Raw genomic sequence first — 129,343 nt, 5'->3', positions numbered from 1 at the left:
GTTTGGTGTTTGCAAGTTCTTTCAGTTTTTGTTTGTCATGGAAGCTTTTAATCTCTCCTTCTATTTTCAATGATAGCCTAGCTGGATATAGTTTTCTTGTCTGCATGTTTTTCTCGTTTAGTGCTCTGAATATATCATGCCAGCTCTTTCTGGCCTGCCAGGTCTCTGTGGATAAGTCTGCTGCCAATCTAATATTTTTACCATTGTATGTTACAGACTTCTTTTCCCGGGCTGCTTTCAGGATTTTCTCTTTGTCACTAAGACTTGTAAATTTGACTATTAGGTGACGGGGTGTGGACCTATTCTTATTGATTTTGAGGGGGGTTCTCTGAACCTCCTGGATTTTTATGCTTGTTCCCTTTGCCATTGGGGAAATTCTCTCCAATAATTCTCTCCAATATACCTTCTGCTCCCCTCTCTCTTTCTTCTTCTTCTGGAATCCCAATTATTCTAATGTTGTTTCGTCTTATGGTGTCACTTATCTCTCGAATTCTCCCCTCGTGGTCCAGTAGCTGTTTGTCCCTCTTTTGCTAAGCTTCTTTATTCTCTGTCATTTGGTCTTCTATATTGCGAATTCTTTCTTCTGCCTCATTTATCCTCCATTTAGCCTCCATTTTTGATTGCACCTCATTAATAGCTTTTTTTATTTCAACTTGGTTAGATTTTAGTTCTTTTATTTCTCCAGAAAGGGCTTTTATATCTCCCGAGAGGGTTTCTCTAGTATCTTCCATGCCTTTTTCGAGCCTGGCTAGAACCTTGAGAATCGTCATTCTGAACTCTAGATCTGACATATTACCAATGTCTGTGTTGATTAGGTCCCTAGCCTTTGGTACTGCCTCTTGTTCTTTTTTTTTTTGTGGTGAATTTTTCCACCTTGTCATTTTGTCCAGATAAGAGTATATGAAGGAGCAAGTAAAATACTAAAAGGATGGCAACAACCCCAGGAAAATATGCTTTAACCAAATCAGAAGAGATCCCAAATCGTGAGGGGGGAGAAAGGGGATAAAAAGCGGGTCAGAAAGGAAAAAAAAAAGAAACAATTAAAGAAAACGAATAAAGAAAAAATATAAAAAAGAAAAAATATATATATATTAGATAAACTAGTTAAAAAACGTTAAAAAAGAAAAGGGTAAAAGTTAAAAAAATTTAGCAGAAGAAGAGAAAAAAAATTGAAAAAGAAAAAAAAATTAAATTAACTGCAAAGCTAAAGAATCATGGGGAGGAAGCCATGAGTTCCGTGCTTTGCTTTCCCCTCCTCTGGAATTCCACTGCTCTCCTTGGTATTGAAACTGCACTCCTTGGTAGGTGAACTTGGTCCTGGCTGGATTTCTTGTTGATCTTTTTTTTTTTTTTTTAAGATTTTATTTATTTACTTGTCAGGGACAGAGGGAGAGAGAGCGAGCGAGCACAGGCAGACAGAGAGGCAGGCAGAGGCAGAGGGAGAAGGAGGCTCCCTGCCAAGCAAGGAGCCCGAATGCAGGATTCGATCCCAGGACCCTGGGATCATGACCTGAGCTGAAGGCAGCCACTTAACCAACTGAGCCACCCAGGCGTCCCTCTTGTTGATCTTCTGGGGGAGGGGCCTGTTGTAGTGATTCTCACGTGTCTTTGCCCCAGGCAGAATCGCACCGCCCTTACCAGGGACCGGGCTGAGTAATCCGCTCAGGTTTGCTTTCGGGAGCTATTGTTCCCTGAGCGTTGTCCGTAGAGTTCTGGAGGATGGGAATGAAGATGGCGGCCTCCCAGTCTCCGGCCTGGAGGAGCCAAGAGCCCGGGGCCCCACTCCTCAGTGCGCCCTCAGAGAACAGCGCCCAATTACTCCCATCACCCTGGCCTCTGGCTGAGCTCTGAGCTGACCAAGCCTGCGACCGGTTCAAGGTAACCCCGAGCTGTGAGCTCACTTCTCGGCTCTGTCTCTGTAGCCGGCTTCCCCGTTCTATTACCTGCAAGCTCTGCGACACTCAGACACCCCCGATCCTTCTGTGACCCTGCGGGACCTGAGGCCACGCTGACCTCGCATGGGCTTCACCCTGGTTAAGCCTCTGGAGCGATGTCCCTCAGCGGAACAGACTTTTAAAAGTCCTGATTTTGTGCTCCGTTGCTCCGCCGCTTGCCAGGAGCCGGCCCCTCCCGCCGCGGTCTATCTTCCCGTCGCTTTGGATTCACTTCTCCGCCAGTCCTACCCTTCAGAAAGTGGTTGATTTTCTGTTTCTAGAATTGCTGTTCTTCTTTTCTGTGATCTCCTGTCGGATCTGTAGGTGTTTGCAATCTTTAGATAAGCTATCTAGCTGATCTCCTGCTACCTGAAGTAGTCTCAGCCTGCTACTTCTCCGCCATCTTGACCTATGATGTACTTTTCATCTCCATGACTTATTTATTTTATCACTGGAACTTTGTACATCTTAATCCCCTTCATTTATCTCATCCCCCCACATGCCACATTCCCTCTGACAACCACCAGAGGTTCTCTGTATTTAAGAGGCATGTTTTTTTTGTTTGTTCATTTGTTTAGTCTTTTAGGTACCACAAATAAGTGAATTCATATAGTATTTATCTTTCTCTGACTTACTTAGCTTTATACTCTCTAGATCCAACCATGTTGTTGCAACTGCAAGATCTCATCTTTTTATTATGGGTAATATGGTAATATCCCTGTGTGTATATGCAAGTATCAATCTTCTTTATCCTCTCTTAGTGAACACTTGGGTTACTCCCATATCTTGGCTGTTGTAAATAATGTCGCAGATATTATATATATATCCCTATAACATAGGGTTATGTATACATTTTTGAATTATTGTCTCTCTACTAAATACTCAATAGTGGAATTGCTGGGTCATATGGTAGTTCCATCTTTAATTTTTTGAGAAACCTCCATGCTGTTTTCCACACTAGCTGCACCAGCTTGCATTCCCAAAAAACAGTGCACAAGTGTTCCTTTTCATCCTCACTCTTATCAACACTTGTTTCTTGTCTTTTTTATTTTAGCCATTCTCACAGGTATAAGGTGATATTTCCTTGCGGTTTTGATTTGCATGTACTTGATGAGTGATGTTGAGCATCTTCTCATGTGTCTATTGGCTATCTATTCATGTCATCTGTTTATTCTTTTAATTATGTTGAGTTAGCCACCATATACATCATTTGTTTTTGATGTAGTGCTCAATGATTCAGTAGTTGCATATAACACCCAGTGCTCATCACAACACGTTCCCTCCTTAATACCCATCCCCAACTACCACATCCCCTACCCACCTCCCTTTCCACAAACCGTCAGTTTGTATCCCAGAATCCATAGTCTCTCATGGTTCATCTCCCTATCTGATTTCCCCCCTTTCAGTTTTCCCTCCCTTTCCCTATGGTCTATCGTGCTATTCTTTATGTTCCACATATGACTGAAACCATATGATAATTATCTTTCTCTACTTGACGTATTTCACTTAGCCTAATCCCCTCTAGTTCCATCCATGTCGATCCAAATGCTGGGTATTCATCTTTTCTGATGGCTGAATAATATTCCATTGTATATATGTACCGCATCTCAGAGAGATAGCACAAGTAGGCAGAGTGGCAGGGAGAGGGAGCGGGAGAAGCAGGCTCTCCACTGAGCAGGGAGCCCAATATGATCATGACCTGATCCAAAAGCAGCTGCTTAACCAACTGAGGCACCCAGGCACTGATCTAAGTCACCCATTCATCTGTTGAAGGGCATCTCAGTTTCTTCCACAGTTTGGCTATTGTGGCCATTGCTGCTATGAACATTTGGATGCATCTGCCCCCTTTTTTCACTACATCTGTATCTTTGGGGTAAATACCCAGTAGTGAAATTGCTGGGTTGTAGGACAGTTCTATTTTTAACTTTTTGAGGAACCTCCATACTGTTCTCCAAAGTGCTGTACTAGTTTGCATTCCCACCAACAGTGTAAGAGCGTTCCCCTTTCTCCACATCCTTGCCAACAGTTGTTTCCTGCTTTGCTAATTGTTGCCATTATAACTGCTATAAGGTGATATCTCAGTGTGGTTTTGGTTTAAATTTCCCTGATAGCTAATGGTGAATATTTTTTCATGTGTCTGTTGGCCATTTGTATGTCTTCTTTGGAGAAGTGTCTGTTCATGTCTTCTTCCCATTTTCTGACTGGATTGTTTTTTGGGTGTTGAGTTTGAGAAGTTCTTTATAAATATTGGATACCAGCCTTTTATCTGTAATGTCATTTGCAAATATCTTCTCTCATTCTGTGGGTTGCCTCTTATTTTTGTTGATTGTTTCCTTAGCTGTGCAAAAGCTTTGTATCTTCATGAAGTCCAAATAATTCATTTTTGCTTTTGTTTCCCTTGCCTTTGGAGATGGGTCTTGAAAGAAGTTGCTGTGACTTGTGTCAAAGTGATTACGGTCTATGTTTTCCTCTAGGATTTTGTTGGATTCCTGTCTCACATTAAGGTCTTTCATTCATTTAGAGTTTGTGTATGATGTAAGAGAATGCTACAACTTCATTCTTTTGAATGTAGCTGTCCAATTTCCCCAGCACCATTTATTGAAGAGACTGTCTTTTTTTCCATTGGATATTCGTTCCTGATTTGTCAAAAGTTAGTTGAACATAGAGTTGAGGGTCCTTTCTTGACTCTCTATTCTGTTCCGTTGATCTATGTGTCTGTTTTTGTGCCAATACCATGCTATTTTGATTATCACAGCTTTGTAATAAGCTTGAAGTCAGGGATTGTGATGCTCCAGTTTTGGTTTTCTTTTCAACATTCCCTTGGCAATTTGGAGTCTTTTCTGGTTCCCTACAAATTTTAGGATTGTTTGTTCCAGCTCTGTGAAAAATGTCAATGGTATTTTGATAGGGATGGCATTGAAAGTATAGGTTGCTCTAGGCAGCATAGACTTTTTCACAATGTTTATTCCTCCAGTCCATGAGAATGGACTGTTTTTCCATTTTTGTATCTTCCTCAGTTTCTTTCATAAATGTTCTATAGTTTTTAGAGTATAGATCCTTTACCTTTTTGGTTCGGTTTATTCCTAGGTATCTTATAGGTTTTGGTGCTATTGTAAATGGAGTTGTTTCCTTAATGTCCCTTTCTATAGTTATATTGTTAGTGTATAGAAAAGCAACTGATTTATGTGCATTGATTTTTCTATCCTGCCACTTTGCTAAATTGCTGTATGAGTTCTAGTAATTTGGGGATGGGGCCTTTTGGGTTTTCCACATAAAGTATTGTGTCATCTCTGTAGAGAGTTTGTCTTCTTCTTTGCCAATTTGAATGCATTTTATTTCTTTTTGTTGTCTGATTACTGAGATCAGGACTTCTGTACTATGTTGAACAATAGTGGTGAGAGTAGGCATCCATGTCGTGCACCTGATCTTAAGATGATATTTGCTGTGGGCTTTTCATAGATAGTTTTTATATTGAGGAGTGTTCCCTCTATCCCTATACTCTGAAGATTTTTTAATCGGAAAAGGATGCTCTGTTTTGTCAAATGCTTTTTCTGCATTAATTGAGAGGATCATATGGTTCTTTTCTTTTATTACTGTGATCTATCACATTGATTGATTTACAAAAGTTGAACCACCCTTGCATCCCAGGAATTATACCCTGGGATTCCATACCTGGTCCTGATGGATAATCCTTTTAATGTACTGTTATATCCTATTGGCTAACATCTTGTTGAGTATTTTGGCATCCATGTTCATCGGGGATATTGGTCTATAATTCTCCTTTTTGATGGGGTCTTTGTCTGGTTTTTTGATCAAGGTAATCCTGTTCTCATAGAAAGAGTTTGGAGGTTTTCCTTCTGTTTCTATTTTTTGAAATCACTTCGGAAGAATAGGTATGATTTCTTCTTTAAATGTTTGGTAGAATTCTCCTGGGAAGCCATCTGGCCTTGGACTTTTGTTTTTTGGGAGGTTTTTTATTATTGCTTCAATTTTTTTTTTTACAGGTTATTGGTCTGTTCAGATTGTCTGTTTCTTCCAGTTCCAGTCTCAGTAGTTTATAAGTTTCCAGGAAGGCATCCACTTCTTCCAGGTTGCTTAATTTATTGGCATATAGTTGCTGTTAATAATTTCTAATGATTGTTTCTATTTCTTTGGTGTTAGTCTTGATCTCTCCCTTTTCATTCATGATTTTATTAATTTGGGTCCTTTCTCCTTTCTTTTGGATAAGTCCAGCCAGAGACTTGTTGATCTTATTAATTCTTTCAGAGAACCAGCTTCTAGTTCTGTTGATCTGCTCTACTGTTTTTCTGGTTTCTATTTCACTGATCTCTACTCTAATCTTTATTATTTCTCTTCTCCTGCTTGGTTTAGGTTTTATTTCCTGCTGTTTCTCCAGCGCCTTTAGGTGTAAGGTTAGCTTGTGCCTTTGGGATTTTTCTACTATTTTGAGAGGGGCTTGGATGGCTATGTATTTTCCCCATACAACTGCCTTTGCAGTGTCCCATAGGTTTTGGACTGATGCGTTTTCATTCTCATTGATTTCCATGAATTGTTTAAGTTCTTTAATTTTCTGGTTGACCCAATCATTCTTTAGCAGGATGGTCTTTAACTTCCAAGTGTTTCAGTTCCTTCCAAATTTTTTCTTGTGATTGTGTTCCAGTTTCAAAGCATTGTTGTCTGATGACATTCAGGAAATGACCTTAATCCTTTTTGATATCAGTTGAGACCCAGTTTGTGGTCTGTTCTGGAGAAAGTTCCTTGTGCACGTGAGAAGAATGAGTATTCTGGTTTTTTTAGAGTGGAATGTTCTGTGTATATCTATGAATCCCATCTGGTCCAATGTGCCATTCAAACCTCTTGTTTCTTTGTTGTTCTTCTGCTTAGTTGATCTTTCCATTACTGAGAGTGGAGTGTTGAAGTCTCCTGCTATTAATGTGTTATTATCAATATGATTCTTAATTTTGGTTAGCAGTTGGCTTATGTAGTTGTCTGCTGCCATGTTGGGGGCATAGATATTTACAATTGTTAGATTTTCTTGTTGGATAGACCCTTTAAATATGATATAGTGTAGTATCCCTTTACATCTCTTACTACAGTCTTTGGTTTAAAATCTAATTTGTCTGAGATGAGAATTGCTAACCCAACTTTCTTTTGAGGTCTGTTAGCATGATAAATGGTTCTCAATCCCCTTGCTTTCAATCTGGAGGTGTCTTCAGGTTCAAAATGAGTCTCTTGTAGACAGCAAAAGGATGGGTCCTATCTTTTTATCAATCTGCAACCCTGTACCATTTCATGGGAGAATTTAGGCTGTTTGCATTGTGGGTAACTCTTGAAAGATATGAATTTAGTGCCACCATATTTATTGCCTATGAATTCCCTGTTCTATAGATTGTCTTTGTAAATTTCTGGCCCGTGTTACTCTTGGTGTCTTTCTTCTTTATAGAATCCCCCTTAAAAATTCTTGCAGGCCTGGGGCGCCTGGGTGGTTCAGTGGGTTAAAGCCTCTGCCTTCCACACGCGTCCTGATCCCAGGGTCCTGGGATCGAGCCCTGCGTCGGGCTCTCTGCTCAGCAGGGAGCCTGCTTCCTCCTCTCTCTCTGCCTGCCTCTCTGCCTACTTGTAATCTCTGTCTGTCAAATAAATAAATAAAATCTTTAAAAAAAAATTCTTGCAGGCCTGACTTGGCAGGCACATGTTCTTTCAATTTCTGCTGGTCCTAGAAACTCTGTCTCTCCATCCATTCTGAATGACAGCCTTGCTGGATAAAGTATCCTTGACTGCATGTTTGTCTCATTTACTACCCTGAATATGTCTTGCCAGCCCTTTCTGGCTTGCCAGGTCTCTATGGATAGGCGTGACATATTCTGATGTTCCTCCCTACATATTTAAGAAATATCTTCCCCATAGCTGCTCTCGGGATGGCTTCTTTGGTTCTAAGATTTGCAAGTTTTACTATTACATGCCAGGGCATTTGTCTCTTCTTACTAATCTTAGGAGAGGTCCTGTCTGCCTCTAGGACATGAATGCTTGTTTCCTTCCCCAGACTAGAGAAGTTCTCAGCTATGATTTGCTCAAATATGCCTTCTAGTACTCTCTTTGTCTCCACCCCCTCAAGGATCCTAATAATTGTGATGTTGGAACATTTCATGGCATCATTGATCTCTCTCAGTCTGATCTCATGGGCTTCTAGCTCTTTAGCCCATCCCTATCATCCTCAGCTTCCTTCCTTTCTATCAGCTTATCTTCTAGATCACTGATTCATTCTACTGCCTCATTTATCCTGGCTGTTAAGGTATCCAGCTTAGATCCTGATGAGTATCTAAAGTACTATCTAAAGTACTGATGAGTATCTAGATGAGTTGACCAATCTCATTCATAGCATTTTTTATTTCAGCCTGATTAGATCTCATTTCTGCCCTCAGAGATTCTATATTGTCACTGATGGTTTTCTCAAGCCTAGCTATTGACTTCATAATTGCTACCCTGAAGTCTGTCTCTGACATCTTGCTTATCTCCATATCCATTAGGTCTGTGGCAGAGACCATTGTCTCTGGTTCTTTTCTTTGTTGGGAGTTTCTCCTCCTAGTCATTCTGTTGAGGGATGGTTGAGGGAATGTACTGAGTCCAAAATATCAACCATAGCCCAAGCAATTTGCACCCTAGGAAAATCCAAACTGGTCCACCACTGAAAAGATAAAGCCAAAATGAAACACAAGAATAATATTTATAAAATTATTTTTAATTAGAAAAAAAATAAAATTTTTTTAAAAGATGGGTGTGAGGGGAAGAGTGGGCTATAATCTCAGTGTGGACAAAGTAGGGTGTTTCATTTGTTCCTGGGTATATTTTGTTCTGTTTTTTAGAGGACACTTCTTCCCAAAATTATAGGGAAAGTAAAACTTGTATGTATATAAAGGTAATATTGAATAGAGAAAAAAGGACTATATTGAAGCATATATCTATAAAAAGGTATGAAAAAGCACAAGTTAAAAAGCTATTATGAAATATGAAATATTAAACATCTAGTTGAAATGAGAAAAAGGTAAAAAGAAAAAACACAGAAGAAACATAAGGGAAAATAGAAAAAGAAAAAGAGAGTTGTATCTGAAAAATAAACAAGCCCTGAGACAATGACTGGAACTCAATATACTATTTTCCCCTGATGTTGGGATTTCACAGTTTTATGGGGACCCTAGAGTTGTTGTCCTCTTAATTTTCCAGTGTGTCTTCTAGGGGAGGGGCCTGCTACACTGTTTCTGCTTGGGCAGAGTTGCGCTGCCCCCTGTTAGGGGGCTGGGCTCCATGGAAACTGGTTTTTTGAGCTTTTGTTCTCTGGTGGCTTTTCTTGCCTCTTCTGAGGGTCAAAGCAAAAATGGCTGCACCCAGTCCCCTGTCCCAGAGCAGAGAAATTGCAGTCTATTTTCTTCACTAAACCCTCCAGAACACAGTTTCTGTTTCTGTATGCACCTCTGAAAACCACAGCCACCCCTGGTGCATACCCACAGCAACTCTCTCAGGGATCAACCCAGGGATTGGTGTGTGTCCCTGCCCTTGGTACTTTTAAAACCACAAGTGGCCCTGGGCTCATGGGGGCTTGCATGTGTGCACCCACATGTCCTGGATTCTGTCTAGGGCACTGCTCTACTTTCCCTGCCACTACTGCTCTGCAAATTTTTGCCTCCTCCTGGCACAGGACACTTTTGCCCTCTGGAGTTATATCACTTTTCAGGTGCCAGCTTATGGAGGCTCCCTCCCTCTTCAGTTTTTCTTCCACCATCTCCCCACAGATTTATGACTCAGCCTCTCCTACCTCGAGACAGGTGGTGTTTTTCTGTTTGTAGAGATCCAGATATATAGTCTTACATTTCAGGCTGATTTCTTGGGTATTCAGACCGGTTTAGTAGATATCCAGCTAAATTCAAGGGACCAGTTGAAACAAGATTCCCTACTCCTCTGCTATCTTGCCTCTTCTCTCATTTGTTTATTTTTTTAAGATTTTATTTATTTATTTGACAGAGAGAGAGAGAGAGAGCACGAGTAGGCAGAGAGGCAGGCAGAGAGAGAAGGGGAAGCAGGCTCCCTGCTGAGCAGAGAGCCCGATGTGGGACCCAGTCTCAGGACCTTGAGATCATGACCTGAGCCGAAGGTAGAGGCTTAACCCACTGAGCCACCCAGGTGCCCCTCATCTGTTTATTTTTTAATCTGACTCTGTGTGTGTGTGTGTGTGTGTGCATATTGAGTTATGTAAGTTCTTTATGTATTTTCCATATTAAAGACTTAATAGATTTGTCATTTGCAATTATCTTTTCCCATTCACTAGGTTGCCTTTTTGTTGTGTTGATGGCTTCCTTCGCTGTGCAGAAGCCTTTTGTTTTTGTTTAGTACCAACAATTTATTTTTGGTTTTGTTTTCCTGGCCTCAGGAGATATATCCACGATTATGTTCTAAGGCCAATATCCAAGTGATGACTGCCTGTTTTATTTTATGGTTTCAGGTCTCAAATTTAGGTCTTTAATCCATTTTGAGTTTATTTTTGTGTATGGTATAAGAAAGTGGTCCAGTTGCGTTCTTTGTATGTAGCTATCTGGTTTTCCCGACACCATTTATTGAAAAGACAGAATATATTGTATATTCCTGTCTCCTTTATTGAGGTTAATTAACTAGATAAGTGTATGTTTATTTCTGGACCCTCTGGAGGACAATAGGCTAAGTGAAATTAGCCAGACAGAGAAAGATGAAAACTGCATGATCTCACTTCTGTGTGGAGTCTTAAAAAAGTTGAACAAAGAATAGAATGGTGGTTACTAGGTGCAAGGAGGAGGGAAAGTGAGAAAAGTTTGTCTAAGGGTACAAACTTTCAGTTATGAGTAAGTTTTGGAGACCTGCTGGTCACCACAAGTACTGCATGGTGACTATATTTAATAATATGTTGTAAATTTGAAATTTGATGAAAGAGTAAATCTCAAGTGTTCCTACCACAAAAAAAGTTAGTGTGTGCAATGATGGATATGTTACTTTTCTTGATTATGGTAATAATTTTATAATATATACATATAACAAAGTATCGTGTTCTATACCTTAAGCATATAATTTTTATTTCTCAATCATACTTCAAAAAGCTGGGGTAAAATCTGGAAAGTAAGAAGATAAAAAAGAAAACAAATGGATTAAGCATAATCAATTTGCCACTTTTAAGAGAGTGTATGTTTGTCCCTTTTTATAAAGGTATGTGGAAAATATCAGTACTATCTCTAGGTCATAGAAATATTTTGCCTTGCACTTATTCATATTCTCTAATGTTTTCCCAATGGAAATTTATTACCAATAAATAAAATAAAAAAAGAAAACTTAAGAAAGATGAAAGAAAAAATATCTAATGATTATATTTTAAAAGTACAATAGTCCTCAGACTTTTAGTATCAGACAAAAAACATGCTACAAGAATATCTTAAAGCAGGTTTTTTTAATATGTATTTAATGCACAGTTTTTTAAAAGTATAGAAGTCTTATCGATCTGTTCATTGCTTTTGGTTGTTATAGTTGACAATTTGTTTATGTTCTTTTTCATAGAAATGCTAACAGAGAGGTATTAAAAAGATTTTGATAATTCTGTGGTTTAGAAAAATATACCTGGGGCACCTGGGTGGCTCAGTAGGTTAAGCATCTGCCTTCAGCTCAGGTCATGATCCCAGGTTCCTGGGATTGAGTCACACATTGGGCTCCTTGCCTGCTTCTCCTTCTGCCCCTTCTCCTGTTCATGTGCGTGCGCTCTCTCTTTCTCTCTCACACACACACAGACACACAAACACAGACACACACAGACACCCACAAATAAATAAAAATCTTTTTTAAAAAGGAAAAGAAAAAAAATATACCTTTCAAATCATATATATTCTACTAAGGGTTTTACCACTTTGACCAAGGTAATTAATCTTTCCTGTCTCTCAATATACTGTGATATATTGTTTTTTCCATTTTTTTCTTAGAGTTTTTCTCCTTAGATTATAATTATTCCTATAGCTCTTCACCTCTTTCAAGTATCCATACACAAAGAGCCAGTTTTAGACATAGGCAGTAGTAGGAAGTGTAAGGACTTAAAAAAAAAAAAAAAAAAAACACCACCACCACCACCAACCCTGCTATTGTATAAATGTCTCCATCATTTCACAAAACAAAGAACATTTTAACCCCCAAAGGAGAGTTATTATCTTTGACTAGAGGCAAGTTTTAAATTAAATAAGTTCAGCTTATGAAATATGCAATATTGTAATTGCTTTTCTCATGTTGTCTCAGAATGATATAAACTTTGCTGTGGAATTTCAGCAGCCCTCTGATTTATTGGTTTATCATACTGCCTCTATACAATACACCTTACAATCAATGAGAAAGATCAAGGAGTCTTCCAAATTTGGAACCTTGTTTCACTTTCCCTAAATAAAATAGATTGAGACTATAGTCAAAATGAAATGTTTTGTGCTTTTTGTTGTCTATCTGTGTTTGTAGGGTCAATAACCTGGCAGGATCCCATATGGATATTCAGGATACCCATGCTACTTCCTTAAAGGGCCAAAAAATAAGACAAGACATGAAGAAGAATATGAATATGTCCAGATATCATGAGAGAGCTGTTTTCTCTAGATTGAATGAAATTGCTACTATTAAATTTAATACTGGGGTGAGCAAATTCATTAAGAATGTAAACCTAGTATGTTTGGCTTGGGTATAATATGTGTAATTTTTAAAATATTTGAACTTAAAAGATATTTGGAGTTTAGACATGGAACATCAAGCCAGATAGAGACCAGTATGTGTTACAACCCCAATAATTTCCTGATGCAGGAGAAATGGGTTCTGGATAAAGATCACAGATGCTACTTTCACCATTAATTCTCAGAATCACTTTGAAAAGTTTTTTATTTCCCTTTAAAGGTTTTTATTTATTTATTTGACAGACAGAGATCACAAAGGGGCAGAGAAGCAAGACAGAGAGAGAGAGAAGGGGAAGCAGGCTCCCTGCTAAGCAGGGAGCCTGGTGCGGGGCTCAGTCCCAGGACTCTTGAGATCATGACCCGAGCCAAAGGCAGACATTTGACCCACTGAGCCACCCAGGAGCCCCTCATTTATTTTCTTATAAATTTCCCCTTTGTTCAGTTCTAAGACAAGACCCAAAATTATGACTGTTACAATCAGAAGATATTGGTTGACCAGATTAAGGGCATTTTCTCATGATGAACCATAGTTTGTATATCAAATCTTAACAAAGTATAGTAGTTACATACAAATTTCGTGGGGATATTTGCCTTTAAAACTGACAAATAGATTATGGTTTAATATCAAATAAAAGAAATACAATTTTGTTTTCTGATTGGAAACATTACAAATATATTAATGAATAAAATAAACTTGATAAGATTTTCAATGTAGTTAGATCAGAAACTAGATATGAATCCTTTCCCTTAATACTTTACACAAATAAAATTTTATACTATCTTATTTATTTTCTTGGGCTAAAGGATATATTTGTATTATATGTGTATATCTAGTGTGATAAAAATTTGGAGCATTTATATTAATGGGTTTCACTATGAATTTCCTACTTGGGTCACTACCCATTGTAATGATATGTTTCTCTCCTCTTTTTAGTTTTCACTTTACTGCCAGCAATTTTATTCCATGTTTATAAAGAGAGCACTATTCACTTGGCGCAATTGGAAGTTGATGTTGCTACAGATATTAATAATTTTGGTTTTCACTACATATCTCTTAAGAACTGCATACTCGAATTATGACCTTCCCACGAGAGAACTGGACTTGAGTCAATATGGTCAAACGATTGTGCCTTACTCAGTTTCAGGGAATTCTGATTTGGCTCTGAATTTCATAAATAACCTTAAGATTTTTCTAAAACGTAACAATCAAGAACTTTGGGAAGTGCAAGGTAAGACCCATAGGGGGAAAAAAAGAGACTGCTGCTATATGAAGATCCATTTGTATTACTTACAAAGAAGGCACTTAACTATGCTATTTAGCTACCCATTTCTTTCTTTTCCTACTAATTACCAGTATCTTAGAGTAAGCTAAATCAGAAGCAAGAAACAAAAAAGTATACTTCAAGACAATTGGCCACAAAAGTTAATAACTAATGGAGACATTTGGCTCTAGGTTGTCTTTCAGCTAATTGCATCATCTTTCAGAGGATGAGTTAAAGAGCCACAATACTATGAGAAATTTAGCACACAATTTTTATTCTGATCAAGATACAAAAATGTTTCTCTAGGCTGAAAGTGAAATGATTCCACGATCTGAAGTTTGCCCTTCTGTCTACTATGTTCATTTTTTAAAAACAAGGAGCAGAATATTTAATAGATTGTCTCCTCAAAACTAATTTTTAGAGAGTAGTATAAATAGTTATATTTAATTTGTTCAATGCTTAGCTTTGGTAAATCCATACTAAACACTTTCTCTGCATTATCTTTCTTAGTGACAAAAGCAATCTTTTTATGTAGCTTATTTGTATCTATTCCTTTGTAGAAAATTACCCAAAAACCTAGTGAATGGAAATTTTGAATCTTTTGGTATGATGGAATGAACTCCTTTTCTCACAAAAGCAACAAAGATACTTCAAAAACAGTTTTATAAATCAGCCAATTAGGAACACTGGAAATTAACCAAAACACAGAACAAACTAAAATGTGTCTATTCTAAAAACAAAAAAACAAACAAATAAAAAACAACAACAAGAACAACAAAAAAAACTACCAAACCTCTTTAAAAAGAGTAAGGTCTGTGGCATTTTAACTTAGAACTATTCCTATCACTCTCCTTCCTCAACTCAATGAAATGGTAGCCACGAAAAGCCTTGAAGTTGAATGAAAGAGCTGATCTATTTAGAGTGGTGTTAAAAGCCCCATCTCTAGAGCACTATCAGTAATTTAACTAAAATAAGTCCTGAAAAAAAAAACTCCATTCCCAGGGAATTGTTCCTATTGGATTTGAATCAGGGCTCAGCTTTTTTGGAAAAAGCCCTATCCACAGAGCATTAATAAAAACAGTAACAATCTGCTGGTAACATCATCACAGTTGGCTAAGGCTGTGATTTTAGTTGAGCAACAAGAGCCTGGCCAAAAATTAACTTTGAAGGAATCCCTGGAGAGCTAGAGAACCAAAATGAACTTTTAAAAGTTCTGATATTTCTGAGGATATAGAAGGCTCAGAATGGTAGTGTGTATGACCAGAAATGACCTAGGAAAGAAGACTCCAGTCAGAAAACTCTAATTTGATGTTGAGACCTGGTCAAGCAAGAAGTAAAAGTTGAGGCTGACTTGTAAACTGTCTTAAATTTGAAGTGTGCCTTTACACACAGATTCCTTTGGCAAATAATGGAAGACTTACTCTAGGCATTTAAAGAAATCTTTTAATTGATTACTAAATTAAACTGACCCAGGATGACTCCTAGGAACTTGTTTTAAAAATAAAAGTCAGAATTTTTAAAGTCTGTCAGAGAAGTAAGTGACTGCACACTATATAGTACAGAATCTATAGAATTAGTCCACATAAGTTACTAACCAAATGAGCAGCAACAAGTTAAAAAAAAAAAGGCAATAACAGCAAACAAGAGATGGGAAGGGGAGTTCAGATATCATCAGAGTTGTTACACTACTTGTCTTAAATGTCCAGTTTCTACAACAATAATAACAGAGAAAGGAAAGAACTATGGGGTGAATTGTGTTCCTTCAAAATTCATAAGTTGAAGTCCTACCCCAAGTATCTCAGAATGTGACTATATTTGGATATAGTTTCTTTAAAGAAGTAATTAAGTATAAGACTTACTTAGGGTGGGCCCTAATCCAATATGACTGGTATCCTTATAACAAATGCAGATTAGGAACAGACATGCATACTCAGAAGAAAGACCATGTGAAGACACAGTGAAAAGACAGCTATCTACAAACCAAGGAGAAAAGGCCTTCAGACGAAACCAACCCTGCTGATACCTTGACTTGGACTTCTAGCCTCTAGAACTGAGGGCAAATAAATTTCTGTTATTTAAGCCACTCATTATGTGGTACTTTCTTATGGAAGTCCCAGAAAACTAACACATAAAGAAACAACCATATGACCCATGGTGGGGAAGGGTGCTGAAGCCACTAGCTGTCCTTGAGGGAGGCCAGATGTTGAATTTAATAGACAAAGACTTTAAATACTACAAATATTTTCAAAATGCTAAAGGAAATACGTTTAAAGAATTAAAGTATAGTCACTATGTCTCCACAAAGAGAATATTTATAAATAATTAAAAAAAAACAGAGATTTTGTAGTTGAAAAGCATGACTGAGAGAAAAAAAAAGTGGAAGAAAGATGGTAGAGTATGAGGACCCCATCCCATATTTTCAGCTGGACATTGTCCACAACCAAGTCAACGAACCAAGGAGCAATCCAAAGACTGGCAGAACAAACTGCACAAGTAAATATAAAGAAGCTGCAACTGAAGGGTTAGAAAGATCGGAAAGGCAGAGGGAGGCTGCCTGCACCAGAGACGGAGCTGTATGGGCAGAGAAGGAGGAGAATCCTCACACCAGGGAGCTCACATGGGGAAGACTCCTCCCATAACATTGGGCTTTAAAAGCCAGAGGGGCTGAATTCCATAAGTTTATGAAAACAGTGGTCCTTGGAGTGGTACTTTAAAAGTCTGTTGACTAAGCACTGGGTGAGCTAGAAGGTTGAGTCATACCTTGGTCACCGCCCTTAAAGAGATAGCAACCTGCATGGAGGGGCAACATAAAAATGTCAGTTTACATAGCATTTCATACTGATTTTGGAGTGTGTTGGAGAACTTTAGAAATGAGGGAACTGACAGGCGCTGTTTTCTCCCCTGCCCTCCAGTATGAACACAGAGCCACCTGAAAGCATCAGGGGGCTGCACAGACACTTGCTACCTTATCTGCTAGCAGTGCATCACAGCCTGAGTTCTCCTGAAGACTATCCCACTCCAAGCTTCCTAGCCTAGGCTCTGAGCTCAAGGTAAATTTTGTTAAAACCATGCATGCACTCCAGCCAGCTGCTGGGTACACAGCTGATGCAGCGTGCCATACACATGTGTAACAGTGCCCAGCCATGTGCCTCCAGCCACAGGCACATGCCACATACTCACAGCTGCCAGCACTTGCCAGGCCCAGTCTTGCCCAGCCTCAGCCCCAGCAGCCCTGGTGTGCAGCCTCCAGCTGCCATAGTGCTTCAGGAGATCCAGCATAGGACTAGTGGCCCAGCACTAATTTTCCTAATGCCATCTTTTTGCTCCCAAGTTCACCAGCTGGCATACCCCCTCAGAGCTGACCTCCTTGGAGCCCACTAACACCACAGAGAATAAGCACAGCCCATAGCAGGTAGAGAGTCCATGCTGATGACTGCACTGAAAGGAAAAGTGACTCCTTTAGTCAAACACAACAGTAGGGTGTAAGCAAAACACATAGATACTTTTTTATTTTTTTTATTTTTTTTAAAGATTTTATTTATTTATTTGACAGAGAGAGATCACAAGTAGACAGAGAGGCAGGCAGAGAGAGAGGAAGAAGCAGGCTCCCTGCTGAGCAGAGAGCCCAATGCAGGGCTCGATCCCAGGACCCTGAGATCATGACCTGAGCCAAAGGCAGAGGCTTTAACCCACTGAGCCACCCAGGTGCCCCGATACTTTTTTAAAGTGCTAGTTTCTGGTGAACAGAGGACACTGCACTGCAAGCCACTCCAGGACCTCTTCTTCATAAAGTGACTGCTTTCAAGAGCAGAAAACACAGCTGACTTTCTTAACACAAAGAAAGAGACACAGAGAGGCAGACAAAAGGAAGAGACAGAGAAATGTATCCCAAATAAAAGAATAGGACAAAGCCATAACCAGAGATATAAATAAAACAGATATAAGTATCATGCCTCATAGAGAATTTAAAGCAGTGATCATAAGGATACTCACTGGACTTGAGAAAAGACTGGAATAAAAAATAATGAAATCTTGGGGCACCTGGGTGGCTCAGTAGGTTAAAGCCTCTGCCTTCAGCTCAGGTCATGATCTCAGGGTCCTGCGATCAGGCCCTGCATCAGGCTCTCTGCTCAGCGGGGAACCTCCTTCCCCCCTCTTTCTCTCTGCCTGCCTCTCTGCCTACTTGTGATCTCTGTCTGTCAAATAAATAAAATCTTAAAAAAATAATGAAATCTTGGCATTTGCAACATGGATGAAGCTAGTGTATAATGCTAAGTCAAATAAGTCAGAGAAAGAAAAATACCATGTGATTTCACTCATATATGAAATTTAAGAAAACGAATGAACTTGGGGAAAAAGAGGAAAAGCAAGAAACGGACTCTTATTTAAAAATTCAATTTAATTAACGTGTAGTGTATTATTAGTTTCAGAGATAGAGTTTAGTGATTCATTGGTTTCATATAACACCCAGTGCTCATTCCATCAAGTGCCCTCCTTAATGCCCATCACCCAATTACCCTATACCTCTTCCCTCCTCCTCTCCAGCAATCCTGTTTGTTTCCTATAGTTAAGAATCTCTTATAGTTTGTCCCACTCTCTGTTTTCTTCTTATTTTCCCTTCCCCTGTGTTCATCCATTTTGTTTCTTAAGTTCCACATATGAGTGAAATCACACATGAGTGATATTTGTCTTTCTCTGACTGACTTATTTCACTTAGCATAACACTCTCTAGTTCCATCCACATTGTGTAAATGGCAAGTTTTCATTCTTTTTAATGGCTGGGTAATAGTTCACATCTTCTTTATCCATTATCTGTCCATGGACTTCTGGGATCTCAAAAGGCAGACTCTTAACTGTAGAAAACAAAACTGGTGGTTACCAGAAGGGATGTGGGTAGGGGAATGGGTTAAATAAGTGGTGAAAATAGAGTGCTCTTGTTGTGATGAGCACCAACTGTCGTATGGAAGTGCTAAATCACTATACACCTAAAACTAGTATTACATTGTATGTTAACTAGCAGCAATTTAAATAAAAACTTTAAAAAATCAAATAACCCTGGTATGACCTTGAACCTACAGGGCAATCATCCGTTCAGTGAGAGAAATCTTCAGCTGTAAACTTCTCAGATTTAGTCAGGAATTGACACCAGTCACTGGACAAGGATTGTTGGCAAAATACTACTCATTAAACTTGCTAAACATAGAAAATTAAAAGACTTCTGGTAACCTAAAGCACTAAACCCCAGCTGTAGCCGAGAATTGTCAAGAGGCAGAGAAACTCTGGAAGGAGTAAATCAGTTTGCCTATATAAACACTGATCTCATTTTGGAAAAGAAAAACAATGTATATTTTCAGAAAAAAAGAGCATCCAAACCATGCAAGGTTTATTACAAAAGTAATGAGATAGCATCCACAGAATGCCAAATTCTTTAACAACCACACAGAAAGTGTACAGCTGGGAGCTCAATGTCTAGGAGAAATACATCCAGCTAGAACAAACCTCACCAAGTATTATACTTTGAAAGCAGCTGACCTAGAAGTTTTCATGAGGGATAACACACAAACCAATGATGTCTAACAGAAGACTCCAGATCTGTTAAAAGTAGCAGGTGGTTATCAATGCCATATGATGGTCCAGTTCAATTGACATGATAGCCTTGAGTCTTTGAAGTGAAAGAACATAGTTGAAGTGTAACAAATAACCCAGTCATACGGTACATCTTAAATGCAGAATTCTCCTAGGCACTCAGTGAACACTTAAAGGTTCCTGTTTTAACTCAAAAAATTGAAAACCTGATGATGGTTTGTTTAGCTCCCTTTTCTTTCCCCTCTTATGGAAAGAGGAACTGGGACTGTGATGAGTAGAATGGAGCAAGAAAGAAGAGAAGATGAAAAAGAGAAAAAACTTAAATGCATATATGTATACACACTCATCCATGAACCATTCAGAAATGTGTGCTAAGATCCTTTGTGCAACCACTCTTTTCATAGCCCTCTCAGGGCAGGCTTATTCTATCCACTGCTGACATATGTTCCATATTTCCTCCCTATAATGTTCAATTGCTATCTCAACTGTTCTCTCCGTAGTTCATTATTTTAACTTTTGGACAGCAAACATGTTTAGGAAGGAGGGATGTTTGGCCCAATCGTTTGGCCCATCTTACTAAGTACTTTTATCTCTCCCAATAAAAGTCCCACAGCAATTCACACACACGTACACACACATACACACACACACAGTAGAAAAAGAAGGAAAACTTCCAATTCATTTTATGACTCCAGCATTACCCAATACCAAAACCAGATAAAGACACCACTAAAAAGGAGTACAGGCCAATATTACTGATTATCACAGATGCAGAAATCCTCAACAAAGCACTAGCAAACTGAATCCAACAATACACTAAAAAAAAAAAATTACCATGATAAAGTGGGATCTGTTTCTGGGTTGCAAGGGTGGTTTAATATTCATAAATCAATCACTATGGTACATCACATAAGTTGGAGAAAAGATAAGAACCTTATGATCATTTCAATACATGCAAAAATAAAAAGCATTTGACAAAGTACAACATCCATTCATGATAAAAACCTCAAGAAAATAAGTTTAGAGGGAACTTACCTCAACATAATAAAGGCCATATGTGAAAAATGCGTAGCTAACATCATGTTAGTGGGGTAAAACTGGGAGCTTTTCTCCTAAGGTCAGGAACAAAGATGTCCACTCTCACCACTTTTATGCAACATAGTACTGGAAGTCCTAGCCACAGCAGTCAAACAATGAAAAGAAATAAAAGACAAATGCCATGTGATTTCACTCATTTGTGGAATTTAAGAAACAAAACAAGCAAATAGAAAAAAGTAACAAATTGAGAAACAGACTTAATTATAGAGAAAAATTTATGGTTACCCAAGAGGAGTAGAGTATGGGGGATGGATTAAATAGGTAATGGTGATTAAGGAGTATACTTATTATGATGAGCACTGGTTGGTGTATGGAAGTATTGGATTACTATATTGCACATTTGAAACTAATATTACACTGTATGTTAACTAACTAGAGTTAAAAATAAAAACTCAGAAAATTTTAAAAATTAGGAAAAGCATGACAAATTGACAGTTCACCAGAGGGGTTCAACAACAGACTTGAATTGTCAGAAAAATATATCAGCTATATTGAAGGTAGGTCAGTAAAGATCAGTAAAGCTTATCTTTCTGTGGGACAGAAAGAAGAAAAAAAGGGTAGGTGGTGGACAGAGCTTCTGATAACTGTGGAACAATAGCAAGCATTCCAATATATACATAATGGGAGACTAGAAGGTGAGGAGAATGATAAAAGGACAAAAAATAATAATTTGAAGAAATAATGGCTGAAAACTTCTCAAATTTGAGAAAAAAAAACAATCTTTACATTCAAGAAGCTCAATAAGTTCTAAGTATGATTGACTCAAAAATGTCTACACTTAGACACATTATAATCAAACTAGTGAATACCAAAGAAAGAGAAAATCTTAAAAGCAGAAGAGAGATGATTTATTAGGGGATTATCAATAATATTAATAGCTGACTTTTTGTCAGAAACCACAGGGATGGCCAGAAGACAGTGGAATGACAAAAAGTGCTGAAAGAAAGAATTGTCAGGGCGCCTTGGTGGCTTAGTCAGGTTCATGATCCTGGAGTCCCAGGATCAAGTCCCTCATTGGGCTCCTTGCTCAGCAGGGGGTCTCCTTCTCCCACTGACTTCCCCTTCTCATAGTCTCTCTCATTCGCTCTCTCTCAAATAAATAAATCAAATCTTTCTTAAAAAAAAAAAGAAATATATAGATTTCAACAAAAAAGAAAAAAAAGGAATTGTCAGCCAAGAATATTATACCCAGCACATTTCTCCCTCAAAATGAAGAAATATGGATATTCCCAGATAAACAAAGACCAGATGAATTCATCACCATTAGACCTTCCTTATAAGAAATATTAAAGGGATTTCTTCATACTGAAATAAAAGGACACTAGACAGTAACTTCAACCTATACAAAGAAATAAGAGCTCTGGCAAGGATAGTTACATAAGTAAATATGAAAAAAGTATAAACATATATATTAACTCCTTTTTTCTAACTTATTTAAAAGACAATTACAGGGGCGCCTGGGTGGCTCAGTGGGTTGGGTGGCTCAGTGGGTTGGGCCGCTGCCTTCGGCTCAGGTCATGGTCTCAGGGTCCTGGGATCGAGTCCCGCATCGGGCTCTCTGCTCGGCAGGGAGCCTGCTTCTTTCTCTCTCTCTCTCTCTCTCTGCCTGCCTCTCTGTCTGCTTGTGATCTCTCTCTGTCAAATCAATAAATAAAATCTTAAAAAAAAAATAAAATAAAAGACAATTACATAAAATAGTTATAAAACTGTGTTAATGGGCTTATAATGTATAAAAGTATAACTTATGATAATAGCACAAAGGGGGGAAGAGGGAAGGGAAATATGTGGAGCAAAATTTTTGTACACTATCAGAAGTACATTGGTGTCTATCTGAGCTAGTTAAATTAGGATTTATTTTGTAGTCCCCAGAGCAACCACTGGGAAAATAAACTTTAAAAAAACAGTAAAACAACAACAAAGGCCCTTAACTGGTACAGTACAAAATAGGTTTGACATTAAATAGCAATAGTAGGGAAATAACAAAAAAAGAGGTATAAGATATGTAGCAATATTTTGGCTAATTGAACATAATTAAAAGAAAAAAAGTGCAAAGGAAAGAAAGAAAATAGCAAAATGGCAGATATAAATCCTAGCATACAGTAATTACGTTTAATGTAAATGGAGCAAACACTCCAACAAAAAGGCAGAACTTTTCAAACTGGAATTTTTAAAATCCAGCTTAGGTAAAGTGGACACAATCCTATAGGGGAAAACACAAATTATCACAACTCATAATAGCACTAAAAAGAGTAAGACTGGAGGATCCTGGGTGGCTCAGTTGGTGAAGCATCTGCCTTCAGCTTAGGCCATGATCTCAGGGTTCTGTGATCAGGCCCCTTGTCAGGCCTGCTTTTCCTTCTCCCTCTGCCTCTTCTGCTCCCTCTGCCCCTCCATCCCCACTCATTCTCTCTTTCTCTCTCAATCTCAAATAAATTAATAAAATCTTTTTTTTAAAAGAGTAAGACTGAATATTATTAGGATAGCAATATTCTTTACAGTAAAGTTTAACAGACTTTTGTCTTAAAAATAGTCAGAATTCAGAATGCCTGAGTGGTTCAGTTGGTTAAGCAGCTGCCTTCGGCTCAGTTCATGATCCCAGAGTCCTGGGATCGAGTCCCACATCGGGCTCCTTGCTCAGCAGGGAGCCTGATTCTCCCTCTGCCTCAGCCTGCCACTCTGTCTGCCTGTGCTCGCTCTCCCCCAGCTCTCTCTCTGACAAATAAATAAATAAAATCTTTAAAAAAAAATAGAATTCAACTTTGTGATTTATACATAAAATATATAAAAAACGCTACAATTTGTGGTTAAGGCAATGAAAACACAGAAAAAATTAGAATTACTCTCTCCAAAGTGATAAACTATAGATTCAGTGCAATTTTTTCTTTTTATTTTTATTAACATATAATGTATTAGTTGCCCCAGGGGCAGAGGTCTGTGAGCCATCAGGCTTACACATTTCATAGCACTCACCATAGCACATACCCTCCCCAATGTCCATAACCCAGCCAGCCTCTCCTTAACCCCCCCCACCCCTCAGCAACTTTCAGTTTGTTTTGTGAGATTAAGAGTCTCTTATGGTTTGACTCCCTTTAATCAAAATACCAAAAGACTTTTTGCAGAAATGGCAAGCCAATTCTAAAATGTGTATGAAAATGTAAATGACCTAGAGTAACCAAAATAACTCCGAGAAAAGAATAAGCCATGTTTGTTTTATTTTTTCCCTGTACAAACAAATTTATTAAACCAATTGGTAGTACTATAACTATAGAAGTCAAGATGCATTTTTTTTAAAGATTTTATTTATTTATTTGTTAGAGAGAGAGAGAGCATGAGCACAGGCAGGCAGAGAGGCAGGCAGAGGCAGAGGGAGAAGCAGGCTCCCTGCTGAGCAAGGAGCCCGATATGGGACTCGATCCCAGGATGCTGGGATCATGACCTGAGCCGAAGGCAGCCGCTTAACCAACTGAGCCACCCAGGCGTCCCTCAAGATGCATTTTAATTCAAAATTAGATTCACTTTAATAGTAAACAGTGTCTCCAGCAAAATACATATATCTTAGCTACATTTTGAACATAAGTCATCGTAAATCTCTCCCTGAAATAGTGTTTCCAGGTTTTTAGAATTAGTAGACACTATTTAGAATAGGTTTAGATTAACAAAAATGTTGAACGGATAATACAGAAAGTTTCCATATCCCAACCCTCCAGTTTCCCCAATTAAAAACAACTGACATGAGTGTAGTGCATTTCTTTAAATGAATGAAACAACATTGATACTTTTATTAACTGAAAGTCCACAGTTTACATTAAAATTCTTTTTGTGCTTTGACATTCTATGAGTATTGACAAATGTGTAATGTCAAACATCTCCATGTCTGTTTTAGACAAGAATAGAACAAGACATTCTTAGTAATTTACTGTTTTTTCAAGTTATAGTCTATGTGGTGAGATTATTATACGGATTAGTGATGGAGTGGAATTCTTGAGGAGAAACAAAGATTTGAAATAACCATTGTGGGAAGCTAGAAAGGGAAGAGATACAAGGAAAAATATTTTTTTTTTCCTCTCCAACATAAGTAGTAGGTGATTTATTACATGTTGACTTACTGATCTATTTCTTCCTTTATCCTAGGTAAGGTAACAAAACATATAATGGAAAACAAAGAGTTTCGTGACTTCTCCATTATTGCACTTTCCATTGAGGTTGAAAAAAACAAAATGATACTTACTATTTTGTTCAATAATGAGGCATACCATTCAGCTGCAACATCATTGGCAGTGTTAGACAATGTTCTTTTTATGTCACTTTCTGGCCTCAATGCTTCCATCAGTGCCTCCAACAAGCCTCAACCTCTCCCACTTCATGGTCATATCATAATGTATGTAAGATTTTCCTTTTACTGTAATTGATCCTTAATATATCCCTTGCTGTATGGCCATATGCATTTAAAAATAGATATTAAATCATCATTTTCTACTTATATTTCATAATTTCTTTCATTTATTTCATCCTCTGTAGACCTACAAATGGATTACAAATAGTAGTATGTTTGGCTTTTGGCATGGCTGTTGTGGTTGGTAACTTTGGCCTTCAGACAGTGATGGAGAGAACCACTAGAGCAAAACACATCCAGTTTGTGAGTGGGGTATCTGTACTTACTTATTGGCTCTCTGCTTTTCTGTGGGATCTCATCTGCTTCTGCATTCTCTGCTGCTTACTACTGGTGAGTATTACTGATGTTGCATGAAGGCTTATTGTCCTATGTCAACCTAGGAAATTCCTATTCAATAATTTGTATCCTAAAATAAAACTTGTAAAGAAATTTGAAACTACTTTGGCTTATTATACCAGAGAATATATTGTGGAAACCTCATTATGGAAATGTTCTCCTTCATATTTTTTTTAACTGGAGAAAACACATTTCTCTGAAAAGTCTCTCTTGAATTATCTTCCCATGTAACTGTTCAGCATGTCCCAGCCTTGTCCCAAAACCCAAGCTGGCTGGGTCTGCAAAACAGAGCTAGTTTTTACTCAGAGATCCAATTTTAGATCCTGAGGATATGCTATAAAGAGCAAGCAAGGATGGTATAACCTCTTTTAATGTAATGATTTTGCTCATTGGTGAACTTTGCAACTTCTTTTGTTTTGATGCATATTTGAGGGTGAGGGAGAGAGAAAGCTATATAGTTTCAAGGGGGTGAACACATGAATAAAAGAGGTAAATTTCTGGGGCACCTGGGTAGACCCATCAGTTAAGCATCTGCCTTCAGCTCAGATCATGGTCTCTGGATCTTGGGATGGAGCCCTGACTCCAGCTCCCTGCTCAGTGGGGAACCTGCTTCTCCCTCTCCCTCTGCCCCTCCACACCCCCACTCTTGCTCATGTGTACTCTCTCTCATATAAATAGTCTTTTAAAAAAACAGATAAAGTTTCTTTATGTAAAAGAGGTACTGGGGAAGAAATAGTTTACTTCAGGCTCATAAGCTAAGGCTATTCTTTTTTTAATGGGTTAAGTGATTGAAGTAATGAATAGTTCTTATCTTCTAATGAAGGCAGGGCTTGCTGTTTTTTTCTAGGTTTTCTGGCTTGACTTATTGCACACTGTCCTTCACCTTGCACTTAACTCTGCACTCTGTGTCTCAGGGAGTGTTCAAATACTGCGGATTGGATGCATTTGTTGCAAATTACAACTTTCTGGACACAATGATGATCTTTATGCTGTATGGTTGGTCTGTTGTACCTCTCATGTATCTTGGAAGCTTCCTGTTTTCTAGTAGTACTGCTGCCTACATCAAGCTCACCCTCTTTAACTACTTTTCAACTATTTTCAGTATCAGCATTTATGTCATAAGACAACAATATGGTAAGGACTTTACAAAATTTTCCCTTTCTTCAAGAAATGCATTAAATAAATCAGGATGAAAGAGCTTGAGGATAAAAATATTAATTGCTAAACACTTTCCAGGAATCTAAAAATCTGTGCTTTTGGAAATTTGGGTATGTGAGAGATAGAGTTTGAATGAGAGAAAGAGGGAGAGAAGAAATGGGGAAGAGGGAGAGAAGAAATGGGGAAGAGAAAGGAAGAAAGAAAAAGAGATAATTTAAGTCTTTAAGGGATCTGGACTCAATATCACTCTAGCCTCATGAAAGAAAGAAAAGAGAAAGAGGTTGCAAGTATGCTGATCCCACCCAGCCCTACCTCCACTTAGAACATGTTTCTTCAGTTTTTATCATCATTAGTACTTCAGAGCAAGGTGTGGAGATGAGAATGGAAGATTTTCTGGTATGACTCTTCCCTAATTTAATGAAGCACAAAATCTTGACCCTCCTAAGGAGAATTTTCTTCAGAAGGAAATAATAAATTATGCAACGAATGTAGTCCTCATTAAACCAGTTTATTCCTTTAAGGCCTGAGAGGAATTTCCCATATTCCTTCTCTGATTATGAAATTTAAAGAAAGGCAGACTCCACTGGAGATTATCAGAAATAGGATTTGTTTGTTTTTAGAAGATTCTCTTTCTAATTTCTTGTAAACAGGAATTTTAAACTGTATTCATTCATTCAACCCTGCCTTAAGTGGCAGAACCCCACCAAAAGAGGCTTTCAGACTCATTCCCTAATTTTATGCCGTAGCCTTCCACAAAATGAAATTTAGTGAATGAACCAGAAATAGCTTTTTTATTCTTTTGCACAGCTCTCCAAAGAGTAGTAGTATTCCATATGGGGAAGACTTGAGCTCATTCTCTGAAATAGTACTATTGTCAATCACTTTTATACTACCTATAGATTCTACCAGTAGTCTGCCCTATTAAAAGATCTTTTACCCATTCTGTCTTGCATGAATTTCATTTCTAAATGTTTCCTCTACTAATAACTTAAACCTTTGGACTCTTGCACCAAGATCAACTTGAAATTTTCCCTGACACCAGGTGGAACTGAAGGCTATTTCTCCTAGCAGGTTGTCTACCTACCTCCCCTTCCACAAACCCTCAATGTGTTTTCCAGAGTTGAGAGTCTCTCTGGTTTGTCTCCCTCTCTGATTTCTTCCCATTCAGTTTTTCCTCCCTTTCCATTTGGTCCTCTGCCCAATTTCTTATATTCCACATATAAGTAAAACCACATGATAATTGTCATTCTCTGATTGACTTATTTCACTTAGCACAATACCCTCCAGTTCTATCCATGTCGAAGTAAATGGTAGGTATTCATCCTTTCTGTTGGCTGAGTAATATTCCATTGTATATATAAGCCACATCTTCTTTATCCATTCATCCATTGAAGGACATCTTGGCTCCTTCCACACTTTGTCTATTGTGGACATTGGTGCTATGAACATTAGGATGCAGGTGCCCCTTCATTTCACTACATCTGTATCTATGGGATAAATACCCAGGGTACAATTGGTGGGTCATAAACTCTATTTTTAAATTCTGGAGGAACGTCCATACTGTTCTCTAGTGTGGCTGTACTGGATTGCATTCCCCCTTTTGCCACATCCTCACCAACATTTGCTGTTCTCTGTGTTATTAATTTTAGCCATTCTAACTGATGTAAGGTGATATCTCATTGTGGATTTGATTTGTATTTCCCTGATGACAAGTGATGTGGAGCATTTTTTCATGTGTCTGTTGGCCATTTGTATGTCTTTGGAGAAATGTCTGTTCATATCTTCTGCCTATTCCTTGACTGGATTATTTGTTTTTTGGGTGTTGAGTTTGAGAAGTTCTTTATAGATTTTGGATACAAACCCTTTATCTGCAATGTCATTTGCAAATATCTTCTCCCATTCATGGGTTGCCTTTTAGCTTTGTTCACTGTTTCCTTGTTGTGCAGAAGTTTTTATCTTGATGAGGTCCAAATAGTTCCGTTTTGCTTTTGCTTCATTTGTCTTTGGAGGCGAGTCTTGAAAGAAGTTGCTGCAGCCAAGTTAGAAGACATTGCTGCCTGTGTCTTCCTCTAGGATTTTGATAGATTCCTGTCTCACATTGAGGTCTTTCATTCATTTAGAGTTTATCTCTGTTTATGGTGTAAGAAAATAGTCCAGCTTCATTCTTCTATATATAGCTGTCTAATTTCCCCCAGCACCATTTATTGAAGAGACTGTCTTTTTTCCATCAGATAGTCTTTCCTGCTTTGTCAAGGATTAGTTGATCATAGAGTTGAGGGTCCATTTCTGGGCTCTCTGTTCTGTTCCATTGATTATGTGTCTGTTTTTGTGCCAATACAAGGCTATCTTGATGATCACAACTTTGTAATAAGCTTGAAGTCAGGGATTGTGATGCCCCCAGTTTTGGTTTTCTTTTCAACATTCCCTTGGCAGTTCAGGGTCTTTTTCTGTTTCCCTACAAATTTTAGGATTGTTTGTTCCAGCTCTGTGAAAAATGTCAATGGTATTTTGATAGGGATGGCATTGAAAGTGTAGGTTGCTCTAGGAAGCATAGACATTTTCACAATGTTTATTATTCCAATTCATGAACATGGAATGTTTTTCCATCTTTTTGTGTCTTCCTCAATTTCTTTCATAAATGTTCTGTAGTTTTTAGAGTATAGATCCTTTACCTCTTTGGTTAGGTTTATTCCTAGGTATCTTATAGACTTTGGTGCTATTATAAATGGAGTTGATTCCTTAATTTCCCTTTCTGCAGTTAAATTGTTAGTGCATAGAAATGCAGCTGATTTCTGTGCATTGATTTTGTATCCTGCCACCTTGCTGAGTTGCTGTTTGTGTTCTACCAAATTTTTAGTGGTGTCTTTTGGGTTTTCCACATGGAATATCATGTCATCTGTGAAGAATGAGTTTTACTTCCTCTTTGCCAATTTGAATGCCTTTTATTTCTTTTTGTTGTCTGGTTGCTGAAGCTAGGATTTCCGATACTATGTTGTGATACAGTGGTGAGAGTGGGCATCCCTGTCATGTTCCTGACCTTAAGAGAAAAGCTCTCAGTTTTTTCCCATTGAGAATGATATTCACTGTGGGCTTTTCATAGACACTTTTTATGATATTGAGGTATGTTCCCTCTATCTCTAGACTTTGAAGAGTTTTAATCAAGAAAGGATGGTGTATTTTGTCAAATGATTTTTCTGCATCAATTGAGAAGATCATGTGGTTCTTGTCTTTTCTTTTATTAATGTGCTCCAGCATGTCGATTGATTTGCAAATGTTGCACCACCTTTGCATCCCAGGAATAAATGCCACTTGGTCATGGTGAATAATCTTTTTACTATTTTTCTTAACTTAAAAAAAAATAATCCTTATAATGTAGTGTCAGATCCTATTGGCTCTTATCTTGGTGAGAATTTTGACATCCATTTTCACCAGGGTTATTGGTCTGTAATTCTCCTTTTGGATGGGATTTTTTTCTGGTTTGGGATCAAGGTAATGCTGGCCTCATAAAAAGAGTTTGGAAGTTTTCTATTTTTTTTAATAGAAAATCCATTTCTATTTTTTGAAACAGCTTCAGTAGAATAGGTATTATTTATTCTTTAAATGGTAGAATTTCCCTGGGAAGCAATCTGGCACTGGACTCTTGTTTTTTGGGAGGTTTTTGATTACTGATTCAATTTCCTTGCTGGTTATTGGTCTGTTCAGATTCTCTATTTCTTCCAGTTTCAGTTGGCAGTTTATAAATTTCTAGAAGTGCATCCATTTCTTCCAGATTACCTAATTTTTTGGCATATAGTTGCTCATAATATATTCTTAAAATTGTTGGCATTTCTTTGATGTTGGTCATGATCCCTCCCCTTTCATTTATGATTTTATTAATTTGAGTCCTTTCTCTTTTCTTTTGGATAAATTTGACTACAGGTTTATTGATCTTATTAATTCTTTGAAAGAACCACCTTCTAGTTTTGTTTATCTATTCTGTTCTTCTGGTTTCTATTTCATTGATTTCTGCTCTAAACTTTATCATTTCTTTTCTCCTGTTTGGTTTAGGTCTTATTTGTTGTTCTTTCTCCAGCTCCTTTAGGTGTAAAGTTAGCTTGTGTATTGGGGATTTTTCTAATTTTTTGAGAGGCTTGTATAACAATGTATTTCCCTCTTAGGACCGCCTTTGCTGTATCCAAAAGGTTTTGAACAGATGTATTTTCATTCTCATTAGTTTCCATGAATTTTTAAAATTCTTCTTTAATTTCCTGGTTGGCCCATTCATTCTTTAGTATGATGCTCTTTAGCCTTTATGTATTTGAGTTCTTTCCAAATTTCCTCTTGTGATTCAGCTCCAGTTTCAAAGAATTGTGGTCTGAAAATATTCAGATAATAATCCCATTCTTTTGGTATCAGTTAAAACCTGATTTGTAACCCAGTATGTGATCTATTCTGGAGAAAGTTCCATGTGCACCCAAAGAGTGAATATTCTGTTGTTTTAGGATGGAATGTTTGTATATATCTGTGAAATCCACCTGGGTCAGTGCGTCATTCAAAGTGCTTGTTTCTTTCTTGATCTGCTTAGAAGATCTGTCAGTTCCTCTGAGTGTGATGATGAAGTCCCCTACTATTAATGTATTATTATCAATGTGTTTCTTTACTTTGGATATTAATTGGTTTATATAGTTGGCTGCTCCCAAGTTGAGGGCACAAATATTTACAATTGTTAGATCTTCTTCCAGGGGATGGCTGAGTGTCACCCTACTGTCCTTTCCTGGGCAACTGCCCTGAGAGATGTTGCCTGGTCATGGGTGCACCCATTTTCACCCCCCACCCCCCATGAGATGGCAGATGGTCTGCACATTCCATTCCTTTTCAGGGTCCTCAGGCAGAAAGCAGTCACCCAATAGGTCTGGCTTGTGGTATATGGCGACCAAAGCTGAGACCCCCCTCCTGGGCTCACTGACCATAACCAGTCTCCTAGTTCCACTGCTTGAGCACTCTGTTGGCTCAGGCTCCCCTGTTAGTTCTGTCACTCCTGGAATCCTGAGACCACATGAACCTACCTAAAATTCTGCCCTTTTCATCTCCTGAGCCCCCTTCAGGCAGGGATGTCTCTCACTAGAGCAGATTTCTAAGGGTTCTGATTTTGCCCTTTGGGGCTTTATCACTTTCTGGTAGCCAACTTATGGAGGCTCCCTCCCCCCTCCATTTATCTTGCAATATCTACCCTCAGATTCATGTATCTGCACCTCCTACCTTGCAAAAAGCAAACACTTTTCTACTCATAGAGTTCCAAATATATTTTCATGTATCTCAGGTTGAATTCATGGGTGTTCAGAATGGTTTGATAATTATCCCACCAAGATGAAATGAGGTCCCCTACACTTCTACCATCTTGCATCCTCCTAAAAAAAATAAAATCTTTAAAAAAAATAAAATTTGTCTGCAAGAGATACTGAGCTTAGAAAACAATTCCATTCCCATAGTTGAAAAAAAAAATCTGATTACCATTCTATCCTTGTTGTTTGTTGTGGTAATGTTTCCTATCTTCTTTCTAATAGTTAAGTTCTCCCATCAGTCTTCTCCTTTCTAGGATCCCATTATTCCCACTGATATCAAGGAAAACAAATTCCATTGCAACATACATTACCATCATCTTCACCTTATAGAAGACAATCAACACAGAGCTCTTCAATAATATTTATTTTTACCTTTTACTGAAGTATAGCTTGCATAAAGTGCAGAGACCATAAATGCACAGCTTGAAATTTTTTCACAAAGTGGGCATAGTAGTGAAACACCCCTCTTCCCAGCCAGCATTTCCCATGGGTCTAGACCAATCAGAAGCCAGGAAGCAAAGAAGTCCCTTGACTTAGTTTACACAGATAATCTTCCCAGGACAGAAAATGTAATGGAGAAGGGTAGAGTACTGGTTTGAAGGGACAAACAGAAGAAATGTGACACAGAGACTATTGGATTTGGCAATGAGAAATTCAGTGTAGACTTCTATGTTCAGAAGGATGAAGGAATGAAAACTGTGAATTGCCCTCACACTTAAAACACAATATACATTGAATTAAAAATTGTTGGGGTTTTTATTGGCAAGCATTTCTATCTTTTTGTTTCAGTTGTAGAATTTAGTGATGAGTCACTTTCATACAAAAACCAGTGCCCTCCTTAATACCCATCACCCATTTAGCCCATACTCCCGGCCCACCCCCCCTCCAACAGCCCTCAGTGTGTTCTATATAGTTAAGAGTCTGTGTTATGGTTTGCATCTCTCTTTTCCCCCCATGTTCATCTGTTTCATTTCTTAAATTCTTTCTTAAATTCCACACAAGTAAAATCACATGGTGTTTATCTTTCTCTGACTTATTCACTTAGCATAATACTCTGTAGCTCCATCCAAGTTGTTGCAAATGCTAAGATTTCATTCTTTTTTGATTGCTGTTGCTAGGACTTCTAATACTATGTTGAACAAGAGTGGTGAGAGTGGGCATCCTTGTCCTGTTCCTGATCTCAACGGGAAGGCTGTGAGCTTTTCCCCTTTGAGGATGATATTTGCTGTGGGTTTTTCATAGATAGATTTTATGAAGTTCAAGAATGTTCCCTCTATCCCTATACTTTGAAGTGTTTTAATCAGGAACGGATGCTGGATTTTGTCAAATGCTTTTTCTGCATCAATTGAGAGGACCATGTGGTTCTTATCTCTTCTTTTATTGATTTGTTCTATCACATTGATTTATTTGCGAATGTTGAACCATCCTTGTAACCAGGGATGAATCCCACCTGGTCATGGTGGATAATCTTTTTAATGTGCTATTGGATCCTATTTGCTAGGATCTTGTTGAGAATCTTAGCATCCATATTCATCAGTGGTATTGGTCTGAAATTCTCCTTTTTGGTGGGGTCTTTGCCTGGTTTGGGGATCAGGGTAATGCTGGCTTCATAAAAAGAGTCTGGAAGTTTTCCTTCTGCTTCAATTTTTTGAACCAGCTTCAGGAGAATAGGTATTATTTCTTCTTTGAAAGTTTGGTAGAATTCCCCAGGGAATCCGTCAGGTCCCAGGCTCTTGTGTTTTGGGAGGTTTTTGATCACTGCTTCAATCTCGTTACTAGATATCAGTCTATTCAGGTTGTCAATTTATTCCTGGTTCAATTTTGGGAGTTTATGGTTTTCCAAGAATGCATCCATTTCATCTAGGTTGCTTAATTTATTGGCATATAACTGTTGATAATAATTTCTGATGATTGTTTCTATTTCCTTGGTGTTAGTTTTGATCTCTCCCTTTTCATTCATAATTTTATTAATTTGAGCCTTCTCTCTTTTCTTTTGGATTAGTGTGGCCAGTGGTTCATCGATCTTATTGATTCTTTCAAATACCTCACTCATCTAGCAAGAAATTTCAGAATGCAGAAGCCAACAATAAAGTGGGATTCAGAATCCCATGCTTTTCTGTTTTGTAACCTGGATGGGGAACACAGAAGAGTAGAAAGACTTAGAGCCAAGAGATGGGGATTTTAATAGCAGACCCACACATAAAGAGGGAAGAAAACAGATCCTAGGGAAACACCATTAGCAAGTCTCCTCTTGAACTCTGTAACTGACAAATCCAAGCCACAAGCTATCAAGGTGAACAAGTTTGATGACTTAGTAACTAATGTTTTCTCAATGATAATGTATTAGATTGGTAATTCTCTGGTTTACAAAATGAATGGTTTAGTCATCTTGGTAAAGTTTGTTGTAATGGGAAGTTCCTTATTTTCTTATAATTAAAAAGCTAATGGATCATTTTTTAAATCATAGGTCTTGATTTTCCTCACTATGCCACAACCCTCATAGATAGTATCTTAGTGATGCTTCCTAGTTACAACTTTGCAATGTGTATCAGCAAATTCTTTGATGACTATGAGATGAAAAATCTGTGTGCCAGGCAAATTCGAAGTATACTTGTGAAGTGCAATAAAACGTGTGAGTATCTCAGGCTCCGTGGGTCCTTAAAAGTAATCTATTCCTTTCCAGGTGTTCACAATTAACATTATTGTGGAAGATAAACCTGTCCTTCCTCCAATGGAGATAGTCAGGCTTGCTGTTTTGAGTGCTTTTCTGTACCAAAATTATTTTCATAGACTGTGGGGATAAAGAGAAGCCTCAAAATAAAATCTAAGATAAATTTCATGAAGTCACCACCAGATTTAGAATGAGTTACTCCTAGTAACTCACATACTATGTGAAAATAGCTTTACATACATTATTTTAAGCTCTCAGAACACCCTACAAGTTAGCCATTATTATCTCAGTTTTATAAATGAGGAAACTGAACTTGTTACTAAACTAAACATTAAATGAGTTCTCTGGGCCATTTACCTGTGTCACACAGGTAAAGGAAGGTAAATTCATGGCCATATCAAAATCAGGAAAAAATACATTCTACTAAATTATCTAATTTCATGTTTTAAATTGATTTTTTTAAATTGATTTTTAAAATTGAGAAATAGCAAGCATATTTACTCTGAATGTGCATGTATGTATGTGTGTGTGTGTGTGTGATTCATTCTGAAACAAAATAACTTATATGTTGCCACAGAAAGAAAAATGTAATCATATTTGCCTAAATAAGAAATATCAAATGGATTATATTTTCGGGGTGCCTGTGTGGCTCAGTCAGTTAAGTATCTGCTTTTGGCTCAGGTCATGATCCCAGGGTCATGGGATTGAGCCCCACATTGGACTCCCTGCTCAGCGAGGAGTCTGCTTCTCCCTCTTCCCCATGGTCATGCTTTTTCTATCTCTCTCTCAAATAAAAAAAAAAAATCTTAAAAAAAACCCAAATGGATTATATTTTCTTACAATCTCTGAATAAGAAAAACTGTATCACATTTTAGTTTATGTCATATTTTGACCATAAATTCCTCTCTCTGATTTTTAAGAATAACTCTGTTCAGTTATTATTTATATACCAGTCGCCAGTTTTAATTAATTTATTTTACTTATTATTTTTAAAAATCTTATAAAGCTCTACAAACATTACCACAAACCAATGTTAGAATATTTCCATATCTGAAAAACATCTCTCAGGCCTGTTTACAGTTAATTTTCATTACCACATACAGTCCAGACATCCTCTGCCTCTATAGGTTTAATATTTCTGGATATTTCATATAAATAGATTCAGTTGCATGTATAAGTAAAAGTGCATATATCCCTTTGAATCAGTATTTTTGTATCCTTGGTTAAACACCTAGTAGTGCAATTGCATTCTATGTAAACTAAATTTAAATTTAAAGAAAAACTTGGGAGGAAAAATCATTCACCACAATCAAATGGGATTTATTCCTTGTTTGCAAGGGTGGTTCAATATTTGTAAATCCATCAACATGATACACCATGTTAATAAAAGAAAGGATAAGAATGTTATGATCATTTCCCTAGATGCAGAAAAAGCATCTGACAAAATACAACATCAATTCTTGATAGAAACCCTTAACAAAGTAGGATTACAGGGAACATAGCTCAACATAATAAAGGCCATATATGGAAAACCCACACCTAATATCATCCTCAATAGGGAAAAACTGAGAACTTTTCCTCTATGGTCAGGAAGAAGACAAGGATTCCACTCTTTTTTTTCTTCCAAGATTTTACTTCAAGTTAGTTAACATATATAGTGTTGGTTTCAGGAGTAGAATTTAGTGATTCATCGCTTACATATAACACCCAGCGCTCATCACAAAACATGCCTTCCTTAAAGACCATCATTTAGTTCATGCTTCCACCCACCTTTCCTCCAGGAACTCTGTTTTCTAATTAAGTCTCTTACTGACTGCCTTCCTCTCTGTTTTTCTTATTTTATTTTTCTTTCCCTTCCCTTATGTTCATGTTTTGTTTCTTACATTCCACATATGAGTGAAACCATGTGGTGTTTGTCTTTGTCTGACTGGCTTATTTCATTTAGCCTGATACACTCTAGTTCCATGCATGTTATTGCAAATGACAAGCTTTCATTCTTTATGATAGCTGAGTAATATTCCATTCTATAGATAGACCACATCTTCGTGTGTGTGTGTGTGTGTGTGTGTGTTTAAGAGACTCACTATAGATTTATCTATTGTGTTATGTTAGTCACCATACAATACATCATTAATTTTTGATGTAGCGTTCCAAGATTTATTAACACCCAGTGCTCCATGCAATACGTGATAAATGGGATTGAGATATACCACATCTTCTGTATCCATTCATCAGTTGGATATTTAAGCTCTTTCCATAGTTTGACTATTGTTGATAGTGCTGCTATAAACATTTGATTGCATGTACCCCTTTGCACCCGTTTTTTGTAAAGGATGTCCACTCTTAGTCAACATAGTACTGGAAGTCCCAGCCACAGCAATCAGACAACAAATAGACATAAAATGCATCCAAACTGGCAAGGAAGAAGTAAAACTTTCACTATTTGCAGATGACATAATATTGTATATAGAAACTCCAAAAGACTACTGAAAAACTACATGAATTCAGAAAAGTTGTGGGATACAAAATCAGTGCACAGAAATCTTTTGCATATATAGACCAATAACGAAGCAACGGAAAGAGAAATTAAGGAATCAATTCCATTTATAATTGCACAAGAAACAATAAGATGCCTAGAAATAAACGTAATCAAAAAGGTGAAAGGCTTGTACTCTGAAATCTATAAAACACCGATGAAAGAAATTGAAGATGACAGAAAGAAATGGAAAGACATTCCATACTCAAGGACTAGAAGAACAAATACTGTTTAAATGTCCATACTACCTAAAGCAATCTCCACATTTAACACAACTCCTATCAAAATAACACCAGCACTTTTCACAAAACTAGAACAAATAATCCTAAAATTTGTATGGAGCCACAAAAGTTCCCAAATAGCCAAAACAACCTTGACATTGTTTTCTTAATTTTATTTTCTGCTACTCACTGCTCGTATATGGAAATCCAAATGATTTTTTGTATGTACTTAAAATACTATGACTTTTTGGTCTTATATCCTGTGCAATGAATTGATTCGTTTATTAGTTTTAATAGTTTCTTATTGATTCCTTAAGAATTTTCCCATATGGAGGGTTATGTTTTTTGTGAATACCCTTACTTCTTCCTTCCAAAATTAAGGTTTCTTTTATTTTTTTCTTTCTTTTTTTATTATTTATGTTAGTTAGCATGCAGTACATCATTAGTTTTTGATGTAGTGTTCCATGATTCATTATTTGCATATAGTGCTCATTACAACCTGTGTCCTCCTTAATACCCATCACCATTCTACCCTATCCCCCTCCCCTCTGAAACCCTCAGATTGTTTCCCGGAGTCCATAGCCTCTCATGGTTCATCTCCCCCCTCTGATTTCCACCCCTTCAGTTTTCTTTTCCTTCCCATAATATCCTCTGTGCTATTCCTCATGTTCTGCATATGAGTGAAACCATATAATTGTCTTTCTCTGCTTGACTTATTTCACTTACCTTAATCCCCTCCAGTTCCACCCATATCTATGTAAATGGTGGGTATTCATCCTTTCTGATGGCTGAGCAGTGTTCCATTGTATATATGTACCCATCTTCTTTATCCATTCATCTGCTGAAGGGCATCTTGGCTCCTTCCACAGTTTGGCTATTGTGGACATGGCTGCTATGAACATTGGGATGCATGTGCCCCTTCTTTTCACTACATCTGTATCTATGGGATAAATACCCAGTAGTGCAATTGCTGGGTCATAGGATAGCTCTATTTTTAAATTTCTGAGGAACTTCCATACTGTTTTCCAAAGTGGCTGTACCAAGCTGCACTCCCACCAACAGTGTAAGGGGGTTCCCCTTTCTCCACATCCTCTCCAACATTTGCTGTTTCCTGTTTTGTTAATTTTTGCCATTCTAACTGGTGCAAAGTGGTATCTTATTGTGGTTTTGATTTGAATTTCCCTGGTGGCTAATGATGGTGAACATTTTTTCATGCGTCTGTTAGTCATTTGTATGTTTTCTTTGGAGAAGTATCTGTTCATGTTGTCTGCCCATTTTTTGGCTGGATTATTTGGTTTTCAGGTGTTGAGTTTGAGAAGTTCTTCATAGATATTGGATACCAGCCCATTTGCAAATATCTTCTCCCATTCTGTGGCTTGCCTCTTAATTTTGTTGACTGTTTCCTTTGATGTGCAGAAGCTCTTTATCTTGATGTGGTCCCAAAAGATCATTTTTGCTTTGTTTTCCTTGCCTTTGGAGACAGGTCTTGAGAGAAGTTGCTTGCCTGATGTTGAAGACATGTTCTCCTCTAGGATTTTGTTGGATTCCTGTCTCACACTGAGGTCTTTCACCCAGTTTGAGTTTATCTTTGTGTATGGTGTAAGAGAATGGTCCAACTTCATTCTTCTGTATATAACTGTCTAATTTTCCCAGCACCATTTACTGAAGAGACTGTCTTTTTCCATTGGATATTTTTTCCTGATTTGTTGAAAATTAGTTGACCATAGAGTTGAGGGCCCATTTCTGGAGACTCTATTCTGTTCCACTGAACTATGTGTCTGTTTTTGTGCTAATACCATGCTGTCTTGGTGATCACAGCTTTGTAATATAGCATGAAATCAGGCAACATGATGTCCCCAGGTTTGTTTCTCTTTTTCAACATTTCCTTGGACATTCAGGGTCTTTTCTATATTTTATTTTACTGACTAGAACTTCCAGTACAGTGTTGAATAGAGGTGATGGAAATAAACATCCTTGCTGTGTTCCCAGTCTTAAGAGGAAAGCAATCCAGTCATTCATCATTAAGTATGATTTTTAGCTGTAGGTTTTCATAGATTCTCTTTATAAGTTTGAGAAGATCCATTCTATTCCTAGTTTATTAAGAGTTTTTGCCTTGAGTGAAAGCAAGTGCTTTTTCTGTGTCTTTGAGATCATTTTAATATAATGTCTTAAGTTAATTGATTTTTCTGATGTTAAACCATATTGTTTAAGAGGACTCTGATGTTAATTTTATTTTATTTCCTTTTGCAGATAGCCTCTGAAAACTTCTATCTTCAGAAAATCATTATCTTTGATGTTGTGAAATTGTATCATGAACTATCCAGACATCGATTTTCCCCCTTAATTTTGTTTAGCATTTGATGGCAATTTCAACCCAAAGGCTCTAGTCCTCATTAAGTGCTAGGAGACAATCTATAATTTCATTTATCACTTTTCCTCCATCCCTTCTGTTTTCTCTTTCTTGAACTCTTACTATTTGCTGTACCTTATATTCTAATACTGAGGAAGACAGGTCTCTGGTTTCACAAGGCTTTTATTGTAAGGGTTGGGACAGGTGGGAAAAAATTAAAAGGTTAGTAAATAAAAACAGTGGTTGATGTATAAATAAAACAACAAGAGGGATCAATGAGGTAATTGGATAGAGTAACACAGGCACCTGGGTGGCTCAGTCAGTTAAGCGTCTGCCTTCAGCTCAGGTCATAATCCCCAGGATCCTGGGATTGAGCCCTGTGTCAAGCTCCCTGCTCAGTGGGGAGCCTGCCTCTCCCTCTACCTCTTTCCTTCCCCCTGCTTTCCCCCTTCCTCATGCTCTCTCCCAAAAATATAAAATCTTTCTTAAAAAGTAATTTAGGCTACTCCAGATAGAATTTATAGAGGACATCTCTGCAGAGTGGTATTAGATCTGATGACTAAAAGAATGAGTTTGAATTAGCCAGTGAAGAGCTGGAGGAATAACATTCCAGACTGATGGAAGAGCAAGAACAAATGCCTCAAATTAGGGAAGGACCATGTGTGTTTAAAGAACAGAATGGAGGCTTGTATGGCTGGTATAAGGTAGAAATAAAGCTGTACAACAACTTTATTAAATACCCTAAATACTGTTTTCACAAGACCACAATAGAAATGTTTCATTTAAAGCTTCTCTGGGATTTTGTCTCTTAGAGCCCATTTTTTTTTCTTCTGTGGTTTATGCATGACTACCCACTGAGACATCTTTCCCTCTTACAAAAAGTCAGCAAAATTTCAAGTTATCTGTTTCCCATTATTTCCCCCACTTCTATTCTCCATGTTTTTATAGATTTATGCATCTTTGTATATCTTTAATGATATTTGAAAGATTTTAGGAAGGAAAGAAGCAAATATGTGTGCTCAACTGACCATTTGAATGTGGGAAATCTGAAGTTTTTCAGGTAACATAGGAATTATTTGATTTTTTATATAGCTAAGCTTATGAAGCTGTCTAAATTTGTCATATTTTTCCTGGGAGAGTTTTACCAACTTCTTCAGTTATTGGTCTATTCTTTCTATTGTTCAATTTACATGAGTATGGCAATTTATACTTTTCTTTTAAAAAATTATTTATTCTGAACTCATGAATAATGGCCAATTAATCTCTGACAAAGCAGGAAAGAATATCCAATGGGACAAAGACTTTTCAACAAATGGTGTTGGGAAAACTGGACAGCAACATGCAAAAGAATGAAACCTGGCCACTTTCTTATACCAGATACAAAGATAAACTAAAAATGGATTAAAGACCAAAATGTGAGACTTGAAATCATAAAAATCTGATGAGAGAATACAGGCAGTAATCTCTTTGACACTAGCCATAGCAGCCTCCTTCTAGATATGTCTCCTAAGGCAAGGGAAACAAAAGCAAAAATAAACTATTAGGACTTCATTATAGTAAAAAGCTTCTGCACAGGGGTGCTTGGGTGGCTACATCAGTTAAGCATCCAACTTTTGATCTCAGCTCAGATCCTGATCTCAGGGTCATAAGTTCAAGCACTTGATTTAAGTCTACTTTAAAAAAAAAAAAGAAAGGAAAAGAAAAAGAAAACTTCTGTACAGTGAAGGAAACAATCAATAAAACTAAAAGGCAAACTATGGAGTAGGAAAAGATATTTGCAAATGACAAACCAGATAAAGGGTTAGTATTTTAAATACACAAAGAACTTACAAAACTCAACACCTGAAAAAAGAATGATCCAATTAAAAATGCACAGAAAACCTGAATAGACATTTTTCCAAAGAGGACATCCAGAGGGACAACAGATATGAAAAGATACTCTATCACTAATTATCAGGGAAATGCAAATCAAAACCACAGTGAGCTATCACCTCACACCTGTTAGAATGGCTAAAATCAACCACACAAGAATCAACAAGTGTTGGGGAGGATGTGGAAATAGGGGAACCCACTTACACTGTTGGTGGGAATCCAAACTGTTAAAGCCACTCTGAAGAATAGTATAGAAGTTCCTCAAAAAATTAAATAGACCTACCCTATGATCCAGCAATGGCATTACTAGTTATTTACCCAAAGAATACAAAAATACTGATTTGATGGGATACATGCACCCCAATATTTATAGCAGCATTATCTACAATAGCCAAACTGTGTAAAGAGCCCAAATGTCCATTGACTGATGAATGGATAAAGAAGATATGGTGTGTATATATATATGGCTGAGTTATATATATGAAACCTTGCCATTTGCAGTGACACGGATGGAGCTAAAGAGTAGTATGCTAAGCAAAATAAGTCAGCCAGAGAAAGGCAAATGCCACATGATTTCATACATATGTGGAATTTAAGAAACAAAACAAAAGAGCATGGGGGTAGGGGAAAGAGAGGCAGAGACAAACCAAGAAGCAGAATATTAACTATAAAGAACAAAGTGATGGTTACCAGAGGGAAGGTGATGGAGGAATGGGTAATGTAGGTGAGGGAGATTAAGGAGTGCAGTTGTGATAAGCACCAGATGTTGTATGGAAGTGTTGAATCACTATATTGTTGACCTGAAACTAATATTATACTGTATGATAACTAACTGGAATTTTTAAAAATCTATATTTTCTTTTTTAAAAGTTGCTATAAAATATGAGTTTTGAAAAAAAATTATCCTGATTTCCAGTCACTGACATAAAATTGAATATAGTTATTTTATTCTCTTCTGTAAGTCCTATCTACTTTCCTCTTCCTAATATAGTATACTTGGGGGGAGGGGTTCCCATATATTTTATTACACTTGATCACCAAAGGCTTATATAAATATACATCATTTTCAGAAATCAGCCTTTATTTTTATTCTCCCTTTTTAACTCTTTTTAATTTCTATTTTGTTAATTGCAACATTTTAAATTTTCTTGTCCTCTTTCAAATTTCTAAACGAATATTTACCTCTCTTCTTTTTAGAATAATCTTAACAAAGGTATATGTCTAATTAGGTTCTTTATATGTAATTTAATATTATAGTTTAAATTTAAGTTTTAAAAAATTTCTATTTTGGGGTGCCTGAGTGGCTCAGTGGGTTAAAGCCTCTGCCTTCGGCTCAGGTCATGATCCCAGGGTCCTGGGATCGAGCCCCACATCGGGCTCTCTGCTTAGCAGGGAACCTGCTTCCTCCTCTCTCTCCTGCCTGCCTCTCTGACTACTTGTGATCTCTGTCTATCAAATTTAAAAAAAATTTCTATTTTGTTCATTTCAGATATTCTTTGTATAATTTGCTTCTGCCTTTGCTTTACTTAGTGTTACTGCATATGGTCACAGTATTTGGCAATTATACTATAAAACTATATCAAAAAATGAAAAAAACAACCCAGAAAATGGGAGAAAATGTTTGCAAACCATATATCACATAACAGGTTAATATTCAAAATAGATAAGGAATGCGGTCAACTTAATAACAAAAATGATCCAGTTTAAAAATGGGCAGAGAACCATAGGGGAAGGGAGGGAAAACTGAATGGGAAAAAATCAGAGAGGGAAACAAACCATGAAAGACTCTGGACTCTGGGAAACAAACTGAGGGCTGCAGAAGGGAGGGGTCAGGATGGGGTGCCCGGGTAATGGGTGTTAAGGAAGGCATATATTGTGATGAGCACTGGGTGTTGTGCACAACTAATGAATCTTTGAACACTACATCGGAAACTAATGATGTACTAGTATATGTTGGCTAATTGAACATAATTTAAAAAATTTAAAAAATAGGCAGAAGAACTAAATAGACATCTTTGTAAAAAGAACATCAAAATGGCCAACAGGCACATGAATAGATACTCAACATCAATAGTCATCAACGAAATGCAAATCAAAATCACAATGAGCTATCACTTCCTATTAGATACCTATACCTATTAGAATACCTATCTAGATATCTAACACCTATTAGAATGGCTGATATCAAGAAGACAGTAGATGATAGGTGCTGACAAGGATGTGGTGAAAAGGGGACTTTTATACATTGTTGGTGGAAATTTAAATTATCCCAACCACTATGGAAAACAATATGGAGTTTCCTCGAAAAGCTAGAAAATAGATCTACCACATAATCCAGCAATTCCTATTCTAAGTAGATGCCCAAAGGAAATGAAAACAGGCTTTTGACAAGATATATCCACTCCCATGCATATATTGCAGCATTATTCACAACAGCCAAGATATGGAAACAACCCAAATGCCCACCAATGGATGAATGGGTAGAAAAACAATATGGTACATAAACACAATGGAATGATATTCAGCCATGGAAACAGAAGATGCTCTTCCATTTGAGACAACATGGGTGAAACAAGCAAATTATGCTAAACAAGATTAGTCAGACTGAAACAAGTACTGTATGGTATCACTTATATCTAGAATCTAAGAAACTTAACCTGTAAAAAACAGGGTAAAATTTTGGTTAACTGGGAGTGGAGGACAGTTGTTAAGAGTGATGGTGTTTAAAGTTACAAACTTATAATGAGTACTAAATAAACCATAGAGCTCTAATGCACAATATGATAAATATAGATAATATTGTACTATAATTATGTAATGTAATCAATATTACTACATTGGCAATCACATTCTAATCCATAAATTTTTTGAAGTAGCATGCTATAACACCTTAAACTTACACAATGTTAAATGTCAAATATATTCAATAAGAAATGCATAGTAGGACATCACTTCTTACCCACGTGGATGGACATAATTTTTTTTCAAAAATGAAAAATATCAAAGGTTTGGTGAGAATGTGGAGAAATTCTTACTCTCATATATTGCTGGTATGAATGTAAAATGTTGCAGCTGCTGTGGAAAACAGTTTGGTGGTCCCTCAGAAAGTTAAACATAGAATTACCATATGACCCAACAATTCCACCCCTGAATATATATCCAAAAGAACTGAAAAGAAGTATTTAAAGAAGAACTTGTACACAAATACTCAGAGCAGCATTATTCGTAATGGTTTTTTCCCAGAAAAATTGGAAGCAATCCAGATGCTCATGCTCTGATAAGTGGATAACAAAATGTGGTATATCCATACCAATGGAGTAATACTCAACAATAAAGAGAAATGAATTACAGGCAGGTGTTACAACATGGGTGAGCCTTCAAAACATTACGCTAAGTGAAAAGAGCCAGATACAAAAGGCCACTTACTCTATGATTCCATTTATATTTAATGTTTGAGATAGGCAAATCCATAGAGACAGATTAGTGGTTACCAGTGGTTAGGGGGAGGGGGGTAATAATGACTGTTTCATAGATACTGGGTTTTCTTTTGGGGTAATGAAAATGTTATGGATCTAGGTAGTGGTAATTGCTATACAACACTGTGAATATATTAAGTGCCATTGGATTATACACTTTAAAAAGGTAAGTTTTATGTGTATTTTGTTACAATAAAACAAATTGCATTTCTTCATATTGGTACAAATCAGAAAACACAATTCTGATAAAAAGAGTAATTTATCTCACATTTCAGAGATGTCTGCTATTTGAACATGTAGAATTTAGCCATTTGTATTAGCTAATTTTCTCTGTAGTAAGGCCAAAAACTATAAGCTATTGTCCATTTACATTTCAACTATTTGTTTTCTTCCTTATGATTATTGCCATCATATTCTTTTTTTACTTAAAATTTTTACCTATTTATAGAATAAAGGTTTTTCTCACCTTAAAGGACTTTAATTGTTTGGCATGACCTAGGTATGCCACAAATACCTTTATTTTGTTTGCTTTCTTTAATTACTAAGCATTGTGTTCATGGAGGCTCAGCCTTTAAAATTCATTGAGTATGTGGTTATGTTGTCCTGGTAAAAACTAGAGGAAAAAAAAAATCACTGGCAGAAGAACTTTTATAAAAACCATAAATATCCAGAAAGATAAATTAATAAAATATTAAGATAATTATTTCCTATATTCTATACTTCCTTAAATCTAATTTAAAATTCATTTGACCCTATATTTCTTAACTTTGGTGTCACCTTAGATTTTGTATCAGTTTTTAAAGTAAGGCTATTTGTCTTTTATCATCCTCAGCTACTGAGAAGAGTGTCTATAATTTTGGAACACATGGGATTGCAAAGTATTTGACTGCATTGGCTGTCTTGGGCTTATTTTATCTCCTTTTGCTTTTGTGTGTGGAGACTACATCCTGGAGCCTGCAAAACTTCATCTCTCATAAAATTTTATCTAATGTCCACAACCTATTCACAAAAGGCATGAAGGTGAGTAACTAATGTAGACTTTAGATACAATTCAAAGAAAGCTCATTATTAGGCCAAAATGTATGAATCTACATATTCTTACGTCTATTACTTGATAATGAAAATATCACACAGTTATGTCAAGATCTAACTGGAACTAATTTGAATCATAAGCCTCATTTTAGTTGGGTTGACTATGATAGAAAGCACTGCCTTGTGCACTTACTGTCTTTGAGATGTATTTGGTTATAATTATCGAATTGATTTCTTAAAAGCTATGTGGTGGTGGGTATTAAGAATAGCATGTTTTGGGATGAGCACTGGGTGTTATAGGCAGCTGATGAATTGTTGAACTCTACAACAAAAACTTATGATGTATAATATGACGGCTAACTGAAATAAATATACAACTTATGATATATATATCACTTATCATCATATAACTTCCCCAACTCAGCTGTCAATACGGTCCATGTTACTGGTAGCAAAGGAAGCAGATTTCCTCTGACACAAAGTAGTAGTCTAGTTGTTAAATTTTTCACCAGTGCTGAATTGGGATGATATGTCAAGAGAATGCACTGATTGATGTGTATATCAGAGAATCAAGAAATATGGGGAAAATAGCACACGTTAGAACAATGGAATTGTGAGACTATTGCTAAGCTCTTTGGTTTAGAAAATAAAAGTCCAGGAATTACTAGTGGGAGACTGAAAGCCTCCTTTTTCACTTTCACTGTGAAAGTGAAAGGGCTTCCTTGATCACATATAATGGACCCCTTATTTCCTTCAGTGGAAGTGCAAAGTGAGTACTGGGATCAATGTCCAATTTTCAGATTTGATGAGCTTCAGGAACATCAAACTATCAGTCAAGGCAGATCTGCTATGCCAAGATCACAACTCTTATTAGAAAGGAATGGGACCCTGATACATGGAATAGGGACATCTGAGTTAATGACCCAAAAATCTTAAATTCCAAGATTTCCCTAAACAATCTGAGTCTAAAGAAGTGGCACACTGGGCACCTGGGTGGCTCAGTGGGTTAAGCCTCTGCCTTCAGCTCAGGTCATGATCTTGGGGTCCTAGGATCAAGCCCCGCGTCGGGCTCTCTGCTCAGCAGGGAGCCTGTTTCTTCCTCTCTCTCTGCCTGCCTCTATGCCTACTTGTGATCTCTCTCTCTGTCAAATAAATAAAATCTTTTAAAAAAAGAAGAAGTGACACACTCCTCTCTGTTAAGAATTCATACTCCCTTTTCAGGCAAAGAAAATTTGGAGGCCTCCCCTGCAAAACAGCATGTTCTCATTCACAGCTTTCATAATCTACTAAATACTCCCTCACTAATCAGTAGAACACAAAGACAGAAAATCAGTGAAGAACTGTAAGACACTATCTACCAAATAAATCTAATTGGCATTTATAGAACATAACCCATAATAAGAGTAGTACATATGGAACCATCAACCAAAATACATCAGTCACAATTTTAAAATAATAGAAATGCAGTGTTTTCTGATCATCATTAAATTTGACTATAAATGAATAACATAAATATAATGGGAAAACCTCTATAAACATTGGGAAATTAAGCAACACACATCTCTGGAACCCATTCATCAAAAAGGAAATTGCAGAGGAAATTAGGAAATATTTTGAACTGAATGAAAATGAAAATACAACATACCAAAATTTGTGGGATGTGACTGAAGCAGTGTTTTAATAGAAATTTAAAGTATTTTTTAAGGATTTTATTTATTGATTTGACAGACAGAGATCACAAGTAGGCAGAGAGGCAGGCAGAGAGAGAGGGGGGAAGCAGGCTCCCTGCTGAGCAGAGAGCTCTATGCGGGGCTTGATTCCAGGACCCTGAGATCATGACCTGAGCCAAAGGCAGAGGTTTAACCCACTGAGCCACCCAGGTGCCCCTAGAAATTTAAAGTATTAAATGCTTGTATTATTCATGAAAAAAATGTCCCATTTTATTTTTTATTCCCTTCTCCTATGTTCATCTGTTTTGTTTCTCAAATTCCACATACAAGGGAAATCCTAAGGTATTTGTCTTCCTGACTGACTTATTTTACTTAGCATAATACCCTCTAGTTCCATTCACGTCGTTGCGAATGGCAAGATTTCATGTTTTTTGATGGCTGCATAGTACTCCATTACATATATATCACATCTTCTCTCTCTCTTTCTCTCTCTCTCTCTCTCTCTCTCTATATATATATATATAGAATGCTGCCACCAGCAGTGGGAGCTCAGCATACATTTTGATGGCTGCATAATATTCCATTATATATCTATATATACATATATGTGTATATATAGATAGAACACTGCCATCAGCAGTGGGAGCTTGAGATATATATATATATATATATATATATCTTTATACATAAAGATATATATCTTGATATATATATAATATATGTGATATATCTGCTGATGGATATCTGGGATTCTTCCATATATTGACTATTGTGAACATTACTGCTATAAACATTGGGGTGCAGGTGTCCCTTCAAATCATTGTTTGTATCCTCTGGATAAATACCTAGTAGTGCAACAGTGGGGTCTAGGGTAGCTCTATTTTTAAGTTGGTTTTTTTTAAGATTTTATTTATTTATTTGACAGAGATTACAAATAGGTGGAGAGGCAGGTAGAGAGAGAGGAAGGGAAGCAGGCTCCCCACTGAGCAGACAGCCTGATGCAGGACTCGATCCCAGGACCCTGGGATCATGACCTGAGCTGAGAGAAGAGGCTTTAACCCACTGAGCCACCCAGGCGCCCCTCTATTTTTAAGTTTTTGAGGAACCTCCATACTCTCTTCAAGAGTGGCTGCAACAGTTTGCATTCCCCCAAACAGTGTAAGAGCGTTCCCCTTTCTCCACATCCTCGCCAATATCTGTTGTTTCCTGAGTTGTTAATTTTAGCCATTCTGAAAGAGAGTTAACCCATAAGAGATGCTGAATTCTAAGAAATAAACTGAGGATTGCTGGAGAGGAGGTGATTGGAGGGAAGGGATAATTGGGTGATGGGCATTAAGGAGGGCACTTGATGAAATGAGCACTAGGTGTTACATGCAACCGACAAATAACTAAATTTTACCTCTGAAACGAAAAAAAAAAAGTCCCAGGTTAATAATTGAAACTTCCACATCAATAAAAGGAAAAGAAGCAAAATATACTCAGAGCAGGCAGAAGTAAGTAAAAATAAAAGAAATAAAACTGAAAACAGAAGAGTAATTGAGAAAAATTAATGAATGCAACCAAAAACTAATTTTTAAAAATGATTATAATTGATAAATCTTTAGCCAGAGCAATCATGAAATAGAAACAATAGAAACATATTGTCATTGTGAGGACAAATGAAAAGATTTCACTATGGATACCACAGAAATTAAAATCCAGCCTATGTCATAAATTTGTTACCTTAGATGAAATAGAACAATTCCTAGAAAGACCCAACCTTATCAAAACTCACTCAAGAATAAAGAAACTAAATAGTTTTATTTCAATTAAAGACATTATTTGCATAGTATAAAACCTCCAAAAAAGAAAATGCTAAGCCTGTATAATTTCACTTACAAATTCTATCAAAAAAATTAAAGAAACAGCATCAAGTCTGCATTCTTTCCTCCAGAAAGAAGAAGTGAGAACATTTTCCAACTCATTTTTTGAAACCGTCATTACTCTAATACCAAAATGGAGAAATTAGAAAAAAAACAGTATCCCTCAAGAACACAGACACATAAATTCTCAACAAAATATTCATAATAGAACCCAAGAATACATGGAAGGAAGAATAAACTGTGAACAAATGGGGTTTATTCCATGAATGTAAAGCTAGTTTAATATTTGAAAATGAATATTAGCCACAAGGTCAATAGTCTCAAGAAGAAAAACTACATGTTCATGCCAGTTATTGCATAAAAAGCATTTGACAACATTCAACATCCATCTGTGATTTTTCAAAAAACTGCTAACCAAGGAAAGAAAGGAAACATTTCATCCTGATAAGTGGGGTCCACTTAGATAGTTTACAGCAAACATGATGGTGAAAGAGTGAATGTTTCCCCACTAAGATCAAAAGCAAGGAAAAGTTGTTCATTCTGACTGCTCCTGTACATCCAATTTTTAGACTGGAAAAGAGAAAAACACTTAAAGCAGCTCTCTAGTCAATCTTCTGACTAGCATGTTTACTGAGCTAAATATATCCCCCCGCTCGATTCTTCCTTAATAAAGTACCATCAAATGAGCACTTGATGCAAAAATAGACAATTCAAAAACAACAACAACAACAACAACAACAACAACAAAGTTATGCTCAAACACTACAAATTACTATTCACAAAACATGCCCTGATGGTTCATTGCTACTTATCTCTCACTGAGCTCCCACTGCTGATGGCAGCGTTCTTTCTTCCCCCCACATCTTCACTCTTTGAATGAATCCCTACTTATTCAAGCTCCGACTTCACCTATAGAGGGTATTTCCTTAAAAAAAAAATTCATTCTTTTTTAAAAATTGGATCTCATGGTATCTTCAACATATTTTATTTGTAACAAATCACATTAAACAACAATATTAGTACCAGTGTGGCTTTTGTTTTCCATGAAGTACCCATGTTATTGGCAAGAACATACTACTTACTCACAGCTCTAAAAACACTTGCTCTTGAAATCTAAGCAAGTCAAGAATAAACTTAGTGCATGAGAGTTCAGGAAATTGGTAGGAATGTTCTTGGAAATTAAGCAAACATTTTCTGACATCTTTGATATTACTTCCTTGGGCCAGCCTTCAGAAGGTCTTCCATTTAAACCAGATACTTAAAGTGTATTCTTATCTGTGATTTTTGTCTTAAAAATGTAGGCTGCAGTGTCCTGTCAAGTGGTCAAGGACTATGAGGATGAAGATGTAAAAAATGAAGAGAACAGAGCCCTGACACTGCCTCCCAAGTTAAAGAATATCCCACTGGTTTTGAAAGAACTTACAAAGGTAATGTCATTCAGTAATCAACATTGTCCTGAACTGTAGCCCACCATCCCTGGCAAGAATTTATTTGTAGTACTACTAATCTATTAGTAGAGTACTACTAATCTAATCTACTAATCTCTTAGTTCTATGGGATCTGTATATATCTGGTAAAATAGAAGGCTGAGAGTGGAAGAGTGAAACTGTCACAGGTACCAGTCTATAGGGATTTGAGGTTATGGTTGTAGTTGGCCCATAATCAGTGCTCCAGTACACTATGGGTTTTTTCCCTTATTTTCTCAGGTTTATTATAAGTGTCCAGTTGTAAAGGCTGTAAGAAATATCTCCCTTGTAGTCCAGAAATCTGAGTCCTTTGGATTACTTGGATTAAGTGGAGCTGGGAAAACCACTACCTTCAAAATATTGACTGGAGAGGAGACCACAACATCTGGAGCTGTGTTGATTGATGGCTTTAACATTACCAAAAATATCAGAAAGGTATTTCTGTTACTAATCACTGAGTTGGTACCCTAAAGGAGGAGGCAACTGGGCAAGTAGGTGGGAGACATGAAAGGGAACTTAGAAGTGCATATATATATATATATATATATATATATATATATATATATACACATACTCTTTCCTCAAAAGTAACAGAATCCAGGGACAGCAATAATCATGATAACATATTGAGTTTGGGAAAAGGCAAATATTCTTTCTGTTTGAGACAAAGTATGAGTATCTTTAACAGGCCAAATTAGAAACAGGAAGAGTAGTTATTTCACTTAAGCTACCATGACACAATTAAGATTTTGGTATGAAAAAATTATTAGAAAAAGTAATTGTGAAAGATGTTAAGGAAGTCAAATTGACAGGGTTTGGTTTCCATTCGGATGTGGGTTATAAGGAAAACAAATTATCTTAAGATATGGCCCAGATTTATATCATGATCCAGTGAATAGGTGAAAGTTCCACTTACCAATATAGTAAACACAGGAACTGAGTGTGTTTGAAAGAGGATATGTTGAGTATAAGATACCTATGACACATACCTATGAGAGAACAACCAACAGGCAGTTGGAATCTATGAATTGATGTAGAGATATAAATTTGGGATTCATCAAAGTACAAGTGAAATTTGAAATGGATAGATAAGATAATCTATTGGGAGTATGTATAATAATGAGAAGAGAGATAGGGGATGAATCCTGAGGACTAACAACATTTCTAAAATAGAATAACTGAAGAAAATATTGGGTGGGATTAGTGAAATAGGAGGAAAATCTGGTTAAAGTTTTATTGCACAATCTGCATGAAAAGAAGATGTCAAGAAGGAAATAAAACAGAAATGTCAGGCAGGTAGACCTGAATAGTATACACTGGACATCATTGAAATCTGAAGCAGTAGGTTGACACACAGGTGAGGATGGGGAAATACTGAATGTGGACAAAACATAAAAGAAAGGCAGCTGTCAATAGAGGAAAAAGAGTGACACCCAGAGTTTTAGAAAATGACAAAGAATCATAATTTCTAGTAACTAGTAACTAAAGCATGTTTGTACAAATGGGGGAAAGCAGTAAGAAGTTTAAAATATATAGCAACAGGAGCTCTCTGAGAAAAGAAGGTATTCCTTCAAATGAGCCATAAATCAAAACAATATAAAAAGGTATACAAATAAGTTTAATTCCCTTTCCCACCCACCTTTCTTTCATCCCTTCCCACAGAAAAAGATAACCACTTTTATCACACTACATACACTTTATGCATATTTAATAAAACATAATAATCTATCTTCTGTTTCATTACACAAAATGTAACATATTACACACAATCTTTAGGATCTTGCCAAAATGCTTTCCATTTATGGTTATACAAATTTGTACTACACAAGCAATTTTTGCAAATGCCTATTTCTCTAAACCAACCACAACAGAGTATATGATCAACTCTTGGGGATTTTTGCCAGTCTGGTAGATTTTTTTCAAATGGCACTTTGGTGTAGCTTTAATTTTTCTCTTACTATAAGTGAGGTTGCATAACTTTTTAAAGAAAAATTTTATATAATAAAGGTGTGCAACATGATGGTATATCTATAATAAAGGTATACAACATATATATAGTTACTTTAGGCAAACTAATCAACAAATCTTCTCTTTATTGAAGAGACTGTCTTTTTTCCATTGGATATTTTTTCCTGCTTTGTCAAAGATTTGTTGACCAAAGAGTTGAGGGTCCATTTCTGGGTTCTCTCTTCTGTTCTGTTGATCTATATGTTTGTTTGTTTTTGGTTTTGTTTTTTTAAGATTTTTATTTATTTATTTATTTATTTGACACACAGAGAGAGATCACAAGTAGGCAGAGAGGCAGGCAGAAAGAGAGGGGGAAGCAGGCAGCCCACTGAGCAGAGAGCCCAATGCAGGGCTCAATCCCAGGACCCTGAGATCATGACCTGAGCCGAAGGCAGAGGCTTAACCCACTGAGCCACCCAGGCAACCCCTGTATGTTTGTTTTTGTGCCAGTACCATACTGTCTTGATGATCACAGCTATGTAATACAGCTTGAAGTCCAGAATTGTAATGCCTCCAGCTTTGGTTTTCTTTTTTAACATTCCTTTGGCTATTCAGGGTTTTTTCTGCTTCCATATAATTTTAGGGTTGTTTGTTACAGCTCTGTGAAAAATGTTGATGGTATTGATAGGAATTGCATTGAATGTGTAGATTGCTTTGGGTAGCATGGACATTTTAACAATATTTGTTCTTCCAGCCTATGAGCATGGAACATTTTTCCTTTTCTTTGTGTCTTCCTCAATTTCTTTCATAAGTGTTCTATAATTTTCGGAGTATAGATCCTTTACTTCTTTGATTAAATTTATTCCTAGGTATCTTATAGATTTTGGTACAATTATAAATAGTATCAGTTTCTTAATTTCTCTTTCTTCAGTGACATTGTTAGTGTATAGAAATGCAACTGATTTCTGTGTGTTGTTTTTATATCCTGCCACATTGCTGAATTCCTGTATGAGATCCAGCAATTTTTGAGCGGAGTATCACGCCATCTTTGAAGAATGACAGTTTGCTTTCTTTGCCAATTTGGATGCCTTTTCTTTCTTTCTGTTCTCTGGTTGCTGAGGATAGGACTTCTAGTGCTATGTTGAACAGTGGTGGTGAGAGTGGACATCCCTGTCATTTCCCTGACCTTAGGTGAAAAGCTCTCAGAGGCAGGAGCAAACTTCAGCTCAGCTTGTTGGCCAGTATTCCTAGAGTGTAAGACACTGACATCAGCCAGGTGTTCGGTGGCAGCAAGGGCATGAGCTATCAGCAGGAACATCTCAGGTTCTCTTCAGATTTCTGATATAGATGCTATCACTTTTCTTTTGTAGATGTTCCACTCCATTGGGAAGTCAAGGTTGGTGCTGCACCCTCTTTCTTCATTTGAAGGACATCAAGGGCTCCAGACATTATGAACGTTTTCCTTTAAATTATGACCATGTCTCCTCTTTGGCTTGCATAGAAAGGCTAGCCATTATTTCCTTGAGTAAACTTTCTGTCCCTTCTCTCTCTCTCTTTGTTTACTTGGACTCCCATAGTGCAAATATTGATACACTTGGTGGTATCCCATAAATCCCTTAAATTATCATTCCTCTTTTTCATTCTTTTATTTTCCTCTGGATGATTTCCCCTGGCTTGTCTTTGAGTTCACTGATCCTTTCTTGCATTTCATTTGGTCTGATGTTGATCTCTGTAATTGAATTTTCAGTTCAATTATTGGATTCTTCACTTCTATGATTTATGTTTCATAGTTTTTAATATTTTCTCTCTCTGTTGAAATTCTCACTTTTTTCATGAACTGCTCTCCTCACCTCAGTGAGCATCTTTATGACCATTATTTTGAATTCTTTGTCAGGTAAATCATTTCTCTGCATCCCATTAGGTCAGTTTCCAGAGATATATCTTGTTCTTTGTTTGTTCTTTTATTTCATGTTCTTCATTTTCCTTGGCTCTTTGAATTGTTTTCTATGCATTACATTAAAACAGCTATCTCTCCTAGTCTTAACAGACTGAACTTGTAGAAGCTAGCCAATCAGCCCAGCTAAAGATATGGATGCCTCTCCAAACTTTGTGCTTGTCCAAACTGCCATGTTTGTTCTTAGTGGGTCCTGAGAGATTAGGTTATACCAAGTTTCATCAGTGCTCTGAAGGCAGAGGAGAAGTGCACACAACTGTTCAGGCTCTTGGCGCACTACAAAGTGCCTGCCCCATCAGCAACTAGATGCAAGATAATTAGAATCCTTACTTGGGAAGAACCAAGGTGCCCTTCAACGGACGAATGGATAAGGACGATGTGGTCCATATACACTATGGAGTATTATGCCTCCATCAGAAAGGATGAATACCCAACTTTTGTAGCAACATGGACAGGACTGGAAGAGATTATGCTGAGTGAAATAAGTCAAGCAGAGAGAGTCAATTATCATATGGTTTCACTTATTTGTGGAGCATAACAAATAGCATGGAGGACATGAGGAGTTAGGAGAAGGCATTTGGGGGAAATTGGAAGGGGAGGTGAACAATGAGAGACTGTGGACTCTGAAAAACAATCTGAAGGGTTTGAAGAGGTGGGGGGGGTTGAGGTTGGGGGGACCAGGTGGTGGGTATTAGAGAGGGCAGGGATTGCATGGAGCACTGGGTGTTGTACAAAAACAACGAATACTGTTATGTTGAAAATAAATTAAAAAAATGATTAAAAAAAAAGAATCCTAACTTGCAGGCAGCAGCTGGGCAAGTTGGAATGTTAGCTACACAGTCTAGCCCCTTTTAGGGAGAAACTAGTAAGTGGGTGCTTTTGTCTGCTCTCTGTCCCTAGCCAAGGGGAAGAGCTGCTGGGAGTGCTTGTGTGCCTATTTAAAGCCATCTCTTTGTTCTCTGTGATCCTGGGAGACTAACAAATGCTGAAGACCATCAGCTCCCAGAGTTAGGTGATTTAGAAGCCAGTCCCACAGGTGGCAGCTGTAAAAGTTGGGGTGCTAGGTATGTGGACAAACTCCTTTCCCAGAGAAGCTAGAAACCTGATTTTATCATTAGAGGAAGCCATAGAGAGAAGGCACAGGAAATTCCTTCATGCTCATTCAGGCTCCTGAAAGACTACACTTACCCGCCCTCTAAGCTCCCAAACACAGACTAAGTGGAAGCACAACTCTCAGGCAGCAGGTGGGAAAATAATTCAGTCTAACCCATCACAGGGAGAATATGGGAACTGGGTGTTTTTCCCCTTTCCCTCTGCACTGAGCCTGAGTGTATAGCCACAGCGTATCACTACATGCTTGTTTAAAATCACCTCCTTGACTCTTAATTATAAAGAACAATGTGATGGTTACCAAAGAGGAGGTGGGGATGGAGGTGGGAATAGGTCAAACAGGAGATGGGGATTAAGGTGTACACATGTTCTGATGAGCACAGGGTGATGTATGGAACTGTTGAATTGCCATCCTCTACACCTGAAGCTAATATAACATTGTATGTTAACTAACTGGAATTAAAAGAACAACTAAAAGAAAATAAAATAAATTTTAGAAATAAAATAAAATTTAAAATACCTTTGCTTTCTGTGGTCCTAGGGAGAAACAAATGTCAAGCCATATCAGCTCTCAGAGCTGGGTGATTTGGGGTCTGATCCCTTAGGTAGCAGCCACAAAAGCTGAGGAATTAGATGGGTGGTCTTGGGCACCCACCTAGCTCAGTAGGCAGAGCATGTGACTCTTGGTGTCTAGGTTGTGAGTTTAAGCCCTACATTGGGTGTACAGATTACTAAAAAATAAACTTAAAACAAAAATGTGTACTTGTTATAGAGTGAGATTTCCAATTTAGCAACTCACTTATTGAGGTCACAATGACTTCCCTTCTGTGTTAAATGGCTAACTTCTCTCCATTCTTCAGTTTTTGGTTAAAAGAAAAAAAAAAAAAGGTGCGTGACCGTAAGTTTTCACTGCTCGGGGAAAGGCTGGAAAATGGGATTCCTTCCTAATTGTAAGGCACCATGCTAGGAGTAGGGTTTACAGAACAAGTGTGTCTCAGCTTTTCCTACCCATTTTGATGTGGGTATTTTCTGTCACCCTTTATGTAGGACTGTCTTAATTTTTTTCTATATTTCTCTCAAAAGGATTTGAACCATCTGTATCTGTTTATTTGGTGCATCCATGGAGAGGGGAAGTGAGGAGCTTCCTATTCCACCATCTTGCTGACATCACTCCAGCTTTTTATATGTTTAAAAATCTTTTGAATTTCCTTCCCTATGAATAGTCTGTTTATATCCTTTATACATCTTTAACTTATTGACATTTTTCTTTCTTACTTTGAGTTCTTATATGAAGAAGATAATACATGATTATCATTATCTGCAGTATGAGTTTCAAATATATTTTGCATTTGCTTCTTGACTTAGCTCATACTGCTTTTGTCCCGCAAAAACATTTAGTTAAGTAAACACATCACTCTTTCTCTTTTATGGTCATTTGATTCCAAGTCATTGTTAGAGTAAAACTCATTAGCCAGAGATCACTAGAAACATACCTGTAGGGGCACCTGGGTGACTTATTTGGTTAAGCCTCTGCCATTGACTCAGGTCATGATCCCAGTGTCCTGGGATAGAGCCCCACATCAGTCTCCCTGCTTAGTGGAGAGTCTGCTTCTCCCTTTCTCTCTCCCTCTGCCTCTCCCCCCTGTTTGTGCTCACTTCCTCTATCAAATAAATAAAATCTTTTTTTTTAAGATTTTTTTAAAAAGAAGCACCCCTGTAGTCAAAAACATTAGGTTTATTCACCTCGTTGCAGCAAAGGGAAATGCATAACAGAGGAAGTAGGGGGGTCTCAGTAAGAGGGAAGAGGATTATTACAGGATTTGGGTTTATGCTGGGAATTAGAAAGAATCGGAGATTGGAAGCTGTGAAGAAGTATGGGAAATTTAGTGATTATTGGTATTTCTAGCCAGAGGCAGAAAGATTAAAACAAGGTTACAGATGTCATTAGAAAAATAAAAGCAATATCACATGTGTTAGAGAAGAGAGTTGCTTAGTTATTTTTGTGACTGGAAAATATCCTTGTTTCTGTCTCATTTCAAAATTACAGAGTGGTCCTATTTCAATTTTATTTTCAATTTTGTTCCACCAGAGTTAAGGGAGGTGCCTTGTTTAATTATTTTTTCTAGTTTGTAAGAATTGTTTCTGACTTGCCTAGGACACCATATGTGTCCAAGATAGATTTCCTGTTAGATGAACCATGGTGAGAAAGTAGCCATTTATTTTCATTTTTGAGGGCTTTTGAGTATTAAATTATGTCAAATACATTTTCACCATCTATGAAGAAAGTAATACTATTTTTTCCTTATATTTGTTAGTAGTATAAACTTACATACATTTTCTGATATTAATCCACCATTGCACCCTGAAATAAATTACAGTTGTTCCTAAGGCATTGTTTCAGGAGTTTACATTACTGAATTTTTAGGAGCTTACATCAATATTCATAAATGAGATCAGACTTTTATATCCAGTAAAAAATATCTTTTAAAAGTGAACAGGGGCACCTAGGTGGCTCAGATGTTAAGCATCTGCCTTTGGTTCAGGTCAGTTGAGAGTCCAACTCTCTCACCTCAGGTCATGAGATTGAGCCCCACGTCAGGCTCTGCACTGGGCATGAAGCCTACTTAGGATTCTCTTTCTCTCCCTCTCATAAAATAAAAATAAAAACTAGATTCACACACACACAAAAATAAAAATAAATAAATAAATTCACATATATAAGTGATGATTTTCAGAATAAAAGAATTCAATGTTACAGTTAAAGGGTAAAGATTGACAGTTGGATAAAAATAAAATTTAAACTATATCCTCCTTATAATGGGCATATTTTAAAACATTAAGTTTGAAAGTAAATGGAGAGAAAAAGATATGCTGTGCTTATACTAATCAAAAGAGCAGGGATAGCTGTACTAATATTAGGTAAAACTTTATACTAGAAATCATTACTAGTATTAGAAAAGTGTAACTACATAATTTTTATCAAAAAGCCAGTTAAAAATTGTAGGTATCTAAAAATATGGTCTCAAAATACATAAAACATAAAAAGGAGGACTTTGAGGACAAACAAACATTCATTGTCATGGTAGCTAATTTTAACATACATCTCTCTCATTGTGATAGAAAAAGGACATTAAAAATCATTAATGCTGTATAATATTTGAATAAAACAATTAATAGACTAAATCTAAAGAAATATATAAAGCATTGTACTCAAAAATGAAAGAATGAAACTCTTTTTTCATATACACAGGAATATTTATTTAGAACTTATCATATGTTGGATTAAGGCAAGTCAATAAATTTCAAAGATATAAAAAGATATATAAATAGATATTTGTAAAAGATACCATCAGAACAATACAAACCTTTGTAAATATCAGAAGAAAAAAAAAGGGAATAACCCCCAATCATATCAATAAATATAAATAGATCTAAATCACACATTGTTAAAAAAAAAAGACTTTAAAATTGCAATTCCAAATAAAAGCCAAATCCATGCTAACCTGAAGACACTCCTTATGCAATGATTCAGAAATGTTGAAAATAAAATGGAAAGAGTATGAAATTAGGAGTCTGTCTTAATATAAAGAAGGTGGAATTCAAACTTAAGAGCATCAAAAGTTACCAAAAATGGCATTAATACTAAACTGTAGTATTTATAATGGAGATAGAAAAGTTATGAATATTTTTGTACCAAACGACAGGCAACCTCTGTAAGGCAGAAATTATAGGAGAGATGAGAAAAAATATATAATACATGAGATGTTTGATTTTGTTTGATTTTGTCCAAGATAGGTTATGTCAGTAAAGAATAGATACAAAGAATACATAAGTGATAAAGTCAATTGTGTAAGCATGATCAATATCTGTCTAATTCTATATCCCTCAAAAATACTTCATTTATGAATATGACCATTTTTGCATACATTTTAAAAATATATATATATTCTTCAATTGTAACTGAATTAAATAAGATAAAACAAAATCAGAATATGAAAACTCCCTCCCTTTCTGAAAAATATTTTAAAGATTGTTTTTTATTTTGTAATTAATCACACACTCCATCAACTAAGCCAGCCAGGTGCCCCTTTCCCCTTTTGAAATTTAAAAAAATCATTTTAGGTGATTCTTGCTTTTACTCAAGAATTACAAAAATGTCTAGAAAATAATGAAAATATCACATATCAGAAACTATGAGATGCAATAAACAACTACAGGGAGAGTAATGTATATACACATTATACACTCATTTCAAGAAAAAAGAAGGGGTGTCTGTGTGTGTCAGTCAGCTAAGCATCTGACTTTGGCTCAGGTCATGATCTCAGCATCCTGAGATAGAGCCCTAAGTCAGGCTTCCTGTTCATCAAGGAAACTGCTTCTCCTTCTCCATCTTCCTGCTACTCCCCCGGCTTGTGCTATTACATAAATAAATAAAATCTTTTTTTAAAAAAGAAAGATGAAGAAAAAGAAATAACTGAAAAACGACTCACTAAAAAATGAATGGAAGGAAAATATATAAAAATGTACACAAGTACATAAGTTAATAATTAAAAATATAAAACCAGCTAACAACAATTAAGTCAAGACACTAGAACTTCATAAAAATAAAGAAATGGGTAAACTTGCCCCCCCAAAAAGGAGATGTAAGTACATTTAAAGAAATGATAAGTTAATGCTGCTATAAACATTGGAGTCCATATATCCCTTTGAAATAGTATTTTTGTATTCTTTTTGTAAATACCTAGTAGTGCAATTGCTGGATCATATTTTTACCTTTTTGAGGAACCTCTGTACTGTTTACCAGAGTGGCTGCACCTGTTTGTATTCCCACTGGCAGTGCAAGAGGGTTCCCCTTTCTCCACATCTTTGCCATCACCTGTGGTTTCCTGTGTTGTTGATTTTAGCCATTCAGACAGGTGTGACATGATATCTCATTGTGGTTTTGATTTGCATTTCTCTAATGATCAGGGATGTCATAGTAACATTATCTACAATAGCCAAATTATGGAAAAAGCTCAAGTGTCCATCAAATGGTAAATAGTTAAAAAAGATGTAGGGTATCAACTTTTGTATCAACATGGACAGGACTGGAGGAGATTATGCTGAGTGAAATAAGTCAAGCAGAGAGAGTCAATTATATGGTTTCACTTACTTGTGAAGCATAAGGAATAACATGGAAGTCATTGGGAGAAGGAAAGGAGAAGTGAGTTGGAGGAAATCAGAGGGGGAGACGAATCATGAGAGACTGTGGACTCTGAGAAACAAACTGAGGGTTTTGGAGGGGAGAGGGTGGGGGTTTGGGTGAGCCTGGTGGTGGGTATTAAGGAGGGTACGTACTGCATGGAGCACTGGGTGTGGTGCATAAACAATGAATTTTGAAATGCACACACACACGCACAAAATTACATTAAAAAAAGATTGTGTGTGTGTGTGTGTGTCTGTGTGTGTATAATGGAATATTACTCAGACATAAAAAATGAAATACTGCCATTTGCAACCACATGGGTGGAGCTAGAGAGTATTATGCTAAGCAAAACAAGTCAATCAGAGAAAAACAAATAACGTATGATTGCATTTGTATGTGGAATTTAAGAAACAAAATAAATGAACAAAGGGGGAAAAAAGAGAAACACAAACCAAGAGACAGATTCTTACCTATAGAGAACAAATTGATGGTTCCCAGAAGAAAGGTGGGTGGGGGAATGGCTGATGGGGATTAAGGAGTGTGCTTGTGATGAGCACTGGGTATTGTATGGAAGTGTTGAATCACTATATTGTACACTTGAAACTAATATTACACTATCTGTTAACTAACTGGAATTTATATAAAAACTTCTTTAAAAAGAAATAAGAAATACAACATACAAAAAAAAGAAACACAAAGTGCTTGAATTCCATAGAAAAAAACTTAAAATCTTTAAAGGTTTTATTTGATTTTTTATTTGAGAGAGAGAGAGCACATGGAGGAGCAGAGGGAGAGGGACAAACAGACTCCACAATGAACATAGTGCCCAATGTGGGGCTTGACGTCATGATCCTGAGATCATGACCCAAGCCAAAACCAAGAGTCAGACACTCAACCAATTGAGCCACCCAGGTGCCCCAATAAAATTTAAATTTTTAAAGGAACTCATAACTTTCTAACTACAAATGAATTATTAAAACTGATGTCAGAAGAAATAGAAAATAAAAATAGAAACTTTCACAATTTTTATAGAAATAAACTTGTCAAAGATTCACTCTTCAATGAGATAAGATGAAGTCCCAGATGGCTTCACAGGGGCTCTTTCATAAGCTTTTTAAAGAGCAGAAAAGAACAATGGTATTTAAATATTCAGACCCTAGAAAAATTAAAACAACAATATAAAATAAAAATATACTTAAAAATAAAGTTTACATATAAGTGAAATCATATTGTGTCTTTCTCTGTCTAATTTCACGTAGCATAATGCCCTTAAGGTCCATCCATGTTGTCACAAATGTCAGGACATCCAAATTTTTATGGCTGAATAGTATTTCATTGTATAAATATACCATATTTTCCTTATCCATTCAACCATCATTAGACTGAGGTTTCCATGTCATGGCTATTGTAAATAATGCTGCAATGAATAGCAGATACTTTTTTTAGTTAGTGTGGATAACTTTTTGAGTTAGTGTTTGTGTTTCCTCCAGGTAAATACCCAGATATGGAATTAATGAAGCATGTGGTAGTTCTATGTTTAATCTTTAGAAGAAACTCCAAACTGTTTTTCCTGCACCAGCAGTGCACAGATTTCCCTTTTCTCCACATCCTCACCAACATTTGTTATCTCTTGTCGTTTTGGTAATAGCCATTCGAACAGGTGTGAGGCAATATATCATTATGGTTTCCATTTGTATTTCACTGATTATCAGTGATACTGAGCACGTTTTCATGTACCCTTTGGTCATCTGATGTCTTCTTTGGAAAAAATATCTGTTCAGATCCACTTTTTAAAGATTTTATTTATTTATTTGAGAGAGAGAAAGAGAGAAAGAGAAAGCATGAAGTGGGGGAGATCAGAGGGAGAACCAGACTCCGCCAAGCAGGGAGCCCAATGTGGGACTCTACGCTGAGACTCCAGGATCATGATCTGAGCTGAAGGCAGTTGCTTAACCAACTGAGCCATTTAGGTGCCCCCATATCCATTTTTCAATCAGATAGTTTGCTATTGAGTTGTATAAGTTTTTTTATGTATTTTGGATACTAACACCTTATCAGAGATAATAATTTGCAAATATTTTTTCCCTTTCAGTAGGTTAACCTTTCATTTTATTCATGGTCTCCATTGCAGTGCAGAAGCTTTTTAGTTTGATGTTGTATGGTTGTTTATTTTTGTATTTTTATGTATATAAAGACACATATTATATATATCATATAATTCTTATCTATGAGTGTTGGCCTAGTAGAAGTTGCTTGACCATTACTAGAAATAAAATCCTATACATTACATTAATAGATTTAATAGAAGAGTTCTTTCCTAATGATATTTAAATAGGCAACTTCCTCTAACAAAATTCTGTCTTGAGTACCTAGCAGTGCACAGTGAATATGTGTTGAAAACTCCAGTTAGAGATGTTAGTATTCCATCTTACTACAGTGGGTTCCACCTAGAAATGAAATAATCCTTGTTGGGAGCTCTTGAGGATCAAACCTTTTTAGCAACATGGGTTACAAAACCAGGTTTTCTATCTCATCCTTATAACTATATGCTCAATTAAATAGTTGACTTGGGCCTATTCTTATGATTACTCTCTTGATTCAGATTAGGTCAAGAATTGGCTACTGTCCTCAAAATGACCCCATTCTCAACCACATGACAGGTCAGGAAATGCTGATGATGTATGCCAGGCTGCGAGGGGTCCCTGAGCCAGACATTTGCAAGTATGTGGAAACCTTTTTGTATGCAATGCACCTGGAAACAAATGCTGATGAGTTTGTCCACATATACAGGTCAGACATAGTGCTATTGCAATTAAGCTGCCTACTTGTGTTTCTACTTTTCAAAATGAATGCCTGCAAACTCAATCTGATCCATCTGTCACACAGGGGCAATGGCTGTGAAATAGCCTAAGGTCCTGTCAGGGTTCAGAGGTCAGGAATAAGGCAGATCCCACCTATATGAATTTAACCTTTTGCAGACGTGAGCTGTAGACTTCACATTTTATTTATTTATTTATTTATTTTTTATTCTTTTTTTTTATTTTCAGCATAACAGTATTCATTGTTTTTGTACCACACCCAGTGCTCCATGCAGTCCGTGCCCTCTCTAATACCCACCACCTGGTTCCCCCAACCTCCCACCCCCCCACCTCTTCAAACCCTTCAGATTGTTTTTCAGAGTCCACAGTCTCTCATTGTTCACCTCCCCTTCTAATTTCCCCCAAACGCCTTCTCCTAACTCCTCATGTCCTCCATGCTATTTGTTATGCTCCACAAATAAGTGAAACCATATGATAATTGACTCTCTCTGCTTGACTTATTTCACTCAACATAATCTCTTCCAGTCCCGTCCATGTTGCTACAAAAGTTGGGTATTCATCCTTTCTGATGGAGGCATAATACTCCATAGTGTATATGGACCACATCTTCCTTATCCATTAGTCCGTTGAAAGGCATCTTGGTTCTTTCCACAGTTTGGCAACTGTGGCCATTGCTGCTATAAACATTGGGGTACAGATAGCAGATGGCCCTTCTTTTCACTACATCTGTATCTTTGGGGTAAATACCCAGTAGTGCAATGGCAGGGTCATAGGGAAGTTCTATTTTTAATTTCTTGAGGAATCTCAGGGAGATTCAAATTAAAACCACATTGAGATATCACCTTACACCAGTTAGAATGGCCAAAATTAGCAAGACAGGAAACAACATGTGTTGGAGGGGATGTGGAGAAAGGGGAACCCTCTTTCACATTTTATTTTAAAAAAGTACCTTCATCCTTATCTCTTTATTGTTTTTTCTTTCCCTAAAACAAAAATATTTTACCAATAATGATGCTGAAATAAATTACCAAGAAAAGTCATTTCAATGAAAATGAATTGATATATACATCTGGACTTGGGCCTGCTGCTTTGTGAGTCATATCAAATCAGCATTCTGTATACATGAGCTAATTCTTATGAATTAATGACATGTGTACCCTTATCTTCTTTCTCCTCTACTTTCTCCTTTGACAATAAAGTGAAGGAAACAGACGTAGACTGAACACTGCTATTGCCCTTATGGGAAAATCCTCAGTTGTCTTCCTGGATGAGCCATCTACTGGCTTAGATCCAGCAGCCAGGTGCCTGCTATGGGACACAATTACATGGATGTGTAAAAGAGGCAAAGCTATTGTTGTAACTTCCCACAGGTATGACACATTGGGAAGCTTGGTTGAGAGTTAGAAGAGTATAGGAGGGAATTAGGTGGAGCCAGAAATAAAGGCAGTGAATGCTTAAGTATATGAGCTACATAGGAGGGATTGTGGGTAGAGGCTGATTCTTGGCTGATGCCAGGAATCCTCAGTTGAATTCAGGAATCCAGAAATGACTGGATAAGAAGATAAGGAACTGTTCCTATTGTTATTTAGGAATTGACTGCTTTGAATCTTAAGATCTCCTCTCCCCAAATATGGTCTTAGTGGTGATTATCTGCATTACTGAGCTTTTCTATAGCAACTGTTACTTTATAATCCTAGCTCTGTTTTGAGATATGGAATTTTCCTGCTGAAAGGCAATCTCTTCAACCATATTTCCTTTGTCTTCCTAGCATGGAAGAATGTGAGGCCCTCTGTACCAGACTAGCCATCATGGTAAAGGGGAGGTTCAAGTGCCTTGGCAGCCCTCAGCACTTAAAGAACAAGTTTGGTAATGCATACACTCTGACAGCAAAGATTAAGTTTGAAAACAATGAAGATAAACTAGAGAAGTTCAAAGAATTCATGACAGCAACTTTCCCAGGTAATGTAGGCAGGACCTCCTTGTGATGACTGTGTTAATTTTTTACATTGTTCTGCTTCATATCTTCAATAATTAACCTTTCCTGCAAGTTATTTTTTTACTGAGCTTTTTAGCGTGTGTGTGTGTGTGTGTGTGTGTGTGTAATTGGAATAATTTCTCTATGATATTATACATGATCTCTTAGCACGTACTTTCTCAAAACAGTAGAGGCTATTATGGGAATCAACCAGTAAGACAAACCTGTTCATATGTTTTCATCTAGAATTAAGTTACTGAGATTGTCTGTGTTTTTACCCTTGATAATTTTTTTAAGATTGTTTTTATTTATTTGAGGGAGAGAGTACAACATAGAAAGAGAGCACAAGCAGGGGGGCATGGTAGAGGGAGAGAAAGAAGCAGACTCCCAGTTGAACAGGAAGCCTGATGCAGGACTAGATCCTAAGACCCTGGAATGGTGACCTGAGTCAAAGGCAAATGCTTAACCAGCTGAGCCACCCAGGCACCCTCCCTTGATAATTCTTTAAGGTTTCCTCTTGACCATGTATCTTCTGCCTTTCCTTGGTCCCTAAGACAAGCAATGCTTATGAAATGCAAACTAGAAAAATAAACTTCCTTTACTCCTTTCAAGGAGATAATCTAGATGTGTAACACATAAAAATCAATCATTCTGCTTTTGTGGCTATACTCAGTAAGTGCTTCTCTGTGCTCATGGTACAGAGTCATTGACAGCCAACTCTATTTACTTCTATTCCCAAACCTTTTAAGAATTTTTATTTCCTTAGTCTCCAGCTTGAGTGATCACTCTATCAACAATGTAGTGGCCAAATGGTCAGGACACAAGATTAAAAACATGGAGGCTATAATGATGATAAAGCAGTAAATGGTATTGGATTGTACTAAGGAAGTCACAGTAATAAAAGAGTGGAGGATACAATAGGAAATGGATATGATAGGATACACAAGCGTGCATGCTCAATTAAGGGAAGAAACCACTATGTGGGAAAGATCATTAATTCAGTATTAACTATATTAACTATACCTAGATATCCAGATAAATATGTCTGTTGGGCAGTTGAATATTCATTTAGTCATTCATTCATATGATAAAGATTTATGGAGTGCTTATTGCCTTCAGTGTTCAAGTTATGGAATTAACTACACAGTATCATAAATGCTCTTTCAAATGTGTATTTCTTTCTTTTTTCCTTTTCTAGATAATCTTTATGTATGTTATTTAGAAAAGGGGAAAAGAAAGAAAATAGTTGCTCTTTCTATAGCATGGCAGATTATACTCTCAAAAAGATTCTTCTATTACATACTGGAAACATAAAGTAGAATTGTGTTTTAATTATTTGCTTAGACTGACAAAGAAAATGAGAAAAATTCAAAAAACCAAAACAGAACAGAAAAAAAATCATCAAGCTGAAACTTGATAGTAAAAATTTAAAAATGCAAAAGCTGATTTGCCTGAAGCAAATTCCAATACCAGTACTGAGATAGGAGGTGAAACTTTGGCCTCATGGCAATGTTGGGCAGATTAACCTAAGATTCCCATAGTAAGCAAGGACCTTCAAAAATGAACAGATGCTCTGGTTTCAAGCCCAGCATGTAAGAAGTTTGGAAATTGCTACTCTGTCTTAACAACTAAAAAGCTGAACAAACTGAAAAATCAACAAACTCTTCTAGAATCTAAAAGAGAGATGATGAAACAGGGCAAACCACTGCAGCCAAGATTGGAAAGACAGGCAAATACAGGAAGTCCTGGTTTACCAAAGCAGAGACTTAAAAGCAGAAAGCACATTGATAACCAGGGCCAGGGTAAGAAACCCTGAACTGTAGCTGAATTGCTAGGTGTGCTGTGTGGCTAATTCTAAGAGGTAAAAATGCCAGGGAAGGCAAACATGGGTATTTCTACAACCAGATTGCCACAGTAAATATCAGACAAAAACCCCTGCATATTTCCCACAGGGGGAAGGGAAGAGAAATCATTTTGAAATATACCAGACAGCTCTTTGTAACAAGGCCTATTCTCAGGAGGAAACTAGTTAAACTAAACCAAACTGAATAGAGTATAATCAGAGCCTGATCTTGAAGAAGGGAAATACCCAACTTTAGCCATCTTTTTCCACATAAGGGAGGAGAAGAAAAAAAAAGAGAAACTTGTGAACTTCACAATCCAGAGGCATAGGCTCAGTAAAAGTGTGAGAGTTACATAGGCTTCTTCCCAGCACCACACCACCATATTACTAATGGCCTAATTATAGCAGTTCCTTTTTCCCAAGAAGTCTGGCTATCAGGAAAAAATTACAAAGCAAACAAAAAGCAGAAAACACAATTTGAAGAGACAGAACAAACGTTAGACCAGACATGGCAAGGATGTTGGAATTATCAGAGCAGTAACTGAAAACAACTATGATTAACATGCTCAGGGCTATAATGAATACAGTAGACAGTATATAAGAACAGATGGGCAATATAAGCAGATTGAGGGAAATCCTATCTAAGAACAAAAGAGTAATGCTTGAAATAAAAAAAACTATAATAGAAATGAAGAATGCATTTGATGGACTTATTATTAGACTGGACTTGGCTGAGGAAAGAATCTCTGAGCTAGAGGATGTATCAATAGAATCACAAAAAAACAAAAAGCAAAAAATACAAAGACCAAAAAAAAAACACCCCAGAATATGCAGACTGTAGGACAACTACAAAATGTGTAATGTATGTATAATGGGAATACAGAAGAAAAAAAGAGAAAGGAACAGAAGAAATATTTGAAACCATAATGACTGAGAATCTCCCCCAAATTAATGTCAACACCAAACCACAGATCAAGGAAGCTCAGAGAACATCAACAGGATAAGAGTAAAACAAACAAACAAAAAACCATACCCAGGCATATAATTTTTCAAATACAGAAAATCATAGAAAAAGAAAAAATCTTGAAAGAAACCAGAGGAAAAAGACACCTCATCTATAGAGGAACAAAGATAACAGTCACATCCAACTCTCAAAAACCATGAAAGTAGGGGTGCCTGGGTGCTCAGTTAGTTAAGCATCTACATTTGGCTCAGGTCCTGATCTCAGGGTTGTGGGATTGAGCCCCATGTCAGGCTCTCTGCTCAATGGGAAGTCTACTTCTCCCTCTCCCTCTGCCCCTCCCCCATTCATGCTGGCTCTCTCTCTCTCTCTGAAATAAATAAATAAAATATTTAAAAAAATAACATGCAAGCAAAGAGTGAAGTGAAATATTTAAAGTGTTGAGAGAATAAAACTACCAACATAGAATTCTGTACCTAGAGAAATTACCCTTCATTGTGAAGGAGAAATAAAGACTTTGCCAGGTAAGAAAAAAAATTGAGGGAATGTTTTGCCAGTAGACGTGCCTTGGAAGGTATGTTAAAAGAAGTTCTTTAGAGAGAAGGAAAATGATGCAGGTCAGAAACTCAGATCTACATAAACAGAGGAAGAGTATCAGAGAAGGAATAAGTAAAGATAAAAATGAAAACTTTTTTCTTATTCTCAACTGACCTAAAAGATAAGAATTTGTTCAAAGTAATGAGAGTGATGTAATCAAACTGACCAAATAGGAGTTTTCTACTGTCTTCTTTACAAAGAACACCCACATGCAAAAGCCCCTTTGTGGAAGTTGGAGAGTCTCGTAGAGAAATTCTAGCACATCAGTAAGCAGACAATTCCAAGGTTGGTCATATTTGATGAGGGGAAGAGAAACAATTTCACTTTACCCATGTCACCAGTGCCAAGAGAAAACTTCTTTACCTACAATTCCCCCCATGAAGTAAAGTAAGAATGAATGAGTAAACACCTGGCTTCCCAAGTTGTGAGGGATGCTGGCAAAGAGATACACTTTTGTCTTGCTCCAACCAGAATACTGAGATGGCACTGCATGACAGGAGCAAGGACAAGCTGGGAGAACAGCAGCAGCCAAGACTCTAGAGGTCATCGAAGAGAGGCAGATCTTACAAATCACTTTGAAGATCCCATCAAAAAGTCTGCCCATGAGCAGCTATTAACACCTTGACTACAATTCCCACAACTGGTCCACAAACACACGTTATGCTCCATGCAAGTCACCCACATGAATATCCTGTGGCTGGCTCCCTATGTGCAACCCCAAGGGTGTCAAGAGTGAGACTCTGCAAATGACTGGTGTGCACACAATCTGTGGGATTAGATGAAGGTACACCAATTTAAGCATTCAGCATCATGCTATGGAGAGCAAAGAATATACTCTTACCACCTAGCCTAGCATAGCAGAATTGACAGAATTGTCTTAAGAATTCACTTCCAAGAGGGAACAAGTAGTATGAAGCAAGGTTACCCATTGAAAGGGTCTAAGAAAGCCTCAGAATCCCTACCTGGTTGATAGAAGGTATTTTCTTCCTGAAGGCCGTCAGAAAAGACTGGAGGAGGTGACTGCTACTTCTAATGTAAAGACTCAGGCTCAAAGTGACGGGATGAATAAAGATACTCCATGCAAATAGAACCAAAAGAGATCAGTATTGCTATATTCATATCAGTTTTAAGTCAAAGTCTGTATCAAATGACAAAGAAGTTCATATAATGACAAAGGAGTCAATTTTATCAAGATGATATAACAATGTTACTCCCATCACTCTTACTCAACATAATACCAGAAGTCCTAGCCAGATAAAGTAGGCAAGAAAAAGAAATAAAAGTCATCCAAATTAGAAAGTAAGAAGGAAAAGGGTCTTTGTTTGCAACAACTGATTCTTTGTAAATACAAATAAATAAAGTCCATAAATATCCAGCCAGGATAACTAAGAAAGAGAAAAGATACAAATTACTAATATCAGAAATGAAATGGGGCACATCACTGCAGAGGCCAAAGACATTAAAAGGATAAGCAATACTATGAACTATTCTATGTCCACAAATTTGATAATCTAAATGAAATGGACCAATTCTTTGAAAGACACAATATGCCAAAACTCACACAAAAATAAATAATCTGAATAAGACTTTATCTATTAAAGAAATTGTCTCAATAATTGAACTCCCCAGCACCAGGCCCAAATGGATTTACTGGTGAATTCTACCACACATTTAAGGGACAAATTATACCAATTGTCTACATTAACTTTCAGTGGATAGAAGCAAAAGGAATATGTCCTAAATTATTCAGTATTGTGTTTTTTAAAGATTTCATTTATTTGAGAAAGAGAGAATGCAAAAGCAGGGGTGGGGTACAAAGGGAGAGGGAAAAGTAGACTTCCCACTGAGCAGGGAGCCCAACACAGGGCTCGATCCGAGGACCCCAAGATCATGACCTAAGCTGAAGGCAGATTCTTAACCAACTGAGCCACTCAGGCACCCCTCAGCATTATCTTAACACCAAAACAGGGCAGGGGTGCCTGGGTGGCTCAGTCGGTTAAGCATCCATCTTTTGATCTCCGCTGAGGTCTTGATCTTGGGGTCAAGAGTTCAAGCCCAGCCTTGGGCTCTATACAGGGAAGCCTACTAAAAAAGAAGAAGAAGAAAGAAGAAAGGAGGAGGAGGAGAGAGGGAGGGAGGGAGGGAGGGAGGAAGGAAGGAAGAAAGAAAAGGAAGGAAAGAAGAAGAAGGAGAAGAAGAAAGACAGAAAAGAAAAAAAAAAAAAACCCAGACATATCACAATCATCCAGTGTGATTTATCCCATGGATACAAGGCTGATTCAGCATTCAAAACAGAGCTAATAAAATCCAACACATAAATAGGCTAAAGAAGAAAAATTCCATGATTCTATCAATAGATGTAGAAAAAGCATTTGACAACTTCAACACTTACTTATGGTTTTTAAAACTTGCAGTATACTAGTAACAGATAGGAATATTCTTAATGTGATAATGAATGTCTACAAAAACCTATAGCTATCAACATACTTAAATGTGAGAAACTTGAAGCTTTCCTACTAGAGCCAGGAATAAGGCAAGCATGCCCCATCTAACCACTGCTCTTCAACACTGTACTTGAGAACTCACCTAAGACAAGAAAAGGAATAAAAGACATACAGGTTAGGAAGGAAGGAATGTGGTTTTTTTTTCCATTGAGCACAAGATTGACACATTAGAAAATCTGAAAGATGGACCAAAAACTCTGGGAATTATTAAGTGGTTAAAGCAAGGCTGTAGGATACAAGCTTAATATACAAAAGTCAATGACTTTCCTGTATACCATCAATGAACAAGTAGAGTTTTAATTTGAAAACACAGTACCATATACATTAGCACCCCCGAAAAATGGTATACATAGGTGTAAATGTAACAAAATATATAGAAGATCCACATGAGGAATACTATAAAACTCTGATGAAGGAAGTTGAAGAAGAACCAAATAAATGTAGAGATATTCCATGGTCATGGATAGGATAAGTAATTTTGTGGCTATCAATAAACTGATTCTAAAGTTTATACGGAGAGGCAAAATTCCCAAAATAGCCAATATGATCGAAAAAGAAGAAGTTGCAGGACTGACAGTACCTGACTTCAATACTTGATTAAGGTACTACAATCAAGGCAAAAGTCCCACTCTTTTTTCTGCAGTGAATAGCTCAGCCCTGTTCACTGGGAAGAAGACTAGACAGTTTGGTGAAAACTAGGAGGTAGGGATCATTTGGGGCCATTTAGGAGGCTGGATACCATACCATATATCCACCAACAACAGAGGTGTAGTCATACACTGACAACTTTATAGTAATGAACACAAATGAAGTACAGTTATACACAGCAACACTGATGAATCTTAAAAATATAATGATTGAGAGAAGCCAGATAAGAATAATGCAGACTGTGTTATTGCACTCGTGTGAAGTACAAAAAAGGCAAAATCAAGTTATAGTATTTATGTTTCCATACTTAGCTAAAGCTAATAAAACCATAAAGAATGGGAAAATAAATGTTTACCATAGAGAAGAAGTGAGTCACTAGTGACACATAGCTGACTTCTGGATTGCTGAGTTTCAGTCACATGTTTGTTAGCTTTATTATAATTCACTGAGGTGTACATTTATGTTCCATACATATTACATAGTTTATATGTTTGATGTATTTCCCAATTTGAAAAGTTTTTTTACATATTACCTCATGGAATTTATTTAGGGACTCATGACAAGATAAAATCAGTATTATTGATATGTACTTTTTAAAAAATATATTAATTTCAATTAATTCCATTTTCAATTAATTCCATTTGCAATAATGTCCAGTTGAGTGATAATACATAAAAGTGCATCCTATCAGTTCGGAATGGCTACAGTATTACTACCAGATTTTCAAAAGCTGTAATATCCCATTTCTCCAATGAATGCCTTCACATTTATGTTTTATTATTATGATTTTTAAAATTTCCTTTAGGATGAAGACTGCCTAGTCATAAGAATAGTATAGAGATCCTAAACATACACACACACACACACACACACACACACATGCGTGCGTGCACACACCCATACACACACACACCTGGAGAAAGAAACCACACCCAAATTTTATGAGCAGTTTCAGGACAATGGAACATTAGGATTCATGTAAGTCAGGTTTGGCAAAGTAAGTGTATGAGCTTGCTGTGATTATCTGACCCTCTGTAACTTTTATAAACTATAGATATTAAGACCATACTTTATATGGAAGTAAATCTATTGAAATATTTAACAAAGTGGCAATATACTAAAAGAGAATGGGCTTTGGGATTATATGGTCTTTTGCATTAACATATATTCTCTCTTCCATTGGTACGGACATTTGGAATGGTATTTATTTAGGAATTTTGTAAAACTCTTATCACATATGGAGCCCCTTCTGTTACTTTCCTTTCTTAGGTAACATCAAACACCAGGAGCATCAAGGGATTATTAGCTACTATATTCCCAAAGAGGAAATCTGCTGGGGAAAGGTGATTGTAGAAATCATACTTTTCTAACATTATGTATAACAGAGGACTGATAGAAGGAGGCATTGTGATTCAAACATAAGGAATGGGAGCCTGACATTGGCAGAGAAGAATCTTTGTTACTTTTCAAAGGCACCTATAGTTTAAGAGTTCTGACCCTAAATTCTATTATTCTACACTACCAAAAGAATGAAGATGGAAAACTGCCTCCTCTCTATTTTTCAGCCCTCTTTTCCTTCTACTTTCTAGCTTCCCCCTTCTGTGTCTTTTTGTCCCTAAGCATACGCCTGGCAGGAATTGGGGAATGATGGGGTGGGGGAAAAGGGTCACTGGAGATAGTACAATAGTAATACCATCTTTTTCTTTTTTCCCCTGTTAAAGGTGTTTAATATTTTGGAGGAAGCCAAAGTGCTATTCAATCTAGAAGACTATTCTGTCAGTCAAATAACACTGGAGCAAGTCTTCCTGACCATTGCTAATATTGATAAAACAGAAAATATTTGAGAAATAAAAGTGCTATGAGATTCATTTCCAACCAGTGACCATTATGTCTTGTCTAGATTTCTGCATGTAATTAGATAAAGAGGGAAAAATTTGTAATCTTTGGAGATTAAGATAAGTGACCTGTTGTAAAGAACTGAACTGTAAAGGGTCTGAGATTTTACCCTAAGTGAAAGTTACCACATTGGCATGCCACAGTTTCATAAATACTGGCAGAAGACATTGGAATCTTGGGTCAAAGACACAGGAATTTGAAATCAATGAGAGATAGGCTTTGTTTACGCTTGGAAGATATATCATTGAGATTTCTGTTTTCCATGATTTGATTCATGCAAACAATGCAATCCCAGTCAAACTCCTAGCCATCCTTTTCCTCTTTTTTAGAAAAAATGAACAAGTTGATTTCAAAATGTATATGGAAATGTGAAGGGTCTAGAATAACCAAACAAATCTTCAAAAGAACACAGTTGAAGAACCTACACTGCTTATTCCTGCCCAATATTAAGACTTATAGTAAAACCACAGTAATCAAAGTCTTTGGCTTAAAGATAGATCAGTGAAACAGAATAGAGAGTCCAAAAATAGACCAATCACAGCAGGTACTGTCGATTGATTTTTGCCCAGAGTGTCAAGTCAGTTCAGTGGGGAAAAGGAAGTCATTTTATTTTTTTTAAAGATTTATTTATTTATTGGAGAGAAAGTGAGAGATCATGAGCAAGGTGGAGGGGAGAGGGAGAAGCAGACTCCCTGCAGAGCAGGATGCCCAATGTGGGACTGGATCCCAAGACCCAGGGATCATGACCTGAGCCGAGGACCATGCCCAACAGAGTGAACAAACCAGGTGACCCAGGGGAGTCTTTGTAGTGAATAATTCTGGGTGAGTTGGATATTGAAGTGGAAACAAAACAGACCTTGACCTCTACCTCATTCTTTACACACACACATAAATTTGGGTAGGATCATGACCCTAAATATAAAAGACTTAACCAACTTCTATCACTCATCCTTTCCCTTTCATTCTGTTCAAATACATCTGAAGGGCGTTTTCATCAGCACAAAAGCAAAATCAAATTAAAATTCTAAGTAATAGGAAAAACATTGACCAACTGAAAGTTTTTCTTCTTTCCTTTTTCAGTCTTATATTTGATGGTGTCTTAGAATGAAATATGGCATATGGGTAGTGTAAAAAAATTTTAAAACAGAGAAAATAAAACACACACACACACACACACACACACACACACACTTACAGAGACCCCGGAAGTCTGAGGTTTCTCCTGTTTCTCTGCTGTTCTTCAGCCTCCCTGCCTACCTGCTGCTACTGGAACATTCCAAGGCGCTTCCTGCCCAGAGCATTTCTATCTGCTGCTCGTCCCATCCCGAGTGCCTTCTGCACAGCTTTCTCCAATTCTGTGGGAGTCCACGCAGCCCTCCCCTTTTCAGAGAGGCCTGCCCTTTGACCCTGTCTGATGCAGGTCCTTCATCCCCCATGCTGTTGTCCTTCACCTGGCATCAGCTCTTACTTTGTCTCTGTCTCTTCTTGGGTTCCCCGCTGTATCCCCAATGCCTGGTACTTTGCAGACACTCAACAAGTATTGCTTGTCTGGATCAATAGTGTTAGCTGAGGGCGAATACAGAAGCTGCTCCGTGTCATCCAGGAGAGGGCAGTAGGAAGTCCAGGGAGGGGCTCCTAGAGGAAGGCAGCTTGGTCAGCTTCTCAGCAGGTACAGCTGCTCAGCGGGGGAGCGAGTGCTTTCTTGGTAGGGCTCAGGCGGTGGCTTGGTGTTGTTGAAGGGTTCTTGCCCTGGATGTCAGGGTTGACCAGGTCATTTGGAAGGTTGCTTCCAACCTGACAGCCATGCTTGAGGTCTCTCTGGTCTGTTGTTCTTTCTTAACTGCAGATCTGGCTCTAACCACTAGAGGGCACTACATGATGCCTTTGAGGACAGTGCCCATCAAATCCCCAACAGTGAGAACACAATTTTCTCTCTTTTAATTATTGAAATACCGTTTGATCTCTACAATGTTATGTCAGTTTGAGGTGTGCAGCATTACTGATTTGACACATCTGTACATTATTCAGCACTCACCACGATTATGTGTATTCACTGTCACAGTACATTATTAGGATATTATTGATGATATTCCTGAGGTACTTTTCATTTTTGTGAGTTATTTATATAAGTGGAAGTGTGTACCTTTTAATCCCCATCACCAGTTTTGCCCACCCCCCTCCCCACTACCCTCTGGCAATCACCATTCTGTGTTGAGGAGTCTATTTGGTTTTGTTGGTTTGGAGAACAAACTTCTCAGGGCACTTATACCCTGAACACAGACTTCAACAACAGCTTCACAAAACAATCTTTAACTCTTACAGTATGTAATGGATGTTGATATTTTCTGTTTAACTCTTGTCATCTGCATTTTCTAAGCCTGGGACTCGCAGACTATTACATTGATTTTGTGAACATGTATGGGTCACAATTCATTGTTTGAAAAGCACTGTTTTAGACAACGGAGTGTGTTCACCCTTGTAAAACTCTGGGTCAGTTTTCCTTGACAGTCTGGGCTTGTAGGTAATTGTGTCCCTTAGTGCGTACTTAGTGTGTTTCTGTGCTGAGTTGCTGCCTTGAGTAGCCGAAGGTATTTGCTTCCTTATGGGTGCCTGCTGAGGCGGGCACATGGCCGTCTGTTGGAGACTGGTCGGGACAGGTACAGGATTAGCACAGACTGTAGTCAGGGCAGCAGTAAGCCTTGTCGGTGGATATGAAAAGAACATACGATGTCTATCTGAGATGGATATCTGAGAACTTAGAACCTAGCTGGGTGAAAAACACACACACACACAGACACACACACACAAACACACACAGACACACACAGTCGCATACACCCTACCCCTTTTAGCTTACTGATCAGGCAAATGGAAATGAGGTAATGTACTCAGGATAGCACTTAGGATGTTTCACGATGTAAGTAACAGAAGACCAACTCCATTCGATTGATTTATTACTTTTTTAAAAAGATTTATTTGAGTGAGAGAGAGTAGTGGGGGGAAGGGCAGAGGGAGAGAGAATCCTGAAGCAGACTCCCCACTGAAGATGAAGTCTGATGCCGGACTGAATACCAGAACTCGGAGATCGTGACCTGAGCCGAAACCAAGAGCTGACCATGCAACTCCATTTGGTTTGAGTGGTAAACATGTTTATTAATTTCCAAGCTAGCCATTGAAGGGCAAGGGCCAAAATGGCTTCATAAAATGGTCTTAGGGATCCAGGCTCCTTCCCCTACTTCTTGTTTTTCTAAGGCTGGTTCCTTACAGTTGGCAGAAGACCTTTACTGGTAATCTGGGCTTCAGCTCCTGGCTTAGAACACTAAAACTTTGGTTCCTTGTAATATAGACCAGGGAGAGCTTAGGCTACCATAGCATTTTCCAGGTTGTGTAGACCAGAGTTCAGGCTACTGCACCATTTTCTAGGTTGTAGCTGTTGTGTTTATTGGTTCCTGGTTTTCCCACTATGACCTACCTGAGAGATGTGGAAGGACTGGTACCTAATACGGAGCCGGGGGAAAGGCTTAGGTAGTCTTTCGTGAGTTTTAGGAAACAATCTCAGATCTCCCTTCCTATGGACACAGAACTTGTGGTCGAGCAGAGTTGTCTGACTGGCTCTTGCCAGTGAGTTTGCTGAGGGAATAAATGGTGGGAGGTCTTCTAGGTGAGGTATGAGGTGAGGTGCTGTGCTCTGTAGGGTCCTGGGAAGGGAGTTAGGCACATCAGCAAAGAGAGAGAAGAAATGGCCACCAGCAGGGGCGTGATGAGGGGCTGTGTACGTGAGCACCAAAACGGATGGCTGAGTCTGCTGAGATTTGTAATGGAGCATGAAATGTGCCTCTCTTCACTGTTGGAGGTAGCTGATGGTGCTCCTTGACCTGGTTCCTGAGAACTGGGTCAGAACCTACTGACCTCACCTTGCCTGCCTCCTTTCTTCCCTTTTAGGTCTGCAGTAAGCCTTGGCTACTGGCTAGACCCTTCCATCTAGCATTTTGTAAGACCATCTAAGGAGAGGAAGGCCCCCAGAATTAACAGAGGCAAGTTCCTCCCTCCCTCCCAACGTCCCTTCATCAGACCAGAGGCCCAAGGTTTTAGGGATTCCTTCTTCAAAAGAGAGTGTTCACTCTCTCCAGTGGCATATGAAAGTGCTCATTTCCCAACATCCTCACCAACACAGGAAGCTTTTCATTGTGATTAATCTGAAAAATGGTATCTTACAGTAAATTTATTTTATTTTATTCCTCTTATTTTGGGGCTGAAGTTAAGGACCATTTTATGTGTTTAAGAGCCATTTCTAGTATCTTTTATTGTGAACTGTCCAAGTAAGGAATCACCTTTTTGGCCTTATTAAAGTGATAGTAACACTATTGGGCTCTGCAAGTCCTTTCTATCAAGGCAGTGAAAGGATTTGAGACAGGAGGGTGACTCAGTCTCAATCAGATTGAGAAATTTGGCCAAATGACCCCAGTCCTTGGGCATGCAGGGAATCCTGGCCCTAAAGATGGAGCTTGTGGGTAGATTCTGTAAGAAATGAGAAGAAAGTTTAAAGTGGTGGTCCCTGACAATAAGGACATGGATCTTACCTTGAGCTGAGGGTGAACCCAGACTTTAGGAAGATGGGGCCAGGCCTGCCTAAAAGGCCTGAAGCTTCCCTACTGGGCCCCTGAGGCAGCTTTCCTAACCAGAGGCAGGGACTCACCTTGGAGCCCTGGGGAGCTGGGTGCCCCCAGACAGCATGTCAGCAGCCTGCCTTCCTTCTTTCTCTGCTTGGGCTGAATGTCCAGGCTGCAGCACACAAAGAAAGGGCTTCCCAAATAGGGTGTGGTGAGCATCTTTAAAGTTTTTGTTTGAATATCCAGTCTGTTGTGGATGATATTCTATAACATACAATAAAAATGAATTCCTAGAAACATAAAATGCAAGATAACCTGTAAAGTACAAGCTCAAATTGTTTATTAGGAGAATCAATACACATAGAACTCCTATATCACACTGTAGTATGTTTCCAAATGCTACTCAAATTTCGTTCTTAAGATAGTTATGCTTTAAACAACAGGACTTTAGAACACAGATTTTGTCTTCCTTTTCCGCTCTTTTATTTCCCATCTCCTTTATGCAAGCTCCCCACCCTGGAGCTGAATAAGTCCATTTTGGGGGCAATTTTGCTCATGCCTTCTTCTCCCGCAGTTGGTCTGTGAGGTCAATTTATAAGCATAGAGGCATTTACCCACACAGGATGGAGATGAAGGGAACATGGTAAGAAATACAGCTTTATTTTATTTTATTTTATTTCATTTTATTTCATTTTGCTTGGCCATTTATCTGCCCCATATTCTGACCACAAAATATTATTTTGTCATGATCTCGCATTTTGAGGTTTAGCTGAGTCCTAAGTAGTTTGTACCTGGCCACAAAAAAGCATATTTCAAAGAGGAACATTAAGATATGATGTTTTGATGTAAAACACTTGTCTTTCCTAAGTACAATCATGGGACATTTTATTTTATTTTTGAAAGATTTTATTTATTTACTTATCAGAGTGGGAGAGCATGAGTGGAAGGACCAAAGCGAGAGGGAAAAGCAGGCTCTCAGCTCAGCAGGGAGCCCAATGCGGGGCTTGATCCCCAGGACCCTGAGATCCTGACCTGAGCCAAAGGCAAACTCTTACCTGACTGATCCACCCAGGTGCCACAAGGGACATTTTATCCTAAGATCCTTAATTCCACCATTAAATCATTAAATAGATTGTACTTACTTTGGTTCCAGCAGCTTTAAGTTAAAAAAAAAAAAAGAGAGAGAGAGAGGGAAAGAATGTGAAAGTCCTGATTTCTCCCATGAGTCCACAGATAAATCACTGACCCCAAAGAAGAGCAGCAGAGGCCTCATTTGCTCTACTGCTGGGGCGGGCTCTGCAGGGATGCTTTCCAACCTCACTGAGAGATAGCTTGTCTCTGTGTCTCTCTCTCAGGATATTTTGCTTGAGTCCATGGCGTCAGTCAGCTGATAAAGGCATTTCTACAGGAGACAGAATGTCATTGTCAAATTCTAAATCTCGGGACTGAGATGGAGACCACCTTCTGGAGATTAAAGGTAAATGAACATTCGCCCTCTTCTTTCCCCAATTGTTTCATTTGTGAAGGTGCCTGCCTGGATCAAAATGTTAAAAATATATTCAGAGGGAATGCAGTGACTGCCTGTCTCACGCCCCTGTCCCCAGCTGATTGTGCCTGCTGCCGCCATCAGCCTCGTACTTGATGTCACCGGGGCCCTGGTGAAGGATAGGTGCCTGGCTTCTCCTCCTTTGCTGTTACAAACAGGGATTCTGATAAAAACCCTTGTTGAGGGGTGCCTGGGTGGCTCAGTGGGTTGAAGCCTCTGCCTTCAGCTCAGGTCATGATCCCAGGGTCCTGGGATCGAGCCCCGCGTTGGGCGCTCTGCTCAGTGGGGAGCCTGCTTCCTCCTCTCTCTGTCTCTGCCTGTCTCTCTGCCTACTTGTCTGTCAGATAAGTAAATCTTTAAAAAAAAACCCTTGTTGATGTGTCCTCTGCATGTGTGGAAGACCCTGCCAGTGGGATTGTGCCCCTGTGTCTGCCGTATTGACGATCGCAAAGATTTTATTGTCATCGTGACAGTGTCTTCAGTACAGTTTAGAGATGTGCAAGGCTGGTGATAGTGATATGGCACAGAGACCTTTTGTAGCTACTCCCTGATTTGATCCCTCAACTGCTCTTTTTAACAGGTATAACTTCTCTCAAGGGAAACGAGACGGGTCGGGTTAGCGGCAGAACCAGGACCGAACAGACTGCAGGTCCCGCAAGTCCAGGTTGCTTCCCTGTTCTCTGTCCAGAGCCTTGTGCTTGCTCAGGGGGGTCTTTGCGGTCCGTCAGTCGATGGTGCATCTGTACCTCAGTGACCATGGTGTGGTGGAAGGAGCTGGAGCAGAATTCAGGGGCAGAATGTGTGCATGTGAGCAGAAGCCACTGAAGAAATGCCTCCTCTCAGCTACACACCCTTTTGAATTGGTCCCAAGGTTTGTGTTGGCCTTCGTGTCATGTAGTAGGGGAAGGGAAATAGCACAGGGTAGGAAAGATTTAGAGGAGGTATTTTGGATTGGTCCAAAGGGTTTTTTAAAAACTCTAGTCTCCTTGGGGAAAAAAAAAAAAAAAGAATGCCTGTTTGGACTTTGGAGCCCAGGGCCAAATTTCGCCTACCCACCTGTCTTTGTAAATAAAGTTATTTTGCAACACAGCCACTCCCATTTACTTAAGTCTTCTCTGTGGCTGCTTTAACAGCACGACAGTGGAGTTGAGTAGTTTGAGGAGAGGCCATCTTGCCTGCAGAGGCTCAAATACTTTCTGGTCATTTGCAACAAGTTTGCTAATCCCTGAATTGAGAGATCTGTGCTTCTAGACAGTGTGGAGAAAATTTTGTCTGCCATTCATGGTCTTATGCACCTTCTACCCTGGATGGTCCCCTGGCTGCACCAGCAGAGGCTTAGCAGCGGGTCACAGGCTTTCTGCTTCCACCACAGTGGGAGCTCATTCTGTATGATCTTGGGCCCAAGACTATGGGGATAGGCTCCTACTTCTGGCAGTGAGCAGCAGTAGGGCCCAGGAAAGCCAGTACCGTCACAGATAAAGAATCATGGGGTAGTGAAACCCTTAAAGGAACTTTGGCTTCTCTGTGTCTCCCAACTTCTATTTCCACACAACCCAAGGATCAAGGACGCAAGGGATGGGTGTCACCTTGGGCAGCCTGTGCTGTGGTCAGCCCTGCGGGATCCCCTTTGAATCCAAGGGTTGTCCTTCCTCACAGCTGTCCCTGGCTGCTGTCCAGGAGCAAGGCCTCATCCTGCATATCCTCCACACCTCCTGTGACATGCCAGATCCTGATGAAGAGTGTCAGATGGGCTTAGGGATCCTAGAATCAAAACTGGAAGTGTCACGTGCATGTGCTGCAGCCGTCTTGCTCCTTGCCAAAGCCCAGAAAGAAGATGTCTGTTCGTTAGAGGCTCCAGGTGTGCCTTTTGATAGCTTTCCCTCCACAGTGACCCCTCATTCACAATTCTTCTGAGGGTCAAGTATCTGATGCCTGGGAAAACTCTTTTTTTTTAAGATATATTTATTTATTTGAGAGGGAGGGAGGGAGAATGAGCGAGGAGGGGCAGAGGCAAAAGGAAACAGAGAATCAAGAAGCAGACTCCCCACTGAGCACTGAACCCAACTCATAACTCAATCCCACGAACCTGAGATCGTGATCTGAACCAAAATCAAGAGTTGGCCGCTCACTTGACTGAGCCACCCAGACGCCCTGAGGGAAAACTTATAATAAAGTAAGAAGTCCAACACAAGGTATAGTAGTGTATGCTGTCCCTCATTTGCTTGCAATCATTGTCTTGGAATTTTAGACTCTCCTTAACCTTTTCTATCATGGGAGTAACATTCTGGAAGGGTGTTGTGGGGTATCCTAGCAGAAGTATGTCCTCATCTGCTCTAAACATTCTTAGTTAGTTAAATTCTTAGTTAACCTAAAACTTTTCTGCATTTCCTTCAAAGATGTCTAATTCTCAACATCTGAAAATAGTTTTCTAGTATAAGGCTATTCTACTATATCCTATAAAAACCAGGTTTTCACCGTTTCCAAATAGAAGATTCTGTTACAGTAAATATGCTTTTTAGTTGCTGCCTGGCATCTGAGACTGTGTATCTGCAGAGGAGGATCAAGCTTGGTGAGCTCGCAACACTCTGCTCACCTCTAAGCCTTTTGAACCAAGGGAAACCTCTTCCAGAATGTTCCATCATTTTCAGTCTGTGTCTGACAGAGTAGTTCAAGGGACTTCTTAATAATTCCTGTCAGGAGACATGCCCAGAGAGGATGGCCTTTGTGGTTGGTGGACACAGATGACACAGGAAACATCAGACAACCAGACAGGCTTCTACGCAACCACAGTGCCATACTCATGCTCCTAGTGAAGAAACTCCCCCAGTAAAGAACATCTCCCCCATCCTTTGTTTCCCTCCTATGAATTGTAAATAGATCCTCTGCAGGCTTTGCCATTTCCTGGCCTAGCTGTTTTCTCCACACTGTGGCTGTCACAATTCCCTGCATATTGGGTGATTACTTGGGTCAGGATGATTACCGATAATGAAAGAGCTACCACCTTGCATTACCTTTGATCCATCATACAGGAATGTATGAAGTAGAAGTAAACATGCTCCATAATCTCTCCCCTTACCAAGAAAAGCAGGATTCAGAGTGTTTTCTTCTGTGGATGAACAGCACACCTAGAGACGGATAAATATCACACATGAGAAAACACACACAGAAAGATAATCCAGTGCCTGGCACATAGAGGGTCCCATACATTTTTGTTGAGAGACCATATATACACACTGAATGAATACATAGGTTGTAGTTCAGTGTGTATCTGTTGAATGAATGAATCTGTATTTCTCAAAATCAGTAAATTCAGGTGTCCTTTTAATAAAGTGAATCATTTATATATCCTGCTTTGTAGCTAGCTCGCTCTTTCTGCAACCTAGCAACCCATGACTATCTTTGTGTCATCATATATAGGTCGGCCTCCTCATTTCTGATGGCTTTCTAGTTCTCCTTGGCATGGAAATTCCATTTTCTTAAATTTTTTAAATTTATTTTCAGCGTAACAGTATTCATTGTTTTTGCACCACACCCAGTGCTCCATGCAGTCCGTGCCCTCTCCAATACCCACCACCTGGTTCCCCCAACCTCCCACCCCCTGCCCCTTCAAAACCCTAAGATTGTTTTTCAGAGTCCATAGTCTCTCATGGTTCACTTCCCCTTCCAATTTCCCTCAACTCCCTTCTCCTCTCCATCTCCCCTTGTCCTCCATGCTATTTGTTATGCTCCACAAATAAGTGAAACCATATGATAATTGACTCTCTGCTTGACTTATTTCACTCAGCATAATCTCTTCCAGTCCCATCCATGTTGCTACAAAAGTTGGGTATTCATCCTTTCTGATGGAGGCATAATACTCCATAGTGTATATGGACCACATCTTCCTTATCCATTCGTCCGCTGAAGGGCATCTTGGTTCTTTCCACAGTTTGGCGACTGTGGCCATTGCTGCTATAAACATTGGGGTACAGATGGCCCTTCTTTTCACTACATCTGTATCTTTGGGGTAAATACCCAGTAGTGCAATTACAGGGTCATAGGGAAGCTCTATTTTTAATTCCTTGAGGAATCTCCACACTGTTCTCCAAAGTGGCTGCACCAACTTGCATTCCCACCAACAGTGGAAGAGGGTTCCCCTTTCTCCACATCCCCTCCAACACATGTTGTTTCCTGTCTTGCTAATTTTGGCCATTCTAACTGGTGTAAGGTGGTATCTCAATGTGGTTTTAATTTGAATCTCCCTGATGGCTAGTGATGATGAACATTTCTTCATGTGTCTGATAGCCATTTGTATGTCTTCATTGGAGAAGTGTCTGTTCATATCTTCTGCCCATTTTTTTATATGATTGTCTGTTTTGTGTGTGTTGAGTTTGAGGAGTTCTTCATAGATCCTGGATATCAACCTTTTGTCTGTACTGTCATTTGCAAATATCTTCTCCCATTCCGTGGGTTGCCTCTTTGTTTTGTTGACTGTTTCCTTTGCTGTGCAGAAGCTTTTGATTTTGATGAAGTCCCAAAAGTTCATTTTCGCTTTTATTTCCTTTGCCTTTGCGATCAAAATTCCACCAGTATTTTTTCAAAGAGCTGGAGAAAATAATCCAAAAATTTGTATGGAATCAGAAGAGACCCAGAATCGCTAAGGAAATGTTGAAAAACAAAAAATACAACTGGGGGCATCACATTACCTGATTTCAAGCTTTACTACAAAGCTGTGATCACCAAGACAGCACGGTACTGGCATAAAAACAGACACACAGACCAGTGGAACAGAGTAGAGAGCCCAGATATGGACCCTCAACTCTATGGTCAAATACTCTTTGACAAAACAGGAAAAAATATACAGTGGAAAAAAGACAGTCTCTTCGATAAATGATTATTGGGAATATGCTGGGAAAACTGGACAGCTATATGTAGAAGAATGAAACTCGACCATTCTCTTACACCATACACAAAAATAAACTCAAAATGGGTAAAAGACCCCAATGTGAGACAGGAATCCATCAGAATCCTAGAGAATATAGGCAGTAACCACTTCGATATCAGCCACAGCAACTTCTTTCAAGATATGGAAATTCCATTTTACTTAATGTATTCAGTACCAATGGTCCTTTAGATAGCTGCGTGTTTTATGGTATTCTCTTAAGCAGTGCTGTAGAAAGCACAGGTACATGTGCATGTTTGCAGGAATTGCTGGCTCAAGGAATTGTCCCTTGTGAATTCTAATAGCTACTGCCAAGCCGTTCTTCGAGACCCTGTTTACTAATTTGTATTTTCACGAGAGTAGATGATGAGGGTTCCCTTTCCATACACCCTAACGCTGGCTGTTATCATTTTAAAATTCTGCCAAACTGCCAAACCTATTAATTTAAAACTTTTTAAAGAACTTTGTGCTAATAGATGGAGTATCCTTCCTTCCTTTTACTGGACTGTTGGATTTCATTGTAAATGTCCATCGGAAATGTTGCAGTTTTATTTTCTTTTCAATTGCTGGGAATCCTTTAGAACATAAAGATACAGTCTTTGATCAAAGTCCCTCATCAGCCCGTTTGGGGAAGATTTTTTCTTCGTGTTTTCTTGCTTGTTTTTGAACTGTGTGTTTGTATCTTCTTTAGGCACATTTTCTGGTCCTGCACCTTAGAGTTTCTGATTTTGCCATCATAGTGTACGGAGCTCACGACCAAGAGTGAATTCTTGAGCTGTCTCTGGTGCTGCAAAAATGTGATTTTATTATAAAATGGGGACAGGACCTATAGGCAAAAAGGGCTGCCATGTGGTCATGAGGAATGGCCTATTCTATACTTCCAAGTTTGAGGGGCTGGGGATAGTGTAAGTCTCCAAGGAATTCTGGAAGGAAGGTTTCTAGGACCACGAGGGGCTAGCTGTTGTTGGCAAAAGGTCATTTATTACGGTCTAATAAAGCCTTAGTCATGAGACCCTTCAGGCCTAGATCAGTGGGCCTTACGCTTGAGGGATGATTGCCAACATGTATCTTGGGGGCTAGAGAAAAAGGAAATTTCCAAAGTAACTTTTATATGTTAAAGTAGGCTTCCAGGATCCTGGGAGGGGGCCACACCTTCAGTTTCTCCAGAGATGTGCTGGACTTTGTGGATGTCATCTGGGTACAGCAAAAATCAACAGACCCTCCAAATGTGATCCTAACACTGAAGGCAGAAGTGACACAGTGGAAGAACTTGTCCCAGTCTTCATCGCAGGGACTGAAGAGCTCAGACTCAGCTGCAGTCTGGAAACTGAAGGACACCGTCAGGGACAGAACAGCATCAGGTGAGGGAGAGGGATGACCACATCAGCTTGGAGTGGCGGGATTACAGAATATCCCTCAGGAGCTTCCCCAGGAAAAGCGTTTGGATGTTGGGAGCATAACCGCCACACCCTTCAATAGTCGCCTCAGCCTCTGCTGGCATCGAGCAATAAAGAAACACAGTCAAAGGTCAGGGCCAGAGTCCCCATTGACTCTATCCAGTTTTCATTTTCTCATACTTGGGCTCACCCCGCCAGGGTGATCTGGTAAGAACTAGATTTACCCTTGAGTTGGCAATGTTTATGGAGTTTCTACCCAACGCTAGGCACCACAGCAGGTGCTGGAGAAAGACGACAAAGCCTCTCTCGAGGCCTTTCGTTTACTGGAGAACAAGAACAAGTAAATAGGCCACTGCATCATAGAAAAGCAGGTGCTGTGTGGACTTATGAAAATTCCCCAGATTGGGGCCCTCCAGTCTCTGTTGGAGCATCAGTAGCACCAGCGAAGGCCTTTTAGAGGCAGAGACTTTTGCCTGGAGAGCTGAAGAATGAGTAGGCAGCAGCTACAGGGCTGGTGTGGTGAAAGGAGCTCTGGAGAATTCCAGGGAGGGGTGAACAGGTAGGAACCCTCGGCCTGCTCTGGAATCTAAAAGCAGGGCATCTATGGCTGAAATGGAAGTGTGAAGAGAGAAGCTGTTGCAGAGGAAGCTGGGGCCAAGGAGAGCCTGACCGGCTTGGGAGCTTGAAAGGGCTCAGAACGGGGGCGCCTGGATAGCTCAATCAGTTCATCATCTGTCTCCAGCTCAGGTCATGATCCCAGGGTCCTGGGAGAGGGGCCCCAGGTCAGTGTGCCTGCTCGGTGGGAAGCCCGCTTCCTCCTCTCCCACTGCTTGTGTTCTCGCTCTGTCAAGTAAATAAAGAGAATAATAAGCCTCAGAACTTTGTGCCAAAATAGCAAACACCCCTTTCCTGATACGGTGTATAAACAGGCCAGAACAACAATGTGACAAATCTGTCTTGACCCTCACCGAATATTGATTTCACAAAACATGTTACTAAGACTCCCAAGGAATTATCTTAGAATTCATTTACATATTCTCCATTGAAACATTAGCCCCACACCTGATGAGGGAGCAGAAGCTGACACCCTGCACTCACCCTCCCCCATGCCTTGGTGGGACCTGTGTGACCTTCCTCCAGGAAACTTCCAACCATCTTCATGTTCATTCCTTGCTGGAAGGTAAAACCACCTCACTTGACCATGGCAAGGTCTCTAGTATCTTGTAGGTCCTCTTTAGCATAGGAAAGTGCTTTTGAAACCCTTCCCTTTCCTTTCCTTACCTCCCCCACCTTCCAAATGTATATCACAACCCTGATGCAGCTATTTCTGCCCACGGATCCTGTTCCCATGCTTTAATAAAACCACCGTTTTGCACCAAAGAGGTCTCAAGAATTCTTTCTCAGTCATCAGCTCTGGACCTCACCCCGCCAAATGTTACTTACATTCCAAAACTCTATCACTGCTCCCCTGTCTACCTGTCACTTGGCATTACTTCTATCATTTCCCACAAATGACAGAAAAGTAGGCACCACTAGGCTTTAGGGGACAGGCATCAACTCTGGAAACAGGATCAGTGCACACTAAGAGCATAGGGTGGGGTAGCAACCAAATTAAACAACAAAACAAAGCCACTAAGCAAAAAGTTCTGGGGGAGGGACCCCAAACCCTCAAAAGCAAGTTTAGAAAATGGGAGGGGAAGGAAAAGCATTTTGGTACACACACACCAGAAGAACTGCCACACGTGCTTTGGCCAAACCACACTCCTCCTTTGACCCAGGTGTTGGGGGGGGGAAGCAAAAGCTGTGGAAAACTCACACTTTGTTATCTTATCCCAGTATAAACAGTCAGTAGGTCCAGTACAGCCAACAGCCCTAAGGACCTTGAAAGCTGTGCCCCAGATAACTGGGCATGTGACCATCACCTCCAGGAGCTCTCAAAACCACCAGTGGTTCCTGTTCCAACAGCCGGATGGTCTACAAAGCCTGGTGTCTGCTGTCCTTTCATAATGGATAATGTTTCCTATCAGGCATTAAAGCAGAAACCAAAGAAACCTGGAGAAAGATCTGCTTCCAAACCCAAAGGGAGAAAGGCTTTTTAAAAAGCTCTTAAAAAAATAAAATAAATCAGCTAAGGCATTTCCACCATTCTTTCCTCCCAGTTGCCAATTTCTCCATGTCAAGAACTTGGGCAGTTCGGTCCACAGGGGCCCTGGTTTGGAGGCAGCAGCACCTCTACAGTCCCTCCATGGATGCCAGAAATTCCTGAGGCGATCCTGTGGACTCTGATCGTCCCTTAATTATTTCCTGCCCTCAGGCACGTGGAGGCAGAGGGTCTGCAGAGGCCTGGCACCCCATGAAAGGCAGAGAACACCGCCCCCATAGCCCAACGACCAGCAGGCCTTCAGCACTCCAGACCGGAGTTTTTGCCCAGGGTACATCCCAGTGGGAGGGCAGGGGAAGGTTCAGGTGCAGTCGCCCCAGGGCGATTCTGGATGGGGCCAGGACAAAGGGCGGCAGGGACCCGCCCAGAGGGCATCTCAGAAGGCCAACCCACCAAGTGGCTCCTATGGGACTCTGGCAGCGGCCCCGAGCTGGGCTTCAGTCTGTGGCAAGGCGCAGTCCCGGGCCAGAACCCCCTGTGCCTGGTGCCTGGTGGTGTCAGGGGATAGGAGCACTTGACCAAGAGAGCAGCCAGCCCTCCTATAACCTCCCCAGCCCCCAACCAGCGCAATCGCAGTGGGCCCCAATGGGCACATTCGTCTCCCCAAGGTCTGGTTGGCCGCCACCTTCATGCGGTAGAATTGCTGGTGGTGGGGGTTTGCAGGGTTCCGGCAAGGCAGCTGGGGGGACGGTTCCTAACCATAACCGGTAGACTAGCGCCAGGCCAGGACCTCGGGGTGGACTCGGGCCTCTGCCGACCCACACCTGCGCCACTCTGTGCAGAGCAGAGGACCTGCGGACCAGGCACCTCCACCCTCCTGAGCAACCGCTGGCCTGGTCTAGGCGCACAGCCAGGGAGGCCACAGAGGCCAGCCCAGGCGGTGGCCGGTGAAACGCCAAACCAAGGCGTGGGCCCAGGTTTCTCCGCAGGAAGGATGGGGCAAGGAGGGATGGGGCACTCTGGAGCCTCTGGAGGCTGGAAATACCCAAAGTCTCCATGAGGGCTACTCTCTGCGCGGGTGTAGACATCTGTGAAATGCACCTAGAAGCCTTTCTCCTAGCTAGATGGATGTGTGTGACTGTATACATTTCACCTCACTGAAAAATACTATTGCATGGAAAGCGCATGCCACAGGACTTTGTGTACTGTGATCCCACTTAGGGGGAAGTTGAGGGCCAGGTGCATTTTTTGGGGGGCAGGCACCTGGGGACAGTCAGGCAGGAGCGTGCTCTAGGGGCCCACCCAGGACAGCCACCAAAGCAGGGGAAGGAGGGCAAGGGGCCCAGGCCTGGCGTAGAAGTCCTGGGGATGAGCGGCGCGGACCGGGATCAGTGGCCAAAGGGCCTTGGCTGTTTGGAGGTGCCTGACCAGCAGTGGCCGGGAGTGCAGGAGTGCACACAAGGGGAGGTGGGGGGGGGGCATGCAGGCGTTGCCTGGAAATGCCTATTGGCTTTTGATTCTTAGCCTCTGGCAGGCAGGGGTTCTGGGACACTTGGGGGTGTAGTCGGACTGGGCTGGACGCTTTCGCACCGCAGACCAGGGCAGTTGTATGACTGTCAGATGTTCTCCTGGGCTGTTGGCCTGGGCTCTGGCCTAGGCCATTCCCTAGGGGCCGTGGACAGCAACCAGACCTCTTTGACCAGAGACATCTCCCATATAAACAGACACTTGCTGGGGAAAGGGAATTTCCCTGGGGACGCCATGGATTTGGCTGATGTCATCTCAGCCCAGACACAGATCAATAGACGCCTCCATGAGATCGAACCACGGAGGCTGAAGTGACTTATCGGAAGAAGTTGTGCCAGTGTTCCACCCAGGGACCAAATACCATCGACCCAGAAACACTGTGGAAACTGAAGAGCCACATCAGGGACCTAGAGTAGCGGCGGATGCGGGAGATGGACAAACATCAGCTGGAAGTGGCGGGGCTGCAAAACACCCACCGGCAGAAGCTAGCAGACCTCACTGACCGGCTCCGCAAACAACTAATGGACTATCAACGACGGGTGGAAGACCTGCAACACCAAGACGCTGCCGGGAACGTGAACCATGACCTTCTTGAGGAAAGGGAAACGGAGCTCAGAAGGTTGAAGCAACAACTTACACAAATGCAGCAGCTGAACGACAGTTTGAACGACATTGCTTCGGATCTCCAAGCAGGAAAGCAAAAGTTGGTTCACGAGCTCCAAGATGTAAGACATCAGCTGGAGGTACCTGTTCTGCGCAACAACGAGGATTCTCCAGAAAACAACATTGCTGTGAGGGCTTTAAAAATAGAGAAAGGACGGTTAGTGGCAAAATTGGGTCGGGCCGAAAAGAAGCTGTTGGAAGAGAAAAACAAGTCTGAGCGAATTCTCAAAGAATCATCACTGGAAGAGAATGCGTCTTTCGTTCAACTCGGTCAAGAGAAAGTCCTGGAAATACGACACCTCCAAAAGAGTATCAAGCAGATGGACGCCAACCATCAAGGAATGAAGGAACTGCTGTCCTTTGCTTTGGAGGAGCAGAAGCAATTGACACAATGCGTCAGAGAGCAAGATGTGTACATTAAAGAGCTTAGAGAAAGTCCAGAGTTTCAGGAGGAATTCGGTATGTCGACTGGAACCTTAAGAAGCAATGACATTTTACAGCCATCCTTGGAGGACAAAGACATGCATCTCCCATCCATGATAGACGAACATCTTCATGTGGATGGAGACCTGGAGCGCCTAACACAACAGAGTCGCACCGTCCCTCTGGGTGACCCTAAAATCCTAGACGAGATTGTAGAACTAGAGTGTGAGGTCTTTCAACTCAACGAGTTAAAAGATGATTTCAAGGAGGAAATAAAAGAACAGAAGATCATTCACAACCAGCAGCAGGGGAAGAGAGCACTGCTTAGTCCTTACAGGAGCAGAAGGAGAAAGTGGACCGTCTTCAACACCGGCAGGAGGAGATGAACACTGAACGCGCTCAGCAACATGCAGCAAAGATGAGGCGATTTGGAATTTGCAAGTCATGTTAGAAGAGATGAAAGCTCAGTTGCCTGACAAAAGCCTGCAAATTCCAAGAGAATCCTGTGAGGAAGAGGAAGTGGGAGCAAGCCAGCCTCTCCCCAGAGAGAACGGAGGTGAAGAGCGTGACCCATCTAAAGCCGAAATTCAAAGATTAGTCCAAGGAATCAAGGAACAGGAGCTGGAGATGAAGCTTCTCACTGAACAGAACATCCGACTGACCGAGCAGGTGGATCGGCTCTCCAAGGAGGAGGTCGGGAAGCTCACTCAGATTATCCAGCAAAAGGATGTGGAGATTCAGGGTCTTTCCAGTAGAATCTCTGCGGCTTCTCACAGCCAGAAAAGGCACGTGGAACAACTTCAGCGGCAATTGCAAGAGTGTGCTTTGAAAAGCGAACAGGTGTTGGTCATCCTAAATGAGAAGAGGGAGGTAGAGGTAGAGAAGAGGAAGGTAGAGGGAGAAGCAGACTGTCTCCTTGCCCAGCAGGGAGCTTGACATGGGGCTCTGTCCCAGGATCTTGGGATCAAGATCCGAGCTGAAGTCAGATGACTAACCGTTTGAGCCACCCAGGTGCCCTTGTAAATTCTGGCTTTACAATTGGGTCAAATTTTGAACCTATGTTGAATTAGTCGGTGTGTGTGTGGGGGGGGGGGTTCTGCCTCCTGTATTCAGATTTCTCTCTTCCACTCCTTCTTTGCTTGGGTTTGTGTCTTCCTGGATATAGGTGTGGGGTGGGGGAGTGTCTTTTTACCCTGTTCCTTCTCAGATTTTTCTTCCAGAGAGTCTCAAATCAGCATCATCAGCCTTGGAGCTTCTGTCATTGCAATGATTGTATGGTTTCAAGTCTCTTGGAGTAAGTCAAGGTGGGAATTGATCCCCTCACTGTGCCACAGGGGTCCCCCATAACCCTGAGGATCAGGATATTGTGCCAAACAAGTTTAGGCAATGGAGTGGTCAGTGGAAGAGCACAGGACCCACAGCCTAGTCGTTGATGAAGCAAAACCATCTTATGCTACAGCCCTACCTTCTCTCAGGAGGGACTGTTTCCCCTGCCCCCCTTTCCTGCTCTACAGATCCCCTCAGGATAGATTTTCATTTCTAGCCACATAAAGTCATGAGTTTTTGTTTCTGTCCCCATCTAATCACACATGGAGCACACGTTCTGGGTGTTTATGGGTAAAGGGAGCTGGGTGGGTCAGCCCACAGATGGCTGTCCTCTTCCTGTGGGAATGCCAGTCCATCTCCCCAGGGTTGGAGTCCATGGCCAAGAAAATCATTTCATCCATGGCCAGAGTCAGAGCCTCAATCCCCTGGATCACAAGATGAGTCTATCGACGAGCTGAGGAGCAACACTACAAGAAAGGCAAGTGTGCTGGTGAGGGGTTTAGAAATGGGAGAGAAGTGCAACACCAAACACCCCCGGCCTCCACTTTTCTGTTTTTCATCAGCTCATGGGCCCTGCGCTGCCATGAATGCACACCTCAAAGCCCTGAGGGCTTAGGAAGACACATGGTAACAGAGAGAGTAGCAGCAGCTCAGGAGCCCAGCAAGGCCACTCCCATTGCCTGAACCATGGTGACTCAGGAGGCAGCCAGGGAGCCATTCTTACATTTCCCTGGGGTCAGGACCTCCCTCCTTTCCACCCACAACACAGAAGGTCACCCCCAGGACTGTGCTTGGGGTGCACTTTCCCCCTTAGGATCTGCAAGTCAGCCCCAAGCACTGGCCCAACACCCAGTCCCTGGAACTTAAGCACACCAGTCAGCATATCCTGCGGTTGCCAACCTCAGGGAGGAGCCTTGGAGACCAATACAGGCCACATGCACGTCACATGGGTGACACCTCCCTCCTAGATACAGTCAATTCTCATTCATTCTCACCTTGTTGTCAAGGATGGGACATTAGTTTGGAAATGGATGGCGACCTCCATGTGAGATAACAGAACACGAGCCAACACACAAGCTGGCCAGCGATTGCCAGTTCCCTCCCAGTTCGTGACTGACACCACTGAAGCCAGTTAGTTAGCAAAGGAGCAGATTAAGCAGATCCCGTGTCCTCATTTAACATGGGGACACCCTGTTTGTGACGCCACTTGTTTTAATCACCTTCTCCTCAGGTCCCTGATAAGAGAGAGATTCTTGCTCCAGACTTGTGGGGATCCCTGACACCTGAAACGTGTGATTGACAAGAGGTTTAATAGTCACATATACTCACAATTCAGGGGAGGAAGATACCACACACTGTGAAGGGCTGCACAGAGATTGCACTTGGGAACAGAGAGAGCCAGCAGGGCCTTGGAAGGCAAGACTTGGTTGAAACAAGTGGGTGTGGCAAGTCCTGGTTCCCCTGGGAGGGTATGAGTAGCTTCCCTGAAGAATTCAATGGGCTTCTAGGGAACTGAATGCTGCTCCCCAAAAAACAATAGGCACTATGGCTAGTCCCTGTGATGATAAGGGTGTTTGGTTAAGAGACCTTCCCCGTGAGGGAAGTGGGAGAGGAGAACATGCATTATGCCATTTGAGTCCCTCTTTGATTTTCCAGGTGTCAAAACAGCCCTTACTACAGAATCTTAATTTCAGGCCTTATGCCACAAGAGGGTATGACAAAGTAATTCTTCTGAGAATAATGGAATTTCACAGTGAAACAGTACACAGAATAAACACATAAAGGTAAGTTGTATTGCTATATGTAGCAATGAATATGTGGGCTCCACAATCAAACATAACATTCCCAATTACTGGTACAAAGAAACTACTTTGGGATAAATCTAACAGTGCATGTCCAGAAACCGCATGCTGAAAGCTATTTAGCACTGATAAAGAAAATCAAAGATATAAATAAATGGAGAGATACACCATGTTCGTGATTTGGAAGGCTAAGCATCATAAAGTTGTCCATTCTCCCCAGATTGACAGAGAGATTTAATGCCATTCCTATCAAAATCCTGTCAGCTTTGTTTTTGTAGAGATGAGAAAAATATTCTAAAATGTATGTAGAAAGACAAAGGAATTAGAGCAGTTTCAAAAACAATTTTGAAAATAATACTAATGTGGGAACACAGTCTACGGAGATTCAGAACTTATTAGTAGTTATAATAAGGAAGACTGTGTGGTATTTGCAGGACAGACACATAGAACAGAACAAAGAACCCAGAAATAGTCCCCACAAATGTGCCCAACTGCATTTTGGAAAAATGCGCTAAAGCAAGTCCATGGGAGAAAGCTGGGTTTTGTACTGTCTACAGCCTTCTACAACTTGTGATGAAGTCAGAGAGGCCAAACTCAGAAAACAGCAGCAGCAGAGAAGGAGGACGGTGGTGTGACCGAGGTCCTACCAGGCGGGAATGGGGAAGGAGAGAGCGTGCACGCCCATGGTTGTGTGGGCGGGGCCCAAACAGCTATCCCGTGATGCTTTGCGAAGGCCAAGGGAGCGGAGAAACTGTCCAATCAGCGGGTGGGCACAGGGCCAATGAGCGGGAAGGTTGTTAGGACAGGTGATGGGGGCGGGTCACTGAGACGCCTCAGCTGAGCGAGGGGGCAACCAACTCGCATTTTGCAGCCTTCTGTGAGGCTTGCTTCTTGCCTGGTGTCTCTGGATCTTGCAACCTTGCCCTGGTGGGCGCAGCACCTCTGAACCTCCAGGCCCATGGCCACTGGTCTGAAGATGCCCTCTTTCATCTCTGCGTCCTCCTCAAGGTCGACGCAGAGGACGAGGGAGTGAACGGCCCTTGGGAAGATGCTTCTCTGTGCAGAGGTACCTGTAGGGCATGGTGCCAGGGCCCTGTGTCTCCGGGGGGCTGGGGCCTCGCTGGGAGGCGGGCCTGTGTCTCAGGAATACACTGGTTTGCCAAAAGGTAGCTGTCGGCTCGTGCGCCCCTTGTTTCACACCTGTGAAGAGCCTGGAATGGGACTTCATTTATGGAGCTGCTAATTATCTTACCTGTGCTGTGCGCCGGGCCTGGGGATAGCAGGAGCGGGAATGCGGCCTGAAGCAGGCAGATGGGATTTCAGCCGTTTTGGGGCTCAAGTCCTGCTAGAAGACCGATGTGAAGGGAGTCAGTGTATTGTTGATGGGGAGAAGTTCTCTTCAATAGTTACATTCCACTAGGGGTTGTCAGGATCCCCACTGTGCACCTGAGATCAGGCCAATCTGGGGTGTGTGTGTGTGTGTGTGTGTGTGCGTGTGTAGGGGGAATGGCCTTCCTTTTGGGTGGGTCATGGGTGTTCGGTGATTTGGAACACATGATAAATAGGACTGACAGGGTGTGAGGGACTCACCCCTGGTTGGAAAAGACAGGAAGGAAATGACCCGTGAAATTCATTACTGTTTTGCATTGAGTGCTGAGAAATACAGCGTGCGTTAGAGTTTGTAATTTACTGAGTAATGTTTAAGCTGAGACCAGGAGGCTAAGAAATAAAGGTGGATGTGGGAGGGTGTTTTGTTAGAGCCGGGAAGGATGTGTACTGTTACAGGAGCTGAGAGAATGTCCTTGAAACTCAGGCCACATGGGGACTGTAGGGTGGGGAAACCAAGGTTTGGGGTGAAGACTTGGACTTTTTGTAGGTTCTTGGAGACTTAACATAGTGATTTAAACCATGGGGTCCAGACCCAGGCTGATCCTAGCTTCGCTTCTTATGAGCCGTGTTACTAAACCATTGTAGGTCTCAGTTTCCTGCTGTGGGAAATTGGGGTGATAATAATCCCACTTCATAGATGATTGTAAAGATGAAATGATATTTAATATTAATAAAACACTTAGAGCCATGTCTGACATGTAGTAGGTTTCAGTGGTGGTTGATTCAAGAAATAAATAGGGGTACCTGGTTGGCTCAGTGGGTTAAAGCCTCTGCCTTTGGCTCAGGTCATGATCCCAGGGTCCTGATACCAAGGACTACATCGGGTTCTCTGCTCAGCAGGAGCCTACTTCCCCCTCTCTCTCTGCCTGCCTCTCCACCTACTTGTGATCTCTCTCTGTCAGATAAATAAATAAAATCTTTAAAAAAACAAATACATACATACATACATACATTTTGAAGACCTGGAGGCAGTCTGTGGTGACATTTGTGAACTTAAATGGATTCCACCGAACTTCATTTCTTCTCCAGCTTTCAGGTGCTGTTGAGCACATGTGTCATACTGTTAAATTAGAAACAATTTTTCTCATATCGACAGTTATTTGCCAAGAGAATCCGAAGTGCCATTGAAATGATGAGAGGGAAATAAAATGCTTTTCAGTACCATATCCTAGTTAGGCGTATTTAAAATCTGATAAATTCATTTATTTAATATTTGTTGGTAAAAGTTTGTGCAAACTTGCTCACTTAAAGTAAATTGACTGTAGAGTAATTCAGACACAGAATAAGGACAGAGAAGTAGTATAACTAGAGCTTGCCTTTTCTTGACTCTCTATGGGATAGTTTTTATAATTTCTCTTTTCTTTTCTCTCAGTTTCCAATGCCTTCCTGTGTCTGCAGCCTAAACATTGTAGGGGAAGTTTGGGTTTGGAATTGCAGAGACTAAATAGTTGTACTCAACCCAAAGTGCAAACCAGCAAAGCTTGGGACTTTTTTTTTTTTTTTAAGATATTCATTTGTTTGTTTGAGGGACAGAGTGAGAAACAGAACAGGAGCTGGGGAGAGGACTAGAAGGAGAAACTGAGTCTCTGCTGAGGGGGAGCCTGATGCGGGGCTCATTCTAGGTACTCCAGGATCATGAGCTGAGCTAAAGGCAGGTGTTTGCCTCACTGAGCCACCCTGGCACCCAGCCTGTGGGACTTTTTTAAAGAAAAAACAGATCCTTGTGTCCTACTCTAGACTCACTGAGTCAGAGCTGTCTGGGGTAGGCCCCAGGGTACAAGGACCAAGCATGTTTGCCCTCTGGATGTGTTTAATCAAACCTTTTTTGGCACTGGGCTTTCCATCATCTAAAAAAACATGCAGTGAGATTGGGAGACCCCATGAATTAACGTTTGATGACACTTAGCAGGGCTCTGTCCTTCAGGTTCTGGGATATCGTGATCTGCATGTTTAGTGTAATGTGTTACACCCTTAGCTCTTGTCAAAAAGTTATGGATTGTTTTTTCTTTTGTTTTGTGTATAAATTTTATGTATTTAACAGACAGCAAGCCAGAGAGCATAAGCAGGGGGAGAGGGAGAAGTAGGCTCCCCACTGAGCAGGGAGCCCAACAAGAAGCTGGATCCCAGGACCCGGAGATCAGGACCTGAGCTGATATCAAGAGTCAAATGCTTAGCCAAACTGAGCCACCCAGGCACCCTTACAGGACCTGATGTCTTAGGAAACTAAATTGCAAGGGCTAAAGAAAGAGAAGGGAGAAAGCGAGGCCTGTAATTAAAAGAGGCTTGAGAGACCTGTTAACAAATCGCAAGGTATTGGTCTTATTCTCCCTCAGGATTTAACAAATACATAGAGTCAAAATATTTATGAGATAATCAGATGAATTTGAACTCTGACTTGACATGTCATGATATTGAGAAATTATTTTGAAATGTTTAAAGAGTGATGATAGTTTTGTGGGTATATCTATGTGTGTGTCCAGCAAGGGCAGTTTTGCTCCCTAGGAGATGTTTGGCAACATCTAGGACATATCCGGTAGTCAGAAGCAGGAGTGAGGAAGAGGCTACCCTCATGTCATGTATGGAGACCAGGGGTGCTGCTAAGCATTGTAGTATGCTCAGTACAGTGCCCTCAGCAAAGAATGATGGGACCCAAGATGTGGGGGAATGCCAAGGTTGTGAAACCGTGTTCTGGAGACATGTGTTGAAATAGCTGTGGGTCAAATGATAGGATGAAGATATTTGCTTCAAAATGTTATGGGGGTTGTGGGGATGGGCCATGAGTTGAGAATTATTTAAGTTAGTGATGGGAGTTCCTTATACCATTCTCTCTACTTGAGTGTGTGTGTGTATATGTATCTATCTGTATGTTTATATCGTGTGTGTGTGTGTGTGTGTGTGTGTGTGTGTGTAGTATGTGTATATATTATATACTATTGTAAACTTTAATAACAAAAGCTCACAAGTTTGCTACGGGCGATGTAGAGTCTGTGTTCATGTGGCGCCTGGTGCCAGCAGGTGGGGAGGGTGGACAAGCTGAGATAGTGGAGCAGCAGCAGTGGCATCCTTACCAGGCTCAGTCTGCAGAGGGATGTTGGTGGTGTCTGACTGTCTAGCTTCTCTTTATGCCTGTTTTGTTGTTTTTTTTTTTTTTTTCATTTTTTGTCTTGTTCTTTGGGCTTCCTAATAGCCTTTCAATAAAATCTTTTTCTGTTTAATTCAGTCAGAATCAGTTTCTGTGAAGCAAGAATTCTTACTTATACAAGGAAAGGGTGAAGTCGATGTATAGGGAATAGCTGATTTGACAGACTGTGGGAGGAGAGAGAGGAATTAGAAAAAATAGATATATAAAAATATATGTCATTTATATATCTAACAACTAAAATTTACAGAGTGTATATAGTATGTATATATATGTGTGTATATATATATACATGCACATATATATATATATATATATATATAATATTTGAGACAAAGACAATCTCATGGCTTCTGTTTTTCTTGTTCTTAACTTCTATCCCTCTTGAGACCACAGTTTATTTTTTTATTTTTTTATTAACATATAATGTATTAGCCCCAGGGGTACAGGTCTGTGATCGCCAGGTTTACACACTTCACAGCACTCACCATAACACATACCCTCCCCAATGTCCATAACCCCACCACCCTCTGCCTACCCCCCTCCTCCCACCACCCTCAGTTTGTTTTGTGAGATTAAGAGTCTCTTATGGTTTGTCTCCCTCCCAATCCCACCTTGTTTCATTTATTCCTTCCCTACCCCCCAAAACCCCCACATTGCATCTTTACTTCCTCATATCAGGAAGATCATATGAGTTGTCTTTCTCTGACTTATTTTGCTAAGCATAATACCTTTAGTTCCATTCACATTGTCGCAAATGGCAAGATTTCATTTCTTTTGATGGCTGCATAGTAGTCCATTGTGTGTGTGTGTGCGTGTGTGTGTGTATATATATACATATATATGTAAATATATATGTATATATATACACATCTTCTTTATCCATTCATCTATTGATGGACATCTAGGTTCTTTCCATAGTTTGACTATTGTGGATATTGCTGCTATAAACATTTGGGTGCACGTGCCCCTTCAGATCACTACATTTGTATCCTTAGAGTAAATGCCCGGTGTGCAATTCCTGGGTCATAGGGTAGCTCTATTTTCAACTTTTTGAGGAACATCCGTGCTGTTTTCCAGAGTGGCTGCACCAGCTTGCATTCCCACCAATAGTGTAGGAGAATTCCCCTTTCTCTGCATCCTCACCAGCATCTGTGATTTCCTGACTTGTTAATTTTAGCCATTCTGACTGATGTGAGGTGGTATCTGATTATGGTTTTGATTTGTATTTCCCTGATGCCAAGTGATGTGGAGCACTTTTTCATGTGTCTGTTAGCCATCTGGATGTCTTCTTTGCAGAAATGTCTGTTCATGTCCTCTGCCCATTTCTTGATTGGATTATTTGTTCTTTGGGTGTTGAGTTCGATAAGCTCTTTATAGATTTTGGATACTAGCCCTTTATCTGATATGTCATTTGCAAATATCTTCTTCCATTCTGTCAGTTGTCTTTTGGTTTTGTTGATTGTTTCCTTGGCTGTGCAAAAGCTTTTGATCTTGATGAAATCCCAATAGTTCATTTTTGCCCTTGCTTCCCTTGCCTTTGGCGATGTTCCTAGGAAGAAGTTGCTGAAGCTGAGGTCGAAGAGGTTGCTGCCTGCATTTTCCTCAAGGATTTTGATGGATTCCTTTCTCACATTAAGGTCCTTTATCCGTTTTGAGTCTGTTTTTGTGTGTGGTATAAGGAAATGGTCGAGTTTCATTTTTCTGCATGTGGCTGTCCAATTTTCCCAACACCATTTGTTGAACAGGCTATCTTTTTTCCATTGGACATTCTTTCCTGCTTTGTCAAAAATTTGTTGACATAGAGTTAATGGTCCATTTCTGGGCTGTCTATTCTGTTCCATTGATCTATGTGTCTGTTTTTGTGCCAGTACCATACTGTCTTGATGATGACAGCTTTGTAATAGAGCTTGAAGTCTGGAATTGTGATGCCACCAACTTTGGCTTTCTTCTTCAACATTCCTCTGGCTATTCGAGGTTTTTTTCTGGTTCCATATAAATTTTAGGATTATTTGTTCCATTTCTTTGAAAAAATGGATGGAATTTTGATAGGAATTGCATTAAATGTGTAGATTGCTTTAAGTAGAGTAGACATTTTCACAATATTTTTTTTTCAATCCATGAGCATGGAACATTTTTCCATTTCTTTGTGTCTTCCTCAATTTCTTTCATGAGTACTTTATAGTTTTCTGAGTATAGATTGTTTGCCTCTTTGGTTAGGTTGATTCCTAGGTATCTTATGGGTTTGGGTGCAATTTTAAATGGGATTGACTCCTTAATTTCTCCTCCTTCTGTCTTGTTGTTGGTGTAAAGAAATGCGACTGATTTCTGTGCATTGATTTTATATCCTGACACTTTACTGAATTCCTGTACAAATTCCAGCAGAGTTGGAGTGGAGTCTTTTGGGTTTTCCACATATAGTATCATATCATTTGCAAAGAGTGATAGTTTTACTTCTTCTTTGCTGATTTGGATGCCTTTAATTTCTCTTTGTTGTCTGATTGCTGAGGCTAGGACTTCAAGTACTATGTTGAATAGCAGTGGTGATAATGGATATCCCTGCCATGTTCCTGACCTTAACAGAAAAGCTCTCAGTTTTTCCCCATTGAGAATGATATTCACAGTGGGTTTTTCATAGATGGCTTTGATGATATTGAGGTATGTGCCCTCTACCCCTACACTTTGAAGAGTTTTGATCAGGAAGGGATGCTGTACTTTGTCAAATGCTTTTTCAGCATCTATTCAGAGTATCATATGGTTCTTTTTCTTTCTTTTATTAATGTATTGTATCACATTGATTAACTTACAGATGTTGAACCAACCTTGCAGACCTGGAATATATCCCACATGGTCATGGTGAATAATCCTTTTAATGTACTGTTGGATCCTATTGGCTAGTATTTTGGTGAGAATTTTTGCATCTGTGTTCATCAGGGATATTGGTCTGTAATTTTCTTTTTTGATGGGATCCTTGTCTGGTTTTGGGATCAAGGTGATGCTGGCCTCATATATTGAGTTTGGAAGTTTTCCTTCCATTTCTATTTTTTGAAACAGTTTCAGGAGAATAGGAATTAATTCTTCTTTAAATGTTTGGTAGAATTCCCCTGGGAAGCCGAGACCACAGTTTAATTCTTGTCCAGGGAAATTATGAGATAGCCCCGTATTGCTATATATAAGAAACTCTACTTTCTACTTAAATAAATGCAAGTGGTCTTCTGTCACCTACAGCCCAGAGAAGCTCAGCATAGTTTAGATGATGACATGCTCACCTAACCACCTTTTTGCTATACCTGCTTTTGCTCACTGCTGTGTAGATGTTCCACAAATGTCTATTTAATGGGCACATGATTGTCATTTAGCTCCAGACAAGGAACGAATGTGCTATTCATGGCAGCAGAGGCCCTCTGGTCTTCTTGGCCTTTCAAATAATCATTGTATGTGGGCACACTTATTGAGAGTTCTTTCTGTCATATGTGCCTTTCATAAGTTTTGCCAGCAACCTTCAGTCTCTCTGTACACCACTGACTGTAGGGTCCTCAGTCCTTGGCTTTGTGAGACACAAGGAATGAATGAATCCAGTGGGACCCCTTGAGGGATAGCCTGCTGGCCTCTCCTGGTGGGTCCTATACTGAAGGACACAGGCCATTCCAACTTCATTGATGAAGGTGGCATATAAGTTGGAAGAGTGTTCAGGCAGGGTAGCCTGGGTTTTCTGAGAACAGGCTTTGAGTCAAATAGCCTTAGAGTATAACCCTAATTCTACCCTGTGCTCCTGTGCTTCCTTAGGCATGGTATTTAACCTCTCTATGCCTCAGTTTCCTTGTCTGTAAGATGGTCTGTTTTAAGGATTAAATGAAAAAAAAAAAACCGTATACATACATAAATTCAAAGAGAAGATGACACATGGGGAGCACTCTAGAAGTGGTATTTTCATTATTACTCAACATTGTGGTTAATATTATCATAGGGAATTTCTTCCGGTGTAAAGAGCATGAAGCAGGAGATCCTCCATGTAGAGGATGGTCAACTTTTTAGCCCCTTCCAGACCCAGCAGTTTCCATGATGCCATTTACTCATCAGCTCAGTGATCTCGTGCTTAGGTGACCCCTTCTGGGCCAGCACATTAAGTATGCAGCCTTGGTAGCTCCCAGGGGCCTGGTCTGGTGGGGAGGGTTTGTGTGTTTGAGCTCTTAGGTCCTGGCTACCTGGACTCTACCACCTTCTACCTGTGTGACACTCAGTACCTAATAACCCTGTGACAGAAAGTAATTTGGGCTATCCGGTAGGGTTGTTGGTGACAATTAGATGGAATGACACATATAAAATGCCTGGCACATGTCAAGAAATGTTTCACCTCATTCCATTTTCTTATTCTTTTTTACTAGCTCCCAGAAAAACCCATTTCTACCCGTTTCTGTTTCAGAGAGGTGAGGTGATTTGCTGAAGGCCATACTGTTAGGCGAGTGAGTTGAGGAAAAAATACTGCAGGTGTAGGAGAGAGCATGAGTAAAAGTGGGCAAGTGAGAACCCGCTGTGAAGCTGCAGGTAACCGGGCGCGGCTGGAGAGCCAGATGTGGGTGAAGGAAGGGTGCGGGATGAGTTCAGGAAGGACTTTGGATGCTCTGTGCTGAAAGACAGTGGGTCCCTGAGGGATTTTGAAGTTGGAGCGACCTCGTTTAATTTGCATTGTCAGAGCATTCCAGAGGAGAGGTTGGAGGAGGAGCCAGTAGAGACAGAGTGACTCCGGATGAGGAGGATCTTCTCTGAGGGATCACTGCAGCCAGTGCAGAGGGTTTGAAGCAGGATGTGATACGATCTGGGTCCTTAAGGAAGGCACAGCCCACTGGGGAAGAAGAGGCCTGCACGGGAGGGAAAATGACATAGTACAGTGCCCAGCACAGATGCCAAGAGCGTCCAGCCTGGAACCGCCGGTCGCCCAGGCCTACGGTGCCACGTCCCATATGCACGGAGCAGTGCATTCAGATCAGATGGGATCAGAGCAACAGATTCTCCCATTCTGCTTTGGTCACTAGAACTCCGGAGTTAGCTTCCTAAAGTCCTGCTTTGTTATGGCTGCTCTCTCTTCCCAAGGGGTGTATGTGTGTGTTGGAACAAGGGACCAACATCGTAGTCACCGAACCAGGAGAGAAACCTTATTTTTCTCTGTGAGATGCTACCTGCCACCAGCCTTCAAAAAACAGTGCAGCATTTTTTGTCACCAGGCAGATGTGATTTCAAGTGCACGTCCTACCACGTCACTGTACGACCTTGAGAAGCTCACCTCATTTCTGAGTCCTTGGTTTCCTTATATAGACAATGGGGGTTATTATGCTGTCTTCTTCCTAGAGTTGCTGTAAAGATGAGGTAATGCATGTGTACATGTTATCTCAGAACATAGCGTGAAGTGCAAAATGAACATCAAGCATTGTTTCTTGCCTTGTCATTTGTGGCCTTATTTCCCAGGTAGGATAGTTTGGTTCCCATCCTGACATCAAGTCGTGAGAGCCTTTTTGTTTTCTATACAGACGGCAGTGACTACAAGAGAGTCTGAATACATGACCAAACAGACTTGAACTGTCCTCAGTGGTCCGGAGCCTCCGATTTCCAGGAATAGTTCAAGGGTCCCCATGGGAGCATAGCCCATGTGGAACTTGCTTGGGAGCTTTCTGGGACTTGGTGACCCTTCCCACTTGATAATGGCACAGCTGAATTTCCCAGCAGGGATCATTAATCACAGCAGCCATTGATCCCACAAAAGATGGAGCTGAGCTCTTTGCCAGGACAAATATGGTTCCTGCTTATGATCCTTGGTTTCAGTCCACTAGGGGGAGAAGGGGAAGCAAATTCCCCCTTTTCCATGGAGTGGGTCATGGATAGATATAGACCATGGATTAGCTTCCAACTTCCCTTACCTCTAAAACTCAGCCCTTTCTTCCTTCCACCCTCTCTGCCCCTCAAATCATAACAAACGCTGACCTGCTGGGATATATTTGATGGGGTTTAAAGGTAGGAAAGGCAAAAAGGGGAGCAAGGATATATCCCATATCTTCTCACATATTCACCGTATGTGAATTCCACGTTTTCATGAAGATTCATCACCACCCCATATGATAGATACTGTCATTCCCATTCCCACTTTAATTTTAAGTGAAGAAACTAAAGGTGAGAAAGGTGAAGAAGTAAAGTGCCCCTGACACACAGCTACCAAGAGAGTCAGTGGTACCATACCGTATTCTTCCTAGCAGTTGTTTCACTATTCCATTTAAACATGTGGGGAAACAGTCTAGAGGATACTCAAGGAGCCACAGTGAAAAAGAGATAGAGATGGATTTTGACCTCAGGTCTGTGGTTTTTAACCCTCGGCTACTTCCAGTATACCAACAACATTCTTGTTACTCCGAGTGTGAACCAGCAGCATCTGCCATCACCTGAAAATTGTAAAATGTGGCTTCCTAGGAACCACTTAGATCCACTGAGTCAGAGCTGCATTGCCACACAGCCTCCGGGGGATTATGGGTACTCTGACATTTGAGAAGCAGCAGTCTGCGTAGTTCTTCCTGGCCATGAAGGATGCTTGCTTCGGGCAGAGGCAGTGTGGCAGCCTGTCTCCCAAGCTGGCCCCAGCCATCCCTCCCCTCTCCCTGTGTATATGACACTCCTCACAACAAGGGGTAGAACTTGTGTCCCTTAAATCTGTACTGTTCCATGACTGGCTTTAGCCACTAGAAGGCACCAGAAATGATATCCTGGGATTTCTGAGTTTCTGCCTTCTTGCCTCTCAGATTCCAGATGTCATGCTGTGAGAAGCTAAGGCTGCATGGAGAAGATATGGGAGTGAGACGTGAGGCGCTCCACTTCACGGTCCCATCCAAGCATCCACCTGACCCCAGCTGCTGGCCAGCTAAGTAAACCATTGTGGATGTTCCATCCAAGTTGCCCCGCAGATAACTGCATCCCCAGCTGACACCGTATAGAGCAGAAGAATTGCTCAAACTTAGTCAGTCCACAGGACCAGGAGAGATAGTGAAATGGTTGTTGATTTAAGCCACTAAGTCTCAAGCATCAGTACCTAACTGAAAGAGAAATCAGTACCTGGACGTAGGGCGCGGAGGTCACCAAAACATAAAACAGGTAGCAAGGGCTTTGGAACCAGAGATCAGCTGGAGGCCAGAGCACCTTAAGGGGATTGTAAATGGAGGCGGGAAGAGCAGGGAGAACATTGCTCTTGAGGCAGGAGAAAATGGGACTCGAAGAATGAACTGCCAGAGCCATTAGCAGAATGTGCCCCGCAGGAACCTGGAGGTGGAAAGAGCACCTCATGAACCGGTCAGTCTGGTCAAGGACATTACCAAGTCAAATGGTGAAAGTGCCAATTATTTTTTTTTAAATATTTTATTTATTTATTTGAGAGAGAGAGAGAGAGAGAGAGACAGTGAGAGAGAGCATGAGAGGGAGAAGGTCAGAGGGAGAAGCAGACTCCCCATGAAGCTGGGAGCCTGATGTAGTACTCGATCCCAGAACCCTGGGACCATGACCAACTGAGCCACCCAGGTGCCTGTGCCAATTACTGTTATTTTCTCCGAGCTAATTATTTTATTAATTGAACTGGAATAAAGGTAAATGTAATAAAATTCCTCAATTGCACTAGCAATGAGATTGAGCCAACATGTGGTTTGGATGTGTTAGCTATATTTTGGAAATACACATTTGATCTATAAATGCATAATTATTAACAGTAAAGAGATGTTACTACCCTTCAAAATTATCTTAGTTGCAACATCTCAGGGTACCATGTTATTTTTTTTTTATTTTAAAGATTTTATTTTATTTATTTGCTAGAGAGAGAGAGAGAGAGAGAGAGCGCACAAGTAGGCAGAGAGGTGGGCAGAGGCAGAGGGAGAAGCAGGCTCCCCGCTGAGCAAGGAGCCCGATGTGGGACTCGATCCCAGGACACTGGGATCATGACCCGAGCCGAAGGCAGCTGCTCAACCAACTGAGCCACCCAGGCATCCCTCAGGGTACCATGTTATTAACGATGAGGTCTGTCCAGACCATTTTAAGAAGGGAAATAACCACTGTTAATGTTTCTTTCCAATTTATCTTTCCCTCTCCTCCCCATTTCTGTTCCTTTCCTTTCCCCTCTCTTCCTCTTCCTCATTCTCTCCCTCTCTTTCTTCCCTCTCTCCTCTCTCTCTGTATTTCTATTATGTAATAATATGATAGGGAACAAAGTGTCATGTCCTAGCTTTTTCACTAAACATTATGTTTTAAACATTTCCTTGTGCCCTTAAGGAGTCTCCGAAAACAAGTTTTGCAGTGGCTGAGCAGATGGTTTAAAGATGATTGTTCCTATAAACTGTCTCAAATCCTTCTGGACATTAGGTGGTGTATAATGCAGAAATGATAAATGAAAAGCAAGTTGTTCTTAATTTTACTCTGAGTCTTCAAAGTGCAGTAGCTTTTAGTGGATCTGTCTCTTGAAAGCCACAGAAATAGAAGGGATGGTGACAAGGATCAAACAGGAGCCACAAGGTGGAAGGCTGTTGAAGTGCGGCTTCGTGCCAGGTTCTGTCCAGTGTCTGCCCAGGTGACCTCAGATGAGGGTGCTTAGACCAGCTAAAGTTCAAGGTCCCCTTTAGTTCCACTTCTGATTTCTGACCCAAATCGAGTGCCCTCGCAGGTAGAAAAATGCCTCATTTCAAGGGCTTCCCACCAGTTGCATCACACCCTGGTGCAGGGCCCCATCACCCCTCACCTGAACAACAGCAGTCCCCTTGCTTCATTGGTCTCCTCTGGCCACTCTAGCCCTCCATCTATTCTCCACAAAGCAGCTAGAGTGATCTGGTAAAGACTATGTCAGATAATCACACTCATCTTACTCCTTGTCATGGAGGATGAGGCCCCACATGATCAGGTGCCCCACCACCTCTCTGATCTCCCCTCCTGCTTCTGCCTTGCTCACTCTACCCTGTCCAGCTGTGTCAACTGTACTCCCACTCAGGAGCCTTTACACCTGCTGTTCCATCTGCTCAGAATGCTGTTCCTTCATATTTCCTCACAGCTCATATCTGTCATCTCTGTCAGAAAAAGACCTCTCTCAATAACATAGGCCCAGTTCCTGTCATTCTCTATAGCTTTCTGCAGTTTTATTTTCTTTGATGGCACTTATCCTGGACATGATGTCTGTAGGGGCTTATTTACTTATTATTTGTCCATCTCCGCTGGCATGTAAGATCACAGAACAGGAACTTGGTCTCTTTTATTCATTGCTATATTCACTGCACTTTGAAGTGAAATTAGTAAGTGCTCAGTAAAGTGCACTCAGTGGGAAACCAGTACATAATTATTGAATGAATGAATGAATGAATGCCTCAAACAATCCTTCTGAGGAAGACCAGTGTTCAGGAGGGAAAGATGCACACACACGTCAGCTTCGTGGTTGGCACAGATGGACTGATGCTCAGTCCCTGCCTAGGGCCTGGATATTTTATACAAAAGCCATGGTGTCACTTTCTCTGTCCTTCCTCCTTCCATTCCCTCAGGCCACCTCCTCACAGTTCCTCCTGGCATCTTTGCCCCAGTTCTGTTCTCCTCTTTCTCACCCCTGTTCCCACCCAGTGGTCTTTGATCCCCTCTGCATCTCACAGACGATGGCAATAACCATTTTTCTTATTTTCATGGCATTCAGTGGCATACAATACCCTCCCCTGCGTCTGATCTCTTCTACTGCTGCCACAGTTCCTGGACATAGGGCCTAATGTCCTCATTTTAGTTATTTGTTCAAGCTCTGCAGTTTCTTGAGCACTACGCTGGTGTGGACTCGGGAACAATGACAAACAGGCAGAGATGGTTCCTACTGTCATCGGGCTCAAAATCTGGCAGAGGTGACAGACGTGAAGCACATAATGGGATCAATGTTTCCCAAGATGACACTTGTGCTAAGTCCTGTGCAGGGGAAATGGGCACCACTTATTGAGTGTCTCCACATCTCATGTAGTTAGTCTCATTTTGTCCTCCCATCAGCCCTCGGATGTAATGTTTTCTGAGTAACTAGATGGCCTCACTCATCTTTGCTTTCCCACAGGAGGTCTGAACAAAGTGTTTCTATGTACTGTGAATAAGAGTGAAAGGACAGTTGGGAGGGAAAGAGGTGGGCAGGGGAGGAGGTGTGGGTCACAGAGTAGGGCCTGGATGGGAAGGGTGGAGTGGTCTTTTGCACTGGGTGCGGGCAGAGCTGGGACAGGGCTTGGACGCTGGCTTTGACTTCTGCCTGGGAGCTGGCCATATTGGAGGCCCAGGGAGGAAAGAAAAGGAATACAGTCTGTCTGTTCCTCTCTCCACTGAGGCTGGATTATCATCTGGCCAACTCTGACAAGTAAGACCCTTTCTCCATCTTGCAGATGAAGGAGGAGAAAGTGGAGAGAAAGCATTGCCAGGAGCAGTCCACTGGCGTCTATTGCATAAAGCAGAAGAAAGCACAGATTTTTTTGCCTTTCAGTATAGTGACCTGCAGCTACACTTGGCCCAGTGAAGATCAGCTGAGCCATTTGTGTGCTTCCAGGATTGGGTGACACACAGATAGATGATGGGTACAGAAGGCAGGAATTCTCTTCTCCCTTGAGGAAGAGTCCAGAAATGTGAGCAAAGCAGGGAAGAAACACTGTCATGGGAAACATTCCCTAGATTTGTTTTTCTCCATGATTGCATTAGAAGGCTAAGCCAAAGGTCAATTGGAGTATAGTTCTCCTCCTTGGGGGAGGTGGAGAGGCAGACCTAGGTAATTCTGCTGCTACTTTTGGGAGAATTCCCTCCTTACACATCTTGGGTGTTTTCCTGGAATCACTTGAATGGGTGGCTCAGCTTTTGCCCACCAGGATTCTCTGAAATGGTTCATGACCACTCATTCATTCAGCTAAGGCTCTTTGCATGAAGAGGCTGGAAATGTACTGTCTGTTCCAATGCCCGCCTCAGACTATACCCACTGATATTGTCCAGCCTAGGTTTCTTGTGATTGTGCTCTGTTCCAAATGGAAATCATGTGATGCCTCCTTAGGTAACTCGCTTTTTCCTTCCAGAATAGAAAGAAGTTAAAACCTAACATTCTCCTCTTCCCAATTTTTATACTTCTTTGTCTTAGTCCGGGTAGTTTAATCTGACTTTGTGCATAACAATGGTAATGATAGTAGTAACAGTAGTAGTAGTAGTAGTAGTAATGATTACTATCATTTGTTGATCACTTAATATGAGCCAATGACTGTTCTAAGAAATTTAGATTTTATTTACTTATCCATTTTAGAGAGAGGAATATAGTGCGGGTGGTGGGAGGAGGAAAGGAAGGGAGAGAATCCCAAGCAGACACCACACTGAGCACAGAGCCCAGTGTGGGGCTTGATCTCACAACCATGAGATCATGGCCTGGGCTGAAACCAAGAGTGGGATGCTTACTGAACTGAACCACCCAGGCGCTCCTGTTCTAAGTAATTTATTCAATGCTCACAACAATCCCATGAAGTTGGTGCTCTTATCATCTTACTCCCATTATATAGATGAGGAAATTAAAGCAGAGAAGGTTGATGTGATTTGACCAAGAGCATGTATAGGTTGTCTCTTGAGTCCACACTTTTTTTTTTTAAAGATATATTTTGTATGGAGAGCATGAGCAGGTGGGAGGAGGTTTAGATGGAGACACCCTGCTGAGTGTGGAGTTCAACCAGGGCTTGATCCCAGAACCCTGAGTTCATGACCTGAGTTGAAACCAAGAGTGAGATGCTTCACCAACTGAGTCAGCCAGAAACTCCACTGAACACACACTTTTAACCACTGGACTTCATGAATGTCTCCATTGATGGGGGTCACATAACCGACATAGTGTTATCTAGGGAAGGAGGAAACACGGAAATCAGGAAAAAGAAGAAAATCTCCATAGTTTATGGGTTAATAGGATGCTAATTCACTTTATATCACTTGTGTAGAATTTAAGAAATATGAATTTAAACTCAGTTGGAGAAAATCTCCCATGTAGAGGTTGTGACCCTGTGCCCTACTCATTCTGGGGAAAAAATCCATCTCTGTGTTGGTGTCTGCCTCCTATTCCATGAATGGGATTTGTCTAAATTACTTGTGCTGGTCTTCCACCATGTTTGTATGTGTTCTGAGGGAGTATGTCCAGTCTCCTGGTCTTGCTTGAGGTTTTCTTCTTCCCTTTATAGTCCTTCCTATTTTCCTTAACTATTTTATTTATTTGTCAGAGAGAGAGTGCATGTGCACACACACAAGCAGGGAGAGGGAGAGGTAGGCTCCCTGCTGAGCAAGCAGCCTGATGTGGGATTCTATCCTATGACCCTGGGGCCATGACCTGAGGTGAAGGTAGCCACTTAAATGACAGAAGTACCCAGGCATCCCTACAATCCTTCCTATTTAAAGCCTCCAATGCCCATTTCTCTTTGGGTCTGTTGTAGAAACCCAACCTCCCTCCCTGCACTTCTCCCTCAGCTATAGGTACCGCATTGAACAACTCTAACCAATGCCTAATGCCTTCCATTCTCCAAGGGCCCTGTGGCCTTTGTTTGTCTCTATTTTTCCATCTTCAGCTATATCTCGATGGTTTAGGGGAATTCAGGGAACGATGATTGCTGGATGGGAAATTTAGCCAACTGGCTTTCAGGGAATTGCTTGTGGTTCAATTGGTGTTTGGTGTACTGGTTTGTCTGGGTATTGGCCTGATTGTGTATCTCTTAGCTCATCACCTCTTGGTCTTTGTCCTTTGGAAGGAAGGAAAGAAGAAAGGATTAAGAACAAAAAGAAAGAAAAGAAGAAAAAAAAGGAAGGACCATCATCCCTGAGGTAAAATTAATTAACTGAGCTCCAATCTAAAAAGGTGTCATATGGACGTAGACCCTTCCTGACACATTAAAATCTCAGCTCTTGTTCTCAGGAGAACCTTTTCTCCCAGTTCATTCTTCCTTTCTCCTTTGCTTTGCCACTGTCCATATCCAGCTGCCAGACCAAAATGTGGCCTGAATGTTCTGAGTCTCTGGAAAAACTGGTGGTGGATGTATGTTGAGTTTTTCCTTCACTACAAGCCAAGAAACCAAGGGTTTGCAAAATGCTTCCCAAACAATTGGAATGGGAAAGGCTCAGTGATGATGGTGGTGATGGTGGTGGTGGTGTTGACATCAAATGATATTAAACAACTCTTTATAGACCTCCAGTCATGAACCAGACTGTATGCTCAGCCCTGTTGGTCCAGAATTGTGTTAGAACAACTACTATTTATTTCTTTATTTTACTGCTGTATATTTGACATAGAACATTGTGTCAGTTTAAGGTGACTTGATACTTTTGTGTTGCAATACAGTTGTCATTGTACTGTTAGCTAACACCTCTATAATGTTACATAATTCTTATTTCTTCTAGTGTTGGGAACAATTAAGATCTAGTCTCTCAGCAAGTTTAATGTTTCTGATATCATTTCTAATGTTTCTGATATCGTTGGTGTCCATAATCACCATACTGTAGGTCTCCGGGACTTATTTATCCTTCAGCTACACTATGTGCCTTTGACAACACCTCTCCCATTTCTCCACCCCCAGCCCTTGGTAACTACCACTTTACTCTGTTTTTACAAGTTTTTTTTTTTTTTTTTTAGATGCCACATAGAGGGGTACCCTTCGGGGGCATCTGGGTGGCTCAGTTGGTTAAGGTTCTAACTTTTGGTTTTCACTTAGGCCATGATATCAGGGTTATGAGATCAAGCCCTGCATTGGGCTCCAAGCTCAGCATGAAATCTGCTTGAGATGCTCTCTCCCTCTCCCTGTGCCCTTCCCCGACTTGCACATGTGCGCTCGCTCTCTCTTTCTCTGTCTCTGTCTTTAAATAAGTAAATAGTCTTTTGAGGTACTGCATGTTATTTGTCTTTCTCTGTCTGACTTATCTTAGCACAATGTCCTCAAGATCTGTCCTTGTTGTTTTAAATGGCAGAATTTCCCTGGCTGAATCATAGTCCATTGTAGCTATCTACTACATCTTTATTCACGCATCCGTTGATGGACACTTGGTTGGTTTCCATATCTTGGCTCTTGTGAACAATGCTGCCACAACCATGGGAGTACCTATGTCTGTCTGGTCTTTCACTGAGTACTTAGTACCGCAAGGACTGTTGTACACACTGTACTTGGATTAAGTCACTCGATTTCCCAAGCATGACAGCAGGAGCCACTATGATCATTCCCTCAGAGCATGAGGCCAAGAGCAGCCCAGTAGCTCTGCATAGTCACACAGCTAGCAAGTGGGAGAGCAGCTTTGCAAAACTAGTGGTCCAAGTCCAGAGCCAGTCTCCTGAGCACTACTCTGCCCTGCCCCTTCTTAGTTCCTCCAGAACCTGTGTTCTACCCTGGGGTGGCAGTTTGGGTGGCCAGGCTGAGTGGTGAGGAGTGTGAGGAGCCACACTGAAGGGGGACTGTCTAAATCCTTTTCTCAGAATCACTGTGTCTAAGCAAGATCTTGAGACATCACTAGACCGAATCGCATCTCCCCAGATTCCACTTGCTTAGCCTCCACCCAGGATGGTACCAGCCAGACAGCCAAGCCATGAAGGCGGGGCTTGTGGTCACTGCCGGACCATCGGTTTGTCTGCATTAGGCTTCATGTGTCTTCCTGGAAAACTCCAGCAAAAGGTCATGAGGATGGAGGGTGCCTGGGTTGCTCAGTGGGTTAAGCCTCTGTCTTCGGCTCAGGTCGTGATCTCAGGGTCCTGGGATCAAGCATGGTGCCAGGATCTCTGCTCATCAGGGAGCCTGCTTTCCTCTCTCTCTGCCTGCCTCTCTGCCTACCTCTCTGCCTACCTGTGATCTCTCTGTCTGTCAAAAAAAATAAATAAAATTCAAAAAAAGAGAAAGATCATGAGGGTGGAGCCCTTATGAATGGGATTAATGCTCTTAGAGAAGAAAGCCCAGAAAACTGCCTAGCCCCTTCGACCCTGTGAGAATACAAGGAGAATTCTGTGACTCAGAAGATGGCCCTCACTCGACCATACTGGTGCCCTGATCTTGGACATCCAGTCTCCAGAACTGTAAGAAGTGGATTTCTGTTGTTTCTAAGTCACCAAGTCTGTGGTATTTTGTTACAACAGCTGAAATGGACTAAGACACTCTCCTAAGCAGTTTGTACATCTTATTTATAGTACTGAGGTAACAACTAATTATTATTATTATTTTTAAAGATTGTATTTGTTTGAGAGAGAGAGAGTGAGAGAGCACAAGCAGGGGGGAGGGTCAGAGGGAGAGGGAGAAGCAGGTTCCCCCCGAGTAGGGAGCGCCTGCAGGGCTCAATCCCAGGACCCTGGGATCATGACCTGAGCCGAAGGCAGACACTTAACTGACTGAGTCACACAGATGCCCCGGTAGTGACTACTTAGTGTGCACGTAGTTATTGAGGATGTCTGACATCCCAGCTAGACCATAGCCCTCCTAAGCATAGCACCCTTCTCTGGGTGACGCACTGCCATCTCTCTCTCATGCCTGGCCCAGTGCCTGCCAGAGAGTAGATATTGAATAAATACATAGTGAGTCGATGTTGAAGACGAGGCTCAGTTATTTCAAAACCTCTTGATTTCCAAACCCTCTGGGGAGATCTGGAAAGGAATTCAAACAACCTCCTTCAGAGAAGGACAGATTGTGGAAAGCCGTGCAGACAAGCCACTGAGATCATGGGTTTTGGGAGTTTTTCCTTCCACCTGGGAATTCTGGGGGATGGGCGCTTTTCCCTAAGCTGGTCACGTTTGAAACCACTCAGTCCCACTGGAAGCCCACGGTCACCTCTTCCTCCACTCTGGCCCTGATGATAAGCTCTCTAGGCTCAGGCAGCCGTTAATTTAAGGTAGCAATTCAGTGCAACCAAATTGCTCTTTAAGTACCATAAAGGAGTCAACAGGAGAGCTTTCCTCTGCCAAACAGAATGAATCCCCAAAGCTGGACAAATGCTCCGAGCTTGGCCCAAAGAGAGTGGAGCTCAGAATCGAGGGTGAGCCCACCCACAGCCCTCGGAAGTGATGAAGAAGGCCATGAACTCAAAGGGTCTGTGGGGTCCCTCGCCTGTGCTTCTTGTCCCTGAAGCTCTTGGAAGTCTCCTGTGGTCCCAGTGATGCCATCAGATCCTTGAGACAAAAATCCACCTGAGTCCATTTAAACATCAAAGTGGCTTTACTCAGCAATTCAGGAGTCAGGCAGCATCCCCTCTAGCAAGTAGAAAGGAGCTCTGCTGAGCGGTGGGAAAGGGAAGGTTTTTAAAGGTGGAAAGTGGGTGGAAAAAGGAAATGATTACCAAAGAATGCCTTGTCTTAGAGGAGGTCACCTTCTTAAGGGGAACAGGAGTCAAATGGGCGAATCATCTCATTAGTGCTGACCTCCCAATTCCATGGTGACTGGTTAAGTTTGCATTCCTGGGGGGGTTGAAATGGCGGTTAGGTTAGGTGTCCAGTCTTGGTTTGCTGATGTTGGGGTTTGGTACAAGTGACCCTCTTTGGGCATGCTGTCTTTTTATTTTTTATTTTTTTTTTAATATTTTATTTATTTGACAGACAGAGATCACAGTAGGCAGAGAGGCAGGCAGAGAGAGAGAGGGAAAAGCAGGCTCCCTGCTGAGCAGAGAGCCCGATATGGGGCTTGATCCCAGGACCCTGAGATCATGACCCGAGCTGAAGGCAGAGGCTTTAACCCACTGAGCCACCCAGGCGCCCCGCTATCTCTTTTTAAACACAGTGTACAAGTCTTTCACGTCCTTGGTTAAGTTTATTCCTAAATATTTTATTCTTTTGGATTTTATTGTTTTAAGTGGAATTATCTCCGAATTTCTTCTTCAGGTTGTTCATTTCTAGTGCAAAGGAATGGATTTCTGTGTGTTGATTTTGTATCCTACAACTTGGCTGAATTTACTAAGTCTAATATGTTTATTTGTGTGTGTGTGTGTGTGTGTGTGTGTTGGAATCTTTAGGGCATTCTACGTATAAGATTATTTCACATGCAAGCAGGAATGATTTTTCTTCTTCCTTTCCAATCTGGATGCCATTTATTTCTTTTTCCTGCCTAATAGGTCTGGCTAGAATTTCCAATCCTGTGTTGAGTAGAGGCGGTAAAAGTGGGGATCTTTGTCTTGTTTCTGATCTTAGGGAAAAAGCATTCTGACTTTTATCACTGAGTATTATGTTAATCATCACTTTTTCAAAGATGGCCTTTATCCTGTTGAGGTGACCAGTGGATATTGTATTGCTATGACCATCTCTAAGGTGGGGCTGGACATAGAGACTTATAGCCAGTGCTGTTTGAATATTTTGTTTTCATTAGCATAAAAATAATTCCTAGAGGGTGGGGCATGTCCATCCATGGTATGTGAGATGATTTTAGAGGATGCATCCTAGCAGAATTTAAAGAACACCAAGTCCCCCTCTTCCATGGGCAGGATTTTATTTCTCACACAAAATTCTTTTCCAGTTCTTCTGATGATTTGATAGCATCAACAGCATCTCAGTCTGGGCTACTGCATTTTTAACACTTCTCTAACACTAAGTGATTTTTAATTTTTTTTTTTCATAATGAGGGAGCAGATTACGGTTTCAGTGCCTTTAGCAAACAACAGTATCACTTTAGAGTTTAAGGGTGTTATCTTATTTGTATTTTTTTGCCTTCTTTTTCTGGCAAGTGATACAGATTTCTAATTACTTAGAGCTGTGAAATAATTATAGATTAGAGGGATAAGGTTTTATTTAAAAAATAAGTTTATTCAAGTAATATCCAAGAGAGTTGACCTTTAAAAGGTAATGTCAATGCATCAGTTTAAGGACTACCTTTCTGGTACCCACAGAGGAGTCGGAAGCAGGTTCTCTTCTTACCAAGCAGATGGGTTTGTGCAGTGACTGCAGATTTGTAAGGCGTAGATTAAATATACGTGACTTTTAATGATACCCCAACTTCCCTAAACCCAGTGAGGAAGAAGATCCCTGTCAATGAGAGCTATAATTTTTTGATCTTCAGACTGATCATTCTAACTCTTTGAGTCCCCAAGGAAGCTTGTGATTTCTGTGTCCAGTCAGTGAAGATCAGACTTTCTGTCAGTGATGCTGCTGAGATTCAGTTCACCCAAGTCCTGCCGCTCCGAGTGGCTGATCGTCACGTGTCCTTTGAATGTTACTTGGCTGTTGACAGGGCGAGAAAGTGCTGCTTATGTGGAGTTAGAGGAACCAAACCCATATGATAAGGATTTTGCTCTGAAACCCTATTTAATGAGTTTTTGGCATTAAATATTAATCTTGAGAACTTGAGTCATGTGAACGTGAAACTGAAAACAGATCCCTTGTTAGTAAAATCTGGGATTCCATGTGCAAAGCTGAGGTTGATCTGGGGACTGCAGGGTAAGTGTTCAGGTGACCCCTGGCTTTTGGCGGGCCTCTAGAGGGGGCCGGTGGGATTGAGACGTCCCCATGGCGAAGCTCTCTGAAGGAGCAGCTGGATCCTGGGCCAATGGAGGGAGTCCATTGTGCCACCCAGCGTGTCCTTTAAGGAACTGCTCATGTGTCCTAGTCCCCCTCTTCCAGAAAACAAATCATGAACTCAGTATAAGAAATGATGAATATGTAATGATGGAGAATAGTTCTGTGATTTGGGGCAGACTGAAGAAGGGTGAGCAGTTCTACGAGGGTGGAAATTGATTCATCTGGCTTTCTTCGGTTCTAGATAATTTTCTATTTGTAATATAGAGGTTGTGTTAAACAACCTTCAAGGCATTCCTGTCCTCCACTCTGCCTACTCCAACCCTCCCCTCGTCTCTTCTTTGTCTTTCTCTGACTTCCGCAGGTATTTACTGAATGAATACCTGCTTTGTGTCACCTCCTGTGCTGGGGGCAAAGGATGAACTCTGCAGGTGGCCACTAGCCTTTTGTGCATCACAACCCCATGGGGAAGCGGGGGAGAGATACAAGTTAGTAGTCCTAGGAATCGTCGCCAGTGTTTATTGAACACTGCATCCCACCTGCTATTCCGAATGCTTCCCACGAATGAACTCACTTAGCCCTCATAGGAACACTATGAGAAAGGGATTCTTAGTATTACCCATTGTACAGATGAGGAAACCAAAGTGCAAAGAGGTTAAGTAACTTGCCTGGTGTCACACAGCTGGTAAACGGAGAATCGGGAATTGGCATCAAGCAGTCTGGTTCTTGAATTCACATTCTTCAACATGTGGCATACACAGCATGAGAAGGAGTGTAAGAGAAGAATTGCAAGGGTGCCAGGGGCTCCTGGAAGAGAGGCACTGTGTGTTGTAATGGAGGTGACGTTGGTGTGTTTGGAGAAGAGAAAGCCAAATGTTGTGATTAAAGGATACAGTATCTTACAGAAAAATCCCGAACAGGATATGTAGCTCCCAGGTTCTCACAAAGGCACCCAGCTACCAATGACACTGCCCGAGCTGTGACTGGATCCCCTCAGGTCCTCAAGGAAACTTCCTTTCGTCCTTATCATGGACATCCTGTTCCCTCTTCACAGTTTGGGAGAAGCTGACCGTTTGGCTGCCTGCCCACCCAGGATGGCTCCCTGATGACACCTAGCACATTCTTCTGTGTTTACAGTGGGGTGAGGTGAACCGAAGGGCAGTTTCCCAGGAATGTCATTGCCCAAAGGACCAAGCCTCATGCCTGCATGGAGATTCTTCTTGTAGTCCCTAATCCAGTCTTCCTGCCAGCTGGGGAGGTTGGGAGGGGTTTCTGGAGAAGGTGAACAGGAATTTCTAAGTGCCAGCAGTTGTGAGGAAGGGAAGAAAGAGTGGGGACCTGTGGGGGAAGTACATGTCATTGTGCAGGAATGAGGGAGGATGCCAGAAGCAAGAGTATGTCTGCAGGAATGGAGCATCAGAGACCACAGTGTACGGGGTCATGCACATATGCTCCTGAGTTTGGGCTGTGTCCAGTGAGCAAGAGAACATCTAGATGCTTTTGGAAAGGCCTGTGTAATTCTTCCAACTCCGATTACTAAACATTTCCTACACACCAGCGATTGCACTAACTGCATGCGTTGATTTCTTTGTTCTCCACAGTAACTGATAGTTTGGGCTCTGTCGTTCACCCCATTTCACAGAGGGGGAAACTGAGGAACAGCGAGATGAAGTTTGCTCAAGGCCTCTCATCTAGCAAGTGGTGGAGCTGGGTTTGAGCCTGGGGATTCTGCCTCCAGAGTCTGCACGTTTGCCCCATGTGCTGTGTGTCTGAAGTGGTCAGGGCGTACCATGCTGTTGGCAGCTCAGAGCCCCTGACTTCCAATGGGCAGACTTCTGCCCATTTGTCTAGGTCTCCCTCACCTTCATGTCGAACAGGTGAATGACTGAAAATTCCATCCCCTACAATTGGTTTCAGAGCGTGTATGACTGACCCGAGATGAATACGAGTTTCATCTTGCACGCCTCACGAACTCACAGAGGTATCTCAGAGATTCTCCTGCTTCTGTTGGTGACACAGTGTGTGGGGCTTATTTCTACTGACAGGCAGTTTTATCATTATTTTTAAAGCAGGGACTCGTCTCAAATAGTTCAGGCAGTGTCAATGGCAGAGATAAGATAGCTCATAGAATAAACGTCAGTGCAGGAAAGGAGCTAAAAATCAGTCCTACGCAAGGGTGGTAAACACAGGGGTGAAAAGTGGCTGGGAGGCCGTTTATCCTCAGGGCACACCTGTGGACTTCATGAGGGTGGGGGCTGTCAGCTCTCCAAGCCTCCAGGTCCCTGAGAAATAGGTAACAAAAACGTGTGGTATGTGCTCTTCCTCCTGAGTGGCATCCTTCGTTTAATTTGATTCTTGCAACCTAAGGTAGGGTGTCTTTTCCCCATTTAAGTAAACAGAAAGGAAAGCTCAGAGCAGTGACATGACTGGCTCAAGGTCACTCGGGTAGTGACTTGCAGAGTTGGCATTCAAAATCAAACCAAATTCTCTTTTACCATCTTAGCTATCAGACAAAAGGAGTTGCCACCTATGAGGGTTCAGAAAATGAGGTTATTCTGTGGCTTCCACCATGACCACCAGCTGACCCTCAGGGAGCACGTAGACGGAGCACTGTGCATAGAGCCGAGCACTCCACATGCATCATTTCCTTTCATCCTCAGTCACCCTTCCCAAGGTGTTATTTTTCCTGCTCGACATCTGAGGAAGCTGACGCTCCAAATGGTGAGGCAGCAAAGCTCAGGTCTGTCTGGATGCTTTACATCGTGTCCTACCCACTGCTTTTTCCCCGTGGGTTGGAAGTTTTTGTGCCTGGGAAGCTTCTGAGCATAGGGAAGGGCCCTGGACTATCCCACAGAACAGCAATTTTCACAGCGTGCTTCCTGGGGTTCTGTGCGTCCAGGGAGGTGTCTTAGGAGTCAAGGTCATGGGGAAGCCGTGCAGGATACCTCTGGGATCTTGAGTCAGAGCAGCCAGAGCTGCTTCTCCCTACTGTTACATAAACTGGGCCTCCACAGAGCATTGCACTCGGGGAAAGCATTCTACAGTGTGGCGTGATTGGAAGCAAGAGTCAGATGGCCCTGATTCACATCTTGCTCTCCATTTGGTGTCTTGAGCAAGTGATCTTGGGCAAGGTACTCCATCTCTCTGTGGCTCAGGTTTATACAGTCTGAAATGGAGAAGATAACAATAGAACCTGCTTACGGACCTCTTTTGAGAATTCAGTGTGATGGCACACGCACACGTTCAGTGGGGAATAAATACCAATAAATGCCGGTTCCTCTCCCTCCCCAGGCCTTACTTTACTTAACCCCAAATGTTGCTTGGAGGAAACACTCACTTCGGAAAAAGGAAGGGGACGATGCAGAATCATTTATTCCTCTATCCAGTCAGCCATCTAACTGGCTTTATTATACTTTGAGGACCTACGCTATGCCAACTGCTGTGCTAGGGATTGAGTTCCAGGAGTGACAGTGGGGACAGGGTACAGAATTTTCTATGGTACCTGCCCATGCATCTCCTCATCCATTTCTCCATCTATCCAACAAGTACACACCAAATACCTGTGTGTCAGGCAATGTGCAGTGACCTGCCTGGGTATGTGACCCTATCTCAGACTTGCTTCTAAGTTTTCCACCTTTCCCATACCACTCGGCTTAGAGGTCTTCTTAATCCTGGCTCTATCACCTTAGATGTCCTCCTAGAGGGCCGTGCAGCCCCCAGGATGCAGCAGGCAGACTGCTGAGAGATGGAGTGCGATGTCAGCACGCCTAGTGCTTATGGATGTGGAGTATGCTGTGGTCCTCTTCATAGGCACTTGCATGGTATCTCATTTCATTGACACTTTATTGCATTGTACAACCCCTGATCTTGTCCTAAATGTCTTTCTGAGTACAGAAAAAAGAGTGTGTTCTAAACACAGAACAAGGGGCCTCTCCAATGAGTGGGGACATAGGAAGACTGGAATGTGATCCCCAGGACATGGCAGAGCAGAATGACAGGTTTTGTGGCCTCCCTCTCTCCGTGTGGATATGCGTGTGTTTATGTATCTTAGTGACACAGCCACACTGCTATGTGGGCTTGGTAAGTATCTACACGTATCACACATATGCACATAATTCTGGTAAAGGCAATTTCTTCTCCGTAGAGTTGGAATGTCTCCAGTTTGATATCTGCATGTTCTCCAGCTCGAAAGACTATGCCTGGCATGTTGCAAAGTGTCTGGTTTATTTGCAAAGGGAAAGATGTGAGGTTGACAGTGTTGAGGAGCCAGCTGCCGTGATATCTGAGATGTCCAGGAGAGGGAAAACGGGGTGCCTCCTAGTTAGGGACCTGACCACCAGTGTATGACCTTACCAAGTCCTCCCTGCCCACTTCCCACCTAGGCTGTACTTTCTTCCCACTAGAACAAGGCAGTAGGACTATTATCCCTATAGATCCTTTCCAGTTTAGAGGTTTGGAGTTGGTGGCTTTTGCATTATTAGTTCTCTTGGCTTCTGGCCCCTGGAAATTCTTAGTATGTTCTCAAGAAGAGGTATGCATCTGGGAAGCCTCTGGGTCCTGGTGCTTCAAGGTGGAGGCTATGGAGTGAAGACCTGGAGGGAGCCATATGCAGAAAAGCCCACAGACCTTGTGCTTCAGAAGCTCTGAATGTTTGAGGACTTGAGCTGTCCCACTGCCTTAGCCACAGAATATGTGTGACACAGGCATGAATTTGCTTCACAGTGTTAGGGTGCAGAAAACTTCACATTTCTTCATTTTCCTAAGTGAAATGAAATCTGGCTCTGAGCCCCCACTCCTGTGACTGGTGGGATGGGCACTGTCTGTCATTAGGCTGCCTGCCCCACAATGAGATGGTATCAAATCTTCGAGCTTCTGATGGTGCCGGCAGGGGTGTGGTCCTCAGCTGTCCATTGTGGGAAGCGCTGTGTGCAGTGGCTCAGTGGAGCTGTGGGTCAGATAAGGACCTCCCCATGGGCTTGAAAGCCTCATTCTTGGTCATCACACCTGGGATTCAAGTGTCACCCCATCCAAGGGGTGCCTCCTTTGGGACACTGTAAGGGAGAAGAGCACAGGTCTTCAGCACTTCAGGTCTGGCTTGCTGCACCCTCTTGGTCCTGGGAACTCCAGTTCTCAGCAAGCGTGATGTTCTCCTGTCCTCCATTCTCCCACCCGCTCTTCTCTCCTTATTCCTCTGCAGTGACCCCACTTAATTCTGTGCTCAGTCTGACCTGCCCACTACGGACAAGAGGGACTCCTGGGATTCAGAGAAGCTCTGACCATTCCCCTCCCTCCACCTCAAGACTAACTTAGACCTTCAACTGACCTTGCCCGGAGAAATATGATTTGAGCCACATGTGTAATTTAACATTTTCCTGTACCGCCTGAAAACAGTATAATAAAATGGATGAAATTTATTATTATTTTTGTTTTTATTTATTTTTAAAGATTTTATTTATTCGACAGAGAGATCACAAGTAAACAGAGAGGCAGGCAGAGAGAGGGAGAAAGCAGGCTCCCCACGGAGGGGAGAGCCCGATGTGAGGCTCGATCCCAGGACACTGAGATCATGACCTCAGCCAAAGGCAGAGGCTTAACCATCTGAGCCACTGGGCACCCCTATTTATTTATTTTTATTATTGTTTTCTTTAACTCAGTTTATTCACAATATTGCCTTTTGAACATGTAATGAGTATGAACATATTAATGAGATATTTTGCACTGGTTGGTCATACCACGCCATTAACTCCAGGGTGTACTTTACACTGATGCCGTATCTGTGGCTTGGACAAACCACATGTGGAGTGCTTGGCAGCCCCATGTGCTAGTGGCTCCCACACTGGGCCGTGCAATCTTAGTACAATACAGCAGCAGCAAAATGTGGCTGGGAGCATGGGTGAAACAGCTGAAGGGGATTAAGAGGACACTTATCACGGGCAGCAGCAAGTGATGTTCAGAGCTGTTGAATCACTGTGCTGTACACCTGGAACTAATAGAGGGCTGCATGTTCAGTACACTGGAATGAAAGGTAATTGATGAAAAAATAAAGTGACTAATTCAGTGGCATTTAGTACATTCACAGGGTTGTGTGACCATCACCTCTAACTGGTTCCAGAACATTTTTGACAAGAAACCCTGTGCTCATTAAGCAGTTTTCTACCCATGCTCCCTCCCTCCAGTCCCTGCCAACCCATCATCTACTTTGTCTCTGTGGATTACCTATTTGGGATATTTCAAATAACTGAAATCATTTGATATGTGACGTTTTGGTGAGTGGTTTCTTTCACCTAGTGTTTTCCAAATTCATCCATGTTGTGACACCATCAGTACTTCGTTCCGCACCTGGGGTTCCATTGTATGGATGTGCCCCATTTGTTTGTCCATTTCTCCTTTGATGGGTACCCATAGTCTCTTAATAAATTTGAAGTTTGGAGGGATGCCTGGGTGGCCCAGTGGGTGAAGTATCCAACTCTTGACTTTGGCTCAGGTCATGATCTTGGGGTCATGGGATAGAGCTCCACGTTGGCCCCATGTGCAATGGGGACTCTGCTTGGGATTCCAGTTCTCTCCGTCTCCTCTGCCTTTTCCCACGTTTGTGCTCACTCTCTGTAAAGAAATAGATAAAATCTTAAAAGAAAAAGAAAGCAAGAAGTTTCGCCACAAACTAACAAAATGGTGGCACTGAATACCCCTGTGTTCATAGTAGCATTATTCTCAGTAGACAAAAGATGGAAGTGCCCTGTGTGTCCATCAGGGGATGAATGGATAAACAGAAGTAGCATACCTCTGTTATGGAGGATTCTAGAGTCTTAAAAAGGAAGGGAATGCTGACCCATGGTACCACATGAATCGACCTTGAGGATGTTACACAAAGTGAGATAAGCCAATTAGAGCAAATACTGTCTGATTCCATTTATGAAATGCCTACAGTAATCTAGATAATAGAGACAGAAAGTAGCAAGGTGCTTACCGGGGACCAGAAGGAGGAGAGAACGAGGTGTTGTTTCATGAGGACAAGAGTTTCATTTTGGGAAGATGGGAAAATTGTGGAGATGTACAGTGTTGATGGTTGCACAACGATAGTGTCCTTAATGCCATTTAACTGTATGCTGAGAAATGAAATGTGTTGATATGTGTATCTTAAAAACTGTTATCTTGACTCTTAGATTGATTTTAAGGAACTGGCCATTGGGAATTAGGAAAAAAGCAGGTCTGTTTTCTCCACTCTCACAAAGGAGCTATTCCTGGATCACATTTGAGGACATTAAATCTTCTTTGTTCACTGTTAAATACTTTCTTTTTTTTTGACTAATGCTAAGGCTTATTTATCAACACACAGACGATAATATAATATTTTACACCTTGGTTTGACTAAAACACAGCCGTGCTCAGAATGGGCGCTCCTTGAAGGAGGAATATATGACAGGTTATAAAAGAAAATATAAGTTGTAAATCTGTGCCATCTGTTTCTGCCCCAGGCCCACCTGGCTTACTACTCTTCTCACACAGTATCTGGGTGATGGTAGAAAAGGAAAACTGGAAGAAGCCAGAGAGCTGACACAGAATAGGGAAATGAGAAAAGGACTGCTAGGGTTTGATTTATGAGCGAGTCTTAGGGGGCATGGAATGACAAGAACAGAGACAGCCTGGGGAGAGGAGTTTTGAGTTTTGCTGTGCACTAAGGCAGTCTTTTTGCCTTGGCATATTTAGCAAACGCTGCAGCAGAAATGTAAATTGCCTTTTGATTACTATTTATTTGAATGTCGTAAGGAGATGAGGTGAGGCACAAGGTGCCAGGATCACCTTTGGGTCCCATTCGCATCCCCAGGACCTGGGAAACTGTCCAGTAGTTGTGACTGAGTCAGTGGTATTTGCTGGAAGTCGACCCTCTATGTGGTCATTGGGAGCTCGTCCTTCTCAGCTCCCTCGTTTCTCTTGCGTCCGCCCAATACCTTGTGAATTGCCCTTCTGAAGGCATCTACTGAAAGATGCAAGAGCGGTTCCCTGTGTAGTGGGAATACTACAGCCGTTGTCGCTTAATGTCATCCTGATGCTCTGGGAATGAGCTGAAGCCAGAGAAGAGTCGTGGTGACAGAAAGTATGTCAAGAATAGCTGTACATCACTTCATGTAGTGCAGGGGGGAAGTCAGCATATTCATAAACGTGCATTCGGTCTGAAAGCCAGTAACGTAAGTCATTCAAACTCTGTCTTGTTGGGCCATATAGCCGCTGGCAGTATTTCATATAAAGGATTCTGTAGAAGGATCAATTCTGTTTACTGAATTGAACATCAAGTAATAACCCTGCCACCTACCCTGGCCTTCCCAGCCTACGAATTTTGATGCATTACAAAAAGTTCTATGGCAGCAAGATCACTTAAACCAAAAGCTATCCCAGTAGCAACACAAGCACCTTTAAACCAGAGATAAACTCATTTGCCTTTGGGTTTGATCATTCTTGATTTTGTCACTGCTCTGATTGCCTTTCTTGGGAAAAACGTTCAGAGTAATGCCTTTTTGTTCATGGCGACAGGTGTTCCTTGGAATCTACCACTCTATTCTGTAAAGAACTCACTCTTGGATGCCTTTGGTGAGATGTCTTCCACCTCCACGTTCTGATCTTGGCTTTTCACAGTCAAGCCTGATGCTGCCCTGGTCCAAACGAGGGCCTCTTCCATACAGAAAAGATGCAGGAGCTTGGCTAGGGAGCATCGATGACTATGTGAAATATAAAAAAACACATTCTCAGAATTCCACATAACTGCTTCAGTGTTTCTTTCCTAATTTGATTTGTCTGCATTGCCTTTTCTGAAGACTCAGCTCAAGTATCCTTTCCCTTAGGGAGCTCTGTCTGATTTATTTCCTAGATAAGTTGTTATAGGTCTTTCCCATAGGCTTTTTTTTTTAATTTCTTTTCAGCGTAACAGTATTCATTGTTTTTGCACCACACCCAGTGCTCCATGCAGTCCGTGCCCTTTCTAATACCCACCACCTGGTTCCCCCAACCTCCTACCCCACCCCTTCAAAACCCTCAGATTGTTTTTCAGAGTCCATAGTCTCTCATGGTTCACCTCCCCTTCCAATTTCCCTCAACTCCCTTCTCCTCTCCATCTCCCCTTGTCCTCCATGCTATTTGTTATGCTCCACAAATAAGTGAAACCATATGATAATTGACTCTCTCTGCTTGACTTATTTCACTCAGCATAATCTCTTCCAGTCCCGTCCATGTTGCTACAAAAATCAGTTATTCATCCTTTCTGATGGAGGCATAATACTCCATAGTGTATATGGACCACATCTTCCTTATCCATTCATCCGTTGAAGGGCATCTTGGCTCTTTCCACAGTTTGGCGACCGTGGCCATTGCTGCTATAAACATTGGGGTACAGATGGCCCTTCTTTTCACTACATCTGTATCTTTGGGGTAAATACCCAGTAGTGCAATGGCAGGGTCATAGGGAAGTTCTATTTTTAATTTCTTGAGGAATCTCCACACTGTTCTCCAAAGTGGCTGCACCAACTTGCGTTCCCACCAACAGTGGAAGAGGGTTCCCCTTTCTCCACATCCTCTCCAACACATGTTGTTTCCTGTCTTGCTAATTTTGGCCATTCTAACTGGTGTAAGGTGATATCTCAATGTGGTTTTAATTTGAATCTCCCTGATGGCTAGTGATGATGCATTTGCAAATCAATCAATGTGATAGAACAAATTAATAAGGGAAGAGAGAAGAACCACATGGTCCTCTCAATTGATGCAGAAAAAGCATTTGACAAAATCCAGCATCCGATCCTGATTAAAACGCTTCAAAGCATAGGGATAGAGGAAACATTCCTGAACTTCATAAAATCTATCTATGAAAGACCCACAGCAAATATCATCCTCATTGGGAAAAAGCTTGCAGCCTTCCCGTTGAGATCAGGAACTCGACAAGGATGCCCACTCTCACCACTCTTGTTCAACATAGTATTAGAAGTCCTAGCAACAGCAATCAGACAACAAAGAGAAATAAAAGGTATCCAAATTGGCAACGAAGAAGTCAAACTCTCTCTTCGCAAATGACATGAATCTTTATATGGAAAACCCAAAAGACTCCACCCCCAAACTACTAGAACTCATACAGCAATTCAGTAATGTGGCAGGATACAAAGTCAATGTACAGAAATCAGTGGCTTTCTTATACACTAACAATGAAAATACAGAAAGGGAAATTAGAGAATCGATTCCATTTACTATAGCACCAAGAACCATAAGATACTTGGGACTAAACCTAACCAAAGAGGTAAAGGATCTGTACTTGAGGAACTACAGAACACTCATGAAAGAAATTGAAGAAGACACAAAAAGATGGAAGACCATTCCATGCTCTTGGATCAGAAGAATAAACATTGTTAAAATGTCTATACTGGGGGTCGCCTGGGTGGCTCAGTGGGTTGAGCCTCTGCCTTCGGCTCGGGTCGTGATCTCGGGGTCCTGGGATCGAGCCCTCCGTCAGGCTCTCTGCTCGATGGAGAGCCTGCTTCCCCCTCTCTCTCCCCGCCTGCCTCTCTGCCTCCTTGTGATTTCTGTCTGTCAAATGAATAAATAAAATCTTAAAAAAAAAAATGTCTATACTGCCTAGAGCAATCTATACTTTTAATGCCATTCCGATCAAAATATCACCGGTATTCTTCAAAGAGCTGGAGCAAATAATCCAAAAATTTGTATGGAATCAGAAGAGACTCCGAATCACTAAGGAAATGTTGAAAAACAAAAATACAACTGGGGGCATCATGTTACCTGATTTCAAGCTTTACTACAAAGCTGTGATCACCAAGACAGCATGGTACTGGCATAAAAACAGACACATAGACCAGTGGAACAGAGTAGAGAGCCCAGATATGGACCATCAACTCTATGGTCAGTTAATCTTAGACAAAACAGGAAAAAATATACAGTGGAAAAAAGACAGTCTCTTCAATAAATGGTGCTGGGAAAACTGGACAGCTATATGCAGAAGAATGAAACTCGACCATTCTCTTACACCGTAAACAAAGATAAACTCAAAATGGATAAAAGACCTCAACGTGAGACAGGAATCCATCAGAATCCTAGAGGAGAACATAGGCAGTAACCTCTTCGATATCAGCCACAGCAACTTCTTTCAAGATATGTCTCCAAAGGCAAAGGAAACAAAAGCCAAAATAAACTTTTGGGACTTCATCAAGATCAAAAGCTTCTGCACAGCAAAGGAAACAGTCAGCAAAACAAAGAGCCAACCCACGGAATGGGAGAAGATATTTGCAAATGACAGTACAGACAAAAGGTTGATATCCAGGATCTATAAAGAACTCCTGAAACTCAACACACACAAAACAGATAATCATATCAAAAAATGGGCAGAAGATATGAACAGACACTTCTCCAATGAAGACATACAAATGGCTATTAGACACATGAAAAAATGTTCATCATCACTAGCCATCAGGGAGATTCAAATTAAAACCACATTGAGATCCCATAGGCTTTTTATAGTGAGAACTTGTTGAAAGTTTGGAATCTCAGGATCTTTGATCTCCCTATGTTTGGAGAATTCCTCCCTCCTTCTTTCCCTCCCTACCTTCCTTCCTCTCTCCCTTCCTTCATTTGTTTA

General features: G+C 40.5%; 1 protein-coding gene and 1 long non-coding RNA gene across 2 annotated transcripts; both read left to right on the top strand.

Annotated features, from left to right (window-relative positions):
- Positions 1 to 12,437: 12,437 nt before the first annotated feature.
- LOC116876277 (ATP-binding cassette sub-family A member 3-like) lies at positions 12,438 to 74,365 on the top strand (the record flags this gene model as incomplete). Its single annotated transcript, XM_032872325.1, has 14 exons — positions 12,438 to 12,609; positions 13,578 to 13,872; positions 24,721 to 24,967; positions 25,108 to 25,312; positions 26,233 to 26,452; positions 34,265 to 34,429; positions 45,756 to 45,943; positions 50,789 to 50,914; positions 51,194 to 51,388; positions 63,752 to 63,939; positions 65,168 to 65,338; positions 65,737 to 65,927; positions 73,766 to 73,839; positions 74,218 to 74,365. Coding segments are annotated over 14 exons (2,560 nt in total), but the record flags the coding sequence as incomplete, so codon positions are not given.
- Positions 74,366 to 79,580: 5,215 nt separating this feature from the next.
- Positions 79,581 to 86,231, top strand: LOC116876582. Its single transcript, XR_004384418.1, has 3 exons — positions 79,581 to 79,645; positions 80,358 to 80,479; positions 86,161 to 86,231. It is a non-coding gene; the product is annotated as an uncharacterized LOC116876582 (long non-coding RNA).
- Positions 86,232 to 129,343: the final 43,112 nt, after the last annotated feature.

Source organism: Lontra canadensis, unplaced genomic scaffold (genome assembly GCF_010015895.1).
Source record: "Lontra canadensis isolate GAN:19392208 unplaced genomic scaffold, GSC_riverotter_1.0 scaffold45, whole genome shotgun sequence".
Taxonomy (NCBI): domain Eukaryota; kingdom Metazoa; phylum Chordata; class Mammalia; order Carnivora; family Mustelidae; genus Lontra; species Lontra canadensis.
The sequence above is the reverse complement of the archived record's forward strand: the minus strand, read 5'-3'. Positions and strand labels throughout refer to the sequence as shown.